Source organism: Coregonus clupeaformis, chromosome 33, assembly GCF_020615455.1.
Source record: "Coregonus clupeaformis isolate EN_2021a chromosome 33, ASM2061545v1, whole genome shotgun sequence".
Lineage (NCBI taxonomy): Eukaryota > Metazoa > Chordata > Actinopteri > Salmoniformes > Salmonidae > Coregonus > Coregonus clupeaformis.
Window position 1 is genome coordinate 6,190,985 of NC_059224.1, and position 144,179 is coordinate 6,335,163.

At 43.5% G+C, this 144,179-nt stretch overlaps 1 protein-coding gene, 1 long non-coding RNA gene and 1 other non-coding gene across 4 annotated transcripts; 1 reads left to right on the plus strand and 2 right to left on the minus strand.

The window, feature by feature from the left end:
* Window positions 1-33,673: 33,673 nt before the first annotated feature.
* On the minus strand, window positions 33,674-38,401 carry LOC121548564 (fos-related antigen 2). Of its 2 annotated transcripts, XM_041860038.1 has the most exons (5): window positions 37,827-38,401; window positions 37,247-37,368; window positions 36,724-36,969; window positions 35,793-35,900; window positions 33,674-35,670 (listed from the first exon to the last, which is right to left on the minus strand). In XM_041860038.1, exons 2-5 carry the CDS (start codon window positions 37,358-37,360, stop codon window positions 35,107-35,109), a joined length of 1,032 nt encoding a protein of 343 aa, XP_041715972.1. In that variant the 5' UTR covers window positions 37,361-37,368; window positions 37,827-38,401; the 3' UTR covers window positions 33,674-35,106. The 2 variants fall into 2 exon arrangements, with proteins under 2 accessions (XP_041715972.1, XP_041715971.1); XM_041860037.1 differs by lacking the exon at window positions 37,827-38,401 and having other exon boundaries at window positions 37,247-37,818.
* On the plus strand, window positions 36,904-84,409 carry LOC121548567. Its single transcript, XR_005996667.1, has 3 exons — window positions 36,904-36,972; window positions 83,465-83,516; window positions 84,332-84,409. It is a non-coding gene; the product is annotated as an uncharacterized LOC121548567 (long non-coding RNA).
* On the minus strand, window positions 39,157-39,243 carry trnastop-uca. Its single transcript has one exon. It is a non-coding gene; the product is annotated as a tRNA-Sec (tRNA).
* Window positions 84,410-144,179: the final 59,770 nt, after the last annotated feature.

Genomic DNA, 144,179 nt, shown 5'->3' on the forward strand with positions numbered 1-144,179 from the left:
GCATAGTGGAGTCTTTTGTTTTATTTTGTTTAGACATGTAGCTAGGTAGATAGCTAGCTAAACAATTAACCATAGTCCCAACTCATAACATTACTACCCTGCATGAATCTGCTGTTAGCTAAAACTAACTAACTAGCTAAGTTCAATGTTAGCTATCTAGCTAACATTAGGCTATAACTAGCAATGCAAATGGCTCTGAGATACAAATAATATTACTACACAGATCATACACATAACATTAGCTAGCGAGCCAGCCAGCTAACGTTAGCTAGCTAGCTAACAGTATGCTTTAACTTGCAATGAAAACGACTTTGAAACGTATCTGAAAATATAGCTAGCTAGACTCTCTTACCCATATACATGGATGAACGCTTCTCCCTCTCTGTGATGGATGCCATGGTTGCCATTAGTTTGAAGATGTAATCCGGAGACAGGTGTTTTATACAACAGCCATCTACTGTGTGTTCTCTTTTTGACTCACTCCGCATTTTTTGCAATCAAACACCAGAATTTTCTCCATCTCCTTAGCTATCATACTCTGCTTCCACCAGGCATTTCACTGATTTCAAAACTCGGTCCTCCATAAAGTGGAGAGCATTAGCAACACTTATGCAGTTTTTCATGATATCTTTCAAAATAGCCATGTTAGAAAGGATTACCTACACATAATGAGCAGCTCATGTTATAGACAGAAGCTTGCTACATGGCAGACCAATCTGAACTCATCTCTCGGCCCATCCATTATCTCAGCCAATCATGGCTAGCGGGAAGGTTCCTGCCTTTTTCCCTGGCTAAACCAACTAGGTTCGTAATTTAACCATTTTATTGGTATTTACAGATGGCATACAAGTTTGTTATTAAGGTAAATGAAAGTTCACATGTTTCAGAAGGCATTTCTGCCCAAAAAAGCATTTTGGGGGGGGTTATTTACTGCAGTGTCTATTAATTGTCCAAATGCACAGCAGTTTTCCCACTCTATATTGATATAGAATGTTCACAAATGCCTTACTCTAGGTTATTCCCAAACATTTTATGAATGTATGTGTGATGAGTGTGATGAAAGGAGTCAGGCGCAGGAGGGTAATCACCGAATACAGAGTTTATTCCTTCGTTGACACACAAATGCGCTCAAATAGCGATCAACGAAACAGGCACGGGGGAAACCCTCATCCCTGGCAAAACACTGTAACGGTAGAATCCAATAATACATAGGCACAGGGGAAAATCTACCCTGGCAACAAAATGTACGATTAGCTCCACCGAGCTATACTACTCTCACAACTAACAATCACCCACAAGGACAAGGGGGCAGAGTGAACACTTATATACTGACTAATGAGGGGATTAGAACCAGGTGTGTGTGATTGACAAGACAAGACAAATGTGATGATGATTGGGGTGGCAGTGGTTAGTAAGCCGGTGACAACGAACGCCGAAGATTGCCCGAACAAGGAGGGGAGGCAGCCTCGGCCGAAGTCGTGACAGTATGAAAACGTAAAAATGACCATATCTAAGTGCTCGCTTGTCAGAAAATGTAAAAAAAAGGCGTCATTTTTGTATATGAACATATTGTAATAAGATTTCATGTTGCTAAAATGCAGATAGTTCCACCATGAGTATTAGTGCCCTTATTACCCTATTGACAATCATTAGGAAATTACTTTAAAATAGCATCTCAGGCTCCCCAAAGATGGAAGCCACTCAACCAAAGCCAGTTGGTACCCTAGAGACAACCCATCCATTGGTAATTGTTCTAGAAATTTGATTTGCAAATCTGTGTACTGAATCAAATCAAAATCCAATCAAAGATTATTTGTCACATGCGCAGGAAACAGCAGGTGTAAACGTTACAGCGAAATGCTTACTTGCAAGCTTTTCCTCAACAGTGCAGTATTCAATATATACGAATATATATATATATATATATATATATATATATATATATATATATATATATATATATATATATATAGACAGCTGTGGAAAAAAATAAGAGACCACTGCACATTTTTCTTAAATCAGCATCTCTACATGTATGACAGCCATTCCATTCAATTTTTTGTTATTTTGACCAGTTGTCATTTCTGCAAATAAATGCTCTAAATGACAATATTCTTATTTGGAATTTGGGAGAATTGTTGTCAGTAGTTTATAGAATAAAACAAAAATGTTAGTTTTACCCAAACACATACCTATAAATAGTAAAACCAGAGAAACATAATTTTGCAGTGGTCTCTGAATTCTTTCCACAGCTGTATATATATATATATATATATACAAAAAACGTTTCCCTTCTTATAAAAAAAAACATGAAAATAAGATGGACATCTCATGAATAATAATCTGAACTGGCTGGTGGTGGATATGGCTCAGTGTGGCTAGAGAGGCGGAGGTGTAAGGGTCTGTGGCATCCCCTGCCAGGACCAATCCTGCTCCCTACACCGATGGGAACCGATGGTGTGACCACCTTTCACTTCTGATATCCTTCCTCTCCTCTCGTTTCAGAAACAGTGTGCAGTTGTTGTCAAGTAATTACCTACTGGGGTTTTCTTTGTCTCTGATGTTTCTGATGTGTCTTATGTTCTTTTTTATAAAGCAAAGCAGATACGTTTTTCATTCAACGTTATATGGTGTACCATACATTTAACCAAAGATTAAAGGGTGGTCCTCACAGATCCAGGTTCACTTCTAGTCCAGGTTCCCTTCTAGGCCTGGTTTACCTCTAGTCCTGGTTCACTTCTAGTCCCGGTTCACTTCTAGTCCCTGGTTTTTTCTAGTCCAAGTTCACTTCTATTCCTGGTTCACTTCTCGTCCTATAGAGTGATCAACATGAATATAAATAATATCATGAAAAATTCTCAAAGGCATGAGGGTTAGCTCAATTAAAACCACTTTACATCACTGTCTCCACATGAAGGTCAAAGGACCCGATAATCAATGGCCTTTTCCACGTCATCTTCTATAGCACAGTAGGACTACATTAAAGGTAATACCACAGAGTTTCTAAACACAGAGGAGCAACATCTCAAGACTTCCGGGAATGCTTGTGAAACAGACCAAACACACCAGGCCGGGGTTTTAGGGCTTGATAAGTCAATGAGATAAGTGAAAAATTATTCCTTTGTTGTTAATTTTCTCAAAATCTAAAGGCACAACCTAGATTTGAGTCAATGTCTTAAGTATATGAACATGTTATTACTCCAACCTCGTAAAAGTGACAAACTGACACGTTTTCATTTTCGTAAAAAACAACTTTATATTGAAGGAGTGCCTTTGATTTGATGGCCTGCACATGCGCAGTTCGGCACGAGACGACTGTAAGACCCGATGACATGTTTCTACGCATGAGCTTAGCTAGCCAACGTCGCCATGACATCGCCTGCAAGTGTGATCAGGGATTTATTTTGGAGAAGCAGTTTTCTTCATACTGTACTGTCTTTGGTATTACTGTAGGTATCTGCGGTACTTCATTATAACTATTTCTGTCAGGTGACCTGACTGTGCGTGGTATTACAGTCATGTCCCTGAGGCTGAGCCTGCACAAGCTTATTAAACTGACAAACAAGAACATGAAATGCAGTGAGAACTGGGCCGTACAGCTGCAGCCGTGCATACTGTACACACACAATGTCCCATTGTGTATTGTTGTCTAATCTACATGCCCACAAAGTATATGTAAATCTATATAAATACCTGGGTTCAAATAGCATTTGAAATCTTTCAAATACTTAAGATGTGCTTGATTTAGATTGCCTGGCACAATGAAACCAATGGTGCAAAGCCCGTCTTTCTGGCACTCCAGGTGGACTCGAGCAAAAGCTCAGAAAGTATTTTGAAGAAAACAAATACCTTTTGAATCCAGACCTGTTGTACTGTAACTAATGTACGAATACAGTTGTGTTCCGGGCCAGGAAACTCAACGCAACACTCAGCATACTTGAACTCTCGTGTGCCAAACTAACTTGTACAAACGCTAGCTAAGTGTGAATGTGAAATTGAAGGCTAATATATGACGTCTAGCATGAGGAAAAGCTGCTCTGACTGAGGTCTAATGGATCATGCTGTCATCTGAGATTTGAGGCTGATTTAATTGTCAGACAGTGCATAGGGAACAGACTGAAGCAGTCTGAAGCAGTCTGAAGCAGTCTCTCAGGCAACACAATAGTCCCAGTAAATTAAATGTTGTTTCCCAACGGACTGATCACTTACCCACTGAGACTGAGAGTGCCACACAACTTGGAACACACGCAATCAGAACATCTAGTTTCACCACCTCGCTCACCATCTATCACTCTCTTTCTCGATCTGTCTAACTATCCCCCCCCTCTCTCTCTCTCTCTCAATCTCTCTCTCTCTATCTCTCTATCTCTCTTTCTCTCTTTCTCCATCTCTCTCTCTCTCTCTCTTTTGGCATCTCTCTTGGCCTCTCTCTCTCTTGGCCTATCTGTCTCTATACCCCCCCTCTCTCTCTCTCTCTATACCCCTTTCTTTCTCATGGCCTCTCTCTCTATCTCTCTCTAACTATTTCTCTCTCTCTAGATCTCTCTCTCTCGGCCTCTCTCTCTCTCTATATATATATATATCCCCCCCCTCTCTCTCTCTCTCTCTCTCTCTCTCTCTCTCTCTCTCTCTCTCTCTATACCCCTCTTTCTCATGGCCTCTCTAACTCTCTATCTCTCTCTAACTATTTCTCTCTCACTATTTCTCTCTCTCTAGATCTCTCTATCTCTCTCTCTCTCTCTCTCTCTCTCTCTCTCTCTCTCTCTCTCTCTCAATCTTTTGGCTTCTCTCTTGGCCTCTCTCTCTCTCTCTATTCCCCCCCCTCTCTCTCTCTATACCCCTTTCTTTCTCATGGCCTCTCTAACTCTCTATCGCTCTCTATTTCTCTCTCACTATTTCTCTCTCTCTCTCTCTCTCTCTCTCTCTCTCTCTCTCTCTCTCTCTCTCTCTCTCTCTCTCTCTTTCTCCATCTCTCTCTCTCTCTCTCGCTTTTGGCATCTCTCTTGGCCTCTCTCTCTCTCTCTCTCTCGGCCTCTCTCTCTCTCTTGGCCTCTCTCTATATATATCCCCCCCTCTCTCTCTCTCTCTCTCTCTCTCTCTCTATACCCCCCTCTTTCTCATGGCCTCTCTAACTCTCTATCTCTCTCTAACTATTTCTCTCTCACTATTTCTCTCTCTCTAGATCTCTCTCTCGCTCTCTAGATTTCTCTCTCTCTCTCTCTCTCTCTCTCTCTCTCTCTCTCTCTCTCTCTCTCTCTCTCTCTCTCTCTCTCTCTCTCTCTCTCTCTCTCTCTCTCTCTCTCTCTCTCTCTCTCTCTCTCTCTCTCTCTCTCTCTCTCTCTCTCTCTCTCTCAATCTTTTGGCTTCTCTCTTGGCCTCTCTCTCTCTCTCTATTCCCCCCCCTCTCTCTCTCTATACCCCTCTCTTTCTCATGGCCTCTCTAACTCTCTATCTCTCTCTAACTATTTCTCTCTCACTATTTCTCTCTCTCTAGATCTCTATCTCGCTCTCTAGATTTCTCTCTTGGCCTCTTTCTCTCTAACTATTTCTCTCTCTCTCTCTCTCTTGGCATCTCTCTCTCTCTCGCGCGCTCTCTTGGCATCTTTCTCTCTCTCGCTCTCTCTATAACCCCTCTCTCTCGGCCCCTCTCTCTCTCTCTCGATTTCTCTCTTGTCCTCTCTCTCGATCTCTCTATCTCAATTCAATTCAATTCAATAGACTTTATTGACATGGCAAGTAAAATTACTTACATTGTCAAAGTATAGATATAACAAAAATGGTGGGACCAACAGCAATAATAATAATAGTAGTAGTGGCAATGGGATTACCATTAACAGCAACTACAACAACAATATTAATGAGAATAACAATACATTAAAGCAATAGTAGTCGACCAATCTCAACATGACTGAGAAGACACATTACATGGTATGAAAGCCAAAATAAAACAGGAAATATTATTGACATTACATTACACTTTTCACTGGCTGTCCCTCAGGTTGTGGCAGGAGGACACATACAGTGGGGAGAACAAGTATTTGATACACTGCCGATTTTGCAGGTTTTCCTACTTACAAAGCATGTAGAGGTCTGTAATTTTTTTCATAGGTACACTTCAACTGTGAGAAACAGAATCTAAAACAAAAATCCAGAAAATCACATTGTATGATTTTTAAGTAATTAATTTGCATTTTATTGCATGACATAAGTATTTGATCACCTACCAACCAGTAAGAATTCCGGCTCTCACAGACCTGTTAGTTTTTCTTTAAGAAGCCCTCCTGTTCTTCACTCATTACCTGTATTAACTGCACCTGTTTGAACTCGTTACCTGTATAAAAGACACCTGTCCACACACTCAATCAAACAGACTCCAACCTCTCCACAATGACCAAGACCAGAGAGCTGTGTAAGGACATCAGGGATAAAATTGTAGACCTGCACAAGACTGGGATGGGCTACAGGACAATAGGCAAGCAGCTTGGTGAGAAGGAAACAACTGTTGGCGCAATTATTAGAAAATGGAAGAAGTTCAAGATGACGGTCAATCACCCTCGGTCTGGGGCTCCATGCAAGATCTCACCTTGTGGGGCATCAATGATCATGAGGAAGGTAAGGGATCAGCTCAGAACTACACGGCAGGACCTGGTCAATGACCTGAATAGAGCTGGGACCACAGTCTCAAAGAAAACCATTAGTAACACACTACGCCGTCATGGATTAAAATCCTGCAGCGCACGCAAGGTCCCCATGCTCAAGCCAGCGCATGTCCAGGCCCGTCTGAAGTTTGCCAATGACCATCTGGATGATCCAGAGGAGGAATGGGAGAAGGTCATGTGGTCTGATGAGACAAAAATAGAGCTTTTTGGTCTAAACTCCACTCGCCATGTTTGGAGGAAGAAGAAGGATGAGTACAACCCCAAGAACACCATCCCAACCGTGAAGCATGGAGGTGGAAACATCATTCTTTGGGGATGCTTTTCTGCAAAGGGGACAGGACGACTGCACCATATTGAGGGGAGGATGGATGGGGCCATGTATCGCGAGATCTTTGCCAACAACCTCCTTCCCTCAGTAAGAGCATTGAAGATGGGTCGTGGCTGGGTCTTCCAGCATGACAACGACCCGAAACACACAGCCAGGGCAACTAAGGAGTGGCTCCGTAAGAAGCATCTCAAGGTCCTGGAGTGGCCTAGCCAGTCTCCAGACCTGAACCCAATCGAACATCTTTGGAGGGAGCTGAAAGTCCGTATTGCCCAGCGACAGCCCCGAAACCTGAAGGATCTGGAGAAGGTCTGTATGGAGGAGTGGGCAAATATCCATGATGCAGTGTGTGCAAACCTGGTCAAGACCTACAGGAAACGTATTATCTCTGTAATTGCAAACAAAGGTTTCTGTACCAAATATTAAGTTCTGCTTTTCTGATGTATCAAATACTTATGTCATGCAATAAAATGCAAATTAATTACTTAAAAATCATACAATGTGATTTTCTGGATTTTTGTTTTAGATTTCGTCTCTCACAGTTGAAGTGTACAGTGGGGAAAAAAAGTATTTAGTCAGCCACCAATTGTGCAAGTTCTCCCACTTAAAAAGATGAGAGAGGCCTGTAATTTTCATCATAGGTACACATCAACTATGACAGACAACATGAGAAAAAAAATTCCAGAAAATCACATTGTAGGATTTTTAATGAATTTATTGGCATATGATGGTGGAAAATAAGTATTTGGTCAATAACAAAAGTTTCTCAATACTTTGTTATATACCCTTTGTTGGCAATGACACAGGTCAAACGTTTTCTGTAAGTCTTCACAAGGTTTTCACACACTGTTGCTGGTATTTTGGCCCATTCCTCCATGCAGATCTCCTCTAGAGCAGTGATGTTTTGGGGCTGTCGCTGGGCAACACAGACTTTCAACTCCCTCCAAAGATTTTCTATGGGGTTGAGATCTGGAGACTGGCTAGGCCACTCCAGGACCTTGAAATGCTTTTTTATGAAGCCACTCCTTCGTTGCCCGGGCGGTGTGTTTGGGATCATTGTCATGCTGAAAGACCCAGCCACGTTTCATCTTCAATGCCCTTGCTGATGGAAGGAGGGTTTCACTCAAAATCTCACGATACATGGCCCCATTCATTCTTTCCTTTACACGGATCAGTCGTCCTGGTCCCTTTGCAGAAAAACAGCCCCAAAGCATGATGTTTCCAACCCCATGCTTCACAGTAGGTATGGTGTTCTTTGGATGCAACTCAGCATTCTTTGTCCTCCAAACATGACGAGTTGAGTTTTTACCAAAAAGTTATATTTTGGTTTCATCTGACCATATGACATTCTCCCAATCCTCTTCTGGATCATCCAAATGCACTTCAGACGGGCCTGGACATGTACTGGCTTAAGCAGGGGGACACGTCTCGCACTGCAGGATTTGAGTCCCTACGCGGCGTAGTGTGTTACTGATGGTTGGCTTTGTTACTTTGGTCCCAGCTCTCTGCAGGTCATTCACTAGGTCCCCCCGTGTGGTTCTGGGATTTTTGCTCACCGTTCTTGTGATCTTTTTGACCCCACGGGGTGAGATCTTGCGTGGAGCCCCAGATCGAGGGAGATTATCAGTGGTCTTGTATGTCTTCCATTTCCTAATAATTGCTCCCACAGTTGATTTCTTCAAACCAAGCTGCTTACCTATTGCAGATTCAGTCTTGCCAGCCTGGTGCAGGTCTACAATTTTGTTTTTGGTGTCCTTTGACAGCTCTTTGGTCTTGGCCATTGTGAAGTTTGGAGTGTGACTGTTTGAGGTTGTGGACAGGTGTATTTTATACTGATAACAAGTTCAAACAGGTGCCATTAATACAGGTAACGAGTGGAGGACAGAGGAGCCTCTGAAAGAAGAAGTTACAGGTCTGTGAGAGCCAGAAATCTTGCTTGTTTGTAGGTGACCAAATACTTATTTTCCACCATAATTTGCAAATAAATTCATTAAAAATCCTACAATGGGATTTTCTGGATTTTTTTTCCTCAATTTGTCTGTCATAGTTGACGTGTACCTATGATGAAAATTACAGGCCTCTCTCATCTTTTTAAGTGGGAGAACTTGCACAATTGGTGGCTGACTAAATACTTTTTTTCCCCACTGTACCTATGATAAAATCGTAAAATCGGCAGTGTATCAAATACTAGTTCTCCCCACCGTATTTGGCTGCCAAAATTGCACATTTTGGCTTTTCACCCAATAAATATTGGATTTTTTCTTCCTCTTTTATAGTTTCAAATTCTTTGTGCTGAATGATAATTTTGGGAAAGAAAGATTCTCTTAGGTCTGAGTATTTTTCACAGTGTAATAGGAAATGCAGCTCTGTCACTACCTCTCCCCGGGGGCAGAGTGAGCACAGCCTGTCCTCTCTGGGCAGCCAGGTTTGCCTGTGATGACCGGTCTCTATAGCCAGACTGTTCTCACTGAGTCTGTACCTAGTCATTGTTTTCCTCAGTTTTCTATCAGTCACAGTGGTCAGATAGTCTGCCACCATGTACTGTCTGTTTAGAGCCAAATAGCATTGACGTTTACTTTGATCTTTTGTGGTGTCTTTCCAATAGGTGATATATTTTTATTTTTGCTTTGTGATGATTTGGTTGGGCCAGATTTCCTGAGGCTCTATGAGGTTGGTTTTGGTTAGTGAACTGAGCCTCAGAACCAGCTGGCTGAGGGGACTCTTCTCTTGTTTCATCTCTTGACATAGTAGAGCTGTGTGATGGAATGTTTTGGGGTCACTTGTTTTTAGATGGTTGTAAAATTTGATGATTCTTTTGATTCTCTCTCTCTCTCTCTCTCTCTCTCTCTCTCTCTCTCTCTCTCTCTCTCTCTCTCTCTCTCTCTGGCTCTCTCTCTCTCTGGCTCTCTCTCTCTCTTGGCCTCTCTCTCTTGGCCTCTCTCTCTCTCTCTCTCTCGCTAACTATTTCTCTCTCTCTCTCCCTAGATCTCTCTCTTGGCCTCTCTCTCTTGGCCACTCTCTCTCTCTCTCTCTCTCTCTCTCTCTCTCGCTCTATAACCCCTCTCTTTCTCTTGGCTCTCTCTCTCTCTCTCTCTCTCTCTCTCTCTCTCTCTCTCTCTCTCTCTCTCTCTCTCTCTCTCTCTCTCGTTCTATAACCCCTCTCTTTCTCTTGGCCCCTCTCTCTCTCTCTCTCTCTCTCTCTCTCTCTCTATAATCACCATCTGTCTCTATGTGTGGGCTCACTGGGCTGTGATTTATTACTCGTCTCAGTCTGGTGCCACACATTGCTTTTAATGGCAGACTTCACACATCAATAAACACCCCAGGGAGCCTGTCTGATGAACAAAACAGAGGAGAAGGGGAGGAAAAATTTAACATGGAAACAATCAATTGTTTAGTAGTTTGTGTGGGCCGATCTATTTTTAATGCAAACGGATAGAAGCTCTCTGGTTTCGGGCTTCCATTTATTGTTTATTCTGCTTTATGCAAATTATACAATTGAACAGCTCCTCTTGATTGGATTGTCTGTACAAAATCAATGGGACATAATGGGAAGAATTAAACAGAGTCTCTTAAGGGAAAAGAGGCATTTAGCGTGAGTTCCCAGCAAACCAAAATTATTTCTGTGATTTTGCAAGAACGTTCCTAGAACAAATGTAATCTGTTCTTTAAAGGTTCCCAGAATGTTTCATTTGATTGTGGGAACAGTCTGCTGAGAACAAAGTGTGGACATCACAAAATATATAGTACCAGTCAAAAGTTTGGAGACCTACTCATTCAAGGTTTTTTCTTTATTTTTTTCTATTTTCTACTTTGTAGAATAATAGTGAAGACATCAACACTATGAATTAACACATGGAATCATGTAGTACCAAAAAAGTGTTAAACAAATAAAAATATATTTTATGTTTGAGATTCTTCAAATAGCCACCCCTTGCCTTGATGACAGCTTTTCAACTCTTGGCATTCTCTCAACCAGCTTCACCTGGAATGCTTTTCCAACAGTCATGAGCAATTGTTGGCTGCTTTTCCTTCACTCTGCCGTCCGAAACATCCCAAACCATCTTAATTGGGTTGAGGTCGGGGGATTGTGGAGGCCAGGTCATCTGATGCAGTACTCCACCACTCTCCTTCTTGGTAAAATAGCCCTTACACAGTGTTGAGTCATTGTCCTGTTAAAAAACAAATGATAGTCCCACTAAGCCCAAACCAGATGGGATGGCATATTGCTGCAGAATGATGTGGTAGCCATGCTGGTTAAGTGTGCCTTGAATTCTAAATACATCACAGACAGTGTCACCAGCAAAGCACCCCCACACCATTACACCTCCTCCTCCATGCTTTATGGTGGGGACTACACATGCAGAGATCATCCGCTCACCCACACCGCGTCTCACAAAGACACGGCGATTGGAACCAAAAAACTCAAATTTGGACTCCAGACCAAAGGACACATTTCCTCCAGTCTAATGTCCATTGCTCGTATTTCTTGGCCCAAGCAAGTCTCTTTTTCTTATTGGTGTCCTTTAGTAGTGATTACTTTGCAGCAATTCGACCATGACGGCCTGATTCACACAGTCTCCTCTGAACAGTTGATGTTGAGATGTGTCTGTTACTTGAACTCTGTGAAGCATTTATTTGGGCTGCAATTTCTGAAGCTGGTAACTCTAATGAACTTATCCTCTGCAGCAGAGGTAACTCTGGGTCTTCCATTCCTGTGGTGGTCCTCATGAGAGCCAGTTTCATCATAGCGCTTGATGGTTTATGCAACTGCATTTGAAGAAACTTTCAAAGTTCTTGAAATTTTCCGGATTGACTGACCTTCATGTCTTAAAGTAATGAGCTGTTCTTGCCATAATATGGACTTGGTCTTTTACCAAATAGGGCTATCTTCAGTACTTTGTCACAACACAACTGATTGGCTCAAACGCATTAAGAAGGAAATAAATTCCACAGATTGCCAAGAGTGTGCAAAGCTGTCATCAAGGCAAGGGGTGGCTATTTGAAGAATCTCAAACATAAAATATATTTTTATTTGTTTAACACTTTTTTGATACTACATGATACCATGTGTTATTTCATAGTTTTGATGTCTTCACTATTATTCTACAATGTAAAAAATAGTAAAACTAAAGAAAAACCCTTGAATGAGTAGGTGTGTCCAAACTTTTGGCTGGTAGTGTATGTTCCCAAAACACAAAAATGGTTTATTTTAGGGTGCAAAAACATTCACCTGATGTTACAAGAACGTTCCCAGAGCACATTTCTTTAAAGGTTCAATTATGGGAACCTTTAAAGACCATATTAAATGTGTTCTAGAAATGTTCTTGCAAAATCAGTTGAATGTTTTATACAAACATTCTACAATCATCACCACGACTGGACAGTTTTTGTGTTATGAGAACATGTGCCGCGACCTAAATTTTTTTCTATGAACCTTCACAGAAACAATTTTTGGTTTGCTTGGAACTCAAACTGAATGCCTATTTTTTCTTAAATGTTCCCAAAATGTTTAATTAGGTTGTGGGAACATTGTGTGGACATGACAAGATATATGATCCCAAAACATAAAACTGTCCATTTGTGCTGATTATTACAATGTTTCTATTAGGTTGCAAAAAACTTTTGCCTGATTTTGCAAGAACATTCCCAGAACACATGTTTCTTATGTTCTTTAAAAGTTCCTAGAACATTTATTTAGGTTGTGGGAATATTGCGGGGATATGGCGGGGAGGTTCCCAAAACACTAAAATGGTCCAGTTGTGCTGACATTCAGATAATGTTTGTATCAGGGTGCACAAAATATTCCTTTGATGTTTCAAGAATGTTGACAGAACATCCTTTCTGACTTCTTTAAAGGTTCCCAGAACATTTAAATAGGTTGTGGGAACAGTGTGGGTACATTACAAGAGATTGGTTCCCAAAACACAAAATATGCTCAGTTGTGATGACATTCATACAATGTTTAAGTTAAGGACATTCCCTTAATGTTGTAAGAATGAATTAAGTCTGTTTTTATGAAGTTCATATCATATTTGTTTGAGGTTTAACATAATATTCCATTGCTGTTCACGCAATATACCTTTTACCTTGTCTTGGAGGTCCACAGAACATTTCAAGGACATTCATCAAATTTGATATTTAAGTTTGACCTAATATTCTCAGAATAAGAAAGCAGACTGGAATACATCTTCATTGTGTTTCTCTCCAGATGTAATGGCAATTTCATTTGTGAACTGTACTGTAAGTGATATAGAGACACATGGCATTTTAATTTAATTTACAGGACATTTGAACAGCATTTAATCAACCCTTGAGCAAGGCATCAAACCCTAATTGGTTCTGTAAGTCGCTAAATGACAAAAATATGTTTGAAACTTTATATGTTTACAATCTGCAGTGTTTGGTTCCCTAGCCAAATCATTAACCCTCTGCACCACCATGGGATAGCTTTGGCCTTTTTTTCAGTCAAATATGATCAATCAGGACACGTAATTACTATTTCTGAGTTGTTAAAATGTTACAATCCTCTTCATATGCTATGTACTTGTAACACTGTATTTTATCATGTGTTGAAAGTCTTATGAAATGTGATTTTGAAATTGAGAAAAGGTCTAATTGTTTTCTTATTTAGTTTGAAGGTTCCGAGTCTGTTTTTAAGAAACATATGAATACACAATAATAAAAGTTATTTAAAGGAAGCTTTATCCAACTAAAATCACATTTCATAAGACTTTCAACACATGTGATGTAGAAAGAAAATCATTAAATACAGTGGTACAGTACATAGCATATGAAGAGGATGGGAACATTTTAATAACTCAGAAATTGTGTTCTGTGTCCTGATTGTCCATATTTGACTGAAAAAACCCCTCCTACTTTGCGATGCTTCATATGGTCCCCCCTGGCTTATTTTTCATGATCTGAAAAGCAAAAGTGATCCTAGATCAGCACTCATAGTCTTGGATACCTTGTAACTATGGGCCCAGAAGTATGCAGCATACAGTGCATTCGGAAAGTTTTCAGACCCCTTGACTTTTTCCACATTTTGTTATGTTACAGCCTTATTCTAAAATGGATTAAGTTCACATTTTTCCTAATCAATCTACACACAATACCCCATAATGACAAAGTGAAAAAAGGTTTTTAGAAATATTTGCAAATGTATTACAAATAAAAAACAGAAATACCTTATTTACATAAATATTCAGACCCTTTGCTATGAGACTCGAAATTGAGCTCAGGTGCATCCCGTTTCCATTGATTATCCTTAAGATGTTTCTACAACTTGATTGGAGTCCACCTGTGGTAAATTCAATTGATTGGACATGATTTGGAAAGGCACACACCTGTCTATATAAGGTCCCACTGTTGACAGTGCATGTCAGAGCAAAAACCAAGCCATGAGGTCGAAGGAATTGTCCGTAGAGCTCCGAGACAGAATTGTGACAAGGCACAGATCTGGGGAAGGGTACCAAAAAATGTCTGCAGCATTGAAGGTCCACAAGAACACATTGCCCTCCATCATTCTTAAATGGAAGAAGTTTGGAACCTCCAAGACTCTTCCTAGAGCTGACCGCCCAGCCAAACTGAGCAATCGGGGGAGAAGGGCCTTGGTCAGGGAGGTGACCAAGAACCCGATGGTCACTCTGACAGAGCTCCAGAGTTCCTCTGTGGAGATGGGAGAACCTTCCAGAAGGACAACCATCTCTGCACCACTCCACCAATCAGGCATTTATGGTAGAGTGGCCAGACGGAAGCCACTCCTCAGTAAAAGGCACATGACAGCCCGTTTGGAGTTTGCCAAAAGGCACCTAAAGACTCAGACCATGAGAAACAAGATTCTCTGGTCTGATGAAACCAAGATTGAACACTTTGGCCTGAATGCCAAGCGTCACGTCTGGAGGAAACCTGGCACCATCCCTACGGTGAAGCATAGTGGTGGCAGCATCATGCTGTGGGGATGTTTTTCAGCGGCAGGGACTGGGAGACTAGTCAGGATCGAGGGAAAGATGAACGGTGTCACGAGTTGCTAAGCCAGAACCCAGAAGCAGACCAGGACAAGGTAAGTTGAAACGAAGGTGAGTGTTTATTACAAATTCAAGAGTGATGCTGAATAATCCAGGGAACAGAGCGGGCGGCGTTGATTAGTTGTTGGGGGTGCAGTGGTTGATCCCATCCTGGGTCGGCAGCCGCCGACCACCAGGCAGAGGTTGGATGAAGGTTCCGGACGGGTGACTGCAGATGGAACAAAACGGGGGTAAGTAAGCAACAAACCAACACGGTGCAAAAACAACAAAACTAACGCTAGGCTCTAAGACTGATACTCTGGTAAACCTACTGTTCATGGCTAACGATCCGGCAGGGGACTGGATGTTAGGCCAGAGCCTAAGAAGGGTGATGATCAGGACCAGGTGTGCAGATTGCTGATGGGATGCAGGTGCGGAAATCAAGAGAGCTCCCCGGAGCGTTCCCGAACCCTCGGGAAACTGGAGATCACGAACAGAAAAACTAGTCACCAGACAGGACCCGACTCAGACTGCCGGGATCGTTACAGTACCCCCCCTCCGACGAACGCCACCGGGCGGACTCCCGGAGCGCCAGGATGGAGGCGGTAGAAGTCACTGATGAGGTCAGCATCTAGGACCTGTCGCCGCGGAATCCAACTCCTCTCTTCAGGACCATACCCCTCCCAGTCCACGAGATACTGGAAACCCCGGCCCCGCCGTCTGGAATCCATGATGCGACGCACCGTGTAGGCAGGACCACCTCCGATCATCCGAGGAGGAGGAGGAGGAGGCGGAGGAGGCAACAGAGGACTGAGGAAGACAGGCTTGAGGCAGGAGACATGAAAGGTGGGATGGACTCTGAGCGTCCTCGGTAGTTTGAGTCGAACTGCCACTGGATTGATCACCTTCTCCACCACAAACGGACCAATGAACTTCGGTAACAACTTCCTAGACTCAGTCCGTAACGGAAGATCCCGTGTGGCCAACCAAACCCTATCTCCGATGGTATAGGTGGGAGCGGGGATCCGGCGACGATTCGCCTGGAGCTGATACCGGTCCGAAACTCTAAGGAGTGCCTTTCTGGCCCGATGCCAGGTCCGGTGGCAACGACGAATATGGGCCTGAACAGAAGGCACTGAGAGCTCCTTCTCCTGAGAAGGGAACAGGGGAGGTTGGTAGCCATACAGGCACTGGAAGGGAGACATCCCAGTGGCAGATGTAGGGAGAGTATTGTGGGCATACTCAACCCAAGGCAACTGAGAGACCCAGGAGGTGGGGTTGGAAGAGACCAGACAGCGTAGCGTGGATTCCATCTTCTGGTTGGCTCTCTCCGCCTGACCATTGGATTGGGGGTGAAAACCAGATGTGAGACTGACTGTAGCTCCAATGGCCAAACAGAAGGACTTCCAGACCGCAGAGGTAAACTGAGGGCCACGGTCGGAAACGATATCACTGGGCAAACCGTGGACCCTGAAAACCTCCCTAACCAGGATCTCGGACGTCTCCGAGGCAGAGGGAAGCTTGGCAATTGGCACAAAGTGGGCGAACTTGCTGAATCTGTCCACGATAGTCAGAACGACCGTGTTCCCCTCAGAAGCGGGCAACCCAGTGACGAAGTCCAGGGCCAGATGCGACCATGGTCGCCGGGGAATAGGAAGGGGGTGAAGTAGTCCAGAGCTGGGCCGATTGGTACTCTTATTCTGCGCACACACTGGACAGGCAGCAACAAAACCCCGAGTATCCTCGGCCATGGCAGGCCACCAAAAACGTCTGCGAAGAAACGCCATTGTCCGAGCCACGCCAGGGTGACAAGCCATCTTGCTGGCGTGGGACCATTTGAGGACAGCAGGACGAACCGACTCAGGCACAAACAACCGACCGGGTGGACCGTTACGGGACCGGGCTGAGTCCGAAGGGCCGCCAGCACCTCCTCCTCAATCTTCCACATAACTGCTCCCACGACGCAGTTCCGGGGGAGAATTGTCTCGGTCTTGGACCCACTCTCCTCCGTCTTGGAGAACATCCGGGACAAGCGTCCGCCTTGCCGTTCTTAGATCCAGGTCGGAACGTCAGGGAAAACTTGAATCGTCCGAAAAACAACGCCCACCTGGCCTGACGGGAGTTGAGACGTTTAGCCGATTGCACGTAAGCAAGATTCTTGTGGTCAGTCCAGACAATAAACGGTTGCTCCGCCCCCTCCAACCAGTGGCGCCACTCCTCCAAGGCAAGTCTCACCGCGAGAAGCTCCCGGTTACCCACATCGTAATTCCTCTCCGCAGGCGAAAGGCGACGAGAGTAGTAGGCGCAGGGATGGAGTTTACTGTCCGTGGAGCATCGCTGCGACAGGATGGCGCCAACTCCCACATCAGACGCGTCCACTTCAACGACGAACTGACGGGCCGTGTCCGGTTGAGAGAGAATCGGTGCGTTGGTGAATCGCCTCTTCAAATCCAGAAACGCTCGATCCGCCTCCGGATTCCACTTGAAGGTCCTGATACTGGAAGTCAAGGCAGTTAACGGAGCGGCCACACGGCTGTAATCCCGGATGAATCTGCGGTAGAAATTCGCAAACCCCAAAAATCTCTGGAGCTGCAATCTCGTACCGGGCTGGGCCCATTCCAGAACCGCTCTAACCTTCTCCTGGTCCATCCTAATCTCTCCCCTGGAGATGATGTACCCGAGAAAGGATGTCGTGTGGGCGTGAAACTCGCACTTCTCGGCCTTCACGAACAGGCGATTCTCCAACAATCGCTGCAGAACCTGCCGGACATGCTGGACGTGGTCGGAAGGTTCCTTCGAGAAGATCAGAATGTCATCCAGGTAAACAAACACAAAGAGACCGATCATATCTCTCAGGGACGTCGTTCACCATACTCTGGAATACCGCTGGAGCATTGGTCAGTCCAAACGGCATCACCTGATACTCGAAGTGACCCATCGGTGTATTGAAACCCGTCAACCACTCGTCCCCCTCTCTGATCCGGACCATGTGATACGCATTGCGTAGGTCTAGCTTGGTGAACACCGTAGCACCCTGTAAGGAGTCGAAGGCAGAACTCATCAAGGGCAGGGGATACTTGTTCTTGACCGTGATGTCATTCAACCCCCGATAATCAATACACGGTCGAAGAGAGCCATCCTTCTTACCCACAAAGAAGAATCCTGCCCCCAGGGGTGATGACGAGGGACGAACGAGACCAGCAGCTAGGGACTCCTTGATGTAGGTCTCCAAAGCCTCACGTTCAGGTCGGGAGATACTGTATAACCTTCCCTTGGGGTAGACAGCTCCAGGGAACAGGTTGATGGCACAATCATATGGTCGGTGGGGAGGGAGTGACAGAGCCTTCTGCTTACTGAAAACTTCCCCCAAATCGTGATATGTCTCGGGAACCAGGGACAAATCTGGGGGGTTTAGCCTCAATCACCTGACTGGGAACCGAATGGGGGCAGGCAGTCTTGAGACAGTTAGCATGACAATCAAGGCTCCAACTCGTTACCTTGCCCGTCACCCAATCGAACGTGGGATTGTGTTCCTTCAGCCAGGGGTATCCAAGGACCAGAGGAACATGGGAAGACGGCAGAATGAAGAATGAAATAATCTCAGAATGATTCCCCGACAACCGCATCTTAACCGGTTCAGTCCTCATCGTGATACGTGCCAGACTACTGCCGTTCAGAGTGGTCGCTTCAATGGCTTCCGGCAATTGCTCCTTGGAAAGCCCCAGCTGTTCCACCAACTCGGCATCAAGAAAGCTTCCATCGGCACCTGAATCGATAAAAGCGTTAATCGCTAAGCTCTGATTCCTGTTCACAAGGGTAGCCGGGAAACGGGGTCTGACAGAGGTACTGAGAGGTTGAAACTGGCTCGCTAAAAGTCCTCCCAACTTTAGCGAGCCGGGCAGTTTGACGACCGCCGGGAACAAGTGGAGATGTAATGTCCCGAGCTACCACAGTAGAGGCAGCAGTTGGTCTTACGTCTATGTTGACGCTCCTCCTTGGTTAACCCGTGCCGCCCCACTTGCATGGGTTCAGAATCGGGAGAGAGGACCTCTCCACTAATCCTTTGTGGTGGAGAATGATCGACGTGTTCTGGTCCACCACCCGACCCGACTGGGAACTGAGAAGCTGATCGATTGGACGGACCCCATTGCTTCTCCCTCCTTCGCTCTCGGACTCGATTATCCACCCGAATAGACAAGGCTACCAAGCTGTCCAGGTCACTAGGCTCGGATAGGAGATCAACTCATCCTTGAGCTGCTCCGACAGACCCTGGTAAAAGGCCGCTTGCAGAGACTCCTCGTTCCACCCACTCTCCACAGCCAACGTCTTGAACTCGATCACGAAGTCGGCCACGCTACGAGTTCCTTGGTGAAGCGAAAACAGGCGCCTAGCTGCGTCCCTCCCTCGGACGGAATGGTCGAAGAGCTTCCTCATCTCGGCCGTGAACCCCTGGTATGAAGCCATGCAGGGGTCTTGTCGTTCCCAAACGGCTGAAGCCCACTCCAGCGCTCGACCACGCAGCAACGCAATCACAAAGGCTATCCTAGCCTTGTCTGTGGCATAAGAGTAGGGCTGTAGATCGAACACTAATCCACACTGCATAAGGAAGGAACGGCATCTTCCCAGCTCCCCCTCATATCTATCCGGCGTCGGAACCTTGGGCTCACGGAAGGACACAGCTCCAGAAGCGGCAGGCGAGATGGGTGAAACCGGTAGTGGATCCTCCACCGGAAACTTGCGTTGGTTCTGGACCTCCGTCAGACCGGTAGAAAGGTTCCGAACTGACAACGCGATCTCCTGTAGTACCGTGCTATGATGGCCCAACATCTTCTCCTGATGGGTAATGGCATGGCGAACAGAGTCCAGGTCCGCTGGGTTCATTACTGGCCGGATCGTTCTGTCACGAGTTGCTAAGCCAGAACCCAGAAGCAGACCAGGACAAGGTAAGTTGAAACGAAGGTGAGTGTTTATTACAAATTCAAGAGTGATGCTGAATAATCCAGGGAACAGAGCGGGCGGCGTTGATTAGTTGTTGGGGGGTGCAGTGGTTGATCCCATCCTGGGTCGGCAGCCGCCCGACCACCAGGCAGAGGTTGGATGAAGGTTCCGGACGGGTGACTGCAGATGGAACAAAACGGGGGTAAGTAAGCAACAAACCAACACGGTGCAAAAACAACAAAACTAACGCTAGGCTCTAAGACTGATACTCTGGTAAACCTACTGTTCATGGCTAACGATCCGGCAGGGACTGGATGTTAGGCCAGAGCCTAAGAAGGGTGATGATCAGGACCAGGTGTGCAGATTGCTGATGGGATGCAGGTGCGGAAATCAAGAGAGCTCCCCGGAGCGTTCCCGAACCCTCGGGAAACTGGAGATCACGAACAGAAAAACTAGTCACCAGACAGGACCCGACTCAGACTGCCGGGATCGTTACAAACGGAGCAAAGCACAGAGAGATCCTTGATGAAAACCTGCTCCAGAGTGCTCAGGACCTCAGACTGGGGCGAAGGTTTACCTTCCAACAGGACAATGACCCTAAGCACACAGCCAAGACAACGCAGGAATGGCTTCGGGACAAGTCTCTGAATGTCCTTGAGTGGCCCAGCCAGAGCCCGGACTTGAACCCGATCAAACGTCTCTGTATAGACCTGAAAATATCTGTGCAGCGACGCTCCCCAGCCAACCTGACAGAGCTTGAGAGGATCTGCAGAGAATAATTGGATAAACTCCCCAAATACAGGTGTGACAAGCTTGTAGCATCCTACCAGTGGAGGCTGGTGACATGCAAAATTGAGGAGGATGGAAGACCCATGGTACAGGCGCGGAACGCACAGAGACGTCAAAGTGTGTTTCAAAAATTGTCAGAGTAATTATTTTAACCTAAAGCATTTAATAAAGACATTTATAGTACAATATATGGGGAATGGGAATGAGAGGGCTACTTACAAAGTGTTGGGAAGGGATCACAGAATTGATTGAATAAGGGTATGAGGCATGAGTTGAGGTGTTCAGAGGCTTGACTTCAGTGCAGGACAGGATTTGACTGGGAAGACAAAAAACAATAATACAACACACTACACAGTTAGACAACAGAGCTAAGAATGAGTTAGTCCAAGCAAAGAGTAAAATCATTGATGTGTAATAATGTGATTGTGTTTGTGTGCATGATTGACTCTACATACAGTAATGAGAGATAATGGACAGGTCTACTCACAGTGCTTGGAGAGAAAACATTCAATGTGCCTGTGGATGAGCGGGCACATGAGACATGACTTCAGTTCATGTCAGGAGAGAGTTGACAATGGTAGTGGAGTGGTCATCACCTCTTAAATCAGGGAAAAGGAGGGGACTTATCTGTACATTTTTACACCCTGATGCCTGGGATTTTTCCTTATCTGTTAACCTAACCAGGAAAACCCTGGACCCTATAAGGTATGACAGTGATTAATCCCTGTCAAACTGCAGCAACCTTATATTTGTTCATATGAATTATATTTAGACTAGATTAGGAGGGGGATTTCCTCTACCCAGACACAGAGACAACAACTGTTCGACAATAGAACTCACAGGGCTGAGCTTGCTCTATGCATGTTTGCATCATGCAGGCCTATGCAACTGTAGGCCTTACCAAAAATTAACTCACATCTGTCATCACTATTATGTTGATTGATTCCAGTTAATCATTTGGGATTGAACATATATAGGCAGCCTAGCCAGCCCAATTTTGAATATAAATCAAATTTGATCACATTATATGGTTTGTATCATTCACAACTAAAGTTGCCAAATAACTCTAAATCTAGTGTATAGTACCTGTTCAAATGATCACTTTTACACTCAACATAGCCACTTCATATGTGCACAGTAGCTTCGGAATGGGAAAACAATACTTTCTATTTTATTCAGCTAAGTTCAATTATATTCTTCTTACTATAAAATAATGGCACAGGATTGTCTACTAAATGAACAAGCCAACAGCCTATGGCATGGCGCCTAGCCAGATAACATACAGTAGGCCAACTCATATTCTGCTCTTCTGAAATACATTTTCTTCATATCATAATGTTTCTTTAGACTTATTGTGATGGTCTATATTCATTTGATTTATTATACTTTTTTAAAATATAGATGTTCTGAATGCACCTATCTATGGCTTGTATGTGACTTGTATGCTGGAGGTCTGGAGATGCTAAAAGTGTTTATGTTAATTAACGGCAGGTAGCTTAGTGGTTAAGAGCGTAGTGCCAGTAACCGAAAGGTTGCTGGTTCTAATCCCCGAGCCGACTAGGTGAAAAATCTGTCGATGTGCCCTTGAGCAAGGCACTTAACCCTAATTGCTCCTGTAAGTCGCTCTGGATAAGAGCGTCTGCTAAATGACACAAAATACATTTCCTGCCCGGTGGCCAGATGCACTCTGCTAACTACAGTAGGCTATAAAAGGGTACAAACCTCAACACTTTGGGTTTCACCATACTCCTTATTTATATCATAAGACATGTACACTGTGTTTGCTGATTGACTGCTAAACTACACTCTTAGAAAAAAAGGTGCTATCAAACCAAAAAGGGTTATTCGACTGTCCCCATGGGAGAACCATTTGAAGAACCCTTTTTGGTTCCAGGTATAACCCTTTTGGTTCCAGGTGGAACCCTTTTGGGTTCGATGTATTACACTCTGTAGAACGGACTCTACATGGAACCCAAAAGGGTTCTACATGTAACCTAAAAGGGTTATACCTGGAACAAAAAACGGTTATCCTATGGGGACACCATTTGTTCTAAGAGTGTAGAGAATATAATTGTAATATCTTTCTTTACGTCTGTGGAAATACAGTGAGGGGAAAAAAGTATTTGATCCCCTGCTGATTTTATACGTTTGCCCACTGACAAAGACATGATCAGTCTATAATTTTAATGGTAGGTTTATTTGAACAGTGAGAGACAGAATAACAACAAAAGAATCCAGAAAAACGCATGTCAAAAATGTTATAAATTGATTTGCATTTTAATGAGGGAAATAAGTATTTGACCCCTCTGCAAAACATGACTTAGTACTTGGTGGCAAAACCCTTGTTGGCAATCACAGAGGTCAGACGTTTCTTGTAGTTGGCCACCAGGTTTGCACATAATCTTGTCCCTGACATCCTTGGAGAGCTCTTTGGTCTTGGCCATGGTGGAGTGTTTGGAATCTGATTGATTGATTGCTTCTGTGGACAGGTGTCTTTTATACAGGTAACAAGCTAAGATTAGGAGCACTCCCTTTAAGAGTGTGCTCCTAATCTCAGCTCGTTACCTGTATAAAATACACATGGGAGCCAGAAATCTTTCTGATTGAGAGGGGGTCAAATACTTATTTCCCTCATTAAAATGCAAATCAATTTATAACATTTTTGACATGCGTTTATTCTGTCTCTCACTGTTCAAAGAAACCTACCATTAAAATTATAGACTGATTATTTCTTTGTCAGTGGGCAAACGTACAAAATCAGCAGGGGATCAAATACTTCTTTCCCTCAAATACTTATTTATATCTGTGAAAATATCTGTATTTGTATGGATATTTAGTGTTCTCTTAGTAACTGCCATATTAGTTTACACAGAGCTATAAGAAAGCAAGTTTTTGCCCTTAGGTTATCATTATGATTAGGAGAAAAACACACTGACAATATGACTGCAAATGTTAAGTACACTATATGTCATCTGTGACCTATAGGTAATTGCCCATGAAGAATCAGAATGTGTGTCATTGCATGAAATACGGTAAAGGTCACCCAAGCTGAAGACTGAATCTAAGATGACAAAATAATGATGTCTTTCTCTTACCTTCCTCTGTTACAGTATATTCTGACTGATAACCAGGCAGACTGTTGAAAACACTTTCCGTTGTCTGAATACTCTATTGATATTTTCCAAAGGTTGTCAATAATCACATCTCAGGTTATTAAACACAAAATGATTGTTTATGCTTGATTATATTATGTCGCCCGCCTCCTTTACCCCCTCCCTCCCTCCCTCCCTCCCTCCCTCCCTCCTTCCCTCCCTCCCTTCCTCTCTCCCCACCAGAAAGTCCACTGACTGTCACTGCAGTCAGATGAATCCAGTGCAGTCTGTAACTGTATGAGCAACGACCCCAGGGCTCATCAGATTGCCATCCGATAAGGAGGTGGACAGGGTGCGTCCCATTCACTTCACTTCACGGCCTCATTAACTCTACCGTGCATGATGTCACATCTTTTTTAACCATCCTGCATAATCACTACAGGAACCACTAGACACAACTTGTTATGACACATATTTTACACATTAACCCACCTACGGCATACTAAACAGCCACAAAAGAGCATAGAGACTTATTGTCAGACCATATAAAATGAACCTATTGATTGACAGATACCAGCTTTGACTTAATGTTGTGAAACAGGGAGCTGGTGGGCAGAGTAGCAACTCAGAAGATCGTTTTTTTCTGTCAGCTGATCACTGAGATGAGGGTAGAGAGGGGAAGGAGACAAGGGTTGTGTCTGAGACAACTGAAATATTTCAGTTGCATTCTAGATATACAAATATATATAAGGCATTCTAGATCAGGGACATTCATGCGCCTTACAATATCTCTTTAGCCCAATCTTATCCATTCCTATGAGCAAGGACATACAGTGGGGAAAAAAAGTATTTAGTCAGCCACCAATTGTGCAAGTTCTCCCACTTAAAAAGATGAGAGAGGCCTGTAATTTTCATCATAGGTCCACGTCAACTATGACAGACAAAATGAGAAAAGAAAATCAAGAAAATCACATTGTAGGATTTTTAATGAATTTATTTGCAAATTATGGTGGAAAATAAGTATTTGGACAATAACAAAAGTTTCTCAATACTTTGTTATATACCCTTTGTTGGCAATGACACAGGTCAAACGTTTTCTGTAAGTCTTCACAAGGTTTTCACACACTGTTGCTGGTATTTTGGCCAATTCCTACATGCAGATCTCCTCTAGAGCAGTGATGTTTTGGGGCTGTCTCTGGGCAACACGGACTTCCAACTCCCTCCAAAGATTTTCTATGGGGTTGAGATCTGGAGACTGGCTAGGCCACTCCAGGACCTTGAAATGCGTCTTACGAAGCCACTCCTTCGTTGCCCGGGCGGTGTGTTTGGGATCATTGTCATGCTGAAAGACCCAGCCACGTTTCATCTTCAATGCCCTTGCTGATGGAAGGAGGTTTTCACTCAAAATCTCATGATACATGGCCCCATTCATTCTTTCCTTTACACGGATCAGTCGTCCTGGTCCCTTTGCAGAAAAACAGCCCCAAAGCATGATGTTTCCACCCCCATGCTTCACAGTAGGTATGGTGTTCTTTGGATGCAACTCAGCATTCTTTGTCCTCCAAACACGACAAGTTGAGTTTTTACCAAAAAGTTATATTTTGGTTTCATCTGACCATATGACATTCTCCCAATCCTCTTCTGGATCATCCAAATGCACTCTAGCAAACTTCAGACGGGCCTGGACATATACTGGCTTAAGCAGGGGGACACGTCTGGCACTGCAGGATTTGAGTCCCTGGCGGCGTAGTGTGTTACTGATGGTAGGCTTTGTTACTTTGGTCCCAGCTCTCTGCAGGTCATTCACTTGGTCCCCCGTGTGGTTCTGGGATTTTTGCTCACCGTTCTTGTGATCATTTTGACCCCACAGGGTGAGATCTTGCGTGGAGCCCCAGATCGAGGGAGATTATCAGTGGTCTTGTATGTCTTCCATTTCCTAATAATTGCTCCCACAGTTGATTTCTTCAAACCAAGCTGCTTACCTATTGCAGATTCAGTCTTCCCAGCCTGGTGCAGGTCTACAATTTTGTTTCTGGTGTCCTTTGACAGCTCTTTGGTCTTGGCCATAGTGGAGTTTCGAGTGTGACTGTTTGAGGTTGTGGACAGGTGTATTTTATACTGATAACAAGTTCAAACAGGTGCCTTTAATACAGGAAACGAGTGGAGGACAGAGGAGCCTCTTAAAGAAGAAGTTACAGGTCTGTGAGAGCCAGAAATCTTTCTTGTTTGTAGGTGACCAAATACTTATTTTCCACCATAATTTGCAAATAAATTCATTAAAAATCCTACAATGTGATTTTCTGGAATTCTTTTTCTCAATTTGTCTGTCATAGTTGACGTGTACCTATGATGAAAATTACAGGCCTCTCTCATCTTTTTAAGTGGGAGAACTTGCACAATTGGTGGCTGACTAAATACTTTTTTCCCCCACTGTATCTATTTAAATAATGACAACATACTCATAACCTTAAAATCACATAATCAGACATGAGAAACTTCAGTATAGTCTAGTCTCGTAAACCCGACCCTAGGCAAAAGCAGTGACTACCCACTGGGCACACACTGGCTGAATCAACGTTGTTTCCACGTCATTTCAATTACATTACGATGAACCAACGTGGACTAGACGTTGAATTGACGTCTGTGGCGAGTGGGTAGGGTCTGGTTTCAATGATGAACTATTTTGGCATAGAGGAACTACGTCACTACATTATCCGCTTGAATAAAATACAAAATAGTAGCTAGCAAGATGGAGATGAGTGCATTTCGGAAGTGGCTAGTTTGCATCAAATACCTTAACTAAAACCACTGCAAAGGTTTTGTCTGCAAACTTTGGTTTTGAATCGCGACATTCTGGCATGTCTGCCTCATGATTTGTTGCGAGGGTCCCTGGAATGTTTTTCTTCCATAATTGAAACCAGACCCTAGTCACTGTGTTGCCTAGGGTCAGGTTTTCAAGACTAAGCATATTCCAGCATGTTCTACAGTGATGGTGGTTATAGTTAGAAAAGGCTGCAGTTAACTTCCTCCATCACTGCAAGCCACCAATACTATCACAACCAGGGTTGGGTAGGTTACTTTCTAAATGAAATCCGTTACAGTTACTATTTACCAGTCCAAATTTGTAATCAGTAACATAACCTTTGGATTACCCAAACTCAGTAATGTAATCAGGTTATTTTCAGTTACTTTTTGATTACTTTCCCTTTAAGAGGCATTAGAAGAAGGCAAAAAACAACAACATTTGGTGTGTCATCATAGTGGTCTCTGACTTGTGGTCAGGCTTGCTCAGGTGGAACAAACTTAAATGTGCGTATTTTTTCAATGATGAATTGAATGTCATTGGGAAAACAGAACGGTGTCCACAAACATCCTTGCTAAATTTAAAAGTAATCCAAGAAGTAATCATCTAGTTTTTCAAAAGTATCTGTAATCTGATCACAATATTTTTGCTGGTAAAATAACTGATTACAATTACAGTTTTCTTTGTAATCAATTACTCCCCAACCCTGATGACATTTACTCTATCTTCTATACCATCCATAGTGCAGGGCTCTACACTGACCTTTTTACAAGGAGAAAAATGTAGGCACACACAAATACAGTTAGGAGCACAATGCAAAATATTTGAGGTAATAAAGCTAGAATCCTTAATTTTCCTAAGCGCACAGGTGCTCTTAAATAAAATGTCTGGGTCGCACTGCAAAATATTTAGGCGCATATGTGCGTAAAATGGTTGCACTATGGAGCCCTATAGTAGTCAACAAAACAGAAAATAAGGACATATACTGTTGTAAAGTGTCTATGTAAAGGGATGCATTGTCAACTCTGTACACTCCCTACACGTTCCATATATTTATTAATGCATGTTTTCCTTTAGTGATACAGGCCTACACTCGCTGTAGGCCTGTTCCCTCTATCTTTTTCATAAAGACTTCATTCATATGTTGACTTATTTGTGGAGGAATTCATACTAGTACTGGTTGACATGTTGATTCCCCTGCCTCTAATGTTGTCACTTGGCAACAGTTGGCAGGATGCTCCCCTGGTAGTCCATCAGAATGGAACCACGGGACACCAGACACACAGCAGGAAATAAATGCTCTTTTTATTACTGAATGGAAGCTCAAAATAACTATTGAGGAAGGGGACATCAATGTATCCATAATAAAGGAGAAGCTTTCGTCTTGAAATGTGATTGTTCTGTCTAAGGCTTTGTTGAATATTGATGCTGCGGTAGAGAATTATGGGCTGTGTACTCACAGAGAGATGTCTTATCAATGTTTTACCGCTGTTTTCATACCCACAGGATTTACATTGATTCTTTGTATATTTTATAGAGAATATGCAACAATAGAGAATCATTAATGAAAGGCTATGAGTACTTAAAACAGTGCCAGTCATGTCTGAATCGTTCATCCACATGACAACAGAAATAAGAGAGAGAGAGAGAGAGAGAGAGAGAGAGATAAAATGAGATAAATCTAGTCTAACTGTACTGTTGAGTACACCCTGCAGCTGTGAGAACGCCATAGAGTGTTTTCAACCTGAAACCAAACCTCTCTCATCAAAGATGGAGTTCTGAAAAGCCTGGGGCCCATGTCACTCTGTGGCCCCTCAGCCATGGAAGACTTACACCATCATTTTCACACTATCGTGCCAACCCGAACCACACTGTGCTGGTTTGGTTGTTTTATTTCCACCTTACCTTGGCTTAGCTTAGTTCGGCCTTGCACATCACATGGCTACTGATAAGCTTATCTGAAAACAGCAGAGTGAGTTTTCACTCTCTTCCTCCTAATAACAGAGAAACAATAATTTGATAAAGTTTTACCCTATGACCTCAGTGGCTATGGAGGGCACCGTGGAGCATTGAGGATGGGAGAGTGGGAGACGAGCACTTTGTGGTGTTCATCCCCATAAAATACCCTGTGAGTTTTAATCCTCAGTGTGGCGGTGGGGTGTACTGGAGCTCCAGACAGAAAGGATATTAGCTCAATAGAGTGGCCTGTTTGGGTCCTGATCAACAGAAAGGATATTAGCTCAATAGAGTGGCCTGTTTGGGTCCTGATCAACAGAAAGAGCATCCATCCAGCCTGGAGCAGAGTACAGAGACTAACTCAGGGAGTATTTACTCACCTCAAAAAAGAGATTTCCCTCATCATAGTGGTGCTCCTAGCGAGGAGAGGTCTGTAAGAGGAATATACCTGTATAATATTTTATACAAGTTAGAGACAAGAAGAATAAATATAACTTAACTGTAGTAAATACTGTATAATAGCCATTGTAAACCGGTAAAATAATTTGCTGCAAAATGACAAGCAGTGAGGAAAATTATCAGCAGCATATTTCAAATGCGTTATGTAAGGGATAATCAACGAGGGGCGATGCATTCTATAGAAAATAATGAACGACGTGGAGAATCTAGAATGCCCTTCAAGCCAATCAGAAATTATTTTTCAACAATGCCATGGTATATGTAAAGTATGGAACATCCCCTTAATCCATATGAAAGAGTACAGTAGTTTTTCATGCTCATGTGTTCCAGTTCATGCTCCCCGTGTCACACCTCTTCTGTCAAGACTATAGTCAATGTTTTTGCACCCTGTGTCAGTCACGCAGCGCTATCTGAAGTGAGAAGATGGTGTATAGTAAAACCCAAGGGACTGTAATGTGATGTCTAATCTGCACCACATCGTACAGGTATTGTTGTCATTGAGGTAAAACAGAGGGTCCCAGACAGTGGGATAGTTTCAGTTGGTTGTTTGGGAGTAGCTTGCTAGTTACAGCATTAATTTCATCTCAGTAACTCCCAGAAATGTGGTGTGTCACAGAGCTGGTCATGGCAACTGGTCCCAGTGTCCATGTGCCTTTGCTGTACTTGAAGTCTCAGTGAGGTTCTGAAAGTCTTGCGTTCACTCCTATATTCAAATGAGTGAGTAGATACACACACAAATAATCATGAGCAGATTGAGTATGGTCCTAATGATTCCTAGCATGGCTAGTGTGGAGGGGTCCAGTGTCAACAGTCAGAATGATTCTATCCTCCATTTTACCTACAGATGTTTTAGTCAAACCTTTCCGCCTCTGGATAGCTTACATGTCACAAAAGCAAAAAACTGTGTAAAGCATGCATGGTAAAACAATGCATTAAATCACTCTTCCAGTGAGATACATACACTGTACATATTTTCTGGAAAGGAGAGACTTTTGCGGTATCATTTTCCTCATGTTTCTCTGCCACTTCATTCCAAATAGTTTGGCTGCTTGTGCCTAATCATAACCGCCAGCATACCAAACCTTTGTCCCCTCTGTACATTTGTAAACACAGCCACCATGAGTACTCAACACAAGGTCATGTCAAATACACAAGCACCCGGAGTGCATGCAGGCCATTTAACTGCCCTCACTAGCATGCACTCTTTTATGAAAGCATAATGAGCCATCAGAGACAGAAATGTCTAGCAGAACTTGAAGGTTCAATCTGCAATATTTACTGCTGTTCAGGTTTGTGGGTTCCATGACTATACTGCTAACACTAAACAGAGACAAGAGTCAGGACAGTACTTAACTCAAAATGTTTGTGTTGTGGGAGTCTGCCTCTGAGGGATGCCACAACAGACCCAATGGTCCTCGGAGCCAAAGGCCCCTCTCATCCTGCAGTGAGTAGATGATACGAGGATGAGAGGGGAGGTGACGAGAGGAGGATGAAAGGGGAGGTGAGGAGAGGAGGATGAGAGTGGAGGTGACGAGAGGAGGATGAAAGGGGAGGTGAGGAGAGGAGGATGAAAGGGGAGGTGAGGAGAGGAGGATGAGAGTGGAGGTGAGGAGAGGAGGATGAAAGGGGAGGTGAGGAGAGGAGGATGAGAGTGGAGGTGACGAGAAGAGGATGAAAGGGGAGGTGAGGAGAGGAGGATGAAAGGGGAGGTGAGGAGCTGAGGATGAAAGGGGAGGTGAGGAGAGGAGGATGAGAGTGGAGGTGAGGAGAGGAGGATGAAAGGGGAGGTGAGGAGAGGAGGATGAGAGTGGAGGTGAGGAGAGGAGGATGAAAGGGGAGGTGAGGAGAGGAGGATGAAAGGGGAGGTGAGGAGAGGAGGATGAGAGCGGAGGTGACGAGAGGAGGATGAAAGGGGAGATGAGGAGAGGAGGATGAGAGCGGAGGTGACGAGAGGAGGATGAAAGGGGAGGTGAGGAGAGGAGGATGAGAGCGGAGGTGAGGAGAGGAGGATGAGAGCGGAGGTGAGGAGAGGAGGATGAAAGGAGAGGTGAGGAGAGGAGGATGAAAGGGGAGGTGAGGAGAGGAGGATGAGAGTGGAGGTGACGAGAGGAGGATGAGAGCGGAGGTGAGGAGAGGAGGATGAGAGCGGAGGTGAGGAGAGGAGGATGAAAGGGGAGGTGACGAGAGCACAGGTGATGGAGGGTAAAGAGATTAAAGGGCGGGTCAGAAGATGAGGAAAGGTAAGGAAAGGAGGGGTTACCAGAGGAGAGAAGCAGGGGTCTTCCTGAGGTCCGCTAGTCTTCCTTGGGGTCCACAGGAGTCTACAGGGGTCTTCCTGAGGTCCGCTAGTCTTCCTTGGGGTCCACAGGAGTCTACAGGGGTCTTCCTGAGGTCCGCTAGTCTTCCTTGGGGTCCACAGGATTCTACAGGGGGCTTCCTGAGGTCCGCTAGTCTTCCTTGGGGTCCACAGGATTCTACATGGCTCTTCCTGAGGTCTGCTAGTCTTCCTTGGGTCCACAGGAGTCTACATGGGTCTTCCTGAGGTCTGCTACTCTTCATGAGGTCCACTGGAGTCTACATGGGTCTTCCTGAGGTCTGCTATTCTTCATGGGGTCCAAAGGAGTCTACATGGGTCTTCCTGAGGTCTGCTAGTCTTCATGGGGTCTTCTCCTTTAACACACACCTCAACAACACACTGAGTTTGTTATGATATGCTGATGAATAGTGAAGGAATCTATGGTCCCCTGTATCCAGCCTTCCTTCCTGTTGGTCATATGACAACTTTTTTCTTCTCGTTTACTGCTGATATAAAGAGAGAATAAGGCGTATGAGTCGTGTCCCATGGTCATAGCATTAGCACTTCTGTCATCATGCAACCCAAACTCCCTTCCCTTCCCTCAGCCTAATGAAGAGTTTGGGGCAGAGGAAGAAATCCTTCCACAGTGGTGTCGGTTTGGCTCCAAGGACCTCTGGCACTGTAGATATCCTTCTATTGCTATAGGTGGTAGATGTAGGCCACCTATAATATACTCACTGTATTGACTGACATTCTTCCAATGGTAAGTTCACTCCACATGGAGAAGCAAGGCACACATTCCCAACTAATCCATCATTACTTTAAGACATGAAGGTCAGTCAATACGGAAAGTTTCAAGAACCTTGAACGTTTCTTCAAGTGCAGTCGCAAAAATCAGGCGCTATGATGAAACTGGCTGTCATGAGGACCGTCACAGGAATGGAAGACCCAGAGTTACCTCTGCTGCAGAGGATAAGTTCATTAGAGTTACCAGCCTCAGAAATTGTAGCCCAAATAAATGCTTCACAGAGTTCAGGTAACAACACATCTCAACATCAACTGTTCAGAGGAGACTGTGTGAATCAGGCCTTCGTGGTCGAATTGCTGCAAAGTAATCACTACTAAAGGACACCAATAAGAAGAAGAGACTTGCTTGGGCCAAGAAACACGAGCAATGGACATTAGACCGGAGGAAATGTGTCCTTTGGTCTGGAGTTCCCCCACACCGTGTCTTTATGAGACACGGTGTGGGTGAACGGATGATCTCTGCATGTGTATTTCCCACCATAAAGCATGGAGGAGGAGGTGTCATGGTGTGGGGATGCTTTGCTGGTGACTCTGTCTGTGATTGATTTAGAATTCAAGGCACACTTAAGCAGCATGGCTACCACAGCAGTCTGCAGAGTTACGCCATCCCATCTGGTTTGGGCTTAGTGGCACTATCATTTGTTTTTCAACAGGACAATGACCCAACACACCTCCAGGCTGTGTAAGGGCTATTTGACCAAGAAGGAGAGTGCTGCATCAGATGACCTGGCCTCCACAATCACCCGACCTCAACCCAATTGAGATGGTTTAGGATGAGTCGGACCGCAGAGTGAATGAAAAGCACCCAACAAGTGCTCAGCATATGTGGGAACTCCTTCAACACTGTTGGAAAAGCATTCCAATGTAGAAAATTGTAAAAAATAAAGAAAAGCCTTGAATGAGGAGGTTTTCTGAAACTTTTGACCGGTAGTGTGTGTTTATATATATATATATATATATATATATATATATATATATATATATATATATATATATATATATATATATATATATATATATATATATATATATATATATATATATATATGTTGCTTAGTTATCCAGCTCAGGAGATCTACAGATTGCTGAGCAATTTGTTGATTTAATCTGTTTTCATCAAATGTTATGCAACAATAACAGTAGTACACTGTAGTACCTTTGCAAGGATGGAGAGAAAAAAGCTAGAAGCAGAGAATAGATTGCTATAATGTGTCTGGGAAATGCAAGATCAAGCTGCAAGTATGTGATGAATATCATGTCACTGAGAACAGGGGAAGGGTGAACAATCATTTATAGACAGTGGTATGTATTGATTTGCATCAGTACACAGGACTACAGGTCAACACCACTGAAGGTTAAAGTTCAAACAGAATTCTTCCAAGAACTGACAATTGCTCATTTCCCTCACCTGATAGAAGCAGCAGAGTAAGATGCATGGTGTATGATTAGAATATAGATTTGATTGTATGATTAGAATGTAACCATTCACGTAACACGTTCATAAGCAAACAATAGTTTAGCATTTGTGGCATACATCTTCCAAGTTTAATGCATTGTAAAGCTTTAATAATGCTCTATGTAGCTGTTACAAATGCATCATATGTAGATAACGTTTTGTCCCCAGAGTCTGTATTCTCACAGAGAGGTCTTATATATTATGATCATCCTGCCAGCAATTCATATTTTAAAATATGTTTCTCACAGCAAACTATACAACAAATACTCTTCCTATTCATTTATTGTACTGCCTCAAATAATACATTGAAACCTAATGAAAACCATCAAGAATGAATAACACACAATATGAGATAAATACAAAGCTCAACATTATAGCAAATCATTGTTGATGACAATATTGCTTTGACACTTATACCTCAGATGTACGGTCAGTAATGTTGCAATGTGTTCATATTGCATTGGAATGTAGAAAAATTGTCAGCGTCGCCGTGACAACCCATTACTCCAACTTAAAATCAGAAAATGGCTTCTACATACAGATTGGCTTTAATAAATGGCATAGCAATTGTTTAATTAAATACTAAACAGGACTAATGGTTAATAAATATTTGCCATTGAGATTTACAGTAGTGCTTTACAGAGTTGTGCCCAGGCAATGTCTTGCAACACCATCTAGTGTCTAACAAACCAAACTACCAGTCATTCAATTTTCAGTTTAAAAATGGATATGATTGAAGTATTGACAAGAGCCAAACTTGTAAAGGGATTGTGTTGTTCATTTCTGATTAACAGAGAATATCTAGTTAAACCTTTATCTTCCTCTTACAAGGAAAGAATCCTCTCCTATAGCCTAGTCTGTGCTTGATAAAGTGCTCTATTCAATCAGATCCGCTTTAGCGACATCAGCTTAGCGATTGTTTTGGTGGTGTCAGAGGTGGAACTGCTGTTAGAGCTGTCAGATGGCTCCAGGCATTATACCTAAAGCAGACATTGCCATTGGCTTCACCGAGTCACATTAACAGAAATCCCATGCAGCCTTGTTTCCAAGTTGGAACACTGGAATGGGAGATGGAATCTACACCTCAATTAGGCTGATAGAAATCCTCATTATATAGTGTCATGATTTTTCAATTTGAGCGTAATTATTTCTATATAGCCTACACTTTCTCGCTCTGAACTTCCAAAGCGAGTGGGGACGGATGAGGCTTCGTGACAAATGATCGCAAGAGCAGCTGCTCACCGATTTGACAGCTCCAATGCAGTTTCACCTCTGACAGCCAAAACATCCGTTATTCGGGTGTCTGCTATCACCGTTTGACTCTTGATCTGATTGAATCTAGGCCTTAGCTTGGAGTTTGTACTTTTGGGACGATTCCATTGGTTCCATTGTACCAGGCAGACCAAATCAGTCGATGTTCAAGTATTTCAAAGAATAGCATCTGAACATACCATAGTGACTAAAGTACAGTATATTGCTGTTCATTACATTTGTTCACTTTAGTGTAAATCATTGCCCTACAGAGTCAACAAGGTGGGGGAGAATCTTGGTCCCAGTAGTCCATCCTCAAGACTAATGTCACTGCCAGGGAGAGGCTTGGAGAGCAAGTCGTTGGGAAGGGCCTCTTCCCGGAATGAGGACTCAGACCTATCCTGCTCACCCTGGCTGGGGTGGTGGTGAGACAGCATGGGACAGGATAGATCCACAACATGGGCCGGGCTGCAGCTCACCGTGGATGGGGTGGTGAAGCAGTCAACACTGGGACAGTACTCTTCTACATGGCAATAGGTGGGTTTGATGGCGCAGTGTTCATGGTGGTGAAAGGAGAACAGCATCTCCTCCTGGGGCTCCTGCTTTACCGCGGGAGGGGGCCTCAGGGGTTGGGCCAGGGGGGAGGTGGCTGTGGGGTACATGGTCAGGGCGAGAGGGGGCAGTGGCTGGGCCTGGGGATGGCCGTCACAGCCCAGTCGACACACTGGGGCATGCGACACCAGCATGCGCTCCAGCTTCTCTCTCTCCTCCTGGAGCCTCTCAACCTGGGTCTTCAAGCTGGCCTGCGCTTTCTCCAGTTCTTCAGTCTCCTTATATGACAGACAACAGAGTTCATAGTTCATAACCATCAACATCCATCTATACTTACAAAACAGTAGGTAGGTAGAGCTACAGTATTGACTGACTGGTCATTCTCTCTGTTTGGACTCACTCCTTGCAGTTGGTTGGTCAGCTCCTTCCTGTGGTTGCGACACTTGGCAGCAGCCATCTTGTTCCTCTCTCTCCTCAACCTTCTCCTCTCCTCTTCAGCTGGGTTCAACTGTTGATGGAAAACAGTGAGAAACAGCATTCGGCTGGGTATGCCATTCATTTGAATAAAAACGGTCAACTCTTACATGAGAGAGATACTATACGCCATGTCTATTTCTATGAGCACAAGCACTGTTCATGACACAAACTGTTCCCACTCCTTGTTGGTGGAGAGAATTTTGCAGGTTGTAAGCTTATTTCCTGAAATTCTACACATTTTGTCATGGGATGCAAAGAACATTTTGCAGTTATAGAGCAATTATTTTTGCAATTCTATACATTTTGCCATGTCTAATGTGTATTCATGTGATATTAGAGTGAAAAAAAAAATACAACAATATCTATGGGCTAAAAACCTAAATAAAAAACGTTAGCTGACATGGGCTAGTTGATCTGGACATTTCTGACAAGTTATAAAAAGCTCTCTAAGGTACGCAATGACTAACATGAGAAGAGGAACTGATGATGCACTACCCAATTTCGAAATTGCAGCTTGTGCATTCTACTATTACAACTTTCAAGAGTAAGTTTAAAGCCGGACCTAGTTCCTTTGAAATATATAAAAATAATAATAATCATATTTTTTTTGGGGGGGGGACCCCCGCCCCCCCTTCCAACCCCTCTGCCCCACAGTTTGGGAAACTGCTATAGGCTACTTACAGAAATAAAATATATTGCAGTATGAATATATTTGTATTTTGATCTACTGTGAAATACTGTATATTGCAATAACAATATTTTATAATTAATATATCCACAATATTAACAGCATATCCATATCCCTTAGTCAAAGCCTCTCGGTCTTACTGTACAGTGTGCCTGCTGACTGTTACCTGATCACTCCGCCTGCTCCTTCCATGCGTGTTGCCCACTGTCCGTATTACCCCGAGCCTTGTGTGGCTCCCAGGCCCCAGGCTACTGCTGATGTCCAGGGGCTGGTAGGGGTGAGAGCGTAGGCAGTGGCCAGGCTTGGAGGCTAGGACGGCTGGCTGGATCATCCACTGCAGCTCCTGACTGGACGTGATGGCATTGATGGTGGGGATGAAGGAACTGCTGGGTAGCTGCGTTTTGGCAGGATACTGGTAAGGGAGAGAAAAATAACTACTGAAAAACAGTAGGCTACACTAGCTTTTGCATTATAAAGTGGTAGGCTATGGCTGCCTCAGTATCTAGCTTGTTTCCAAGAAGTACTACTCATTACTTAGAACAAAAAACATTGCCTTGCCTACACTTTACTTCCATTTTATCATAATTAATCACCGAATCAATATAGGCTATATATGGTATTTCTTCACAATGTAGGCTATTTGAAGCAAACGCGTACTTTTAATTTAGGTAGAAAAGGCATGCGAATACCTGTTGGGATTTTGAGGATGTCCAACTATTGATGGCATCGGGGGAGAGCTCGAGCTGAGCCCTTTTCCCGCCACGGAGAGTGGTCCCGTGGTCCGTGGAGTGGTTCTGATGCATGGTCCGTTCTGTTGGCGCCGTTAGTGAGTTATTTGCGCATCGATAACTTGTTCCACGAGCCAACAAACACTCACAATGCAGTGGACAAAACATTACTTATTTAGACGCCGGTTGCTAGTATCAATAAAATAGTTAATTTTCCAATGGAAAGACTAGATTGTATGAAGCGATACTGTTGAAATCTATCGTTCTGCCTGGATGCGCACTTCATCATCCAGGCGCACGGTGAGACCGAGACAGGTGCGACTGTGAAGACTGAAACTTATTTATAGCCAATTGAGATACATTCTAGATCACGTACCTCGGTGATAATACAATGTCTGAAAAACTCTGAACACATCATGGAAATTGCAAATATGGTCAACTGATTCCATGTATGCCATGTGGTGATTAGAAAAAGGTCTTGCTAACGCAAGTATCCAAAAAAAGGACACTTGCGTCAGAGCTGAAGTGTGTGGGTAGCTACCTTGGTTTAATTGACGTCACATAGAAGCGGGTTTCCGTCCAACGCTGCAGAGATGAGAGCTGTAGGCTTAGCTTCTTCAGGCTTCAGATAAAACAACATGTCCCTCAGGAAACAGGAAACCACAAATGAATTGTGAAATCAGAGTAAAAGATCTGGACAGAAGCAAGCAGATGTAAGCTGAGACTGGATTTGGTTATTGCCACATAACTACTGTATATAATCACACACATTTTATTCCTTTGAAAAAGGCTTTTCAGTTGGACCTCAAGGCAGTCTTCTTTTGTATGTCCTCATTATGTAGTGGATGAGCTTTCATTTACAGCAGTCTTTTGTTCTCTCCCTTCAGGCATTTAGCCTCCCCTCACAACTCAGACTGAGATTGTCTGCATTGTGTTGCCCAGAGGAACAGTAGATAGGAAACATAATTCAATATTCAGTGATAGAAGAGTGTGAAAAAAAGTTAGGAGTCTCTATATACAAATTTGAAGTTAGAATTTCTCTATAAAGGAGAAAGTGGAGTTACTCCAAAAAGTAAAGTTAGTTCTGATACTGACATCAAGAGTAGAGGCTATAGCGATTCCCCCTGTGTGTGTGTGTGTGTGTGTGTGTGTGTGTGTGTGTGTGTGTGCACGCGCGTATGCTTAGCCTTCCTCTTTCTGACCACAATTACACCTATTGGGACGGTGTGTGTATGAATTTATTCTGCTGCTCACCAGACCCTCTTCTCAACTCTGGGCTTTGTGTTTGATAAACATGCTCCTCTTTTCAGAGCGGACAATGGCAGGGAAAAGGGTGTATCTGTGGAGGGTCTAAAACCCTGGCTGCTCCTCCTGTATGTAGTTAAGGAGAGCATGGTGTTCCCAGTGTCAGCACACTGTGTCTCATTATTAATGTTTTCATCAGTGGAGACCTAAATCCCTCACTGCCAACTTGGCATCTGCATTTATATATACAGTATTATGTGCGCCTGTTGAACTGTGAGAGATAGACATCGCTGAACCCATATCATATATGTGGATACAGTGTGAGGTAACTGAGGTAGGCTACATGTCTTGTATTGATGCATCTCACGTCTGCTGTTGTTACACAAATGCAATCTTGACTGTGTCTAATAGTGTTTGTTGTACAACTTGTGTGAAGACTGGTTATTTTTATTTATTTATTTTTGCTTTGAAAAGGGAATGTGATAATTGCTTTTTAGATTGAAGTTCATTTTACAACAGTTCTGTTATTGTTGGCAATTCATTCCACTTCGGCTGTTTTCCATAAGCATCTAGCCAATTTTTTATTTTATTTTTTTCTCTGAGGAAAGCAGACATATTTTCATTATTGCCCAGAAGGAGGAATTGAACCACTTTGACTCTCATCAGCTACAGGTTTGAAGCCTGCACCCCAGACTCCTGAAACTCATCTGGGTAGAATTAAGAGAGCATCTGGCTGTTATATTTAGCATCAGTTTGACATATTATTTGGTTATGAGGAAAACATTCAAATTCCATATGGGTATTCACTGCACTTAACAGGTAAGATGTTTGTTTTCAATCAAAACATTTGGTAGAGGGTAGAGGAAGTTCAGGAGTAAAAACAAACAAAATATAACTATTGTAAAATTGACTGTGTCCATAAAATTTACAGTACCAATCAAAAGTTTGGACACCTACTCTTTAAAGGGTTTTTCTTTATTTTTACTATTTGCTACATTGTAGAATAATAGTGAAGACATCAAAACTATGAAATAACACATATGGAATCATGTAGTAACCAAAAAAGTGTTAAACAAATCAAAATATATTTTATATTAGAGATTCTTCAAATATCCACCCTTTGCCTTGATGACAGCTTTGCACACTCTTGGCATTCTCTCAACCAGCTTCATTAGGTGTGCCTTCTTAAAAGTTAATTTGTGGAATTTCTTTCCTTCTTAATGCGTTTGAGCCAATCATTTGTGGTGTGACAAGGTAGGGGGGGAAGCAAAGAGAAACGACAGTCCATCATTACTTTAAGACATGAAGGTCAGTCAATACGGAACATTTCAAGAACTTTAAACGTTTCTTCAAGTGCAGTCGCAAAAACCATCATGCGCTACGATGAAACTGGCTCTCATGAGGACCGTGACAGGAATGGAAGACCCAGAGTTAACTCTGCTGCAGAGGATAAGTTCATTAGAGTTACCAGCCTCAGAAATGGCAGCCGAAATAAATGCTTCACAGAGTTCAAGTAACAGACACATCTCAACATCAACTGTTCAGAGGGGACTGTGTGAATCAGGCCGCCATGGTCGAATTGCTGCAAAGAAACCACTACTAAAGGACAGCAATAATAAGAAGAGACTTGCTTGGGCCAAGAAACATGAGCAATGGACATTAGACCGGTGGAAATGTGTCCTTTAGTCTGGCGTCCAAATTGAAGATTTTTGGTTCCAACCGCCGTGTCTTTGTGAGACGCGGTGTGGGTGAACGGATGATCTCCACATGTGTATTTTCCACCGTAAAGCATGGTGGAGGAGGTGTTATGGTGTGGGGGTGCTTAGCTGGTGACACTGTCCATTATTTAGAATTCAAGGCACTCTTAACCAGCATGTCTACCACAGCATTCTACAGCGATACGCCATCCAATGTGGTTTGGGCTTAGTGGGACTATCATTTGTTTTTCAACAGGACAATGACCCAACACATCTCCAGGCTGTGTAAGGGCTATTTGACCAAGAAGGAGAGTGATGGAGTGCTGCATCAGATGACCTGGCCTCCACAATCCCCCGACCTCAACCCAATTGAGATGGTTTGGGATGAGTCGGACCGCAGAGTGAAGGAAAAGCAGCCAACAAGTGCTCAGCATATGTGGGAACTCCTTCAAGACTGTTGGAAAAGCATTCCAGGTGAAGCTGGTTGAGAGAATGCCAAGAGTGTGCAAAGCTGTCATCAAGGCAAAGGGTGGTTATTTGAAGATTCTCAAATATAAAATATATTTTGATTTGTTTAACACTTTTTTGTTTACTACATGATTTCATATGTGTTATTTCATAGTTTTGATGTCTTCACTATTAATATACAATGTAAAAAATAATAAAAAAATAAAGAAAAACCCTTGAATGAGTAGGTGTGTCCAAACTTTTGACTGGTACTGTATTTCCATACATCATTATCACAAAGTTTGTACTTATTCCCAATTTTCTTCACATGACAAAAATACCTAATTCTTGTGCAGGTCTCCCAGAGTATAAACCCCTTGTCTTACCCATTTTTCCCAAATTATCGACTGCTTCCCCACACAAATAGCAGGATTCCACCATACAGAAGCATATCTTTGTCTATGAGGAGACTTTTTGATCCTTTTATGTATTGACAACCACACTGCCGTAGAATGGCCTAGAATTGGATTGATTCCCTGAATATCTGTATCATTGGCTCTTTTTTGGGATAGAATATGTAACGATCCGAAAGGAACTGTCAAATCCCTTTCCAACTTAACATTAGCGTAGACTAGTTGAACATGCATACATGTGGACAGGCACAGAGATTACATTTAGAACAATATCTAGCCTAATAGAAAGAAATATGGCATAACCCTCAACCTTTACATAGTGACCAGACCATCAAATCAAATCATATTTTATTTGTCACATACACGTGTTTAGCAAATGTTATAGCGGGTGTAGCGAAATGCTTGTGCTTCTAGCTCCGACAGTGCACTAATATCTAACAAGTAATACCTAACAATTTCACAACATACAGTGGGGAAAAAAAGTATTTAGTCAGCCACCAATTGTGCAAGTTCTCCCACTTAAAAAGATGAGAGAGGCCTGTAATTTTCATCATAGGTACACGTCAACTTTGACAGACAAACTGAGAATTTTTTTTCCAGAAAATCACATTGTAGGATTTTTTATAAATTTATTTGCAAATTATGGTGGAAAATCAGTATTTGGTCAATAACAAAAGTTTCTCAATACTTTGTTATATACCCTTTGTTGGCAATGACACAGGTCAAACGTTTTCTGTAAGTCTTCACAAGGTTTTCACACACTGTTGCTGGTATTTTGGCCCATTCCTCCATGCAGATCTCCTCTAGAGCAGTGATGTTTTGGGGCTGTCGCTGGGCAACACGGACTTTCAACTCCCTCCAAAGATTTTCTATGGGGTTGAGATGTGGAGACTCCAGGACCTTGAAATGCTTCTTACGAAGCCACTCCTTCGTTGCCCGGGCGGTGTGTTTGGGATCATTGTCATGCTGAAAGACCCAGCCACGTTTCATCTTCAATGCCCTTGCTGATGGAAGGAGGTTTTCACTCAAAATCTCACGATACATGGCCCCATTCATTCTTTCCTTTACACGGATCAGTCGTCCTGGTCCCTTTGCAGAAAAAACAGCCCCAAAGTATGATGTTTTCACTCCCATGCTTCACAGTAGGTATGGTGTTCTTTGGATGCAACTCAGCATTCTTTGTCCTCCAAACACAACGAGTTGAGTTTTTACCAAAAAAGTTATATTTTGGTTTCATCTGACCATATGACATTCTCCCAATCCTCTTCTGGATGCACTCTAGCAAACTTCAGACGGGCCTGGACATGTACTGGCTTAAGCAGGGGGACACGTCTAGCACTGCAGGATTTGAGTCCCTGGCGGCGTAGTGTGTTACTGATGGTAGGCTTTGTTACTTTGGTCCCAGCTCTCTGCAGGTCATTCACTAGGTCCCCCCGTGTGGTTCTGGGATTTTTGCTCACCGTTCTTGTGATCATTTTGACCCCACGGGGTGAGATCTTGCGTGGAGCCCCAGATCGAGGGGAGATTATCAGTGGTCTTGTATGTCTTCCATTTCCTAATAATTGCTCCCACAGTTGATTTCTTCAAACCAAGCTGCTTACCTATTGCAGATTCAGTCTTCCCAGCCTGGTGCAGGTCTTCACTTTTGTTTCTGGTGTCCTTTGACAGCTCTTTGGTCTTGGCCATAGTGGAGTTTGGAGTGTGACTGTTTGAGGTTGTGGACAGGTGTCTTTTATACTGATAACAAGTTCAAACAGGTGCCATTAATACAGGTAACGAGTGGAGGACAGAGGAGCCTCTTAAAGAAGAAGTTACAGGTCTGTGAGAGCCAGAAATCTTGCTTGTTTGTAGGTGACCAAATACTTATTTTCCACCATAATTTGCAAATAAATTCATTAAAAATCCTACAATGTGATTTTCTGGATTTTCTTTTCTCAATTTGTCTGTCATAGTTGACGTGTACCTATGATGAAAATTACAGGCCTCTCTCATCTTTTTAAGTGGGAGAACTTGCACAATTGGTGGCTGACTAAATACTTTTTTCCCCCACTGTATACCGAATACACACAAATCTAAGTAAGGAATGGAATTAAGAATATATACATATATGTACGTGCAATGACAGAGTGGCATGGACTAAGATACAGTAGAACATTATAGAATACAGTATATACATATGAGATGAGTAATGCAAGATATGTAAACATTATGAAAGTGACTAGTGTTCCATTTCTTAAAGTGGCCAGTGATTTCAATAGGCAGCAGCAGCCTCTAATGTGCTAGTGATGGCTATTTAACAGTCTGATGGCCTTGAGATAGAAGCTGTTTTTCAGTCTCTCGGTCCCAGGTTTGATACCCCTGTACTGACTTTGCCTTCTGGATGATAGCGGGGTTAACAGGCAGTGGCTCGGGTGGTTGATGTCCATGATTATCTTTTTGGCCTTCCTGTGACATCGGGTGCTGTAGGTGTCCTGGAGGGCGGGTAGTTTGCCACCCTCTGGAGAGCCCTGCGGTTACGGGCGGTGCAGTTGCCGTACCAGGCAGTGAAACAGCCCAACAGGATGCTCTCAATTGTGCATCTGTAAAGGTTTGTGAGGGTTGTAGGTGCCAAGACAAATTTCTTCAGATTCTTGAGGCTCTGTTGCGCCTTCTTCACCACACTGTCTGCGTGGGTGGACCATTTCAGTTTGTCAGTGATGTGTACGCCAAGGAACTTGAAGCTTTCCACCTTCTCCACTGCGGTCCTGTAGATGTGGATAGGGGGGGGTGCACCCTCTGCTGTTTGAGGCTGCTGGAGGCGTGCTTGGCCACGCAGTCATGAGTGAACAGGAAGTACAGGAGGGGGCTGAGCATGCACCTTTGAGGGGCCCCAGTGTTGAGGATGAGCGAAGTGGAGATGTTGTTTCCTACCTTCACCACCTGGGGGCGGCCCGTCAGGAAGTCCAGGACCCAGTTGCACAGGGCGGGGTTCAGACCCAGGGCCTCAAGCTTAATGATGCGCTTGTAGGGTACTATGGTGTTGAATGCTGAGCTATAGTCAATGAACAGCATTCTTACATAGATATTCCTCTTGTCCAGATGGGATAGGGCAGTGTGCAGTGTGATGGCGATTGCATCGTCTGTGGATCTATTGGGGCGGTAAGCAAATTGAAGTGGGTCTAGGGTGACAGGTAAGGTAGAGGTGATATGATCCTTGACTAGTCTCTCAAAGCACTTCATGATGACAGAGGTGAGTGCTACGGGGCGATAGTCATTTAGTTCAGTTACCTTTGCTTTCTTGGGTACAGGAACAATGGTGGCCATCTTGAAGCATGTGGGAACAGCTGACTAGGAAATGGAGAGATTTAATATGTCCTTAAACACACCAGCCAGCTGGTCTGTGCATGCTCTGAGGACGCGACTAGGGATGCCGTCTGGGCCGGCAGCCTTGCAGGGGTTAACATGCTTAAATGTCTTACTCACCGCCACGGAGAAGGAGAGCCCACAATCCTTGGTAGTGGGCCGCGTTGGTGGCACTGTATTATCCTCAAAGCGGGTAAAGAGGGTTTTTAGCTTCTCTGGAAGCGAGATGTCGGTGTCAGCGACGGCGACGTGGCTGGTTTTCCTTTTGTAGTCCGTGATTGTCTGTAGACCCTGCCACATACGTCTTGTGTCTGAGCCGTTGAATTGCGACTCCACTTTGTCTCTATACTGATGTTTTGCCAGTTTAATTGCCTTGCGGAGTGAGAAGCTACACTGTTTGTATTCTGCCATATTTCCAGTCACCTTGACATGGTTAAATGCGGTGGTTCGTGCTTTCAGTTTTGTGCGAATGCTGCCATCTATCCACGGTTTCTGGTTAGTGTAGGTTTTAATAGTCACAGTGGGCACAACATCTCCTATACACTTCCTGATAAACTCAGTCACCATTTCAGTGTATTCGTCTAAAATATTTTCGCAAGCTACCCGGAACATATCCCAGTCCGCGTTTTCAAAACAATCTTGAAGCTTGGATTCCGATTGGTCAGACCAGCGTTGAATAGTCCTTAGCACGGGTACTTACTGTTTGAGTTTCTGCCTATAGGAAAGGAGGAGCAAAATGGAGTCGTGGTCAGATTTGCCAAAAGGAGGGCAGGGGATGGCCTTTTAACCATCCCGGAAGTTCGAATAGCAATGGTCGAGAATTTTTGCAGCCCGTGTACAACAGTCGATATGTTAATAGAACTTCGGCAGCCTAGTCCTCAAATTTGCTTTGTTAAAATCCCCGGCTACAATAAATGCAGCCTCAGGATATGTGGTTTCCAGTTTGCATAAAATCCAGTGAAGTTCTTTGAGGGCCGTTGTGGTATCGGCTTGAGGGGGGATGTACACGGCCGTGACTATAACCAAAGAAAATTATCTTGGGAGATAACACGTTCGGCATTTGATTGTGAGGTATTCTAGGTCGGGTGAACAGAAGGACTTGAGTTCCTGTATGTTACTACAATTACACCATGAGTCGATAATCATGAAACACACACCTCCGCCCTTCTGTTTCCTGGAGAGATATTTATTTCTGTCTGTGCGATGAACTGAGAACCCATCTGGCTGGACCGATTTCGACAGAATATCCCGCGGGAGCCATGTTTTTGTGAAACAAAGTATGTTACAGGCCCTGATGTCTCTCTGGAATGAAATCATTGCCCTGAGCTCGTCGACCTTGTTATCCAAAGACTAAACATTAGCGAGTAATATACTTGGAAGCGGTGGGTGGTGTGCGCGCCTCCTAAGTCGACCCAGCAGGCCGCTCCGAGTGCCTCTCCTCCGCCGGCGATGTTTTGGGTCAGCCGCTGGAATCAGTTCAATTGCCCTGGGGAGAGCAAACAAAGGATCTGCTTCGGGAAAGTCGTATTCCTAGTCGTAATGCTGGTGAGTTACCGCCGCTCTGATATCCAATAATTTTTCCCGGCTGTATGTAATGATACAAAACACTTTCTAAGCTAATAATGTAAAAAAAATAATACATAGAAAAACTAAATACCGCAAAGTTTCCTAAGAACTAGTCATGAGGCCGCCATCTTTGTCGGCGCCAGTAATCATTTGTACCTATATACATACAAATGTACCTAGGTAGGTAGGCAGACAGTATCTAGCTACCTACCTACCTAAGTTAGCAAACAGAACAATTATTTGATTTCCCCCCACTGTAATACAGTAGTATGTTAGCCAACAATACACAATGTGGGTTTCAGTAGATAAACTAAAGTTAGCTAGCTAGCTTTGTGGCTTGCAGGAAAAATAATTTACTTACCTAGCCACCGTATTTGCCATCTGCCCTCTTGGTGCTGGCATCGGCTGTATTAGCTGAGCTTCTAGCTAAATCCAACTCTTTGTTTCGAATCCTCTTTGCTATATTCCAGTTGAAACATGTATGGTTGAATTACACCATGTAGCAACAACAAAAAATGCTCCATCGTCGAATTCATGTTGATGAGAGGAATCACTTGAAGCCATTGTGGTCTGGTCAGTTCTTTCAGATTGCCCAAAGGATTGCGTTGTTAGTGTCTGCCTCCCTTTCAAAAAAGCCTGACTGGGGGAGGTACGGGGGCCAGAGCATGAAGCACATCCCCACACGAGTTGTAGCGTTTCAGACTGGAAAAAATGTGTCAGCTTGTATATTTAGCAATGAACCCGCTGATAGGAACATCGCTGAAATATGTCCAATGGCTCTATCAAACAAGGACAACCATATCTACACGTACAAACATGTATATTGCGATCAGTATCACATAGAGCCTTCGCAAAATTCCACAAAGCAGGACTACTACCCCCCCACCACCACCACCCCCCATCAATATACTGGAAGCCATCATAGGGTGTATTATTCATCTAGCGAAGCCCAGACCTGCCTTCCTCCTGGGCAATTATGTGTGAAGCACATTTCACTGACCTAGAAATGCCTAGGACAGGATTAAAACAATTCCAGATTCCCATAGGGTGAAATTCCTCTTTAAGTTTCGTTTTTGCATCTTTTACTTTCGTTTTTGTACACCAGCTTCAAACAACTGAAAATACAATATTTTTGGTTATTGAAAATATATTTCACAGCGGTTTAGATGGTACAATGATTCTCTACAGTATTGCTTGTTTTGTCACATAAATTGAAATTTGGCGAACTATTAGAATTTTAGCAACCAGGAAATGGCGGATTGTTTTCTGCATGTTGCATCTTTAAGATAAGATGATGTTATAATTTAGAAAGGGAGCTTGTTATTCTCTACATTGTGTGTGTGTGTGTGTGTGTGTGTGTGTGTGTGTGTGTGTGTCTGAGTATGTGTTTGAGTGTGTCTTTATCTGCATCAGTGTCTGTGCTCCTGTTTAGATTATTCATAAGAAATGGAGCTGACCTATGGATTCCTGTGTTCTGTGTTCTGTGACGGCAGCAGAGGGAGTGAGTGAACGAGAGAGCGGAATAGAAGCAGTGGAAGTGTGAATAGGAGTTGGACAAAAAAGCTGATATCAGATAGAGGAGTAGGAAAACGGGGCAGAGACAGATGAAATGAGTAATTGTGGGAGCCAGGGTGTTCACCTAGACCATGTTCATTAGGCAAACGTTGTGGAACATTGCAGATAGAAATGTCATTAATAGAGCGGAGAGGCATGTTTGTTCTACATAAGTGTTCCATAACGTTTTGGGAAAAAGCTGCATGAGATCTAGTGCAAACCATTATACAGTAACTGTGATTTGTTATTACAATACACCGTTACTTCCAGTGCCTCTCAGACCCACAGTGCCTCTCTAGTGACTATATTTAGAGCCCTTATCCATTTCCTGCCTCACCATTGGCATACCCTATTGTTTCATAAATCTGCCTCTGATGTAACAGCTGACTACATCTGCAAGCTGTCTGTCGGTCGCCTGGCAACTCAGCCAGCGTGCCAATAACATGGTTACTCAGCAACCGTTTGCCACATGTCGCATACTACCCCTTTCTACTTCATTGATCCAGAATATTTCTCCATTAGCACTTACAATAAGGATTCAGTAGTTGTATTAAAGACAAGGTCGTTTTTATTTATCTGTTTGTCAGTGTCAGCAGAGTAGGCCTAGGCTACCCTGTGATTTGTCGTATTAGAGAAGATTCTGCTAATGTCTCCAGTCATATAAAGTGTAGTAGAATTACCTGAAATGTAATTATTAAAGGCCACATTTTTCCCGTGCAAAGAAAAGAGAATAAACGTCTCTGATTTAGCCTATAGGCCTATGCTACTACGTGCTCAGCCATGCACAGTGATTAGATTGAGTTATATTAATAGCCTACATTTTCACTATCCAATCTACTCATCACATTAGGAATAGTAGGCTTACATTAGTCTGCAAATGCGATGAAAGATGCATTCAATGCTATATTATGAAGGTACATTTTTATGAAAAAGATTGCTTCCCTCAAAACTTGAAACTCACACGTCGCCTTTGAGAGAGACGCATGCTGGATAGACTACAAGCTATCTAGCTAATGTTGGCTACTTAGTCTTGTTGTTAACACCTGGTTACCATAACAACTAAACTAAACTCGAAATCAGACTTACCAGTGATGGAAAGATCAGTACTAACAGCTGTCTGGGTTCAAATCTTGACGGGCAAAAAGGTTTCTTCGCTTTTCTGTCAGTTCTTGAGTCTTATCTCCTTGGTGTTTCATGATTGCGGGTAATATGTCAAAATATTTTTTCCACATTGTCTTTCCTGCCTTGCTAGAGCAGCCACATAAATTGACCATAGTGATGAATCAAGTAGTTTTAGGGACTGTTATCATGTAGCTGTTGATGAAGGAAGAATTAATGCGGTGGTCTTCCAACATGGCCACCAGGAGGCATTGTACGTCACCTGGCAACCATTTTTACATTTTACATTTTTAGTCATTTAGCAGACGCTCTTATCCAGAGCGACTTAAAGGAGCAATTAGGGTTAAGTGCCTTGCTCAAGGGCACATTTACATATTTTTCACCTAGTCGGCTCAGGGATTAGAACCAGTGACCTTTCGGTTACTGGCACAACGCTCTTACCCACTAAGCTACCTGCCGCCCAGCACGGTATAATTTAATGGCTATAGTTCAGTCCTAAATGTTCTATGTTTGAGGCTGAGCTGCTTTTGAAAGCAAAAGTAAAATTGAAAATATTATTGCCATTGTTGAATTCGATTTTCATAATAGCAAGCTAGGACTGATGGTTTGGTTAGCTAAACTAGCAAGTATGTTTGTTTGGTTACCAAGGCAACTACTGTAGCTAGTAAACTTGCTAGATACTTCAGTGGATGTTGAACACATTTCTAGCTGCAAATGTGTTAAATTATAGCCATGGTATAAAACATAGGAGGTTGGTGGCACCTTAATTGGGGAGAATGGGCTCGTTCTAATGACTGGAGCAGAATGGGTGGAATGGTATCAAATACATCAAACACATGGGGTGCGGTCGTAAATTCACTCTGGAGTGCCAGAGAGCGCTGAGAGTGCGCTCTGGGCATTCGTAAATTCAGAGAGTTGTCAGATTGCCCTTTAGTAAATTCAGAGCGTTTCGCTCTCAGAGCTCTCACTGGACGCTCTGGAAGGAGTAGGGTTGATCCGAGCGTTCTGACCTCACAAAGGTAGTCAAGCACCCAAGCTAACTGGCTAAAGTTAGCGAGCTTGCTAGCTACTTCCAGACATAAATGACACATTTTCTCACCCTAGCAGAGCTGGTTAGGCTGTTTTCATGTTATCCAGAGCATTGGTGACTGTAACTGTGCTGCTGGCAACAATTTAAATACGCTTTTTTGCCGAGCCATATTCAACGGATGTTGAGCGTTTGTAAATTAATCAGTTATTCTGTGCTCTGACACACTTAGACGTGAGTGCTCTGAAATCGGAGTAGATAGCCAGAGCGAATTTACGAGCGCACCCATGGTTTCCAGGTGTTTGATGGCATTCCATTTGTTCTGTTCCGGCCATTATTATGAGCCGCTCTCCCCTCAGCAGCCTCCTGTGGTATAAAAGGATAATCAACTCGGGGCTCTATGCGTTCTCTATGGAAAATAATGCAACTTCGTGGAAGGTTAGTAGTTCAACTCTGCTAGCGCATCGTGGAACACAACTTCCACGTTGTTCATTATTTTCCATAGAATGCATAACCCCTCGTTGATTATCCCTTACATATCTGCAGAACAACACACTGTAACCCACAAGTTTCCATGGTTTCTGGAGATATGCATAGGCTGTGGGCTCCGCCCCAGTCACTCCTTAGCCACACCATAGTCACTTCCTGGTTTGAGTGGGTGTGTCAGGAAGAGGGAATCCATGTTGTGGAGGCCAGGGGTGTAAATTATTATGTCTTGAAATGGAAACCGTTTATCGTTTAAGAACCAAACGGAAGCAAACCGTTTGAAAACTAGGAAACTGATTATAGCTTAAAAGTCGTTTTATCACTACATACTGTACATCATCTATCATTCTCAAAGACTTGTTGAAGGGATGTTGTATTGATTTTCATGTGAAGTTTCCTCTGTAGGCTGTTGCATCTAAAAAAAAAAAAACGTTTGGAAGGCTATTTCTGACCTCTAAGCGCTTGCTTGAATTTATTATGTGAGTTGAGTCACTATGATATATATATATATATATATTTTTTTTACAGTTTTCTTGTGTGGACTTCTTTCCTTAGAATTATTACACAGACTAACAACATAGCAGGTAAGATAAATCCTGATTTAATTGCTTGCTGAATTTTAGGACAAAGACATTGTTGCTCAACTAAAATAGGCTTGATTTTGCATTTTGCATGTTTTATTCAGTCTGTGCTTATTCATTTAAGTTGATTTGGTGGAATTGTGCTTTGATTCTGTATGCCAGCTGATTCATTTGTGAATACACATTATTTACATGACATTCGTAGACTCACTTGTTTTTCTGTTAGAGGCGTTGGTTTTTAATAAGCATTCCATAAGCTATTATTGAAATGCATTTATTGTAAATGTTCTGATATACAACTGGTTTTCAGTGTTATGAATGTGGGAGTCAAGGGACACTTCCATACCAGCCTGTAGCAGTGATGTTGCAATGTAACATACAGTTTGACCAGCAGGTGGCAATGTACACATACAGCTTGTTGCTCAGCATCCAGCTGAATCCTGTTCTCACAGCAAACCTGTCTGAAGACGCTGTCAGCAAAGAAACAGGATTTTAGTTGTATTGTACTGCCAAAGGGAAAATACTCAATTAGCCATTTTATGATTTGATTTGATTTTATGTCTTACATATTAATTAATTGGTGGGAGCAATTCATGGTACTGTAACTGATGAACACACATACACGTTTACATTTTAGTCATTTAGCAGACATTTAGCAGACTCTTATACATAGCGACTTACAGTGCATTAATCTTAAGATAGCTAGATGGGACAACTACATATTTTTCCTCAATAATAAAGAGCTGACGGGATTTTCCATGCATCGACAGGACAGAGAAGCTACTTCTGGTAAGACGACGGGCGGGGGTGTGTCTCTATTTGTCAATAACAACTGGTGCGCGATGTCTAATATTAAAGAAGTCTCGAGGTATTGCTCGCCTGAGGTAGAGTACCTTATGATACGCTGTAGACCACACTATCTACCAAGAGAGTTCTCATCTATATTATTCGTAGCCGTCTATTTACCACCACAAACCGATGCTGGCACTAAGACCGCACTAAAGTAGCTGTATAAGGCCATACGCAAACAAGAAAATGCTCATCCAGAAGCGGCATTCCTAGTGGCCGGGGACTTTAATGCAGGCAAACTTAAATCAGTTTTACCTAATTTCTACCAGCATGTCACGTGCAACCAGAGGAAAAAAAAACTCTAGACCACCATTACTCCACACAGAGAGACACATACAAAGCTCTCCCTCACCCTCCATTTGGCAAATCTGACAATAATTATATCCTCCTGATTCCTGCTTACAAGCAAAAACTAAAGCAGGAAGTAGCAGTGACTCGCTCAATACGCAAGTGGTCAGATGACGCGGATGCTATGCTACAGGACTGTTTTGCTAGCACAGACTGGAATATGTTCCGGGATTCTTCCAATGGCATTGAGGAGTATACGACCTCAGTCATCAGCTTCATCAATAAGTGCATCGATGACGTCGTCCCCACAGTGACCGTACGTACATATCCCAACCAGAAGCCCTGGATTACAGGCAACATCCTCATCAAGCTAAAGGCTAGAGCTGCCGCTTTCAAGGAGCGAGACACTATTCTGGACGCTTATAAGAAATCCCACTACGCCCTCAGACGAACCATCAAACAGGCAAAGCGTCAATACAGCATTAAGATTGAATCCTACTACACCGACTCTGATGCTTGTCGGATGTGGCAGGGCTTAAAAACGATTACGGACTACAAAGGCAAACCCAGCAGCGAGCAGCCCAGACAAGCGAAATGCCTTTTATGCTCGCTTCGAGGCAAGCATTCTGAAGCATGCATGAGAGCACCAGCTGTTCCAGACGACTGTGCGATAATGCTCTCGTTAGCCGATGTGAGCAAGACCTTTAAACAGGTCAACATTCACAAAGCCAGGGGCCAGACGGATTACCAGGTTGTGTACTCAAAGCATGCGCGGACCAACTGGCAAGTGTCTTCACTGACATTTTCAACTTCTCCCTGACCGAGTCTGTAAAACCTACATGTTTCAAACAGACCACCATAGTCCCTGTGCCCAAGAAAGCAAAGGTAACCTGCCTAAATGATTACTGCCCCGTAGCACTCATGTCAGTAGCCATGAAGTGCTTTGAAAGGCTGGTCATGGCTCACATCAATAGCGTCATCCCGGATACCCTAGACCCACTCCAATTTGCATATCACCCCAACAGATCCACAGATGACGCAATCTCAATCACACTCCACACTGCCCTTTCCCACCTGGACAAAATGAACACCTATGTGAGAATAATGTTCATTGACTACAGCTCAGCGTTCAACACCATAGTGCCCACAAAGTTCATCACTAAGCTAAGGACTCTGGGACTAAACACCTCCCTCTGCAACTGGATCCTGGACTTCCTGACAGGCCACCCCCAGGTGGTAAGGGTAGGCAGTAACACGTCAGCCACACTGATCCTCAACACTGGGGCCCCTCAGGGGTGCGTGCTTAGTCCCCTCCTGTACTCCCTGTTCACCCACGACTGCGTGGCCAAACATGACTCTAACACCATCATTACGTTTGCTGACAACACAACAGTGGTAGGCCTGATCACCGACAACGATGAGACAGCCTATAGGGAGGAGGTCAGAGACCTGGCAGTGTGGTGCCAGGACAACAACCTCTCCCTCAATGCGAGCAAGACAAAGGAGCTGATCGTGGACTACAGGAAAAGGCGGACCGAACAGGCCCCCATTAACATCGACGGTGCTGTAGTGGAGCGGGTCGAGAGTTTCAAGTTCCTTGGTGTCCACATCACCAACAAACTATCATGGTCCAAACACACCAAGGCAGTCGTGAAGAGGGCACGACAACACCTTTTCCCCCTCAGGAGACTGAAAAGATTTGGCATGGGTCCCCAGATCCTCAAAATGTTCTACAGCTGCGCCATCGAGAGCATCCTGACCGGTTGCATCACCGCCTGGTATGGCAACTGCTCGGCATCTGACCGTAAGGTGCTACAGAGTGTAGTGCGTACGGCCCAGTACATCACTGGGGCCAAGCTTCCTGCCATCCAGGACCTATATACTAGGCAGTGTCAGAGGAAAGCCCCAAAAATGGTCAAAGACTCCAATCACCCAAGTCATAGACTGTTCTCTTTGCTACCGCACGGCAAGCAGTACCAGAGCGCTAAGTCTAGGGCCAAAAGGCTCCTTAACAGCTTCTAAGCTTCTACCCCCAAGCCATAAGACTGCTGAACAATTAATCAAATGGCCACGGCTATTACCCCCTTCATTTGTTTTGACAAATACAATTTGATTTGATCAGCAAAGACAGTGCCAGTACGGGAGAAAAAAGTCAAGTGTTAGTGTCTAGTTCATGGCCCCAAAGCCCCCAAAAAAAAAAAAAAAAAACACACAGACACAGCTACATACTGAGACATAGATTAGTGTTTTTTTAAGTAGATTGAATGTGCTGTGTTGGACAGGTGGTCTCCAAAGAAACACTGGAATTTTCCATCTGGGGTTGATACAGTCTTTATTTGCTGTCACATGGCAGTCGTTCAACACTCAGTAGAGGGGTGTTTGAAACTGGGTTGCCGTCCATAGAACATCAACAATGTGGAGACACAATGCATAGGGGGAGTTAATATAAAATTAGATTTTCCAAATCTGTAAAACAGCTGCTGTATACCGCCGGGCTATTCAATTACCACCCTGGAGGGTGACGCTGCGGGTTTGATTATTTCTCTCTTACCAGGAACTGATTAAGACCTGGGACTCTCTGGCCAATCAATGACATTACAGTAACTGATGAATTACCTACCAGGTATAAAATAATCACAGTAGGTATTTGGCCCTCAAGGGACTGAAATTACATAAAACCCCTGTTGTACTGTATAGTGTAAGTGTCTGATCAATCATTGGTCTATCAGCTGAGCCCTGAGAGGAAGTGAGACCCTGCTGTCAAACGATCAGCTCCTACAGCTTCTGCTGTAGCCAACGGCTGGGAAGCTGGGATATCAGCCCTGTGTTGATGAGAACAGCACAGCTAAAGAGCAGGCACTCAGGCATACTGCACCAGAGTCTGACACAAACAGATGTGTTCTCTGCGGAAGAGCCATTCACACACACGCCTACGCTAAATGCCCCTCGTAGAAAACCTCTCAGACCTCATCAGGTCTTGGTGGTCAAGCTCTATGGGCTACTACGCCCTCTGGTGGCCGGAGAGACCATGCCCAGGGTACAAGTCCAGGCATACGTCACAGTCAGTGACCCAATGATTCTTTACGCTTCAGAGTTTTTATTGCTTTTTATTGCTTCTCTCAGGCAGGCAGGGTCGTTAAGGGAGCAGTCAGCAAAGTGCGCAGCTGAACACTGTATGCTGGAAACACTTTGTTTGTTATTTTAACTAAAACATAACCAATCTTTGTTAAACATAAATACCGAACGTGTTTTGGCATGGATTCCGCATCGCAGTTAGCTTTTAACAGCTAGGACCACTATCTCTTGTCCCGGAATCCCGCTTAACTGACTGGGTTAAAGTCTGCTTGAAAGAGCCGCTAACCTAGCTAAGCTGCTAGCCATCAAGAGACAGGTTGAAGCCTGCTTAACAGAGACGCTAGCCATCAAGCTAACGAAGTTGGTACAAGATGAGTTTAATAATGGAGCCCTCTTTGTCTGGAGAACTACATGAACGGTTCCAGCGCTGTAGGAGCTGTATTTATTACGCTTTGTTTAGGGACAAACCGGATCACTCAGAGTTCCAATGCGGCAATTGTTTACTTGCCGAGGATAATAGGCTTGAGGTGGCTTCCTTGATCACGCAGGTCGCCAGCCTACATAAGAAACTGGGGAAAACGCAGAGTGGAATGTTTACATTTTCTACGCCGATGGCTGGACGGCGTTCGCGCTTGTTGGATGCATCTCCACCTTGTCGTTTGTTGTTATCCGACTGGCCGATGTTGCCCAGAACTCCCCCATCTGATAGCGCCGTCGAAGGAGCACAGCATGAGGAGAAAGGCAATCAATGATGGTCGCATGTCACGAGCCGTGGAAACCAAAGACAGCGACCTCCCACAAAGCAGTCTACACTCCCAACGAGAGGCCCGGAGCGGATATATATATATATTTTCTCTTTTTTATTTATTTTTATTTTATTTTATTATTATTATCATGATTTTTGTTGTTGTGGGGGTGGGGTAGGGTAGAAGGATTACTTTTATACTATCCCAGGTATTCCTTAAAGAGGTAGGGTTTCAAGTGTCTCCAGAAGGTGGTCAGTGCCTCCACTGTCCTGGCGTCGTGAGGGAGCTTGTTCCACCATTGGGGTGCCAGAGCAGCGAACAGTTTTGACTGGGCTGAGCGGGAACTGTGCTTCCGCAGAGGTAGGGGGACCAGCAGGCCAGAGGTGGAAGAACGCAATGCCCTTGTTTGGGTGTAGGGACTGATCAGAGCCTAAAGGTAAGGAGGTGCCGTTCCCCTCACAGCTCCGTAGGCAAGCACCATGGTCTTGTAGCAGATGCGAGCTTCAACTGGATGCCAGTGGAGTGTGCAGAGGAGTGGGGTGACGTGAGAGAACTTGGGAAGGTTGAACACCAGACGGGCTGTAGCGTTCTGGATGAGTTGTAGGGGTTTAATGGCACATTAATGCCACTTTATTTTTCCTTACGACAGATGGATCAACCCCTACAAAAATGTCCATTAATTATAATCCACATAATAATTCACATTTCCTGTTGCTGCAGGATTATTTTCCTGCTGTAGCAAACTGGCTCAAATTAAGACCCTACATCTGTAGGTGAGAGGATGGTTCAAATGTACCAAAAAAACAAACAAGCCGCCTCCTGCTTTACTGACATCACCAAACAAGCCGCCTCCTGCTTCGCTGACATCACCAAACAAGCCGCCTCCTGCTTTGCTGACATCACCAAACAAGCCGCCTCCTGCTTCGCTGACATCACCAAACAAGTTGCCTCCTGCTTCATGGACAGCACCAAACAAGCCGCTTCCTGCTTCATGGACAGCACACCACCTTGGATAAAATATAATTCGATGGAATCAGATGATAAGACTGATACAACTAACTACAGAGAAGTTCTCTGCGGTAGCTAGCTTTTCTTAAGGAAAGTCATTTTTATTAACATAAGAGGACCTCGCTAATGGATTAGTTCCCAAAGGTGATAGAAAGTTAGACTTCATGAGTCCTTGTTCCCAGGGAGATGGGCTGCTTTTTGAAATGCAGGCTCTTTAATGAGGAGTGCTTGGGAGCGTCAGCAGACATCACTGAGGGGCCTAAACAATGGCACACAGCGGCTCGGTGCCAAGCCAGCCGCCCTGAGTGCCCCGGCACTTTTACCCCTCATAAAGGGTAAGGCAGACAGATTAAAGACATCAATAAATCTTTGATAAAGGTTTTACCAGCCTGCTGAAGCAATGGAAAATAGATCAAAGGGACTACAGGTTTGTGCTGCTTTCTGGCCTGGCCTGTCTCTTTTCCTTCCAGTAGACATGTCTATTCATCTCCAAGTGTTACGAACCCCGTGGCTCTAAACGTCTAGGGTGGATGGACATGAGACCCGTAACATAAATTATGCAAATTATAAGTGTGACCTGGAACAGTGAGAACCAAAAATGACACAACAACCATGAACTACCGTCAAACATAAATGGTTTATTACTAAACACACGGTAAAGGTTTGGGAAAAAGGGCTGAGCAGGACCCAAGAAATGAAACAATAGTGTAAAACCCCCTAAACTGATCTTGCCTGCCTCAAGAACCGCTAGGCTACTGCTACCATACAAAAATACAGTGGGTGGTCCGCTCAGGTCTCACTAGTGTTTATAGACAGAGTTCTTCCTACGGGTAATGTACGCCCAAGGGCAACTAGCTTAAACTCCCTTTTCCCAGAAACACACAAAGCTACTAAACAGGGTAATCAGCAATTAAATAAGTACACAGGATACAACAGTATCCACACTCAGGTAAAGAAATATATTCTAATAAAGTTACCTATAGGGTAACCAACAACTTAGTGAGTACACACTACACAGGACACCACCGTGTCCACACTCACATAAAGAAATAGCTTCTAACAAAGTTACCAATAGGGTAACCAACAACTTAGTGCGTACACAACACACAGGACACCACCGTGTCCATACTCACATATGGCAAAAATCTTCTAACCAAGTTACCAATAGGGTAACCAACAACTTAGTGCGTACAACACACAGGACACCACCGTGTCCATACTCACATATGGCAAAAATCTCTCTTGCAACACACACAAGTTTGGTTTTTATACAATGGGCTGTGTGATTGAACAAACGAGTAACAGGTGGTGCTATTCACAGAAATGTTCACTGATTGGTCCAATCAGCAGACACCTCAACGACCACCAATCAGGAACATACAGGACACCTGTGATTAGGGCAGAAGGAGAGAAACACACAAAAACACAGGATACCTGTATCCGTAACACTCCCACCCTTAAAAGAGCAAACCAAAATGGTTTGCGACACACGTACTATCACAACACCCAAATTCACAAATCATCCTGCCGGGATAACAAAAAAAAACCTAGATCATCAAACACGAGACAAAGCATCTGCCATCACATTATCTAACCCCTTTTCGCAGAGGAATGGCCTCTGGGTACCTGGTGGCCACACACATAATTGTCAACATAAACTGGTTACCAGATTTTGTTTTTGGTAATGGTCCAACACAATCAACCATCACATGTTCGAATGGTTCACCTATGGCCGGTATGGGACAAAGAGGCGCGGGGGAAATAACCTGGTTCGGTTTCCCAGTTACTTGACAGGTGTGGCAAGTCCGACAGAACTGAGCCACATCTTGTTTTAAACCAGGCCAAAAGAAATGTCGCAAAACTCGATCATAAGTCTTGGTGACTCCCAGATGTCCGGACCACTGGTGATCATGAGCGAGGGATAAAACATTTTGTCGAAAGGCTGTAGGAATCACTATTTGGTAAACAGCATTCCAATCTCCGCCAGCGTCAACATGGGATGTCCATTTACGCATGAGGAGATTACCATCAATGAAGTATGCCATGTTTTTCTTCTTTCGCTCCTCCTCTGAGACAACACTAGAAAAACATTTAGCCAGGCTACGTCAACCTGTTGGTTAGCGATCAGCTGCTCACGAGTAACTGGTAACTGTATTGCCTCAGCAACAAGTTCCACATCCTTCTTCCTTTCTCTGGGCTGTTGGTCAGACTGCACCAGCTTACCAGAAGTAGCACCCGAACTATCCTCTGGGTCACACTCTCTGAATAGAATCGTGTCTGACAAATCTACCACTTCACCCACTTGTCGGTGGCTTGAGCACGTGTGACAGCACAAGCGGGGAACACATCTGGATAACCCTGTGCCAGCTCCTCGGAGAGAGACTGGTCACTTTTATCCATTACCTCCAATACGGGTATCACCTTTCCTCCGGCAATATCGTTGCCCATTATAAATGTCACACCTTTTACTGGCAACATAGGACGTACGCCAACTCTGAACAATCCACTGACTAACTCAGAGTGTACGTTCACAAAGTGCAATGGCACTGGAACAAATCCCATTTCAATTCCTTGTACTAACACACTGGAACCACAATATGTATTATTAGACAAGGGCAACACATCAGCTAGTATGAACGACTGCGCCGCACCAGTATCTCTGAGGATTCTAACTGGACGCTGAGACGCTTCATCATCTGATATAGAAACAAACCCCCTCAAAAATGAACGGTTCATAACTGTGATCTGGGACAGGGACTTTCAAACCACATTCACTATGAGGCTTCTGTCTTGATTCCGGCTTTACAACCGTACGAATCAGCCCAACACCACGTTGGTGGCCTGGCGTGCTGAGGCATCCCGCGTTTGCGTTTAAGCAAAAAGCAATCACTAACCAAATGTCCCACCTTATGACAATAGAAACAGTGACGCACATCTTTTGGGCGCGCTGGATGTACTGCTGGTCGACTAGGACTAAAAGTTAGCAACTCCGCAGCCCTGCTCTCCGTCGAGCCGAAAACACGCTCTTATGCGTCAACACAAACTCGTCTGCCAATACAGACGCTTCCGACAGTGAGGATACTTTCTGTTCGTTCAGATAAACTACAATGCGTCGGGTAAGCAATTTTTAAACTCTTCTAACAAGATTAACTCCCCGAGAGAGTTAAAAATCAGTTACCTTACTAGCACTGTGCCATTTGTCAAACAGATTTCCTTTGTCTCTAGCAAACTCCACATAAGTCTGAGTAGGAGACTTTTTATGAGACCTAAATCTCTGTCGATATGCCTCAGGAACAAGCTCATAGGCACGAAGAACAGTAGCTTTGACCACGCCATAATTCAAACTGTCTTCAAGAGGTAGCGCTCCAGAACCTCTTGGGCTTTACCTGTTAGTTTACACTGAAGTAATAGGCACCATACCTCTTTTGGGCCATTTCAATGCTACCGCTATACGTTCAAACACACTGAAATAGGAATCAACCTCTGACTCCCTGAACACAGGTACCAAGGTGATCTGCCTACTAATATCAAACGAGCAGATGACACAGCTGGTGAGGATGGCTCACTAGCAGGCATAGTATGAGCAGAGACTAACCTCGCTGTTTCTGCCTCTAGTTCCATTTTACGCACCTCCAGTTCCATCTTACGCATCTCCATTTCCATTTTACGCGTCTCCAGTTCTGCCTCTAGCTTACGCGTCTCCTGTTCTGCCTCTAGCTTACGCATCTCCAGCTTGTCTTGCCTGATTTGTGCCCGCTCTTCCGCCTCCATTTGGAGCCGTGTCGAGCGGACATCGATCCTGGCATCACTGTCAGTCAGTGGGGAGAGTGGGTCATAACGGGGCAATGTGGCTGGAGCCTTAGCCTCGTCCTCAGACACTGATGGGCTTACAGGAACAGCAACCACATCCCCTACAGGAGCAGCAGACTCAGGCGGCGGGTAACTCAAGCACTCGCCTGGTTTAACAATATCGCTAGCACTACTTCCCTAACTTCTGCTTTCACTAAACCCCTCGGTATGGGTACAGAAAAGTGGTCAGCCAAAACCTGTAGATCCACTCTACGGCAATTCTCAAAAACCCCCCACGTAGGGTTTTCCAAAAATGCCTCCAACTCAAAAGTAGCCATCCTACTAGCAACACGAGCCGTCAACTACTGAACACACAAAAAAAACAGGTAGTACAGCTGCCAAGCTCAACACTGAACCAGACACTTACTAATTTACATGAGTAGCATGGGATAGATCCCGGATGAGCCCCCACTTTATGTTACGAACCCCGTGGCTCTAAACGTCTAGGGTGGATGGACATGAGACCCGTAACATAAATTATGCAAATTATAAGTGTGACCTGGAACAGTGAGAACCAAAAATGACACAACAACCATGAACTACCGTCAAACATAAATGGTTTATTACTAAACACACGGTAAAGGTTTGGGAAAAAGGGCTGAGCAGGACCCAAGAAATGAAACAATAGTGTAAAACCCCTAAACTGATCTTGCCTGCCTCAAGAACCGCTAGGCTACTGCTACCATACAAAAATACAGTGGGTGGTCCGCTCAGGTCTCACTAGTGTTTATAGACAGAGTTCTTCCTACGGGTAATGTACGCCCAAGGGCAACTAGCTTAAACTCCCTTTTCCCAGAAACACACAAAGCTACTAAACAGGGTAATCAGCAATTAAATAAGTACACAGGATACAACAGTATCCACACTCAGGTAAAGAAATATATTCTAATAAAGTTACCTATAGGGTAACCAACAACTTAGTGAGTACACACTACACAGGACACCACCGTGTCCACACTCACATAAAGAAATAGCTTCTAACAAAGTTACCAATAGGGTAACCAACAACTTAGTGCGTACACAACACACAGGACACCACCGTGTCCATACTCACATATGGCAAAAATCTCTCTAACCAAGTTACCAATAGGGTAACCAACAACTTAGTGCGTACACAACACACAGGACACCACCGTGTCCATACTCACATATGGCAAAAATCTCTCTAACCAAGTTACCAATAGGGTAACCAACAACTTAGTGCGTACACAACACACAGGACACCACCGTGTCCATACTCACATATGGCAAAAATCTCTCTAACCAAGTTACCAATAGGGTAACCAACAACTTAGTGCGTACACAACACACAGGACACCACCGTGTCCATACTCACATATGGCAAAAATCTCTCTTGCAACACACACAAGTTTGGTTTTTATACAATGGGCTGTGTGATTGAACAAACGAGTAACAGGTGGTGCTATTCACAGAAATGTTCACTGATTGGTCCAATCAGCAGACACCTCAACGACCACCAATCAGGAACATACAGGACACCTGTGATTAGGGCAGAAGGAGAGAAACACACAAAAACACAGGATACCTGTATCCGTAACACCAAGGCTCTGCACTATCCGCTTGAACATATCTCACAGTCTCACATGAACATTAGTTGGGCTGGTGAGTGTCAGTTCTTATATAAAGCTGGGGGACTTACTGACTAGACAGGGAGTGAACTTTCTGTTTTGGTTCATTAGTTTTAATCTTGAGGGGGGTTTTAAGAGTGTCAGCTTTGGGCTTTGGGCCACACACCGTGCAGTCATATTTTTCAGGTCTGACTAAGCTCTTGATGTCTAATTCAGTTTAATTAGGGTACTAATTGGGAGGACTTTCCGAGCGCTCCCTCTCCTCTCCGAAGATTTCTCACAGCTCCCGTCTTGGTAGAGTACCTTGAGTCAATACCCATAACTCACATTGAAGGGAGTGGAGAAGAGGCAAAACATACATTTTTACCCAGGGCAAATGATCAACAGCATTTTTTTGGATGGACTGCAGAGAGACTGTAGACAGCTCTTTGCCATAGGGATTTTTTCTCCTCTCAGCTCTTTCGTTCCTCCGTTCCGACATCCCTGTCTTGTTAATTCCACTCCAGAGGTAGAAAGCGATTCCAGACAGATGCAGCGGTTCTCTTCCTCGTTGCCTGGGGCTATGCAGAAGTGAGAAGACTAGCTCTTCCAGCATACCTCGATGGTACTCTTCTGTCAGCTTTCTCTGTCAGATAGACCTCATTTGACAACCCCATTCATCTCCACTGCTGCATGTGTAAGGGAGAAAGTAGGCGAAAATCACTGGTATTAACACAACACTCATGGAGAGCATTGGAACTAGTGAGTCTCTCACTGCCAATGAGCCCAGAATGCTACAGTACTCATTGGCATTAGAATGCCAGTGATTACCCAGAGCTGTTCAGGGAGCTAATGTCTTAAACAGCCCAGGCTACAGCTGCTGATTTATATCCCGTCTTCCCTCTGACGGGTTCCTGAGACACAGGTGCTTTGAACAAGGGGCCCAGCACAGTTAGGCCTTGATTGTGCCATTTCTTCACTCTCTCACTTTTTTTCCCACAGGGGCACGGAGAGATGCCAGAAACAACCAGTGCATATCATGTGAGATTCACACTTCCACAAGATGGGGAAGTAAGTCTCTCACCTCTATGGAACATGACAACAGGAAAGTGTGTGATCTTGCGATAGGGCCGACACCTCCTCCTTGCCCGTAGCATTTGCGTTCAGCCACAGCTTGAAAAAGGAGCTGTTTGTGTCAAATGAAAGGGCGGACTTGTAGGGAATTCACATGTTGTTCCTCCTATACTGTCTTACAGAGTTTTCTTTCATATGTACGTCCATATGTTTCATCATCGCTGGCAGCCGCCTCAATGTATTGGTTCAGTGTGTTGAACTGGAAAGCCATAATGGAATTGCCAGGTACAACTCATTAGGTAATCATCATTAGTTTCACCCATTAAGAACCCATCTGCGATGGGCATCGATTAGAGGATGTGGCGGGGCGTATACTCTCACACTGGCAGGATGAAAGAAAGTACAGAAAGACTGGCTAGCAAGAGAGACAAATGTGTTTGCTGGTCAATGTTTTTCAGTTGTCTACCCTATCAACGGGAACCAATGGGGATCCGTCTCTCAGTCATTAAAAAACACTATTTTGTCCAGATTAAAATCGATGATCCGTTGCTTGAAAAACATCCTTTATTTTTTCACCGTGGGTAACTTTAGATTCGACAGCTCACCACAAATGGTGTGTTATACAGTCATTATTTGTGCAGAACAACATTTTTGCAACGTTCGTTCTGGAAAAGAGCTCAGCCAGAGGAATAACTATTTCCATATGGTGAATGCTGGGCAGTAGTACACTTCCAAAATGCACGTTAAACACATTTCTACTCATATATCTCAATGCTGCCAGGTGTCAGTCAGGGTTGCCCGTACACATCTGTTGTCTTATGAGATTTCCACCATCTATTTATGTATAATTCTCTACACGATTAGTATTAGGTTATAGTGATTTGTAGCATGGCAACAACATGCAAATTGGACCGATAATTTAGAAGCCGCAGTCGAGAGTCCAATCCAAAAGGGTTTCTCATAGTCAACCTCTGGCTACATCATATGCGGCTACATCGACCGTGTAACTACAAACCCGCCTAATGTATATATACAAAATATATATATATACATATTTTTTATATTAGGCAGGTTTGTAGTTACACGGTCGATGTAGCCGCATATGATGTAGCCAGAGGTTGACTATGAGAAACCCTTTTGGATTGGACTCTCGACTGCGGATATATACACACATCCAAGATGTTAACCTACAGCACACAAAGAGCATTGCCAACAACAGTACACCGTATAACAGCAAGTCACTGACAGCTGGTCCGCCAGCAGTACACCAGCTCATAGTGCACTTGAATAGTGCAAGAGTACCTTTCAGCCAGTCTCCCTGTTGAATAAAGAGTGTTCTGTGGCTGTGCCCCTGCCTGTCCCTGTACACAGAATGCTGCAGATAAGCAGGCAGTGTGAGCAGGCCGGGAGCTCAGCAGGGCCGTAACTGTGAATCCAAATGTGCCTCAGTATATACCACTGCCTTGCTCTGGCGCTGCCTTGCCTGTGCTGACTGACAGAGAGAAGGATAATTACCTGTCTACACCCCCCCTGTCCCTACCCCCCCTGTCTCCATCTCCATCTCCATCCATCCACTTCAATGCACCGGACTGGATTGGAAAGGGGGGGGTTAATTAACTATCCCTACACCGTTATTGTAGGCCTGTTAGCCCTAGCCAACTGTTCGTTCCATCAACACATTGTATGTTTGCAGTGTAGTAGGTGGGCGGGCATGTAGTTTCAAACAGTTTCTCCAGCCTAATAGGACGGTGGGAAGTGATGAAGTGACTTCCTTTAAAATAACTATTTGTCTCCTATTACTGCACTTGCGCCACATTATATGGTACTATCTAGTGAGCATTGAAGAATGACGATGTTTTGCTATACGGGCTTGCTATCATAGACACAGCTCTGGAACAAAATAGCAGCTACTGCCAGCTTAAATCAGGCTTTATTTTGGTTCTGTAGCTAGCAGCAGTGCGATGTGACAGGTAAATACAACCCACCGAGAGCTGATATAAAGTTTCTCCTCTGCAGAGACTCTCAGGGAAACTGTCCCTCGTTTCCTCATTTAGTTTTAAACTACTCAGAGATGTTTTCGCCTTCTTTTGCAGTGAAAAGATTATGTTTGGGGTAATTATTATCCTACTGTGATGTTTATGCCTCGCTGGAAGTTGAAGCCCAAGAAAAACGACCTAATCCACAGAGTAGTTTTTCTACCCAGAATAGTTTCTCTACACCCATTTCCACTTCAGAAGACCACCGGATTTGATTAGTTGGGTTTTTTCACCTCAAAACATTTTTGTCGTCTTGTCAGGTCATAAGTCTGTTTGGGGTTCAGGCTGTTCTCACGGGGGAGATCACAAAGTCTCTGCTGTCAACAGAGATCACAAACAGCACAGACAGAATACGTCAGGGATTAAATCAAGTCTAGAGTCAGGTCGAGACTTCATACTTTAGGTCAAGAAGGTTTGTATAATGGCTCTGCTGCTCAGTTAAAGGGTTTTGCTGTTTAACTTGGATCTACTCTATATTTGGACAGTGAACTAAATGCGCCCTTTGTGTTGCTGTCCGTGGTCCTGAAATGCACTCTTGTACATAGGACTGAAATGCAGTCTTCTCCATCGCCTGAAATGCACTTTTGTTCACGGGCCTTGAATGCCTTCTAGTCCATAGACCTGGAATGCCCTCTTGCAGCTGTGTCCCTGAACTTTAGCTGTTACTAATATGAACTGACTGCCATACCATAGGATACAGTGTGCTCCGTCGCAGAACATCACATATACAGCTGACTGCCATACCATAGGATACAGTGTGCTCCATCGCAGAACATCACAGATACAGCTGACTGCCATACCATAGGATACAGTGTGCTCCGTCGCAGAACATCACAGATACAGCTGACTGCCATACCATAGGATACAGTGTGCTCCGTCGCAGAACATCACAGATACAGCTGACTGCCATACCATAGGATACAGTGTGCTCCGTCGCAGAACATCACAGATACAGCTGACTGCCATACCATAGGATACAGTGTGCTCCGTCGCAGAACATCACAGATACAGCTGACTGCCATACCATAGGATACAGTGTGCTCCGTCGCAGAACATCACAGATACAGCTGACTGCCATACCATAGGATACAGTGTGCTCCGTGCAGAACATCACATATACAGCTGACTGCCATACCATAGGATACAGTGTGCTCCGTCGCAGAACATCACATATACAGCTGACTGCCATACCATAGGATACAGTGTGCTCTGTCGCAGAACATCACATATACAGCTGACTGCCATACCATAGGATACAGTGTGCTCCGTCGCAGAACATCACAGATACAGCTGACTGCCATACCATAGGATACAGTGTGCTCCGTCGCAGAACATCACAGATACAGCTGACTGCCATACCATAGGATACAGTGTGCTCCGTCGCAGAACATCACAGATACAGCTGACTGCCATACCATAGGATACAGTGTGCTCCGTCGCAGAACATCACAGATACAGCTGACTGCCATACCATAGGATACAGTGTGCTCCGTCGCAGAACATCACAGATACAGCTGACTGCCATACCATAGGATACAGTGTGCTCCGTCGCAGAACATCACATATACAGCTGACTGCCATACCATAGGATACAGTGTGCTCCGCCGCAGAACATCACAGATACAGCTGACTGCCATACCATAGGATACAGTGTGCTCCGTCGCAGAACATCACATATACAGCTGACTGCCATACCATAGGATACAGTGTGCTCCGTCGCAGAACATCACATATACAGCTGACTGCCATACCATAGGATACAGTGTGCTCCGTCGCGAGAACATCACATATACAGCTGACTGCCATACCATAGGATACAGTGTGCTCCGTCGCAGAACATCACATATACAGCTGACTGCCATACCATAGGATACAGTGTGCTCCGTCGCAGAACATCACATATACAGCTGACTGCCATACCATAGGATACAGTGTGCTCCGTCGCAGAACATCACAGATACAGCTGACTGCCATACCATAGGATACAGTGTGCTCCGTCGCAGAACATCACAGATACAGCTGACTGCCATACCATAGGATACAGTGTGCTCCGTCAGCAGAACATCACAGATACAGCTGACTGCCATACCATAGGATACAGTGTGCTCTGTCGCAGAACATCACAGATACAGCTGACTGCCATACCATAGGATACAGTGTGCTCCGTCGCAGAACATCACAGATACAGCTGACTGCCATACCATAGGATACAGTGTGCTCCGTCGCAGAACATCACAGATACAGCTGACTGCCATACCATAGGATACAGTGTGCTCCGTCGCAGAACATCACAGATACAGCTGACTGCCATACCATAGGATACAGTGTGCTCCGTCGCAGAACATCACAGATACAGCTGACTGCCATACCATAGGATACAGTGTGCTCCGTCGCAGAACATCACATATACAGCTGACTGCCATACCATAGGATACAGTGTGCTCCGTCGAAGAACATCACAGATACAGCTGACTGCCATACCATAGGATACAGTGTGCTCCGTCGCAGAACATCACATATACAGCTGACTGCCATACCATAGGATACAGTGTGCTCCGTCGCAGAACATCACATATACAGCTGACTGCCATACCATAGGATACAGTGTGCTCCGTCGCAGAACATCACATATACAGCTGACTGCCATACCATAGGATACAGTGTGCTCCGTCGCAGAACATCACAGATACAGCTGACTGCCATACCATAGGATACAGTGTGCTCCGTCGCAGAACATCACAGATACAGCTGACTGCCATACCATAGGATACAGTGTGCTCCGTCGCAGAACATCACAGATACAGCTGACTGCCATACCATAGGATACAGTGTGCTCCGTCACAGAACATCACAGATACAGCTGACTGCCATACCATAGGATACAGTGTGCTCCGTCGCAGAACATCACAGATACAGCTGACTGCCATACCATAGGATACAGTGTGCTCCGTCGCAGAACATCACAGATACAGCTGACTGCCATACCATAGGATACAGTGTGCTCCGTCGCAGAACATCACAGATACAGCTGACTGCCATACCATAGGATACAGTGTGCTCCGTCGCAGAACATCACAGATACAGCTGACTGCCATACCGTAGGATACAGTGTGCTCCGTCGCAGAACATCACAGATACAGCTGACTGCCATACCGTAGGATACAGTGTGCTCCGTCGCAGAACATCACAGATACAGCTGACTGCCATACCGTATGATACAGTGTGCTCCGTCGCAGAACATCACAGATACAGCTGACTGCCATACCATAGGATACAGTGTGCTCCGTCGCAGAACATCACAGATACAGCTGACTGCCATACCATAGGATACAGTGTGCTCCGTCGCAGAACATCACAGATACAGCTGACTGCCATACCATAGGATACAGTGTGCTCCGTCGCAGAACATCACAGATACAGCTGACTGCCATACCATAGGATACAGTGTGCTCCGTCGCAGAACATCACAGATACAGCTGACTGCCATACCATAGGATACAGTGTGCTCCGTCGCAGAACATCACAGATACAGCTGACTGCCATACCATAGGATACAGTGTGCTCCGTCGCAGAACATCACAGATACAGTAGAGTATGCATATAAAAGAGGGGAGGAAAGAGAAAATAACTGCTCCGTTCACCTTTTTACGTTATCACCATAGGTGTTGTCCTGGTTCTTCTTAAACGTATTTAGTGCTTCAGCTTCTTCTACACGTCCACGATAAAATAGAACCCCAGTCACATTGGAAAGGGTGGTATTAGCTAAGACTCTCACCGTTTGGCTCCAGGATCATAACAATGGGCCTCAGGCTAATTAGCACTGTGGATAGATGATGCTAATGACATCTGCCTGCACTTCATTCCCCTGTCTGGCTGGCTAATCCAAACACAAAGCCCCGCGTGGCAGTCATTGTGGGACAAGCTGTCTCGGCTTAAGACTCTCGTCCTCCATCGAAACCTGTTCTAAAGTACTATATTTATATGACGGGGTAATAGAATGGAATGCAGTGGGAATAGAATACATTGATGTTCAAAAGGATTGTGGCAAAGCAGCCAATTTGGGGCTAGAGTTAAAGGCTTCACCACCTACAAAATCCCAATTCAACCCCTGCATACTCATTTTACCTTAATGGTGTGAGCTAGCTAGCAACCAGTCATTCAATTAATTTGTTGTAACTAGTCAAAGAACAAAGCAACAGGGAGTCAGAAACCACAGGAGTGAGCCGAGCAGTAATGGTCTGTTCTCATTTAGAGAACATCACATCTGAAAGGTGGCCCTCTGCCACGGGTCAACAGTGAAAATGTTTGTTTCACTCAGTCCAATTCGGTATGTTCTTGATGGCATTTGTCGACTGGTGGACCCACAAGGCTTTAATGATAGAGAGACTCCAGGGGTGTAGAGAAGTGGAGAGAAGAGAAGACAGAAACAGTTGGTCGGCTGATAAGGGCAATTCCTCCATGGTAACAGAGAGATGCTGAGACTCCGATTTCACTTTAAAATGTATGTCAAACAAAAACCAATGATTGCAAAGTTAAACAAACCATACAACTATATGCACAAGCACAACTTTTAAAAATGTCAACTGAACATTTTACAATAACACATTTACTTGAAGAACAGTGCAGATGCAAAGTTTGGTAACAGATGGCACAAGCAGCACAAACCGTCATTCTGTTACCGAACTTTGCATCTACGCTGTTCTTCAAGTAAATGTGTTTTTGTAAAATGTTCTGTGGAATTGTTAAAAGTAGTCCTTGTGCATGGAGCTGTATGATTTGTTTAACTTTGAAATCATTGGTTTTTGTTTAACATACATTTTAAGTCTCAGCATCAGTCTGTTACCGTGTTATTGCCCATAAGTTCTCCTGTGGATTTCCACGAAAGCCAATCAGGGTCTTCTGAGGCTGAGCATGTGGCAATTGGAAAGGAGTTTAACCAAACACGTCCTGCTCTGGGCTCAAATGACCAAGTACACATATTTGGGAATCCAATAAGGACAGAAAATGGGAAGGAAAAATCAACTTTGTAATTTGGGAAATACGAAATACACTACAGGCATCGATTTCTTTTCCCAAGATTGAACTTTTTGGTGTTCCTGTACCTCATCATTATCTTTGCTTCTTTTCACCTGTGGAACCCTATAGTTCCTGGCATACTGACCGCCCAGCAGACCTAACAGGCACAGGGAATGATCTCTGCACTCTGCATTTGATCAGGTACAGCATGTGAACAAGTCTGGCAGAGTGGCAAAACACAGCTCTGCTGCTGACCTTTACTGACATACAGCCAGAGAACAGAAATGTCCTGCCCTCAGGTCAGGTGATTCTCCTCAAGTGCTGATGAAAAACCACCATCAGCCACCAGTGATGAAAAATATAAGCGTAATAAAGGTTGCTGCAGAGACTTTTTTATTTTATTTTTTATTTAACCTTTATTTAACCAGGTAAGCCAGTTGAGAACAAGTTCTCATTTACAACTGCGACCTGGCCAAGATAAAGCAAAGCAGTGCGATAAAAACAACAACACAGAGTTACATATGGGGTAAAACAAAACATAAAGTCAAAAATACAACAGAAAATATATATACAGTGTGTGCAAATGTAGCAAGTTATGGAGGTAAGGCAATAAATAGGCCATAATGCAAAATAATTACAATTAGTAACAATTAGTAGAGACTATGAGGTTGTGTGTGTATTTGTGTCTCTCTCTCTCTCTCTCTCTCTCTCTCTCTCTCTCTCTCTCTCTCTCTCTCTCTCTCTCTCGTCTCTCTCTCTCTCTCTCTCTCTCTCTCTCTCTCTCTCTCTCTGTCTCTCTCTGTCTCTTCTCGTCTCTCTCGCTTCTCTTCTCTCTCTGTCTCTCTGTCTCTCTCTCTCTCTCTCTCTCTCTCTCTCTCTCTCTCTCTCTCTCTCTCTCTCTCGCTCTCGCTCTGTGTGTGCATGATGAGCACAGCCTTAATGGATTCGGTTGCCTGGACACTGGGTGGTGAATTAACCGCTGAAATGCTGGCTGGCTGGGCCTCAGGGGACTCTTGGTGGTCCGCTGGGCTTGGCTTCCTGCTCTCAGGGCCGTTGTGTTCCCTTCCTTCTTTCTGCATCCCTGCTCCCTCCTCTCCCAATCATGATCATGGATTACATACATGGTACAGTACATAAATCCACTAGGGGGGGCGGGCAGGTGCACAAGCCAAGCCTGCATGCTAGCTGGGAGATAGAGTGGACCCATGCTTTGTTGATCATGCAAAGAAAGTACGAAAAGCTGAAACACGTAGTTGACTTGGCCTGATTGGCGTGGAGGAATGCAAAAGGAAATATTGTACTTTTGAGATGTGGACAGAGTTTGACAGGGAATCTAACAACATGAACAGAAAGTGATAAATAGAGAATGAAAAGGAAGACTACGGGGCAGAATGGCCTGACTCAGGCGCTATGGTGCCAGTGTGTATCCATTATCCCCACGGTGGGAATGTCATCTCTTTTAACGCCGGCCCAATAAAACCACAGGCTAGCCCAGACAGCCATAAAGAGGTTCTGATTTTAGTAGCGGGTAACAAAAAAGGAGTGGGGAATTTAACAAGTGTAATAATCAGCTTCAATGGTACGAATCAATGCCTTCTCATTTGGCTGTTTTACCACTGTGAACAGTCAGTACAGATTTTTTTTTTTACACTGTGAACAGTCAGAATGGATTTGGCTGTTTTATCACTGTGAACAGTCAGAATGGATTTGGCTGTTTTATCACTGTGAACAGTCAGTATGGATTTGGCTGTTTTACCACTGTGAACAGTCAGAATGGATTTGGCTGTTTTACCACTGTGAGTGTGCACATATTTAATTCAAGCTTGGCCCCGGAGCGGGGGGTGAGTAGTGTGTGTGTGCGTGTGTGTGTGTGTGTGTGCTCATGCTTTGGTGTGTGTGTGTCGTGGTGGGTGATGTCGTGTGGGAGGGCATGGGGATGCGTCTCAGGGGAGCTAATAGGAATGGGGGCGGGGTGCAAGTCGAGGTCAATTAGCGACAAACTGCAGCGGCAGACAGTTTTCTCCCAGGCTGTCACGCAAGGCAAGGAGCCAGGGAGCACATCTGGAGGGGGCAGTGTTCCGTTAGAGAGCTCTCAGGGTGTGCAGGACTCTCTACCGTTAAACATTGTCACAAGACACTGCTGCTGCTTCGTTGTCTCAATGTGCTCCGAGGCAGGCCACAGTATAGGCCTCATTACACTCCTATTAGACTTCTCCCAAGCAGAACGCCATATACTCCAGGGCTTTCTTTGGGTGCTAGAACCAATTCACTCGGTGTCGTTGGTTATTCATATAATGCATGCTTGTGAAAGGGAGCGCAATGTTTGAAAAAGGCATATTGAAATTTGCATTCGTTCCTATTTACTGTGTTTTCACTTTGGAAAGTAAACAGAAAAGCGGCAGTGGCAAACCACAGAGTGTACAGTGTTGTGCATAAACACACAGGACCCATTGGGACATGGAGTGAAACAGTAAACAAGCTAACAAGCGTAAAACTCTACCACATGTCATCTAGCACATTCTTAACATTGAGTCCCTTGATCTAATTGGGGCTCGAGCAAAGCCTTTTGCTTAGCTGGATGCTGGAATTCCTTCCTTCCTCTTGTCACGAAGGACAGCCCATGAGGCGCCAATCTACATCAGTGCAATGACAAAGGGAGAGGACGCTGTTTAGATGCTGACACAGATTGACATTATTATTATTACCTTGTTCTAATACAGTACCAGACTACACATGTTGTTTGTTTATTAACGTCACGTGTCTTGTGTCATTTTGTAATTTGGGGGAAATATCCCTTTAACGGATCAGTGATGACTTGTTTTTAGACAGGGCCCATCACATACACAGGTATACTCTCAGGTTTAGGTACAAAGTGGGGACATCTACAGGCCATGCCCTGCTGAAGGCGAGAGGATCACAGTGCCCCAAAATACACTACATGAACAAAAGTATGTGGACACTTGCTCGTCGAACATCTCATTCCAAAATCATGGGCATTAATATGGAGTTGGTCCCCCCTTTGCCGCTATAACAGCCTCCACCACAAGAGCATTAGTGAGGTCGGGCACTGATGTTGGGCGATTAGGGCTGGCTCGCAGTCGGCATTCCAATTCATGACAAAGATGTTCGATGGGTGTTGAGGTCAGGGCTCTGTGCAGGACAGTCAAGTTCTTCCACACCGATCTCGACAAACATTTCTGTATGTACCTCGCTTTTTGCATGGGGGCATTGTCATTCTGAAACAGGAAAGGGCCATCTCCAAACTGTTGCCACAATGTTGGAAGCACAGAACCATCTAGAATGTAATTGTATTCTGTAGCATTAAGAATTCCCTTCACTGGAACTAAGGGGCCTAGCCTGAACTATGAAAAACAGCCCCAAACCATTATTCCTCCACCACCAAACTTTACAGTTGGCACTATGCATTGGGGCAGGTAGCGTTCTACTGGCATCTGCCAAACCCAGATTCGTCCGCCGGACTGCCAGATGGTGAAGCGTGATTCATCACTCCAGAGAACGCGTTTCCACTGCTCCATAGTCCAATGGCGACGCTTGGCATTGCGCATGGTGACCTTAGGCTTGTGTGTCGCTGCTCGGCCATGGAAAACCATTTCATGAAGCTCCCGATGAACAGTTATTGTGCTGACATTGCTTCCAGAGGCAGTTTGGAACTCGGTAGCGAGTGTTGCAACCGAGGACAGACGATTTTTAAGCACTACACGCTTCAGCACTCAGCGGTCCCGTTCTGTGAGCTTGTGTGGCCTACCACTTCGCGGCTGAGCCATTGTTGCTCCTAGACTTTTCCACTTCACAATAACAGCACTTACAGTTGACCGGGGCAGCTCTAGCCGAACTGACCTGTTGGAAAGCTGGCATCCTATGACGGTGCCACGTTGAAAGTCTCTGAGCTCTTCAGTAAGACCAATGTTTGTCTATGGAGATTGCATGGCAGTGTGCTGGATTTTATACACCTGTCAGCAACGGGTGTGGCTGAAATAGCTGAATCCACTCATTTGAAGGGGTGTCCACATACTTTTGTATGTCTGACTTCCTGATCCTGTTTTCAATTAAAACACTCAGTGGAGTGCGTCAGGAGCAGATGGGTGACCACTTTGATGGAGAGTAGTGCTCCTCTTAGACAACAGACTGATACATACACAAACACACAACCACACACACACACACACACACACACACACACACATTGTTGTTTTCATGAATATAAAGGACTATTTAACACTAGACAGTGTCAGACTATCTTAAAGATGGTTGAATTGGTTTATGTTCCCATAATGTCATTACATGACTTTGTAACATACAGTGCATGGACATACACAAAATAGTCCAAATTGGTGAAGTGAAATGTTAAAAAAAAAATCTAAAAAAGAAATAACGGAAAAGTGGTGCGTGCATATGTATTCTGGGACTGCCCGTTCCATGATCTCGCCATCACGGTTGACAACTCCGTTGTGTCCTCCTCCCAGAGTGCGAAGAGCCTTGGCGTGACCCTGGACAACACCCTGTCGTTCTCCGCTAACATCAAGGCGGTGACCCGATCCTGGAGGTTCATGCTCTACAACATTCGGAGAGTACGACCCTGCCTTACACAGGAAGCGGCACAGGTCCTAATCCAGGCACTTGTCATCTCCCGTCTGGATTACTGCAACTCGCTGTTGGCTGGGCTCCCTGCCTGTGCCATTAAACCCCTACAACTCATCCAGAATGCCGCAGCCCGTCTGGTGTTCAACCTTCCCAAGTTCTCTCACGTCACCCCCCTCCTCCGCACACTCCACTGGCTTCCAGTTGAAGCTCGCATCCGTTACAAGACCATGGTGCTTGCCTATGGAGCAGTGAGGGGAACGGCACCTCCGTACCTTCAGGCTCTGATCAGTCCCTACACCCAAACGAGGGCATTGCTTTCATCCACCTCTGGCCTGCTGGCTCCCCTTCCTCTGCGGAAGCATAGTTCCCGCTCAGCCCAGTCAAAACTGTTCGCTGCTCTGGCACCCAAATGGTGGAACAAGCTCCCTCACGACGCCAGGACAGCGGAGTCACTCACCACCTTCCGGAGACATTTGAAACCCCACCTCTTTAAGGAATACCTGGGATAGGATAAAGTAATCCTTCTAAAAAAATAACAAATTTGGAAAGTGGTTATCCCACTAGCTATAGGGTGAATGCACCAATTTGTAAGTCGCTCTGGATAAGAGCGTCTGCTAAATGACGTAAATGTGCCCTTGAGCAAGGCACTTAACCCTAATTGCTCCTGTAAGTCGCTCTGGATAAGAGCGTCTGCTAAATGACTAAAATGTAAATGTAAATGTATTCACCCCCTTTGCTATGAAGCCCCTAAATAAGATCTGGTGCAACCAATTACCTTCAGAAGTCACATAATTAGTTAAATAAAGTCCACCTGTGTGCAATCTAAGTGTCACATGATCTGTCACATTATCTCAGTATATATACACCTGTTCTGAATGGCCCCAGAGTCTGCAACAGCACTAAGCAAGTGGCACCACCAAGCAAGTGGCACCATGAAGACCAAGGAGCTCTCCAAACAGGTCAGAGACAATGTTGTGAGAAGTACAGATCAGGGTTGGGCTCTAAAAAAATATCCGAAACTTTGAACATCCCACGGAGCACCATTAAATCCATTATAAAAAAATGGAAAGAATATGGCACCACAACAAACCTGCCAAGAGAGGGCCGCCCACCAAAACTCACGGACCAGGCAAGGAGGGCATTAATCAGAGTGGCAACAAAGAGACCAAAGATAACCCTGAAGGAGCTGCAAAGCTCCACAGCGGAGATTGGAGTATCTGTCCATAGGACCACTTTAAGCCATACACTCCACAGAGCTGGGCTTTACGGAAGAGTGGCCAGAAAAAAGCCATTGCTTAAAGAAAAAAATAAGCATACACGTTTGGTGTTCGCCAAAAGGCATGTGGAAGACTCCCCAAACATATGGAAGAAGGTACTCTGGTCAGATGAGACTAAAATTGAGCTTTTTGGCCATCAAGGAAAACACTATGTCTGTTGCAAACCCAACACCTCTCATCACCCCGGGAACACCATTCCCACAGTGAAGCATGGTGGTGGCAGCATCATGCTGTGGGGATGTTTTTCATCGGCAGGGATTGGGAAACTGGTCAGAATTGAGGGAATGATGGATGGCGCTAAATACAGGGAAATTCTTGAGGGAAAGCTGTTTCAGTCTTCCAGAGATTTGAGACTGGGACGGAGGTTCACCTTCCAGCAGGACAATGACCCTAAGCATACTGCTAAAGCAACACAGTGGTTTATGGGGAAACATTTAAATGTCTTGGAATGGCCTAGTCAAAGCCCAGACCTCAATCCAATTGAGAATATGTGGTATGACATATTTTCCAATAACCGAAAGGTCGCTGGTTCTAATCCCCGAGCCGACTAGGTGAAAAATGTGTTGATGTGCCCTTGAGCAAGGCACTTAACCCTAATTGCTCCTGTAAATCGCTCTGGATAAGAGCGTCTGCTAAATGACTAATTTATTTATTATTTGCATGATATTGTGATGAGACCATACTTGAGCATCACAGTATGTTTGGAATCTCAGCAATCAGTATACCTGTTATTTGATTTAGCTATAGTTATATAGTTTAATTCAAAAGCTATTTACGTGGTATGAACCTATGACATTACCAAATCTCTCCCAATAAATCTCTCCCAATAAACATTCTTGCAAGATGACTGGGCTGAATGGGGGTCAAAGGTAGCTACAGTACTGTACTACAAACAGGGTTCAATGACTGGGTTCAGTGACTATGTGGGATGGGAAGAGGCGAGATATGCATGACGATGATGATGCAAATACAGTTGAAGTCGGAAGTTTACATACACTTAGGTTGGAGTCATTCAAACTCATTTTTCAACCACTCCAAAATGTCTTGTTAACAAACTATAGTTTTGGCAAGTTGGTTAGGACATCTACTTTGTGCATGACACAAGTAATTTTTCCAACAATTGTTTACAGACAGATTATTTCACTTATAATTCACTTTATCACAATTCCAGTGGGTCAGAAGTTTACATACACTAAGTTGACTGTGCCTTTAAACAGCTTGGAAAATTCCAGAAAATGGCTTTTGAAGCTTCTGATAGGCTGATTGACATCATTTGAGTCATTTGTAGGTGTACCTGTGGATGTATTTCAAGGCCTACCTTCAAACTCAGTGCCTCTGCTTGACATCATGGGAAAATCTAAAGAAATCAGCCAAGACAAGTCTGGTTCATCCTTGGGAGCAATTTCCAAACGCCTGAAAGTACCACGTTCATCTGTACAAACAATAGTACACAACTATAAACACCATGGGACCACGCAGCCGTCATACCGCTCAGGAACGAGACACGTTCTGTCTCCTAGAGATGAATGTACTTTGGTGCAAAAGTGCAAATCAATCCCAGAACAACAGCAAAGGACCTTGTGTAGATGCTGGAGGAAACAGTTACAAAAGTATCTATATCCACAATAAAACGATTCCTATATCGACATAAGACAGTGTAACTTCTGTCTTCAACTGTAGATATTCTATTAAAGATAAGCCGTTTCCAGCTACAATAGGCATTTACAACATTAACAATGTCTACGCTGTATTTCTGATCAATTTGATGTTATTTTAATGGAGAAGAAAATTGCTTTTCTTTCGAAAACAAGGACATTTCTAAGTGACCCCAAACTTTTGAACGGTAGTGTATTCCCTTTGTAGAACTGTAGTATTTATGATAGGTGTTAGTATTATATTTTCTTCGCCGCCATAACTGCCGGAGGGAATCATCATCAGCAGGATTAGTCTGTAGGACATACAGTGGGGAAAAAAAGTATTTAGTCAGCCACCAATTGTGCAAGTTCTCCCACTTAAAAAGATGAGAGAGGCCTGTAATTTTCATCATAGGTACACATCAACTATGACAGACAAAATGAGAAAAAAAAATCCAGAAAATCACATTGTAGGATTTTTAATGAATTTATTGGCATATGATGGTGGAAAATAAGTATTTGGTCAATAACAAAAGTTTCTCAATACTTTGTTATATACCCTTTGTTGGCAATGACACAGGTCAAACGTTTTCTGTAAGTCTTCACAAGGTTTTCACACACTGTTGCTGGTATTTTGGCCCATTCCTCCATGCAGATCTCCTCTAGAGCAGTGATGTTTTGGGGCTGTCGCTGGGCAACACAGACTTTCAACTCCCTCCAAAGATTTTCTATGGGGTTGAGATCTGGAGACTGGCTAGGCCACTCCAGGACCTTGAAATGCTTTTTACGAAGCCACTCCTTCGTTGCCCGGGCGGTGTGTTTGGGATCATTGTCATGCTGAAAGACCCAGCCACGTTTCATCTTCAATGCCCTTGCTGATGGAAGGAGGGTTTCACTCAAAATCTCACGATACATGGCCCCATTCATTCTTTCCTTTACACGGATCAGTCGTCCTGGTCCCTTTGCAGAAAAACAGCCCCAAAGCATGATGTTTCCAACCCCATGCTTCACAGTAGGTATGGTGTTCTTTGGATGCAACTCAGCATTCTTTGTCCTCCAAACATGACGAGTTGAGTTTTTACCAAAAAGTTATATTTTGGTTTCATCTGACCATATGACATTCTCCCAATCCTCTTCTGGATCATCCAAATGCACTTCAGACGGGCCTGGACATGTACTGGCTTAAACAGGGGGACACGTCTCGCACTGCAGGATTTGAGTCCCTGGCGGCGTAGTGTGTTACTGATGGTTGGCTTTGTTACTTTGGTCCCAGCTCTCTGCAGGTCATTCACTAGGTCCCCCCGTGTGGTTCTGGGATTTTTGCTCACCGTTCTCGTGATCATTTTGACCCCACGGGGTGAGATCTTGCGTGGAGCCCCAGATCGAGGGAGATTATCAGTGGTCTTGTATGTCTTCCATTTCCTAATAATTGCTCCCACAGTTGATTTCTTCAAACCAAGCTGCTTACCTATTGCAGATTCAGTCTTGCCAGCCTGGTGCAGGTCTACAATTTTGTTTTTGGTGTCCTTTGACAGCTCTTTGGTCTTGGCCATTGTGAAGTTTGGAGTGTGACTGTTTGAGGTTGTGGACAGGTGTATTTTATACTGATAACAAGTTCAAACAGGTGCCATTAATACAGGTAACGAGTGGAGGACAGAGGAGCCTCTGAAAGAAGAAGTTACAGGTCTGTGAGAGCCAGAAATCTTGCTTGTTTGTAGGTGACCAAATACTTATTTTCCACCATAATTTGCAAATAAATTCATTAAAAATCCTACAATGGGATTTTCTGGATTTTTTTTCCTCAATTTGTCTGTCATAGTTGACGTGTACCTATGATGAAAATTACAGGCCTCTCTCATCTTTTTAAGTGGGAGAACTTGCACAATTGGTGGCTGACTAAATACTTTTTTCCCCACTGTACACTAGTCAGTGAGTCGCTCTGGATAAGACAATTTGTAAGTCGCTCTGTATAAGAGCGTCTGCTAAATGACGTAAATGTAAATGTAAATGTAATTAGCCAGCATTTTACTACTTTGTCCCCATCAATACACACTCAAACAAGGTACTATATCCACCAATCCCCCTCATGTCAATAGATCATGCTGACTAACCTACACACAATACCCAGCCCCAACAGACAGCAGTCAGTCACCCACACCATCCCCTCCTTATTAATAGCTCTGCTTTTCTTCAATTTAGACTTCAAGCTTTGCATAAACAATAAACTAAGCCTCCATAATAAAGAGAACTACAGTAGAAGCCTAATTATAAACACACTAACTATGACAACAAGACACAGACCATGTTTATGCCTAGCTCCAGTATATTTATTTGTTCATCATGGAGTCATGGAAAGATTTAGCACAGGTGACTTACACTGGTTCCTGGTGCTGAGCTTGATGCCGCTGCAGCTGTTGATGGGATCGGACTCTGTAAATAGAGCACATAGGCCAGTCACGTTAGCCTCTGTGGTAGTTAGTTAGCTAGCTAATGTTAGATACAGTCTGGTAGGCTGCAGGAACACACTCAATTTGTGCAAATACATCCCAAAGTATTTCAGCAGATTTTGTGAGTTTTTGTGTGGTTTAATTCTTGTGAAAATACACACATTTTTGTGCGACATAATTCGTAGAAAAAAGAAAAAAAAGTTGTGCGACATCATTCATAGAAACATTTATTTTTGGGAGGCAAAGTTATTGGAGCAATGCATTTTGGGCAATGGTGTTCTACACTGCTTTTTTTGTGTCACACATTTACTGTATTTATATAAAAATAAAAAAACATGTTAACAACCCAATATTGTTAATCAAACAGGTTGTCACCAAAATACTTATAATATAATAGTAGCCTTACGTTTTTTATTGTTTTTTCTTAATGTCAATGCTGTTTTCTATGCTTGTTTTCACTTAATACTTTGCTATGAGTAAAGCTATATTTGTCTGTTTTTTTTGTGTGGTATCGATGAAGATATTTGATTGGGGAATGGGGATACATTTTCATGATGGGAACTTAATTTATCAATAAATGTGGGGAAACAGAAAACCTGCAAAAAAATTATGTTGGGTTTAAATTCCCCTGGTGCAACTGGATGGTATTTGCAACTATAATGAGTCTGGACTATGATCAATTAAGCCATATCAATGCAGTTAAACAGGTTAATGTAAAATAATGAATTATGTTGGCTTACACTTATGGCACTTCCAAGGCCGTTTCATGATGATTATTACGGTCGTGTCAATCATGTTATATACTTAGGCTATTGTAACAAGGTATACGTCAGCATTGTAGGCCTACTGCCTCTGCCCAGAGGCCTACTAGGATTTCATGGCAACGGCCGTTAGAGTATGAGCCCTAGTTAGAGTCCCTGTTGCAGCTTTCACTTTCTTCCGCTACATTGGTGGAAGCCTTGGGATTAGGTCCAACTCACGTCTAGTTATGTGATCTAGTGGTGGGAAACATTCAGTTTTTCAACATTGTGTTAGGTGTAATTACACTGATACATCTCGTGAACAATGGATAAGCAAGAATGGGCGTGACGAATAGAAGTAGTCACTACAGTTGTGATCAAGCCTAACATCAAAGTTGCCTGAAGCTGAATGGAAAGTGTTATGCCCTAACCAGTTATTCAGAAGAAAATGTAAAACGTAAAAAATTGTGACTGTCTAATTCACATAAGTTAATTTACCAGTGTGGACCCAAAACAAACACATTCTACACATTTGCAAACTACCTGTTTAAAGTGTTATTACAACCATGGTGTTATTTTGTTACTGAAGCTTACATATCAAATAACCTGACAATGATCCACAGAAAATGGGTAGACAAATAATGTAGATGTGTTATGCAGCAAAATACAACTATGTTTTTTTTAGGATGCAAACCAGTAATATGAGTCACTGTTGATCCATCCTTTTCTGATCTAATGAGATGGATGTAGAATTTTCTACGGCCTAGAATCGAGGCCTTTCCCAGTCATGGATGAAGCTAGGCCCCTCTTGGTTCTCATTGGCGAAGAATGAACTCAAGTTAGGGGTTATATGTCAGACTCTCCTGTACCACTTTGCCCAACATGTTATACCCCAGAGGTTGTAAATAAACCCTTTTGAAGGTGATATAACTTGTATCATTATTTTAGGGCTGTGAAACCCATAGTCGAATGGCTTCAGACAGCAATTTCTCACTGGGAATTGCTGCTGACATTGAACATAGCTTAGGGTTAGGGTATTTAATTCATTTCAGACTCTCCTATGCCACTATACCTAACATCTTATACCCCATAGGTTGTAAATAAACCCTTTTTAAGGTGAATTTAACTTGTATCATTATTTTAGGGCTGTGAAACCCATTGCCGAATAGCTTGAGACTGAGCATTTCTCACCATTTATTTAAGGAGAGCAATTTCCTTTGTAACAGGCAGTGCCCAGTTATTTACAGTAGTGTGTTGATTAATTATTGCTTTCTTCAGTGGAAATACAGATTGTGTATAAAAATGCTGAATATACCCAAAGCCAAATCAAGCAGAGATTTACGACTATTTAACCATGTTAATAATTACTGAAACATGCAAACTACAAACATTTAATCAGTTAAAGATAATAAATAAATGACAACAAGATACAAATATTTTATTAAAAAATAATTCATGCAAAAGTCAAGAGTTGGCTATAACATGAGCACAAACAAAGTGAGTGTGTGTATGTACAGTTTTAGAACACCTACTCATTCCAGGGTTTCTCTTTATTTTTACTATTTTCTACATTGTAGAATAATAGTGAAGACATCAAAACTATAAAATAACACATATGGAATCATGTAGTAACTACAAAAGTGTTAAACAAATCTCAATATATTTTATATTTAAGATTCTTCAAATAGCCACCCTTTGCCTTGATGACAGCTTTGCACGCACTTGGCATTCTCTCAACCAGCTTCAAGAGGTAGTCACCTGGAATGCATTTCAATTAACAGGTGTGCCTTCTTAAAAGTTAATTTGTGGAATTTCTTCCCTTCTTAATGCCTTTGAGACAATCAGTTGTGTTGTGACAAGGTAGGGTTGGTATACAGAAGATAGCCCTATTTGGTAAAAGACCAAGTCCAAGTGACTACCTCATGAAGATGGTTGAGAGAATGCCAAGAGTGTGCAAAGCTGTCATCAAGGCGAAGGGTGGCTACTTTGAAGAATCTCAAATATAAAATATATTTTGATTTGTTTAACACTTTTTTTGGTTACTACATGATTCCATTTGTGTTATTACATAGTTTTGATGTCTTCACTATAATTCTACAATGTAGAAATAGTAAAAATAAAGAAAAACCCTTGAATGAGTAGGTGTGTCCAAACTTCTGACTGGGACTGTATGTCAATGCAACAGGTCAAAATGATAAGATTACAAGAGAGGGGCTCTGGGATTGTTTCCTTTAGAAGGTGCCTATTCCGCTTACCGGGACACCGTATCATCTGATGTGTGTGAAGTATAATTCTATATAGACATGGTTTTATCAAGACTTCCTGCCCAAGATGCAGTAAACTCTATTAAGATTAAGAATTTTTAGGACTGATTAACATGTGCAAACTAAGTACATATTCATTTTCTTTCTTCCAGGACTGATGGAATGTCCGCTATCAAGTTTAAAAAAAAAAAGTGTTTGCCAATGATTCTATATCTCACCCTTTCAAAAGGCTTCCTGAGGCAGGTACCAGGATTCGACTGTTAAGGGAGCTCCAAAATTAAGTAAGGCCTGGCCATTTTGTTTGTTTTACTCTACGTTTTACCACACACGCCAGCACCCACACACAACCCACCTGTTATTGAATATTTGTTAATGATGTTAACACTGATTTATTGTGTGGGGTCTTTTTATTTTTTATTTGAGTCGGTTTTTCACGGGTTAGAAAGGGTGCACCTTAAAGGGCACACAAATGACATTTTCTGAACTATCTGTTGTCCGAGTTTTGGTTGCACACATGTAAATTCTCTTGATAAGAAATGTACTGAAAAACCCATTGTAAACCTGGTACACAAAATGTTTGGAATGTTTGAAATATCTTTAAATAATGTCTGAGGTACAGGGAAAGAAAAGGGAAAGAAACACTCACTTAATGGGGTGCAATGACCTTTGACCTCTGTTCTGACTTTCTGGAGGCCTGATCACCCTCACTAGAAAGGCTCGAGACATTGGGTGAGATTGAAATGTAATATGTAAACACTGATAATTGGGAAGAAGTTCATAATTTATCAATAGTCCTATGTGTGATTCGGACCATGAGAAGGAGAGAGAGAGAGTGCTGCCCCTGAATGAGGGACACCTGTCTCTAATCTATTTTCCTATTCCTTGAATTACCTTATGGGATACAATTAAGTTAAAATGGAGTTATCAAGGGTTGTAATTTTGATTTAACTGGCAGTGTTGTTGTTGTTGTTTTTTTACGTATGAATCATGTGTCAAAAGGGAAGAAGAGTTGTGTTTTGTTTTTGTCTTGCTTCTGTTTTGTTTTTGTCTTGCTTCAATACAAATCTCACCAGATTGGGTCTGCTTCCTCCCTAAGGATTAGCCATCTAACTCCCTGACCCTGTAATTCTGCGGTGAGATCGCCAAGATGATAGGGGAGTATAAGCCAATTTGGAGACAAAAAATGGTTTCAACTGTGTGTTGTTATTTTCTTTGACATTTGTCTTAGAAATCTGTATTAAGAATATTGGTAGTAGTAATAATTTGTCATACAGTGAATAATTTGTCTGGATTTCCTGAATCAGAAATGCCCCAAACTAAACTGTTGGTCTGGTCTGTTCTCTCTCCCGATGTTATGGCGAAGGTGACCACAGATGGTATCTAGATGCATGGAAGGGATAATTTGACCAAGAACAGTGTAAGCCTCACCCCCTCTAACCGGCTGAAGTAATGGTGACAATGGCTTCACTATGGTCCTTGACCACTTCCACCGTGAGACCTGAGTCCGAGCCAGCAACCTGTACACAGCATCCAGTCGAAGCTATCAACTGCCTTTTCTCTCATGCCTTTCCCCTTTGAACATGTGCCATTGGGAGGATGAAATGAAACACTATCTGAAGAAGAAAATGAAGAAACGCCAGAAGAATGAGTGCCGGGAGGGAGTGGGGTGGTCAACTGTGCCCGTAATTGATTTAGGGTTGGTCAACCGTGCCCGTAATTGATTTAGGCTTGTCCAAAATTGTTTTCTGGGGGTATTAGGTTGATTGTGGAGGTCTGCACACTGAAATGTATAGTAGTTTAGACAAAGAAATGCATTGAGATACCGATCTGTCATTAACATGCCACTCGCGACAAAAGCTCCAGCTGAAATGTCATTGCCAGAATTCCTAAATGAAATTGTGTAATGAAGCATATGTGTAACTGTATGAAGCGAAGGTCTTAAACCATGGTTTTACAAGTTGGATTTGACAACCCAGAATGAAGGGTTTGGAGGTGTCTGGGGTTTTATCCGTTGATTTTGTTTACTTACTCCTTTGATAGTTTAAGTAATAACCAAATGAATACAATTTAATGATAATTATCACAGAGTGAGTGTCAAGTGGAGGGAAGAGAATGGAAAATTGTATGTCTGTGCTTTTCTAATAACCCATTTCTGTGTTCTATGTTTGTGCTTTTCTAATAACCAATTTCTGTGTTCATGCAAGTGACTGATTGAACGTGTCTGGGAGGAATCCTCACTATCAGTATCTGCAATTTGGCAGTACGCCCAGAACCTTATTTTGAGAACGGAAAGGGATATCTCAGTTTCAAGGTCTCAGCTTGGAGAGAAGAAGCCTCGTGAGTTATTGGTCTGTCACATGCATGAACCAGTATTGGTCAGTCACATGCATGAACCAAACGTTAATTATGAATTAATTATGAATAATGAATAAGCTAAATCATGCAAATATAACTTGTCTGTGTAAGCAGTATATAAGAGAACTAACGGGACGGCCCTGGTGGAGCTAACTTCAGACCGGTACTTTATGCATCTAAGTTTGACTGTGACCTCTCCAGCTTGCTGTTAATAAACAATGATTCATTTAAGATTTACTTTGAGTGTCCCATGTGTAGAATTTCCATGACGTGATATTTCAGTTTTTTTTTAAATACAAATTGCTAAAATTTCTAAAACCTCTTTTTGCTTTGTCATTATGGGGTATTGTGTGTAGAAAACAATTTAATCCATTTTAGAATTAGGCTGTAACGTAACAAAATGTGGAAAAATTCAAGGGGTCTGAATACTTTCTGAATGCACTGTATACAAAGAAATGTCAATTGAAAAAAGGTCAAACGAAACGAAGTGCAGCTAGTTTTAAGTCTTTCCAGCTTCCGTTTGAAGTGATTGTGTTAGCTGTGTTGTTGGCTAGCTCCTCTGAACAACGGTGTCCTGACGAGTGAGCACATTTTCTGTGCCAAGTGAAAACTCGCCTCATTAGCTCATTGTTATGGTTGTATCCAAATAAATGTCACTAGAAAACAGCTTAAACAAATGCAAATTCGGCAACTTTGCTGTTATTCTTGCTGCACTTCTTGACGTGACTGTAAGTTAGCCGTAGTTGGCTAGCTAGCAAGCAAGGGATAAGAACATTGCCAGCCAGTATGGCAATGGAGCATTTAGAACGAATGACTTTGTCTCGTCCATAGATACAGAACAAAAAGACTGAACGACTGGGTTGCTTCTCTAGCAACCGAACCGATAGAACGAACAATCAGCCGGCTTGGGTAGCAACCCTAGATTTGTGTCGGGACTGTATCTTGTGGAAGGATGAAATAGTATGAATAAATTCATAAAAATAAGGTTTTTAATGAAAATATGTCAATCTTTATTTGAATATGTTGGTAACCCATTGTATAAAGGTGATAATGCCCTCGAAGCCGGTGTTTGGTGGTTATATTGGCAAGAGTGTTGTTAGGCCCAAGATGAAGCTTCTCGGGCATTATCCCTTAATTAGCTACCTGATGACACCCATTCTCAAACGGATCCACCTCGACAGGGGTGGGACTACGTCCTGAAATTGCTATGCATTCTGGATATTGTGGTTTGCTTACAACCAGAAAATGTAGATGGCTAATTTCTACCGAGATGCAGACACGCTCGTATTTGCGCGTAGTGAGGAAATTGTAGATTTTTATGACACATATTATATGTTAATAACATATTAATCGACATTTACAGTGAAAGAGGAGCAAGGAAATGTCCCTTTGACCAATCACAACCATCCTTTAGGATTGCACATTCAGAAAATCACCAGCAGAGGGAGTTCCCTTTGAATCCATTTTCACATTCATTGTGTTGGTAATGCTAATAAAATGTATCATAACTTCACTCTGGACATTTAATGTACATGTAGAGTTGTAGAGTATATTGTTCAAAACAATGCCTTAAAATGAACAAAATCAAAAAGGGTTCTTTGGAGATATTAATGTTTTTAATAATGAATAAATTAATGTGAAAATGTGTTTTTCAGAATATAGACATATGAGCACACTATAAGGATTATAATGACACCAAGATGTACGGTTCACAGATCATAAGGTCTTACAGGAATCATGTATAGGCGTAAAAAGGGCCTAAAATGGCCACTTTCATCATGATTTTTCTTCAACAAACACTCTCCTCTAAACTTCCCCTTCAACAAACACTCTCCTCTAAACTTCCCCTTCAACAAACACTCTCCTCTAAACTTCCCCTTCAACAAACACTACCCCCTTAACTTTCCCTTGGCTTTATACAGTCTGATTTCCTGCATCCCTGCCGCAATTAAATCCCACTCAAGCCATTTTGGGGATAAAATATGGGATATTTTCGTTTGACATCCATTATTTTTTGCATTTGGTAACTGTGTAAACTAGTTTCTGGGTCAGCGTATAGCCTGGGATATGTGTAGTGACTATAAAATAGCGGGGGGTTGTGACAAATGGAGCCCGGTGTTTAATGTCACAAGAATGGAACGTTCTCTTCCTGTCTGCTAGATGGCAGCGGCATCTCAGTTACCAGCCGTTATGCTGACTTATGACATGCGGTGCAAAGGAATTGGCTAGGTCTCACTGTTTTCACACCATAGACACATTTAATGCCCCAAATACCTCTCCGAATTCAGTTAAGCCGGCCTCATGATGATTTAAGACTTAAGTTAATACGGCTTCATAATTTTGGAGGCTGTAAGCACACATACAATGTAATATAGGCCACACAGACATTGAGGCTACTTTGAGGGGTGATGCTATTTTTAAAACATGGTGATTAAGCCAGAGTATATTTTCTGCTCTGATTTCAAATTAAATAGTTTGTTAAGCAGTCCTTTGATGTCTGTGTGGCACACTTGGTAACTTTACCAGCTGTTGGTAACTTTACCAGCTGTTGGTAACTTTAAGCAGCAGTTTCAGCCTAGCCTGCACATCTCACCATGGAGACTGCTTACCAGACCCGAATTGTCCCGACAAACAATCTGGCACTCCAGACAGGCTAAAGCAAACACTAAAAGTATTAGCAAGATTTCAAGTAGTATTTGAACCCGGGTCAGCTGCTTACCACAGATGCCTGTGTAACAGAACATGGGTCAACACTTCAACAATACCCATATAGATCTATTGTGAATTGAAGGTGGATGGGTCAACCCTATACAATGTAAAAATATATTGAGACCTAGTGAGCCATCGGCATTGTACCCATTATATAATTCAAACAGGATCATCATTCAAACGTCATCGTCGAGGGTCAAGATAAAGATAACCCAAGACCATAAAACAGTCAACACTAAACTACATAAACAGGATGAGGAGGAAGAGGATGATGATGGAGAAGGAAGAGGATTGTCGCTACGCATATTTATGGTTATTTCTAATGCCATAATAAATCTACCAGGGGTATCCCCTGTGTTGTACGGGACATGCATGTAGCCTTCATTCTGAAGAGAATCAGTGTTTAAGAGAGGTTAAAAGATGAGATGTTACACTTGTCATTTAGGACCATGAAATTGAGTGAGTTCCTCCATTGACCAGCGTACACGACGCTCCGCACAGCAGTGCATTTTGGTGCAACACCCGCTTCCTCCTCAATCAAAACACATTCCAATTTTTCCTCTCATCTCATCTCACTCCTCCCCTCCCTTCCTCCCTCCCTCCTCTTACTCTCCAGAGAGAATCAAGGACCTTTCGCAGATCGAAGGAGAGAAAGCTATTTCTCCAGCTAATCAGAGGGAGCAACCCATCTTTGGTCAGTTATAATACGTTGTGTTGCACCTCACACTGAGATGACTGAACTCAAATTGCCTTGGTAACAGCGTCAAAACTTGCCATTTGTGTGATCTCTCAGTGCAATGATCACCAGAGGGACGGAAACGATGGCCAATTATCTGTAAGAGGCCCTGTTGGAGTCAATGGTGTGTTTTGAAACAAACATCATGAGAACAGAGAGCCAGAGACGGATCTCGCCGTCAGAGGGCTGCTCTCACCGAGGCAGTCACTGAAAAAATATCTAAAATTGTATTCACACGATCACAAAGTCTTGTAATGCAATGATGCCCGGATCAAAAGACATCAGTAGGGGAGCCACTGATGTTGATGCCGCATGCCCCCAGAATAATTGTAATTATTCAAGACCGACTAGGATCAACGCAGCAGACCAATGCGAAAGCTTCCCTAGGCAGAAAATAAGACAAGGCTCAGTAATGATTGAACCTGGTATTTAAGTGGCTAGGCTCTGTTGGGATCTGGCAATACAGAAAGGGAATTATAATGCATTAGCATTGTTTATATTCACTTCACAGACTAAGGCAGCAATCTGAACATACTAGTTTACCCTCACTTAAGCAGAAGGAATTGGGGTTTGGCTCTGTTGATGTGTTGGATTGATTTGGTCAGCCCAGCGAGGGGTTTTGGCACTGATCAGTGTTGGGGTCAATTCCATTAAAAATTCCAGTCAACCCTTACAAACAAAGATAGCAGTTTTGAAACTGCAGTAAAAGTGCAGTAACTGCAGTCGACTGTGGTATTTTGGACACAGTAATTGCAGAATAACTTCAGTGTACTGCATTTGAACTGCAGTTATAATGCAAAACTACTGCAGTAAATTTGTTTTGTTATTTTGGATGCAGTATTTGCAGCATACTGCAGTTATACTGCACTGTGACTGCAATCTTTTTTTGTAAGGGAATTCAGTAACACTGAAACTCCAATTCCAATTCTCTTCAATGCTGTTCAGTGAGGAACATTTGGAATTGGAATTACAATTTGGTTTACTTTCTGAATTTAAATGGAATTCACCCCAACCCTGGTACTGATCTCTGTATTCTGATATGTTATCAATATGTGTCTGATATGTTATTGATATGTTATTAACAATCCTAGAGTCGAATGACAAAAAAATCCCCATCAAAGTCTTTCAGTTTAAGATAGAGATGCATTGGATCCGTCTCAATCCACCGCAGCTAGCAGTGTCGCACTTCTGCATCTGCGGTGAAAGGTGGCAGAGCTAGAGCGATGTTTGTCAGACCTTGAGACATCCAGAAAATTGGTCTTCTCACGTAAACATCTGTAGCATCCAAACAGTTTGGCCTACAAACTATGGAAAGGGGAGACTCCCACGAACACGATGGTGTTCTCTGTTTTGCTCTACCACCCCCACAAGTGCCACGGGACTCGTCTGAAGGTAACCGGTACTGGTTTAAAAAACGAATGGAAGTATGAAGGTAGTTTTGTGCCTACCCAAAAAAGTGGTTAAATAAAAAACTAATATTTTCCTGATTTTTTTTTATATCTCCTAGATTTAGGGCAGAGACTTCAAAACCTTTTTTCTTCTGATACATTTTTTGACTGTCCTTTTTGCCATGCATCAATGCGTTTCTAAGGGCTTTAGTAGGAAAGGTCAAATAACTTTTTATTGTTTGTTTTTTTATACATAAAGGGGTCCTAAAATACAAAATCAAATAGCTAAATGATCCATAGTATGACCATCTTAAAACAATTCCATATGTCAGCTTACGAGAGTAGCTATTTTTGTAGGCTGGCTAGGTGGTTCCGTAACAGAACTATCTATATTTGTAGGCTGGCTAGGTGGTTCCGTAACAGAACTATCTATATTTGTAGGCTGGCTAGGTGGTTCCATAACAGAACTATCTATATTTGTAGGCTGGCTAGGTGGTTCCGTAACAGACAGAACTATCTATATTTGTAGGCTGGCTAGGTGGTTCTGTAACAGATAGAACTATCTATATTTGTAGGCTGGCTAGGTGGTTCCGTAACAGATAGAACTATCTATATTTGTAGGCTGGCTAGGTGGTTCCGTAACAGATATAACTATCTATATTTGTAGGCTGGCTAGGTGGTTCCGTAACAGAACTATCTATTTTTGTAGGCTGGCTAGGTGGTTCCGTAACGGATAGAACTATCTATATTTGTAGGCTGGCTAGGTGGTTCCGTAACAGATTGAACTATCTATATTCGTAGGCTGGCTAGGTGGTTCCGTAACAGATAGAACTATCTATATTTGTAGGCTGGCTAGGTGGTTCCGTAACAGATATAACTATCTATATTTGTAGGCTCGCTAGGTGGTTCCGTAACAGATAGAACTATCTATATTTGTAGGCTGGCTAGGTGGTTCCGTAACAGATAGAACTATCTATATTTGTAGGCTGGCTAGGTGGTTCCGTAACAGATAGAACTATCTATATTTGTAGGCTGGCTAGGTGGTTCCGTAACAGATAGAACTATCTATATTTGTAGGCTGGCTAGGTGGTTCCGTAACAGATATAACTATCTATATTTGTAGGCTGGCTAGGTGGTTCCGTAACAGAACTATCTATTTTTGTAGGCTGGCTAGGTGGTTCCGTAACGGATAGAACTATCTATATTTGTAGGCTGGCTAGGTGGTTCCGTAACAGATTGAACTATCTATATTCGTAGGCTGGCTAGGTGGTTCCGTAACAGATAGATCCATCTATATTTGTAGGCTGGCTAGGTGGTTCCGTAACAGATAGAACTATCTATATTTGTAGGCTCGCTAGGTGGTTCCGTAACAGAACTATCTATTTTTGTAGGCTGGCTAGGTGGTTCCGTAACGGATAGAACTATCTATATTTGTAGGCTGGCTAGGTGGTTCCGTAACAGATTGAACTATCTATATTCGTAGGCTGGCTAGGTGGTTCCGTAACAGATAGATCCATCTATATTTGTAGGCTGGCTAGGTGGTTCCGTAACAGATAGAACTATCTATATTTGTAGGCTGGCTAGGTGGTTCCGTAACAGAACTATCTATTTTTGTAGGCTGGCTAGGTGGTTCCGTAACGGATAGAACTATCTATATTTGTAGGCTGGCTAGGTGGTTCCGTAACAGATTGAACTATCTATATTCGTAGGCTGGCTAGGTGGTTCCGTAACAGATAGATCCATCTATATTTGTAGGCTGGCTAGGTGGTTCCGTAACAGATAGAACTATCTATATTTGTAGGCTCGCTAGGTGGTTCCGTAACAGAACTATCTATTTTTGTAGGCTGGCTAGGTGGTTCCGTAACGGATAGAACTATCTATATTTGTAGGCTGGCTAGGTGGTTCCGTAACAGATTGAACTATCTATATTCGTAGGCTGGCTAGGTGGTTCCGTAACAGATAGATCCATCTATATTTGTAGGCTGGCTAGGTGGTTCCGTAACAGATATAACTATCTATATTTGTAGGCTGGCTAGGTGGTTCCGTAACAGAACTATCTATTTTTGTAGGCTGGCTAGGTGGTTCCGTAACGGATAGAACTATCTATATTTGTAGGCTGGCTAGGTGGTTCCGTAACAGATTGAACTATCTATATTCGTAGGCTGGCTAGGTGGTTCCGTAACAGATAGATCCATCTATATTTGTAGGCTGGCTAGGTGGTTCCGTAACAGATAGAACTATCTATATTTGTAGGCTCGCTAGGTGGTTCCGTAACAGATAGAACTATCTATATTTGTAGGCTGGCTAGGTGGTTCCGTAACAGATAGAACTATCTATATTTGTAGGCTGGCTAGGTGGTTCCGTAACAGATAGAACTATCTATATTTGTAGGCTGGCTAGGTGGTTCCGTAACAGATAGAACTATCTATATTTGTAGGCTGGCTAGGTGGTTCCGTAACAGATTGAACTATCTATATTTGTAGGCTGGCTAGGTGGTTCCGTAACAGATATAACTATCTATACTGTAGGCTGGCTAGGTGGTTCCGTAACAGATAGAACTATCTATATTTGTAGGCTGGCTAGGTGGTTCCGTAACAGATATAAATCTATCACAGCAACACTGATCTCTGCAAAGTGGGCTTATGTAGAGCATAGCACCTGGAAGTCGAACAAATGTCTGAAACTACTACTAACACTCAAATGTAATTCATAGCACATGATCGGCAGCCATCTGACTGTAGAAGAGATGAACAATAGGAGAGAGATCATCGCTAACGTCAATTCAATTCTCCCTTGACAGTTTAGCAACCATTAGGATGATTATGGATACTGTGCAAAAACAAGGTCGTCTGGACACTGAGAAACAGAAGCAGGGGACTGTCTGTGAGACACTTAGAATCAGGTCACTGTGAAGATGAACGTTCTGTTGGTTCTGGCCTCATTTAGAAATAAAACTTAATCGCTGAGTCAACGGTAAAGTTATCTCATGTCCTGTAAGTACAGGTAATAAGTGATCATGTTCCATTCTAATGGCATTTATTACATTACAATGTTAAAAACATATGAAGAGTTTCATTCCTAAATGCTATATATCCATTTTCAGGAATGTTGGTAAATTCGCTTTTATTGTTGAAAGAAATTATGAAAGAGATTAGTGTATTTTTTTCACTATCTAATCATGGCATGGGGTTGTTCAATGACAGATTTTAAACAAATACATGTCTATCACTTGATGGTTTCATTTCAGAGAGACATATAATCAAGTTGTTTTGCAAAATGCTATAAATCAGCCTCTCTCAGAGAAATAAGTAGTACAGTCAAATGTAACAAATAACTACATTTTTTATTAAGAAATTTACAAATGATACATTTGTGACATTCATATTTAAAACATGTTTTAAATATACAATTAAATACAGGAATATGAGGTCTGTATCTAAATCATTTACATTTGACATTTTAATCATTTAGCAGACACTCTTTTCCAGAGCAACTTACAGTAAGTGCATTCATCTTAAGATAGCTAGGCGAGACCACCACATATCACAGTCAATTATACAGGATATGAAAATTCCATTCCAGCTAAACAGTGGATATACTGTAGATGTATAGCGTTTAGCAAAAAAAACACCTTTTCATATACATCTAAAATCGAATAATTAAAAATCTGAGAACAGTAATATTTTACACACACATGAAGGTACCCATAAGCAAAACATTTCTGATGAAAAAACACAAATGTGAAAAGTTAGTGGTTATAGCGTTTTGGAAATAAACCCTTATATAGTATGTGTGAGCGTGCATGTGCATGTGTTTTTAAAAACGGGTTCAATCTCCAGTTTTCTGATGCAAGGGAATAAAGGTGGTGATATGGCTTTCAACAGCAGTGAACAGTGAATGACTGTGGTATTACCCATGCGATGAATGCGGTCTTCAAGAGGGCTGGATTATCATTTTTTTGTTACGTCTGTTTGTTTGAAATGTGTGAGAAAATTAGCTTTATCTTGAAAATTCTCAGTAATCTACAGAAGCATTCTAGAATTCTATTAGGGTCCAAAGGGTTAATGTGCACAGTAATGTGTGTTCAGCCTTGACCTATGGATGTTCAGCCTTGACCTATGTGTGTTCAGCCTTGACCTATGGGTGTTCAGCCTTGACCTATGGGTGTTCAGCCTTGACCTATGGGTGTTCAGCCTTGACCTATGGGTGTTCAGCCTTGACCTATGGGTGTTCAGCCTTGACCTATGGGTGTTCAGCCTTGATCTATGAGTGTTCAGCCTTGACATATGGGTGTTCAGCCTTTACCTATGGATGTTCAGCCTTGACCTATGGGTGTTCAGCCTTGACCTATGGGTGTTCAGCCTTGACCTATGGGTGTTCAGCCTTGACCTATGGGTGTTCAGCCTTGATCTATGAGTGTTCAGCCTTGACATATGGGTGTTCAGCCTTTACCTATGGATGTTCAGCCTTGACCTATGGGTGTTCAGCCTTGACCTATGGGTGTTCAGCCTTGACCTATGGGTGTTCAGCCTTGACCTAGCTGGCCCCTTCTCCCCATCATTTCTACAGCACCCAAACACACTCTACACAGACGTACATTGTAATATTGTTGTATGGTTGAATTATACATTTTTTATTGTAGATATGTAGTGGTGTAATAATGTTATATCTTTTGGTTTATGTGTGATGTAAGTGCCTTAATGTTTGGACCCCAGGAAGAGTTAATGTACATTTACATTTTAGTCATTTAGCAGACGCTCTTATTCCGAGCGACTTACAGTTAGTGAATGCATACATGTATTACAATTTTTTCCCCTCTTTTTTTTCATACTGGCCCCCCGTGGGAAACGAACCCACATCCCTGCCGGCCAAACCCTCCCCTACCTTGTACGACGCTGGACCAATTGTGCGCCGCCCATGGGTCTCCCGGTCGCGGCCAGCTGCGACAGAGCCTGGACTCAAACCAGGATCTCTAGTGGCACAGCTAGCACTGCGATGCAGTGCCTTAGACCACTGCGCCACTCGGGAGACCACTGCGCCACTTCCTGGCTTTGCAGGAACTAATGGCGATCCCTAATAAATACAAATACAAACAGCATCTGCGGCTTCGCTCTGTTTATTCTCTCTTCGCCTCCCATGCTGCTACTGTTAGAGGTGATAATGGTGAGGGATAATGCTGCTACTGTCAGAGGTGATAATGGTGAGGGATAATGCTGCTACTGTCAGAGGTGATAATGGTGAGGGATAATGCTGCTACTGTCAGAGGTGATAATGGTGAGGGATAATGCTGCTACTGTCAGAGGTGATAATGGTGAGGGATAATGCTGCTACTGTTAGAGGTGGTAATGGTGAGGGATACTGTAGGTGTGAGTACGCCACAACAGAGGGAGTTACAATCAGATCTATTATTCTGTTCACTGCCTGTGGTGCTTCTGTTCTATTCTATTCTTCTAAACTGCCTGTGGTCTTGAAAAAATAGGTCACATAAATTAAAACACATATTTGTGTGACTGCAATACTTACAGTTTTTTGTAATGCACAACATAAATGTTTTCAACAACTGTCAATATTACAAGAGGGATGAATGTGAAAACTGAGGCAGTCAGTTAGCCATCTGTGTTGAAATAAATGCTTTTCCATAGCAGCTAATTTCAGCCATTCGGACAGTGCAATTACAGAAAGTTTGTTTACCTGGCCAATCTCTCCAAGGCCCCTGCTCTACTCAGAGAGGTCACATTCTCTACTTAGAACTTTAGTTAAAGCATCTTTAGTTAAACTAAGAAAACAACCTCTTTAGCAAAACACTGCAGGGACGTCACATTCCATTTGAAACATTCCCTACAACAAAACCTTGAACTTGCTGAAAGCCTGAAATTCCATAGATGGAACCTAATTCAATGTTCACTTCAACAGTAGAAGAGGGCAGCCCCTGAGAGGAAGAAAGAGAGAGAGCGAGAGAGAGAGAGAGAGAGAGAGAGAGAGAGAGAGAGAGAGAGAGAGAGAGAGAGAGAGAGAGAGAGAAAAAAAGAGGGAGAGAGGGAGAGAGGGAGAAAGAAAGAGGTAGAGAGAAAATCAATCAATCAAATGTATTTATAAAGCCCTTTTTACATCAGCAGATGTCACAAAATGCAATACAGAAAACCCAGCCTAAAACCCCAAACAGCAAGCAATGCAGATGTAGAAGCACGGTGGCTAGGAAAAACTCCCTAGAAAGGCAGGAACCTAGGAAGAAACCTAGAGCGGAACCAGGCTCTGAGGGGTGGCCAGTCCCCTTCTGGCTGTGCTGGGTGGAGATTATAACAGTACATGGCCATTAAGGCCAGATTTTTCTCCAAGATGTTCAAACGTTCATAGATGACCAGCAGGGTCAAATAATAATCACAGTGGTTGTAAAGGTTGCAACAGGTCAGTACATCAGGAGTAAATGTCACTTGGCTTTTCATAGCCGAGCATTTAGAGGTTGAAATAGCAGGTGCGGTAGAGAGAGAGAGTTGAAAACAGCAGGTCTGGGACAAGGTAGCACGTCCGGTGAACATGTCAGGGTTCCATAGCCGCAGGCAGAAGAGTGGAAACTGGAGCAGCAGCACGACCAGGTGGACTGGGGACAGCCACGAGTCATCAGGTCAGGTAGTCCTGAGGCATGATCCTAGGAGGGAGAGAGGGAGAGAGAGAGAATTAGAGGAGGCATACTTACATTCACACAGGACACCAGATAAGACAGGAGAATAACACCAGATATAACAGACTGACCCTAGCCCCCCCAGCACATAGACTATTGCAGCATAAATAATGGAGGCTGAGACAGTTTGTAATTTCCACTTTAAAATGTCAGACTTGATTTGCACTAACTAAAAATTTATCAACCTCTACAAAAATGTCCATTAATTATAATCCACATAATAATTCACATTTCCTGTTGCTGCAGGATTATTTTCTTGCTGTGAGAAACTAGTCAAATGAAGATCCTACACCTGTATAGGGCTCTCATAGCACTAAACTATGTATGGAATAGAGTAAGCTGCTGTCCTCCAACTATCTGATTGCATCCCAAATGCCACCCTATTCCATACATAGTGCAGCAGAACACTGCTGACATTCAACCTTGAATACAGACAGCAGGACTTGCTTTGAAGGGAGTGAAAACATTAGTGTGTATGTCATGCTGGGGTAGAGAGACAGGAGAGAGAGAGAGAGAGAGAGAGAGAGAGAGAGAGAGAGAGAGAGAGAGAGAGAGAGAGAGAGAGAGAGGCCAGAAGTACAAATTAGTCAGAATGCAGATCCAAATTCAAGATATTATATGTTTTACTTAGAATAACAATTACAACTGACTGTGTTATTGTTAAGAGAATTGATTAACTAACTATTTCAGTGTCTCTGTGCGTCTCCCAAAAGGTTGTAAGGCTTTTGGATCAAAAAACTGACAGAGCTCCCAGTCTGCAATAGTCAGAGATCTTTATTCAGAGAATTCTGTTATCACAATTTCAGAGTCCCTCTTTTATACACACACGTCATACAAAAATCCCACCCCGCTTTAGGCGGGCTGTATTTTTCCACTTGAAAACTGCTCTCCTGACCATCAGGTCACACACACACACACACACACACACACACACACACACACACACACACACACACACACACACACACACACACACACACACACACACACACACACACACACACACACACACACACATACACACACATACATACACACACACATGTTCTTATCATAGTCTCTCTCCTCCCTAAATTGGGAGGCCTCTTTATCTTGGTTTCTCAGTTGTCTGTAGACAGTTCTCCTTGTCCTTTGTTGTCTGGTCTAACTCCTACTCACATTGCTAAATAGTAACACAATGTCATAATCTTTACTGGTCCTACATTCACATATTACCAGGTAGTAGATTCTAACACATCTCACACAGTTTCGGAGTGTAATAATTAGTCACTACTAAGAAAGTACTAATCATACTTAAAAAAAGAACATTTCACAACTATATTTAAGGGTGGAACATTTAGTTATTACTTTTAACCTGTATATATTTTAATTTCTATATCAGTTATACATCTCAATGGGGAAGAGTACTGGATAATTTCACCTGCCTGTCTGGTTTCCTACCACTCATAATCATTCAAGAGTACAGATGCGTCTCAAATGGCACCCTATTCCCTATATAGTGCACTGCTTCTGACCAGGGCTCTGGCCAGTGTTATTCCTAGTAAAATAAAATATAACACGTCAATGACAAGCCATCACCATCCCTAAAAGTAACTCATTGTCAGAAGGACTCAAGTGCAGTTTGATATTTATAACATTTTCATAATACATGTGACAATATGAATAATGACAAAAAGTCCCCTATTGCAAACTTTAGAGAGAGAGGTAGAGAGAGAGAGAGAGAGAGGTAGAGAGAGAGAGGTAGAGAGACAGAGAGAGAGAGAGAGAGAGAGAGAGAGAGAGAGAGAGAGAGAGAGAGAGAGAGAGAGAGAGAGAGAGAGGTAGAGAGAGAGGTAGAGAGAGAGAGGTAGAGAGAGGAATTACTTGACACATTGGAAAGAACAAACAAAAAAACAGAGCAAACTAGAATGCTATTTGGCCCTAAACAGAGAGTACACAGTGGCAGAATACCTGACCACTGTGACTGACCCAAACTTAAGGAAAGCTTTGACTATGTACGGACTCAGTGAGCATAGCCTTGCTATTGAGAAAGGCCGCCGTAGGCAGACCTGGCTCTCAAGAGAAGACAGGCTATGTGCACACTGCCCACAAAATGAGGTGGAAACTGAGCTGCACTTCCTAACCTCCTGCCAAATGTATGACCATATTAGAGACACATATTTCCCTCAGATTACAGCGATCCACAAAGAATTCGAAAACAAACCCAATTTTGATAAACTCCCTTATCTACTGGGTGAAAAACCACAGTGTGCCATCACAACTGCAAGATTTGTGACCTGTTGCCACAAGAAAAGGGCAACCAGTGAAGAACAAACACCATTGTAAATACAACCCATATTTATGGTTATTTATTTTCCCATTTGTACTTTAACTATTTGCACATTGTTACAACACTGTATATACAGTGAGGGAAAAAAGTATTTGATCCCCTGCTGATTTTGTACGTTTGCCCACTGACAAAGAAATGATCAGTCTATAATTTTAATGTTAGGTTTATTTGAACAGTGAGAGACAGAATAACAAAAAAATAATCCAGAAAAACGCATGTAAAAAATGTTATAAATTGATTTGTATTTTAATGAGGGAAATAAGTATTTGACCCCCTCTCAATCAGAAAGATTTCTGGCTCCCAGGTGTCTTTTATACAGGTAACGAGCTGAGATTAGGAGCACACTCTTAAAGGCAATGCTCCTAATCTCAGCTTGTTACCTGTATAAAAGACACTTGTCAACAGAAGCAATCAATCAATCAGATTCCAAACTCTCCACCATGGCCAAGACCAAAGAGCTCTCCAAGGATGTCAGGGACAAGATTGTAGATGTCAGGAGGTGATGTGTACGCGGCGAGTGAAGTCAGACGCAGGACACAGAGAATCAGGTTGACTACTTTACTGAGCGTTACGCACAAAACAAACGTCTCCAACACTGGAGGGAAAAACACCATATGCGTAATCCGAAGTAGTAGCTAGGCCGAACATCAACAAGACAATGAACATAGCACAACACGACACAGAAAATACACACCCTGACTCAACAAATACAAGTCCTCAGAGTCAGGGCGTGACAGTACCCCCCAAAGGTGCGGACTCCGACCGCGCCACATAAACATAACAGGGTAGGGGCTGGGTGGGCATTCCGCCTCGGAGGCGGATCCGGCTCCGGGCGTGACCACCACTTACTCTCCACCTCCCTGTTGCTTCCCCTCTCCTTCCTCCCACGACGTACCAAGCCCTGTATGGACCCTGGTGTGGGAGACCCCGAACCTGGAGAGGGGCTGACGTCTGGGTCTGGACTGGAACCGCTGACTGGAGCTGGACCCGACGACGGTGGATCAAACTGCTCTGGCTCCGGAGTGGAGCCGCTGACCGGAGCTGGATCAGGCACCGGTGGAGTGGACTGCTCTGGCTCCGGAGTGGAGCGGTTGACCGGAGCTGGACTGGACCCCGGTGGAGCGGATTGCTCTGGCTCCGGAGTGTATCCGCTGACCGGAGTTGGACCGGACCCCGGTGGAGCGGATTGCTCTGGCTCCGGAGTGGAGCAGCTGACCGGTGCCGGACCAGGCACCGGTGGAACAGGCACGGGCCGTGCCGGACTGGACACACGCACCACTGGCTTGGTGCGGGGAGCAGGAACAGCCGTGCCGGACTGGACACACGCACCACTGGCTTGGTGCGTGGAGCAGGAACGGGCCGGACCGGGCTGACGACGCGCACCACTGGCTTGGTGCGGGGAGCAGGAACGGGCTGTACCGGACTGGCGACACGCACCACTGGCTTGGTGCGAGGGACAGGAACAGGCTGGACCGGGCTGGGGACGCGCACCACTGGCTTGGTGCGAGGGGCAGGAACAGGCCGGGCTGGGCTGGCGACGCGCACCACTGGCTTGGTGCGAGGGGCAGGAACAGGCCGGGCCGGGCTGGCGACGCACACCACAGGCTTGGTGCGAGGGGCAGGAACAGGCCGGACCGGGCTGGCGACGCGCACCACTGGCTTGGTGCGAGGGGCAGGAACAGGCCGGGCCGGGCTGGCGACGCGCACCACTGGCTTGGTGCGAGGGGCAGGAACAGGCCGGACTGGGCTGGCGACGCGCACCACTGGCTTAGTGCGGGGAGCAGGAACGGGCCGGACCGTACTGGGAACACACACCACTGGCCTTGTGCGGAAAGCAGGAATGGGTCGGGCCGTACTGGGAACACGCACCACTGGCTTAGTGCGGGGATCAGGAACGGGCCGGACCGGACTGGCGACACGCACCACTTGCTTCCTTCTGCTGCCTAACCAGCTCCTCTCGCCGTGCCTCTACACTCTCCTTCTCCCTTATAGCCTCCTGTAGCTCCTCCCTCTGACCAAATAACTCCTGCTCCTCTCCAGCCTCCTCTCCTAACCTGCAGAATCGCCCTGTTGCTGCCTCCTGCTGCCTCGTCGTCCACACCGTGTTTCCCCCCCCAAACTTTTCTTGGGGTTGCCTCTCGGGTCTCCGTCGTCGGCACTGTTGGCGCCGTTTTTCCTCTCCTACCTGGGCATCCTCATTCATCGCCCTCCGGTAGCGGACGGCCTCCTCCTTCGTAATTCTCCCCCAACCGAGGAGGACATCTACTAACGTAACCTCCTGTTTAATTCCTGGCGTTTGCTCCTGAACACGCTGCTTGGTCCTATTTTGGTGGGATCTTCTGTCAGGAGATGATGTGTACGCGGCGAGTCAAGTCAGACGCAGGACACAGAGAATCAGGTTGACTACTTTACTGAGCGTTACGCACAAAACAAACGTCTCCAACACTGGAGGGAAAAACACCATATGCGTAATCCGAAGTAGTAGCTAGGCCGAACATCAACAAGACAATGAACATAGCACAACACGACACAGAAAATACACACCCTGACTCAACAAATACAAGTCCTCAGAGTCAGGGCGTGACAGTAGACCTAAACAAGGCTGGAATGGGCTACAAGATCATCGCCAAGCAGCTTGGTGAGAAGGTGACAACAGTTGGTGCTTGGAGGAGGAGGAATGCTGCCTATGACCCCAAGAACACCATCCTCACCGTCAAACATGGAGGTGGAAACATTATGCTTTGGGGGTGTTTTTCTGCTAATGGGACAGGACAATTTCACCACATCAAAGGGATGATGGACGGGGCCATGTACCGTCAAATCTTGTGTGAGAACCTCCTTCCCTCAGCCAGGGCACTGAAAATGGGTAGTGGATGGGTATTCCAGCATGACAATGACCCACAACACACGGCCAAGGCAACAAAGGAGTGGCTCAAGAAGAAGCACATTAAGGTCCTGGAGTGGCCTAGCCAGTCTCCAGACCTTAATCCCATAGAAAATCTGTGGAGGGAGCTGAAGGTTCGAGTTGCCAAACGTCAGCCTCGAAACCTTAATGACTTGGAGAAGATCTGCAAAGAGGAGTGGAACAATATCCCTCCTGAGATGTGTGCAAACCTGGTGGCCAACTACAAGAAACGTCTGACCTCTGTGATTGCAAACAAGGGTTTTGCCACCAAGTACTAAGTCATGTTTTGCAGAGTGGTCAAATACTTATTTCCCTCATTAAAATGCAAATCAATTTATAACATTTCTGACATGGGTTTTTCTGGATTTTTTTGTTGTTATTCTGTCTCTCACTGTTCAAATAAACCTACCATTACAATTATAGACTGATCATGTCTTTGTCAGTGGGCAAACGTACAGAATCAGCAGGGGATCAAATACTTTTTTCCCTCACTGTATACATAATATGACATTTGAAATGTCTTTATTCTTTTGAAACTTCTGAGTGTAATGTTTACTGTTAATATTTATTGTTTATTTCACTTTTGTTTACTATCTACTTCACTTCCTTTGGCAATGTTAACACACGTTTCCCATGCCAATAAAGCCCTTAAATTGAAATTGAATTGAAATTGGTAGAGAGAGACAGAGCAAGCGAACGAGCAGGAGAAAGGGATATTATCACTTCTTCTTAATTACAGCACGTTTGAAGGCCTCCCTGACCTCGGCTGATGAGCCCATTTAATAGGCTGGTGGCCTCCCTGACCTCGGCTGATGAGCCCATTTAATAGGCTGTAATCCTGGTGGTGACACGCAGCTGTCCAATAGCATGACCTTTTGTTAACAGTGACCCTCACCAAGCCTTAGAAGAGGGAAACGATATTCACACCTGATCCTTCTAATCAGCACAGGGCAAATGTGTCTTTTTTCATTATGAATTACGTGAATCCTTATTTGACTGTGTTTAATTTCATTTTAGAGGCCAGAGTTTCTACTCGGTGCTTGCCAATGTTAATTCTCATCACATTTCCTTTTGGAATGGAAGATGACGTTTCAGAATAAGGGTACAGGGAGATGGGAGGAGGATTCAGCCATCCATCAAAGCGTGGCATGATGAATATAATATGACCTCAGTCAGCGTACAATCAAAAAAGGAAAAAATTGATTAAAGCTGCTTTGGGGCTCATCTTGGAAAGCTTGTCATTACCTCTCTCCCACACATGTATCTGCTTTGGGGCAGTCATCTTGGAAAGCTTGTCATTACCTCTCTCCCACACATTTATCTGCTTTGGGGCAGTCATCTTGGAAAGCTTGTCATTACCTCTCTCCCACACATTTATCTGCTTTGGGGCAGTCATCTTGGAAAGCTTGTCATTACCTCTCCCCCACACGTATCTGCTTTGGGGCAGTCATCTTGGAAAGCTTGTCATTACCTCTCTCCCACACATGTATCTGCTTTGGGGCTCATCTTGGAAAGCTTGTCATTACCTCTCTCCCACACATTTATCTGCTTTGGGGCAGTCATCTTGGAAAGCTTGTCATTACCTCTCTCCCACACATTTATCTGCTTTGGGGCAGTCATCTTGGAAAGCTTGTCATTACCTCTCTCCCACACATTTATCTGCTTTGGGGCAATCATCTTGGAAAGTTTGTCATTACCTCTCTCCCACACATTTATCTGCTTTGGGGCAGTCATCTTGGAAAGCTTGTCATTACCTCTCTCCCACACATGTACAGTGGGGATAAAAAGTATTTAGTCAGCCACCAATTGTGCAAGTTCTCCCACTTAAGAAGATGAGAGAGGCCTGTAATTTTCATCATAGGTACACGTCAACTATGACAGACAAAATGAGAAAAAAAAATCCAGAAAATCACATTGTAGGATTTTTAATGAATTTATTTGCAAATTATGGTGGAAAATAAGTATTTGGTCAATAACAAAAGTTTCTCAATACTTTGTTATATACCCTTTGTTGGCAATGACACAGGTCAAACGTTTTCTGTAAGTCTTCACAAGGTTTTCACACACTGTTGCTGGTATTTTGGCCCATTCCTCCATGCAGATCTCCTCTAGAGCAGTGATGTTTTGGGGCTGTCGCTGGGCAACACGGACTTTCAACTCACTCCAAAGATTTTCTATGGGGTTGAGATCTGGAGACTGGCTAGGCCACTCCAGGACCTTGAAATGCTTCTTACGAAGCCACTCCTTCGTGCCGGGCGGTGTGTTTGGGATCATTGTCATGCTGAAAGACCCAGCCACGTTTTATCTTCAATGCCCTTGCTGCTGGAAGGAGGTTTTCACTCAAAATCTCACGATACATGGCCCCATTCATTCTTTCCTTTACACGGATCAGTCGTCCTGGTCCCTTTGCAGAAAAACAGCCCCAAAGCATGATGTTTCCCACCCCCATGCTTCACAGTAGGTATGGTGTTCTTTGGATGCAACTCAGCATTCTTTGTCCTCCAAACACGACGAGTTGAGTTTTTACCAAAAAGTTATATTTTGGTTTCATCTGACCATATGATATTCTCCCAATCCTCTTCTGGATCATCCAAATGCACTCTAGCAAACTTCAGACGGGCCTGGACATGTACTGGCTTAAGCAGGGGGGACACGTCTGGCACTGCAGGATTTGAGTCCCTGGCGGCGTAGTGTGTTACTGATGGTAGGCTTTGTTACTTTGGTCCCAGCTCCCTGCAGGTCATTCACTAGGTCCCCCCGTGTGGTTCTGGGATTTTTGCTCACCGTTCTTGTGATCATTTTGACCCCACGGGGTGAGATCTTGCGTGGAGCCCCAGATCGAGGGAGATTATCAGTGGTCTTGTATGTCTTCCATTTCCTAATAATTGCTCCCACAGTTGATTTCTTCAAACCAAGCTGCTTACCTATTGCAGATTCAGTCTTCCCAGCCTGGTGCAGGTCTACAATTTTGTTTCTGGTGTCCTTTGACAGCTCTTTGGTCTTGGCCATAGTGGAGTTTGGAGTGTGACTGTTTGAGGTTGTGGACAGGTGTCTTTTATACTGATAACAAGGTCAAACAGGTGCCATTAATACAGGTAACGAGTGGAGGACAGAGGAGCCTCTTAAAGAAGAAGTTACAGGTCTGTGAGAGCCAGAAATCTTGCTTGTTTGTAGGTGACCAAATACTTATTTTCCACCATAGTTTGCAAATAAATTCATTAAACATCCTACAATGTGATTTTCTGGATTTTTTTTCTTCTCAATTTGTCTGTCATAGTTGACGTGTACCTATGATGAAAATTACAGGCCTCTCTCATCTTTTTAAGTGGGAGAACTTGCACAATTGGTGGCTGACTAAATACTTTTTTTCCCCACTGTATCTGCTTTGGGGCAGTCATCTTGGAAAGCTTGTCATTACCTCTCTCCCACACATTTATCTGCTTTGGGGCAGTCATCTTGGAAAGCTTGTCATTACCTCTCTCCCACACATTTATCTGCTTTGGGGCAGTCGTCTTGGAAAGCTTGTCATTACCTCTCTCCCACACATTTATCTGCTTTGGGGCAGTCATCTTGGAAAGCTTGTCATTACCTCTCTCACACACATTTATCAAGCATTTAACAATGCTTCTCCCCTGCTCACAAAGAAAAAAAATACTTACAGTATAAGGTGTGAAAAATGGTTATTAATAAAAACACAATGGAAAACATAGCCAGAATATAACCAATCACATCCCACAACAGCCACTACACATAAAGATTATTGTACACTTTTTGGAGTTTATATTCCTCAAGAGATATCCTATCCAACCTATAACATATTTAATATTTCTACTACATTTTATCATGATTATTTAATAGGACTTGATAGTAAATGTAAATCCTATCAGCAACATAAAGCACCATAACTGCACTGTGACACTAACTGCCATGATGATAAAATAGGACCTCCCTCTCTTCCTCCTATTCCTCCTCCGCCTCTCTCCCTCTCTCCCTCTCTCCCTCTCTCCCTCTCTCCCTCTCCCCCTCTCTCCCTCTCTCCCTCTCCCCCTCTCTCCCTCTCTCCCTCCCTCTATCCCTCTCCCCCTCTCTCCCTCTCCCCCTCTATCCCTCTCCCCCTCTCTCCCTCTCTCCCTCTCTCCCTCTCCCTCCCCCTCTCCCCTCTCTCCCTCTCTCCCTCTCCCCCTCTCTCCCTCTCTCCCTCTCTCCCTCTATCCCTCTCTCCCTCTCTCCCTTTCTCCCTCCCTCCCGCTCTCCCTCTATTCCTCCTATTCTCTCTCTCTATCTCTCTCCCTCTATTCTTCCATTCCCCCTTGATTAACCAGCAAGGCATATTAGAAATAGAGAGTCCTTTTAGCATAATGCCAGAATTAGTGAACTCTAAATTTGTGAGGGAGCTGTGAAAAAGGGGGATGTCGCCGAAACTGAAAAGCCTGTACAAATAGATAGCTATTAGCAATTCAAAATTGTTAAAATCCAATTATATTTTCTGAACAGTTATTTTCAGCCCCTGGGATTATAAACAATGGTATTTAATGGAGTGCTCAGTGACAGGGAAACTGGAAAGGAGAAATATCACATGACTCTTTTCAACATGCTTGCATTGTCTTTCAAACAAAATAAAAAAGCCTCAGAAATGAAAGACTTCCTAGTAACAATGAATCTAACGTTGATAATGATGACGATGATGATAATGCTGTTACTACAACTATAGTATGACTGTTACGACTACCACAGCTAATAGGCTACAACTAATTCCACTAATAAGAGTATTGATCCTGAAATGAAGGAAAATGAGTAGTAGTGGTAGTATAACTAACAGCATTATCTTCATCATCATCATCATCATTATAAATATCATTATTGTCAGTTGCTAAGAAGTCTTTATTTTCTGCTTCTTGGAGCTGCCCTCTCGGGAGGACACGAACCAGCCAATCTTGTCTTCCTTCTGTCGTCAACTATTTGTATTTTAAAATAGTGGAGGAGAAAGTTCTGCCGATAGTTACATAACCAGCAGCTAATCGTCTTGTTTCTTAGAGAAGTGGAAGGGAGTATTTTTAGGTTTAGGCTAGGTTTGTGTTGTTGTTTTTGAATGCCATTCTAAATATTAGAAACTCTTGGTAAGGGGAGCGTTAAGACTTAGTTGGCCTACTGGGAGGTAAAGAGATCACATGAGTGTCAGGATCGTCTTTTACAACCATGAAATTGGCTGAGCTCCTCCATTTACAGGCGTGCATGCTGCTTTACACAGCAGTGGGTTTGTGCATTATGGTGTGTGTGTGTGTGTGTCACTGTGTGTTAGTGTGCGTGTGTGTGCGTGAGCAGGTGCTCTTTACTAAGCCACTGTATGTTTCTAAAACCACTATAGAACTGGATGATTGGAATTGAATATGCTTTTGTGAAAAACTATTGAGCTTAAGGGCAATTCCATGTTAACGAAATTTCATCTTGGGCCCCTGATCTGTAATGCATAATTATGGATATGAAAGTCATGCTCTTCATGGTGATGTATCCTGAATAGGTACACAAAGGTAGAAATATGCAATATCCTCCTTTGCATATTTGGGTATTATTCTACACACTGGCTATTGTTTTAATGAGCTCTGCCCCCAAACAAGACCAACATTTGGTTGGTCCGGACGGGACCAAATCTGAACCAATCATAGACAACTATGTTTCAAAAGTTTGGACATCAAAGTACAGCACAGTAGAGCTCAATAGAGTATAGTAGAGTAGAGAACAGTACACTAGAGTACAGCAAAGCACAGTAAAGTAGAGTGTAGTTCAGTACCGTACAGTAGAGTACGATACAGTACTCAACTCTAGTGTGCTCTACTGTGTACTGAACTATACTCTACTTTTCTTTACTGTACTGTACTGTGCTGTGCTGTACCATACTGTGATGGTCAAACTTGTGAACCCAACTGTGGTTTTTGACTGCTATGATTTCCCATTGTAGCCAATTCAATTGCACAAATTCCGTGACCAATTTTTCGGATTATCCGTTACCGATTTAGTAACGGAATTTGAAGTTTTAATCACTTAATAATACATTAAAAAATATACCCTTTATTCCTTTTAAGACTTTTTCTGGTAGATGTTTTCTAAGATCCCTTTTACATCTGTTTGACCAGAAATTAAAGCCATTGCTCATCCCAAAATTGTAGGTAAGAAAATGTATATATGCCTTAATTTCTCAAAAATATCAGCTCTTAGCTTTCATTTGACTCCCAATTTGACATGCTCCTATAAAATGAAATGAAATCAAATGTTATTTGTCACATGCGCCGAATACAACAGGTGCAGACCTTACCGTGAAATGCTTACTTACAAGCCCTTCACCAACAATACAGTTCAAGAAATAGAGTTAAGAAAATAAAATAAAAAGTAACACAATAAAATAACAATAACGAGGCTATATACAGGGGGTACCGGTACCAAGTCAATATACAGGGGTACAGGTTAGTCGAGGTAATTTGTACATGTAGGTAGGGGTAAAGTGACTATGCATAGATAATAAACAGTGAGTAGAAGCAGTGTAAAAACAAAGGGGGGTGGGGGGGTCAATGTAAATAGTCTGTGTGGCCATTTGATTCATTGTTCTGCAGTCTTATTGCTTGGGGGTAGAAGCTGTTGAGGAGCCTTTTGGACCTAGACTTGGTGCTCCGGTACCGCTTGCTGTGCGGTAGCAGAGAGAACAGTCTACTGTATGACTTGGGTGACTGGAGTCTTTTACTATTTTTTTGGCCTTCCTCTAAACTATAAACTTCACATGTTGGTGTTCATGGGTCCTTTTACATGGAAATTACTTTAGCCAATACATTTTATGTATCTATGTTTATGTATAAAATGTATCTATACCTTCAATTCACAAAACATAGGCTCTTAGCTTTCATTTGACACCCAATTTGATATGCTCCTATGAACATCATGTTGGTGCTCATGAGTCCTATTCAATGGAAATGCCCTATTGCAAAATCAATGTTTTGCACAATGTTGTTTCATCCATACAGATTAAAAGTGTACAGAGCCTATTAATATACCTATGTTTGGACTGGGAGCAGGTTTATATGGATAGGAGATAAGCCTGGATTTACAAAATAAATAAGCCTTTTTTTATCAAGTGTTCAGGGAGAGTGGGACCATATTGATCATCACTCAACTGCCATTTTAAGTCCTCTGTCAATAATCTTGATTAATTGTGGCTTTAAATGCAAAACAAAGAGTCTATCACCCCAGGAGCATCAATCTACCATTATTTGTTCATTCAGAGAGGGGATGCAGACATTGCGGAGCTCCTGAAGGCAGCATATACACGGGTATTTTGACAATTTAATCAAGGCTTAGGATCGCTAGAGAGACAATGGGCTACCGTAATAATACGATCTGTCACTCGCCCCACTCGTCCACGCTTCCCAGAGACACTCATAAACCTCTGAGGGGAGTGACTCATGATGTACTAGTTGATGTCTAGTTGGTCTTTGTCCTTAAGAAGTCGGCTACTCACACAGACTCACTTATTCACTCATGCTCACAGAAGTTTGAGGAAGTACACGTCAGCGCTGCTCCTCTGTGCAGACACCTCATGCATTCTATAATAAGCCTTTGTTCTGTTCTGTTTTCTATTCTTCCCTCTCCTCATCAACATATGGCTAACTCCTAATTCATCAACATATGGCTAACTCCTAATTCATCAACATATGGCTAACTCCTAATTCATCAACATATGGCTAACTCCTAATTCATCAACATATGGCTAACTCCTAATTCATCAACATATGGCTAACTCCTCATTCATCAACATATGGCTAACTCCTAATTCATCAACATATGGCTAACTCCTAATTCATCAACATATGGCTAACTCCTAATTCATCAACATATGGCTAACTCCTAATTCATGAACATATGGCTAACTCCTAATTCATCAACATATGGCTAACTCCTAATTCATCAACATATGGCTAACTCCTAATTCATCAACATATGGCTAACTCCTAATTCATCAACATATGGCTAACTCCTAATTCATCAACATATGGCTAACTCCTAATTTGCCTTTGTGGAAATGTTTTAAGCTTAAGTTAACCCAGTATGAACCATATGCATCATTTCAACAACCTGATGAGTACATTGGAAGTGCCGTAACATATGCTTGCAGTTTCCTATATGTGCCTACATACAACATATGCTTGCAGTATGATCTTGTCAGTGGAATAACTCTGTTCAGATCCTTTAGCCCATGAAACTGTTCCTTTATTGTGCACTTCAAAAGTCTCTGATTTCCATTACATCTGACTAATGCACTCTCAATATGCAATCTCATTGTTATTGAACAGGGCACTAATTTGCCCCTTTTTTCGCTCCCTACCATGAACTTGGCTTTTGAGCTGAATTGAATCGCACATAATGCTGGAAACGCTCTGGTGTTTGTGTTTGTGTTTTTGGTAACGTTGTTATTGTTTAAGGTTTTTGCAGTCATTACACTTATCAAAACATATTAGATTGTGCTTTCGTTTTAAAGGGTTGAAAATTGGATTGGGCACTGATAATATTCCTATAATGTAGGGAATCAGAGATCATCCAATTAGAGAGGATACGGATGAAATTATTCAGTAAGAGGACATTTCCATGTAAAAGGAACCATGCTCTCCATGCAAAGTTCATAGGAGAATAACAAATTGGGTGTCAAATGAAAGCTAAAAGTCTATGTTAAGGCATATACACATTTTCCAATTACATTTAGTCTTGTTTGGGGATGGCACTCATTGGAATAATAGCCAGTGTGCAGAATAATACCCAAAATATGCAAAGGACGATATTGTATATTTCTACCTTTGTGTACCTATTCAGGATACATCAACATGAGGAGAATGATATCAATATCCATAATTATGCATTTCTGTGTAGTACAGATCAGGGATCCATGATGTCATTCTTTGACGATAATTCTGCTACCGGGTGTAAATCCACTTCACTTACTGTAGTTCAATAACCAAAATAGATTTGTTCAAAGTCAAGGTGTCATGTCATAGCTGATACCTCATTCTTTCTGCAGACATCTTTGAGTCACTGCAGACACTCTTAACAGAGTTTTTGGAAAAAGTGGTCAAATAAAAAACCGAGGGAGATTTAAAAATAAATCTGTTATCAAACTTTGCATCTGCACAGTTCTTCTAGTAAACGTGCTTTTGTGAAATGTTCAGTAACAATTATTAAAGGTAGTCCTTGTGCATAGAGTTGTATGGTTTGTTAAACTTTGAAATCAATGGTTTTTATTCAATATACATTTTCAAGTAAAAATACTGAGTCAAAGCGTTATTCTGTTGCCGTGGAAATGCCCAAGAGCAGCATGGGGTTCTGTGAAGGAAGAGGATAGAGATGCTGAGGGCACTGTGATTTGAAGAGCGGGGTGGAACATACGCTGGGAGAATATCAATGCAATCTAGTGATATTTCCAGTGTTTCAATACAGAGGCAAGAGAGGAAGTGTGTGTGTTTGTGTGTGTGTGTGTGAGAGAGAGAGAACAGCGAGACAAAGAGACCATACCTACTCAGTTATTCATAAATAACTATTGTCAGCTTCATTTAGACCCCTGTAGACCCCTGTAGACCCCTGTAGACCCCTGTAGACTGTAGAGGAGATGTGCTCTTAAAACATGTAAACGTAGCCAACACGAGCATAGTATTCCTGTGAGGCCTGAGGACACACAGCCACGTCCTTATGTGAGAGTTTTTGTGATTTTAAATGCACTACATACGTTTGAAGGGGCGGCTGTACAAAACCCTCTAACTTTGATCATTAAACTCTTAGACATTAACCATTCAAACCTTCTCCCTGGCTCCGGGACTGAAGAGACAAACTTTAAAGCCTTTTACTGCTGAGGTAGGTTACCATCCCCTGCCTGAGATTGACCTCATTGTCCAGTGGCAGAGACCACTTCACACTAGAGGACTTCATGGATCCACCTTTACCCGAATACCCGAGACCCGATCCAGGACCCGAGCGGGTCAAGATCGAGAATTCTAAATAATGTCGGATCTGATATGATTGTCATGGGTCTCGGGTATGTGTCATTTTAACTGACTTGTCCAGAAGGACCCGTACAGATCTGAATGCGACTGCTGCAGTAGAGAGAGAGAGATTGTATCATTTCTATTGCTGCTCTTGTTTTTCAAGAGAGTGGCGCGTGTAGCTTGTTGTTGGTGTTGGCCATGTCATCAAAGCGACAATAGGCTACAGTCATAGAGCCTCCATATGTGGCAAAAGTTAGGAGATGTCTAATCAATAGAAGATGGGATTTAAATTATGAAATTAAAAGTTGAAGGAGAAGGATAGGCTACAATGACCAAGAGCCAACAGGTAGGCTGCTACTTAATATTCTGAATGGAGTTGTTGTTGGGATGAGAAAGCACATGCACTGCGGCCTCAATTAGCCTAGCTAGCTAACATTAGCTAGCTTAACTAGCTTCCGGTTTGATATAGTCAAGGCAGGTACTACTTAATCATATTGCATGATAAATAACCTAGCTAATGCAGCTATTAGTCTACATTTACATTTTAGTCATTTAGCAGACGCTCTTATCCAGAGCGACTTACAGTTAGTGAATACATATATATTTTTTTTATACTGGCCCCCGTGGGAATCAAACCCACAACCCTGGCGTTGCAAACGCCATGCTCTATCAACTGAGCTACATCCCTGCCAGCCATTCCCTCCCCTACCCTTGACGACGCTGGGCCAATTGTGCGCCGCCCATGAGTCTCCCAGTCGCGGCCGGCTGCGACAGAGCCTGGATTCGAACCAGGATCTCTACTGGCACAGTTAGCACTGCAATACAGTGCCTTAGACCACTGCGCCACTCAGGAGTCTACTATAGTGCAAGTCGGCTTGTTGGTTGGTTGCTGTCTCTCGTCTCTCCCTCCATCCTCCCCGTGTCACTCACTCACAGAACGGCCTCTCTCCCTCCTCTCACTTTTCTGCTGCTTCCCTAACTCGGTTCGGATCGGACCAGGTCTGGATCGGACCAGGTCTATACGTAATGGGTCCTCAGTTCTGTTCGGAACGGGTCTTTATATTAAAAAATATATTTATCCATATCGGGTCCGGGTGGGAAAGCCCCAGGTCAATTTCGGAACGGGTAAAACTTTTTGGACCTGTGAAGACCACTACTTCACACCTCTGTGTTAGGGACCAGGTTGCCAGGGAACTCAGTCGGCTGACCTGGTCAACCAATCACAGGCCCTATCAGGTGGGGTAACAGACCCGTATTCCTGCCTGTTCTTTAGTAGGACACAGGAATGCAGAGAGACAACAGGTCTGAGGAACTCTGTACAACCTCAACACATCTGCTATCATTTCTTACAACCAACAAGAACTTTTGAACATCAGATTGGCAGTTACTTACCTCAATTCCGGCTTCAACTTTGACTTCTGTAATTCCGACCCAATTTTCAGGCTACCCAAAAGGAAATACTGACCTTACAGAGGCAAGAGAGGGGGGATCCTGGTGAGGTTAAGGTGAAGGGAGAACCGACCACCTCTTCCCTCCATTCTACTGGCCAGTGGTGGAAAAAGTACTTAATTGTCATACTTGAGTAAAAGTAAAGATACCTTAATAGAAAATGACTCAAGTAAAAGTGAAAGTCAGCCAGTAAAATACTACTTGAGTAAAAGTCTAAAAGTGTTTGGTTTTAAATATACTTAAGTATCAAAATTAAATGGAATTGCTAAAATGTACTTAAGTATAAAAGGTCAAAGTAAAAGTATAAACCATTTCAAGTTTGGCATGGGTCCTCAGATCCTCAAATGGTTATACAGCTGTACCATCGAGAGCATCCTGACTGGTTGCATCACCGCCTGGTATGGCAACTGCTCGGCCTCCAACCGCAAGGCACTACAGAGGGTAGTGCGTACGGCCCAGTACATCACTGGGGCCAAGCTTCCTGCCATCCAGGACCTCTATACCAGGCGGTGTCAGAGGAAGGCCCTAAAAATTGTCAAAGACTCAAGCCACCCTATTCATAGACTGTTCTCTCTGCTACCGCACGGCAAGCGGTACCTGAGCGCCAAGTCTAGGTCCAAAAGGCTTCTCAACAGCTTCTACCCCCAAGCCATAAGACTCCTGAACAGCTAATCATGGCTACCAGGACTATTTGCTCTGCCCCCCCACCCCACCCCATCTTTTACGCTGCTGCTACTCTGTTTATTATTTATGCATAGTTACTTTAACTCTACCCACATGTTCATATGACCTCAACTACCTCGACTAGCCGGTGCCCCCGCACATTGACTCTGTACCGGTACCCCCCTGTATATAGCCTCCCTACTGTTATTTTATTTTACTGCTGCTCTTTAGTTATTTGCTTTTATTTTTTATTTTTGTTTAATTAACACTTTTTTATTTTTTATTTTTCTTTAAAAAACTGCATTGTTGGTTAAGGGCTTGTAAGTAAGCATTTCACTGTAATGTCTACACCTGTTGTATTCGGCGCATGTGGCAAATCAAATTTGATTTGATTTGATTTGAAGTTCCTTATATTAAGCAAACCAGACGGCACAATTTGCGCTTTTTTTTATTGACAGATAGCCAGGGGCACACTCCAACACTCAGACAGAATTTACAAACAAAGCATTTGTGTTTAGTGAGTCCGCCAGATCAGAGGCAGTAGGGATGACCAGGGATATTCTCTTGAAAAGTGTGTGAATTGGACAATTTTCCTGTCAAAATGTAACGAGTACTTTTGGCTGTCAGGGAAAATGTATGTATACATCATTTTCTTTATGAATGTAGTGAAGTCAAAGTAAAAGTTGCCAAAAATATGAATAGTAAAATAAAGTACAGATACCCCAAAAACTGACTTAAGTAGTACTTTAAAGTATTTTTACTTAAGTACTTTACACCACTGCTACTGGCCAATTTACAGTCACACATATACAGATGGATGACCTCCTACCGCGGATTTGCTACCAACGGGACTCTCGAAACTGCAATATTTTCTGCTTTTCTGAAACATGGCTCACGGACAAGATACCCCCCATGGCTATCCAACTCAATTGATTCTCCATTCACCATGCCAACAGAACAGTGGAGTCAGGGAAATCGATGGGGGGAGGGGTTTGCCTCTTCATTAACAACAACTGGTGTGCTGACTCGAGCGCAGTGGAAGTGTCGCAACTTGCTCTTACAGTCTCACGTCAGAATTAGACGTATATCCATGTTTCTCAAACGTCAAATTTAGAAGTTGTTGCAAACATCAAATTTGGAAGTGTTTAAGGTTAAGCTTAGGCGTTCATTCCAAAATCTTAAGGCTAGGCATTAACTCCGAATGGTCAAGTTAAGGGTTAAGGTTTAGGATTATAACAAAAATCTAAAAAAGAACTTTCTATCATGACACTGTATTCCTGCTTCCTCTTTACAAGCAGAAGCTCAAACAGGAATTAACTGCGACTCGCTACATTGAGAAATTGTCTCCAGAATCAGAGATTATGCTACAGGACGTCTTTGATAGCACTGACTGGAATATGTTTCGGGACAACGACAAGCTAATCATCTCCATCAATGGCTTCATTAGGAAATTGTCCCCACAGTTAAGGTTTGCTGCTTCCCCAATCAAAATCTCTGGATTAACACTGAGGTTGGCGCTAAACTAAAGGATAGAGCTACTGCACACAAGGCTATCACAGACAATCCTGAGGCTACGGCTGAGGACAGGAAAAAGTACATAGTCATCAAATGAGCAAAAGGACAATATAGGAATAAGGTGGAATCATATTACACAGGCTCTGACGTCCGCCACATGTGGCAGGGGCTACAGTCCATTGCAGATTACAAAGGAAGACCCAGCCGTGATGTGCCCAACGATGCCTCTCTACCAGACGAACTCAATGAATTTTATGCACGCTTTGACAATAACAACATCATGCCCGGTGTGAGGGCCACCACCGACCCAGAAGATTGGGTGATCTCGCTCTCTGAGGCCGACGTGAGTAAAGTCTTTAATCAGGTGTCACGATCGTCGTAGGGAATAGACCAAGGCGCAGCGTGATGAACGAACATGTTTATTTATCTTTAGTGATAAATACTGACAATGAACAAAACAACAAACGACTCGTAACGTCCTAGGTAACATAGACCAACACGGAACAAGAACCCACAAACACAAAGGGAAAACAGACAGTTTAAATATGGCTCCCAATCAGAGACAACCAGCCACAGCTGACACTCGTTGCCTCTGATTGGGAGTCACTCAGGCCAACATAGAAATAAACAAACTAGAACTCCCAACATAGAAATATCACACATAGAATGAACACACCCTGGCTCAACATATAGAGTCCCAGAGCCAGGGTGTGACAGTAACCCCCCTAAAGGCGCGGACTGCGACCGCGCCTCAACTAGAACAAAACAGGGGAGGGCTGGGTGGGCATTCCTCCTCGGCGGCGGTTCTGGCTCCGGGCTTGCCCACCACCCTCCAATAATCCCCCCATAGCGCCCCTGGTCCGGTCTGGCCCCACTGGCCGGAGCTGAACTGGACGTAGCAGGAGCGGTTAGCTTCAGCTCCGTAGTGGAGCAGTTGGCCGGTACCTCATTAGGCACCGGTGACCCAGGCACGGGTTGTGCCGGACTGACGACGCGCACCCCTGGCCTGGTGCGTGAGGCAGGAACGGACCGGACCGGGCTGACGATGCGCACCCTGGCTTAGTGCGTGAGTAGGAATGGGCCGGACCGGGCTGACGATCGCACCCCTGACTTGGTGCGTGGAGTAGGAACGGGCCGGACCGGGCTGACGATGCGCACCCCTGGCTTGGTGCGTGGGAGTAAGAACGGGCCGGACCGGGCTGGGACGACACCCACCGTAGGCTTGGTGCGTGGAGCAGGACAGGCCGGACCGGGCTGGCGGCGCACACCGTAGGCTTGGTGCGAGGAGCAGGGACAGGCCGGGCCGGGCTGGCGACAGCGCACCGTAGGCTTGGTGCGTGGAGCAGGGACAGGCCGGGCCGGGCTGAGCGACGCACACCGTAGGCTTGGTGCGAGGAGCAGGGACAGGCCGGGCCAGGCTGGCGACGCACACCGTAGGCTTGGTGCGAGGAGCAGGGACAGGCTGGGCCGGGCTGGCGACGCGCACCGTAGGCTTGGTGCGTGGAGCAGGGACAGGCCGGGCCGGGCTGGCGACGCACACCGTAGGCTTGGTGCGAGGAGCAGGGACAGGCCGGGCCGGGCTGGCGACGCGCACCGTACACTTGGTGCGAGGGGCCGTAACAGGCCGGACCGTACTGGGGACACACACCACTGGCTCTACCCCGGGATCTGGAACGGGCCGGACCGGACTGGTAACACACCCCAGTACCTCTCGCCGTGCCTCTAAACCTTCATTCCCTACTTTGACCAGTGGCCCCCGTAACCTGGTGGCCTTCTGAATACGCCCCTTTTCTGCCTCCGTCAGCCCCGTCGTCCATGCCCTGTGCCCCCCCCTAAATTTTTTTTGGGGTTGCCTCTCGTCCGTCCGACGATGACACTGCTGACGCCGCTGCTCTCTCTCGCCAGGGCCTTAATCCCTAGCCCATGGCCCCTTTGCCCCCGAGCATGTCCTCCCAGGACCACGATTTGCCCACCTGGGCCATCGCCAACCTCTCCATCTCCTTTCCCGGCGCTTCCTCCCATGTCCAGTCTGCCTGCTCCTGGACACGCTGCTTGGTCCTTGTATGGTGGGTTCTTCTGTCACGATCGTCGTAGGGAATAGACCAAGGCGCAGCGTGATGAACGAACATGTTTATTTATCTTTAGTGATAAATACTGACAATGAACAAAACAACAAACGACTCGTAACGTCCTAGGTAACATAGACCAACACGGAACAAGAACCCACAAACACAAAGGGAAAACAGACAGTTTAAATATGGCTCCCAATCAGAGACAACCAGCCACAGCTGACACTCGTTGCCTCTGATTGGGAGTCACTCAGGCCAACATAGAAATAAACAAACTAGAACTCCCAACATAGAAATATCACACATAGAATGAACACACCCTGGCTCAACATATAGAGTCCCAGAGCCAGGGTGTGACATCAGGTCAATACCCACATGGCCCGATGGTATTCCAGGGCGCATTTTCAGAGCACGTGCAGAACAGCTGGCAGGTATATTCAGGGTAATTTTCAACCTCTCTTTGTCCCAGTCTGTAATCCCCAAATATTTAAAAATGACCACCACCATTCCTGTTCCCAATAACTCTAAAGCTTCATGCCACAACGACTACCGCCCTGTAGCACTCACATCTGTAATCATGAAGTGCTTTGAGAGTCTGGTTATGGCATTTACATTTACATTTTAGTCATTTAGCAGATGCTCTTATCCAGAGCGACTGACAGTTAGTGAGTGCATACATTTTCATACTGGCCCCCCTGGCACACATCAACTCCCTCATCCCAGAATAACCTGTGCCCCCGCACATTGACTCTGTACCGGTACCCCCTGTATATAGCCTCGCTACTGTTATTTTACTGCTGCTTTTTAATTATTTATTATTTTTACTTATCAATTTTTTACTTAACACTTATTTTTCTTAAAAATGCATTGACCTGTTGTATTCGGCACATGTGATAAATAAAATGTGATTTCATTTGACACCCTAGATCCACTCCAATTTGCATACCGCCCCAACAGTTCTAGAGACGACACAATCTCAATTGCCTGAGGCTAGTAGGCCTCAGGCTATAGGTAATAGCACACAGTAGTATGTACAGTAGGGACAAGTTAGCATTAGTGTTGGCGGCTATGAACGGTAGGATGCTAACATGTAAACAGATCGGCCATCTTAGTAGAGGCCAGGACGTAATGAAATGCCTTGGACATGTAGAATACCCATTAACTATGCCAAATGGTCCAGATAAACATGTAAGCAGGAAGGCTAGTACCCAGGCATGAAGTAACAGGATACTAGCGTGGAAACATTGAGTGAATAAGCACAAGATAGTAGTAAACAGTACCAAGAGATTATTACGTACTGAAATTACAACAGCTGAAGTCTAACCCGGTATGAGTCCACTTACATGGTCAGTGACGCACTTCCACACAGGTAGGAGGTCCAGGGTGGAGGATTGTCCAGGAAGAAACGTCCAGCTGATGATTTGGTGTGGAGCCTCGGGTTTACAGAGGCTGTGCTCAACCTGGGCTCCAAAATCCAACTGAAGAGTTCAGAAATTGTGTTGGGGGTTCTCCTGCCGCTGGTTAGGCCACTGATAGGCTGACCAGGACACATGACACAGGTCAAGAGTTTCCCCTAACAAAAATATATGGAAATGTCTGCTCTACCCAAAATTACAACCAACTCATTGCAGCATTACCGCAAAAATGGAAGAGGCAAGTGGAAGAGGGGAAAAGTAAGGAACATGTCTGTCGGCCCTGCATTAAAGACCAAAATTGGTTAAAGACAATTGTGGTAAATATGAAAATATACCAGTTTCGTTTAAGGAGCAAAAAATTGACAGCTGTGCCATATAGATTGCAAAATATTTGGGAAGAGATTTTCCATGTACCGATTCCATGGCACATGGTTTATGAACAGATTCGCAAAACTTCGAATTTTTACATTTAAATTATTATACAAAAGTCTTGCAACCAATATAATGCTATATATATGGGGGATACAACCTTCCCAGCTCTGCAGATTTTGCTGCAAAGATACAGAGTCATTAGATCATTTATTTTGGTACTGTCCATATGTAGCTTGTTTTTGGTCACAGGTCCAGGAATGGCTGAAGAATTGCAACATTTAGGGAATGGCCAACAGGGATGTAGCTCAGTTGGTAGAGCATGCCGTTTGCAACGCCAGAGTTGTGGGTTTGTTTCCCACGGGGGGCCAGTATAAAAAAATAATTTATGCATTCACTAACTGTAAGTCGCTCTGGATAAGAGCGTCTGCTAAATGACTAAAAAAAAAAAAAAAAAAAGGGTGGGATGAATAACAACAAGATAACAAATGTAAAATATTCTGTGTCTGTAAAATGTATATAGGTTCATATATATGGCAAATAGAAATCAAACTGGATGGACATCAGAAATAGATGGGAGAGGTTGAGGGTAGAGGAAGGACAAGACTAAAAACAAACAAAATATAACTATTGTAAAATAGATTGTGTCCGTAAAAGGTATATAGTATGTAAAAGCCTAAGTGTTGTTGTTCATTAGTTTACTCCAATTAGGGGAGGGGTGTTAGGGTTAGCGGAAAATAATGAAGGAAATATATTTTTTAAAGATATCTATATATATATACTGTATAATAATAATAATAATAATAATAATAATAATAATAATAATAATAATATGCCATTTAGCAGACGCTTTTATCCAAAGCAACTTACAGTCATGTGTGCATAAATTTTTACGTATGGGTGGTCCCGGGGATCGAACCCACTACCCGGGCGTTACAAGCGCCATGCTCTACCAATTGAGCTACAGAGGACCACATACTGTATATATACAGTATAGTCGCTCTGGATAAGAGCGTCTGCTAAATGATGTAAATGTAAATGTATTTATATGTATATTTGTCCACACTTTGTTACATTACAGCCTTATTCTAAAATGGATTATTTTTTTACAATCCCGAGAGCATACATTTTCATACTGGCCCCCCGTGGGAAACGAACCCACAACCCTGGCGTTGCAAGCGCCATGCTCTACCAACTGAGCTACACGGAAATATCAGAAATGCATCATTTACATAAGTATTCAGACCCTTTGCTATGAAACTCAAAATTGAGCTCAGGTGCATCCTGTTTCCATTGATCATCCTTGAGATGTTTGTACAACTTGATTGGAGTCCACCTGTGGCAAATTCAATTGATTGGACATGATTTAGAAAGGCACACACCTGTCTATATAAGATCCCACAGTTGACATTGCATGTCAGAGTAAAAACCAAACCGTGAGGTCGAAGGAAATGTTCGTAGAGCTCCGAGACAGGATTGTGTCGAGGCACAGTTCTGGGGAAGAGTACCAAAAAATGTCTGTAGTATTGATGGCACCCAAGAACACAGTGGCCTCCATCATTCTTAAATGGAAGAAGTTTGGAACAACAAAGACTCGTCCTAGAGCTGGCGGCCCGGCCAAACTGAGGAATCGGGGGAGAAGGGCCTTGGTCAGGTAGGTGACCAAGAACCCGATGGTCACTCTGACAGTGCTCTAGAGTTCCTCTGTGGAGATGGGAGAACATTCCAGAAGGACAACCATCTCTGCAGCACTCCACCAATCAGGCCTCCACCAATCAGGCCTCCCGAGTGGCGCAGCGGTCTAAGGCACTGCATCTCAGTGCTACAGACCCTGGTTTGATCCCAGACTGTATCACAACCGGCCGTGATCGGGAGTCCCATAGGGCGGCGCACAATTGGCCCAGCGTCGTCTGGGTTAGGGGAATGCCGTCATTGTAAATAAGAATTTGTTGAACTCTTTGGCCAGAATGCCAAGCGTCACGTCTGGAGGAAACCTGGCACCATCTCTACAGTGAAGCATGGTGGTAGCAGAATCATGCTGTGGGGATGTTTTTCAGCGGCAGGTACTGGGAGACTAGTCAGGATCGAGGCAAAGATGAACGGAGCAAAGTACCGAGAGATCCTTGATGAAAACCTGCTCCAGAGCGCTCAGGACCTCAGACTGGGGCGAAGGTTCACCTTCCAACAGGACAATGACCCTAAGCACACAGCCAAGACAACACAGGAGTGGCTTCAGGACAAGTCTCTGAATGTCCTTGAGTGGCCCAGCCAGAGCCCGGACTTGAACCCGATCTAACATCTCTTGAGAGACGTGAAAATAGCTGTGCAGCAGCGCTCCCCATCCAACCTGACAGAGCTTGAGAGGATCTGCAGAGAAGAATGGGAGAAACTCCCCAAATACAGGTGTGCCAAGCTTGTAGCGTCATACCCAAGAAGACTCAAGGCTGTAATCGCTGCCAAAGGTGCTTCAACAAGGTACTGAGTAAAGGGTCTGAATACTTATGTAAATGTGATATTTTTTTAAAAATAAATTATCAAAAATGTCTAAAAACATGTTTTTGCTTTGTCATTATGGGGTATGGTGTGTAAATTGATGAGGGGGAAAAAAACATTTAATGAATTTTTGAATAAGGTTGTAGGGTAACAAAATGTGGAAAAAGTCAAGGGGTCTGAATACTTTCCGAAGGCACTGTATGTGGGTATGTATGTGTATATATATATGTATATATACTATTTATACTGTATATATTTACAAAAAAATATATGGGGGATTGGAAATTATGCAGACAATTACATTGATGGAAGCTACAATCTATCTACAATATTAAAGCTGATCTACCCCCTAAAAAAATTAAAATAAAGACTTGCCCCTAGCAATGGAGTTTACCAAAAACAAAGGTGTGAAAGTTGGGGGGCAGAGTGTCTGTAAACAATTGAAAGCCCAAAGCGAGAGAGAGAGAGAGAGAGAGAGAGAGAGAGAGAGAGAGAGAGAGAGAGAGAGAGAGAGAGAGAGAGAGAGAGAGAGAGAGAGAGAGAGAGAGAGAGAGAGAGAGAGAGAGAGAGAGAGAGAGAGAGAGAGAGAGAGAGAGAGAAAATCCTTCAGTGGCTTTTTGGAGATATAAATATTCCATATAAAAGATTTATGTGACCATTCTGAATAACATCCGGCCTAATGTATTGTTCGTTTTAGTGCTAAATGTTTCATGTATCAAGACGCCGGATGTAGTGGCAGCTTTTTAATCAGCTCTGATCTGTGGCCTGCCTCAGTTCATGTTAAGTAGGCAGCTCTCCCCTCTGAGGCTAGCACGTAGCGTACTGAACACCACTGAACACTAAAGCAATGCACAGACTGCACAGTGTACACAATCAGAGAACAAGGGGGAGAGTTGGAGGGGAGGAGAGAAGAGGATAGCTATATTAGCATTCTATAAACATTTAATATAGCGACATCAAGAGTGAAAGGCAGAGATGTACTCTACTGACAATAGTGGATATACAGGGAAATAGTAAGCTATAATCAAATAGAACCGCAAACGATGGAGAGGAAGAAAGAGACAATGGAATGGAAAGCGAATGGTGAAAGCAACAGCGATGAACAGGAAGGGGACCTCTACTAATACCAGGAAGTTCATTGTATTCTGTATTCTTTCAGTGTGAGTTGTCTCTCAGGCCATGTTTGTTCCAGGGAGTAATGTTGAGTGGAGGAGGGTCCAGGGGGAAATCAAGCTCCTCTGACTGTGCGAGTTAATGAAGAGGCACCAAAGTGAGTCTATTTGTGTTGAATTTCCACACAGCTTCTGATGCAAGGTCAGTGTGATATCTCTCTCTCTGGATGAAGTGTCTCTGTTTGTTTAGCATTGGATGTATGCAGCGCTGTTACCCAGCATTCGATGCCCGGGGTTAGTCAAATAGTGGTGAGGCATGGAGCAGAACCCTCTCCTCCACCGTAGAGTCTCAAAAAATATGTCCACATTTATATCCCAACCTGAGTAGAGGACACATGGTGTACTAATGTATGTACTCTACTCAGGTCGGCATATAAATATGGACATCCTTTTTGAGACTCAGGTGTAGTTAGACTGCATTCTGCAGTAGTCTTCGATTCTTCACGTTCTCTCATACATTACAGTATATATTACAGGGGGCTCAATCTGGCTCTCGATACAAGGTTTCCACTATTCACCACCCAATTACAGCTGCCTGTAGCTCCGAAATGCAAGCCAATATTTATTGAGCTAACTCATTCAGACACTTGGACAAATACAGTTAGATGTAGTTGTTCCATGTTTAGCACCAGTCATGCAGAAAATAGGTGTGCCTTAACCCTGCAATACCTCCGCGGACATTACATTTGACATTTTAGTCATTTAGCAGACGCTCTTATCCAGAGCGACTTACAGTTTTTTAGTGAGTGCATACATTTTCATACATTACGACGACAATACCCTCTTTATTCTTGATGTGAAAAAGCAATCAGGCACAGAGCTCTCCCTCTCTGTCAACAACACACTGCCAGCCACCCACAGTGGGCGAATTTAAATTGGGCGATAGATGTCAGCACGGGTCACAGTTCACCCGCAGCCATTAAGCGAGTGTCAGTACGGAGTGTGGTCAGTGCAGCGTGGTGTTAGCCTGGTACGTCCCGCTCCGACCTCTCGCTTGCGTCTAGTGCAGTGCCGGAAATGCCCTAGCTCCTGTCATGGCGTCGTCCGTCTCAGGGCCGGGGGGAAATGGGGCCTGACAAGTGCTAAAGAGGATAAATGCTCACTGGCCTCTTGGCTGTCGCGATGAGTCACAGCAGTGAGGTGGTGATTATGCTCCCTGGCTCTCCCTGTGGCTCCCCGCTCACCCGCACTCCGTCCTCCCTCACCCCGGCCCGCAGGCCCACTTCAGATTTCACATCGGATAAAAAAAGTATTGATTCATTGTATTTTTTTACATTCCAAGTCTCTTGTCTAAATACGTGACTGACAAAGGAACAGCAGTACCAGTAGTTTTGCTTCCTTGACTGAAAGAGAAGAGAAGGGGGTTGGAAGATCAATTCAATGTGCAGCCATTGTGTTCCATTCAAGGGAAGCTGATAAATACACACTTCTGGAAGGCTAATTAATGCTGTGCCGTGCCTCAGCTCGCTATGTCACAGTCTCACACCTTCTCTCTGTTCTGTCATGTTCAAAGACAAAGTGTACCAGTAGTCGCAAATCACCTGAAAGCATTGCCTTGAAGTCAAGTCATCTGATTCCCACATTAATTTCTACTGGGGAAACTGTAGGCTATAGAGCTATATAGATATATAGAGAGCTATATAGCCCGCGCTTGTTGTGACTGCCAGTAAAACAGGCTTGATCAATAGCCTGCGTGATAAATTATTAACATAATGCACATATGATGATTGAATTAAACATTAGAACCATTATAAAATGACACCTTTAGAACTCAATGGTACAGCGGTGGTGCAGCAGGGTGTGTCTTTGGGCTGCGCTGTAGACTGGCTTCCTGTGGAGAGGAGATCAGAGATGGTGTATAGGCCATGGGCAACAGACACTCACACACACACACACGCACATGCCTAGGGGTCCAATCAGTGTGGTGAGCTAATGGCTCGTGAACCATGTCACTGTCATTTATAACGGATATCAGTTATATCAACCTCCACTCTATGAAGAATGCAAAGGTCTGCTGGAAGGAATATAATGGTTTTGTGTGTGCTAAGAAATACAGATGAACTAAGAATGAGTTGGTAGCAGACTGAATTTCATTTGTCGTGTTTCAGTTCAGTGGTCAAAAAGACAAGAAAAGTTTATTTTCACTGATCATGATATAAATGATATGTCATTAGATCAATTAGTAAGCCTATCTTATACTCTATGGTTTCAAACTTTCACCCGACTTTAATCAAACTTAAAGTTGTACATGTTGAAGTAAATAGACAGACAGCTGTTGTAGTTCTCAGACTGGGCTGAGGTTAACGTTGATTGAGTCCACCACTCCTCTGGACCTGTCAATCATTGCAAACAGGCCCTTATGTGCTGTGCTGCTCCAGGCCTACGAGCTGTATGTCTGCTTGGAGCGCTGACACTGCTGACCTGCCCAGCACGCCTCAATGACTGGGGCATACAGACAGGTAGATGTGCAATTTTCTGTAGATCATCAAGTTTAATATGACTTGTCGTTGAGTATCAGTATTTTGCCATGTGGAATATGTAGCCTGGCGAAAGTAAACCCAGCACAGGACACAAAACTCATTTGGGCTTGTTCATTCTGTTAGAAGCTTCAATGTAGAAAACAAGTTTCAAGTTTTAATGTCACGTGCACAAGTACAGTGAAATGCGGCAGGTAGCCTGGCAGGTAGGAGCGTTGGGCCGGTAACAGAAAGGTTAGATTGAATCCCCGAGCTGACAAGGTAAAAATCTGTCGTTCTGCCCCTGAGCAAGGCAGTTAACCCACTGTTCCCTGGGCGCCGAAGACGTGGATGTCGATTAAGGCAGCACTCCGCACCTCTCTGATTCAGAGTAGTTGGGTTAAATGCGGAAGACACATTTCAGTTGAACGCATTCAGTTGCACAACTGAATAGGTAACCCACTTTCCCCTTTCTTGCCAGCTCTAACCCCAACATTGCAGTAATCAATAACAATGTAATACTAAAAATGACAAGGTAGAACAAAAACACTAGAGATTAAAAAAAATAAGAAGAACACGATAAAGTAAGTAAGCATACTATATACAGGGTCAGTTCCAGTACCATATTTACAATGTTCAGGGATACTGGAGTGATAGAGGTAGATACAGTTGAAGTCGGAAGTTTACATACACTTAGGTGGGAGTCATTAAAACTCGTTTTTCAACCACTCCACACATTTCTTGTTAACAAACTATAGTTTTGGCAAGTCGGCAAGTCGGTTAGGACATCTACTTTGTGTTCTAAAATTACACAAGTAATTTTTCCAACAATTGTTTACAGACAGATTATTTCACTTATAATTCACTGTCTCACAATTCCAGTGGGTCAGAAGTTTACATACACTAAGTTGACTGTGCCTTTAAACAGCTTGGAAAATTCCAGAAAATTATGTCAAGGCTTTAGAAGCTTTTGATAGGCTAATTGACATCATTTGAGTCAATTGGAGGTGTACCTGTGGATGTATTTCAAGGCCTACCTTTGCTTGATATCATGGAAAAATCAAAAGAAATCAGCCAAAATTGTAGACCTCCACAAGTCTGGTTCATCCTTTGGAGCAATTTCCAAATGCCTGAAGGTACCACGTTCATCTGTACAAACAATAGTACGGAAGTATAAACAACATGGGACCACACAGCCGTCATACCGCTCAGGAAGGAGACGCGTTCTGTCTCCTAGAGATGAACGTACTTTGGTGCGAAAAGTGCAAATCAATCCCAGAACAACAGCAAAGGACCTTCTGAAGATGCTGGAAGAAACAGGTACAAAAGTATCTATATCCACAGTAAAACAAGTCCTATATCGACATAACCTGAAAGGCCGCTCAGCAAGGAAGAACCCACTGCTCCAAAACCACCATAAAAAAGCCAGACTACGGTTTGCAACTGCACATGGGCACAAAGATCGTACTTTTTGGAGAAATGTCCTCAAAAATAGAACTGTTTGGCTATAATGACCATCGTTATGTTTCGTGGAAAAAGGAGGTAGCTTGCAAGCCGAAGAACACCATCCAAACCGTGAAGCACAAACGGGGGTGGCAGCATCATGCTGTGCTGCAGGAGGGACTGGTGCACTTCACAAAATAGATGGCATCATGAGGAAGGAAAATTATGTGGATATATTGAAGCAACATCTCAAGACATCAGTCAGGAAATTAAAGCTTGGTCGCAAATGGGTCTTCCAAATGGACTATGACCCCAAGCATACTTCCAAAGTTGTGGCAAAATGGTTTAAGGACAACAAAGTCAAGGTATTGGAGTGGCCATCACAAAGCCCTGACCTCAATCCTACAGAAAATGTGTGGGCAGAACTGAAAAAGCATGTGCGAGCAAGGAGGTCTACAAACCTGACTCAGTTACACCAGCTCTGTCAGGAGGAATTGGCCAAAATTCACCCAACTTATTATGGGAAGCTTGTGGAAGGCTACCCGAAACGTTTGACCCAAGTTAAACAATTTAAAGGCAATGCTACCAAATACTAATTGAGTGTATGTAAACTTCTGACCCACTGGGAATGTGATGAAAGAAATAAAAGCTGAAATAAATCATTTTCTCTACTATTATTCAGACATTTCACATCCTTAAAATAAAGTGGTGATCCTAACTGACCTAAGACAGGGAATGTTTACTAGGATTAAATGTCAGGAATTGTGAAAAACTGAGTTTAAATGTATTTGGCTAAGGTGTATGTAAACTTCCGACTTCAACTGTATGTAAAGGAGTAAGGTGACTAGGCATCAGGATATATGATAAACAGAGTAGCAGCAACATATATGAGGATTGTATTTGAGTGGGTGTGTGTAGAGTCAGTATAAATGTATGTGCATATTATGTGTGTAACAAATTATGGAATTAGTGTTTTTGTGTGTGTGTTGGAGTGTCAGTGTGTGTGAGTGTGCAAAAATAAGAATAAAATACAAAAGTCAATAAAATACAAAAGTCAATAAAATGCAAAGTCAATAAAATACAAAAGTCAATAAAATACAAAGTCAATAAAATACAATAGTCAATAAAATACAAAAGTCAATAAAATACAATAGTCAATAAAATACAAAAGTCAATAAAATACAAAGGTCAATAAAATACAAAAGTCAATAAAATACAAAGGTCAATAAAATACAATAGTCAATAAAATACAAAAGTCAATAAAATACAAAGGTCAATAAAATACAAAAGTCAATAAAATACAAAGTGAACCACATAAATGGAATATAAATAAAGTTAAGTGAATCACTAAATGGAACTCCCTGGACCAGCCAGCCTAGTGACTCATGGACCTGTCTGCCACAACACACACACACCCCCGCACACACACAGGTCGACGTCTTTACACAAAGCCACACTGAGACACTTTGGACTAACTCCTTGATGAGATCCACAACTAGGGACCTTTCTAAGATCTTCAAAGGCCTGCCTTAATGAACTGGACCTGGAGTTCCTATCAGCTCAAATCGATTCGTTTTAATGTTGTATAGAGTCTTTATTTTTAAACAATCTTTATTAAGAGCTGTCGTTTAATTGTGAGGAACTGCAGTTTCATCAGACATTTTTTCTGTTTTGTCCTCTTATGTGAGTGATCCATGTGATCCAAGTACAACTAGTAAAAAATATTCACTGAGTACAGTCAGCTCATATCTACACTAGCAGTTTACATCTACAGCTTACATCTAGTCATTTTATTTTTTTTGCAGATGCTCTTATCCAGAGCGACTTACAGTTAGTGAGTGCATACATTTTCATACTGGCCCCCCATGGGAAATGAACCCACAACCCTGGCGTTACCAACTGAGCTACAGGAGATCTACAGTCTACAGCTTACATCTACAGTCTACAGCTTACATCTACAGTCTACAGCTTACATCTACAGTTTACAGCTTACATCTACAGTCTACAGCTTACATCTACAGTCTACAGTTTACATCTACAGTCTACAGCTTACATATACAGTCTACAGCTTACATCTACAGTCTACAGCTTACATATACAGTCTACAGCTTACATCTACAGTCTACAGTTTACATCTACAGTCTACAGCTTACATCTACAGTCTACAGTTTACAGTTTACAGTTTACATCTACAGTCTACAGCTTACATCTACAGTCTACAGCTTACATCTACAGTCTACAGCTTACATCTACAGTCTACAGTTTACATCTACAGTCTACAGCTTACATCTACAGTCTACAGCTTACATCTACAGTCTACAGCTTACATCTACAGTCTACAGCTTACATCTACAGTCTACAGTTTACATCTACAGTCTACAGCTTACATCTACAGTCTACAGTTTACAGTTTACATCTACAGTCTACAGCTTACATCTACAGTCTACAGCTTACATCTACAGTCTACAGCTTACATCTACAGTCTACAGCTTACATCTACAGTCTACAGCTTACATCTACAGTCTACAGTTTACAGTTTACATCTACAGTTTACAGCTTACATCTACAGTCTACAGTTTACATCTACAGTCTACAGTTTACATCTACAGTCTACAGCTTACATCTACAGTCTACAGCTTACATCTACAGTCTACAGCTTACATCTACAGTCTACAGCTTACATCTACAGTCTACAGTTTACATCTACAGTCTACAGCTTACATCTACAGTCTACAGTTTACAGTTTACATCTACAGTTTACAGTTTACAGCTTACATCTACAGTCTACAATTTACAGTTTACAGCTCCGTACAGTGCATACAAAACAGTAGTGGCTTATTTCTGCAAAATATGTCAACAAAACACAACACAAGCTCAGTTTCATTAGATTGAACCTTTCTCAGTTCTCATGCCATCTTGATAATAACGTGTAATAATGTGGGGATGTTTTGTCCATGGGTGACCATTTATTTGGATTCCTCACGTCTTAATCGTGGTTAAGAAGAGGTTTGGGTCCAAATCGGACTTTGGGTACTACTGTATTTGTGAATATTATATGAATCCTATAAATTGAAATGGCCAATTTGGGTGCAATCGATTTCCTTAAGCTAAAATTGAAATTCAACAAAATGATGTTGCAGAAATGCTTATCTTATCTGTTTCTAACTACAGAAACCATTTCAGAACAATCTAAGTTGGTGGGTGTCATAGCATGCTGAAATTAAATGGAACGACCCCATTGGCACTTGGATTGGAACCAGACTTTTTGGCTAATCTTTATCAAGGGTGGCAATGATGATGGACCTGACTGTATGTCCAATCCGATCCATGTACTGTAATAGTGGGTTCATGGTAAGTGCATGGCTTCCTACATGGACTTCCTATACATAATTATCAAGAATGACTGAGCGTGGCCTCATGTAGCATCGTCAGCATACTCAATACAGTGACAGAAATGACCCAAGGCAAGGCATGTTTTTAAAAGATATTTTTACTATCAAATGTTGCCCATTAAATATAAACGAGGGAAGGTAAGAGGAAAGAAAAGGGTTGTTCTGACAGAAAACACTAATTATTAATAAAGATATCTCATTAAATTTAAACATTGCACTTAATAGCTCTGTTTATCCAACGTTATTAACTTAAAAGCACTGACTGATTACCTTATGCACTTTACTTTAACAAAATGGATTAATCAGATAATTGGACTTTATCGCAAAATCAAGACCATTATAAAGGAGATGTTAAAAGCGATTTATCGTTTGACGTTGAATCAAAATGTCACGCCCTGACTCAGGGGACACTTAAATGTTGAGTCAGGGTGTGTATATTCTTTGTTGTGTGTTTTCTATGTTTATTATCTAGTATGTGTATTTCTATGTTGGCCGGTGTGGTTCCCAATCAGAGGCAGCTGTCGCTCGTTGTCTCTGATTGGGGACCATACTTAGGCAGCCTATTGGCACTATTGAGTTGTGGGATCTTGTTCCGTGTAAGGTATGTTGTGTGTGCTACCTTGGACTTCACGTTTCGTTTCGTTTAGTTTGTTGTTTTGTCGTGGTGTTTATTTGGTTAAATAAACATGTACGTATATCACGCTGCGCCTTGGTCTGACCCGTCATTCAACGAACGTGACACAAAACCACAATGTGATTCAAATATGGGTGAGAAATCATGGCGCAAATCTTCGAGGGTGATTTGTCATCCTATCTGTTTCATCAAAATGTCCCTCTTGACACGTGCATGTTCTCTCAGATCTAGTGATCTTGCGTATGAGTTTGGTGGACCGAGAGCGTGATTGACCAATCGACAGAATATCCACGCCACATCACCTTTTGCGGTGCTGAAGTGTGACATTGGCATGCTATTTCCCTTAGAGAATGGGTAGAAGGTGTGACATTGGCATGCTATTTCCCTTAGAGAATGGGTAGAAGGTGGGACATTGGCATGCTATTTCCCTTAGAGAATGGGTAGAAGGTGGGACATTGGCATGCTATTTCCCTTAGAGAATGGGTAGAAGGTGGGACATTGGCATGCTATTTCCCTTAGAGAATGGGTAGAAGGTGGGACATTGTGACAGATGTGGCAAAGCAACGTTATGGAGCAACATTAGTCCCAAACAACCCCTCTCTTCACCTACAGTACCTATGGAAAACACAATGCTGAAGCTACAGAATCTGAATGAAATGAATTCATCCAACTAGAAAGATCAGAACTCAATGGCTGATATTCATAATTCAAAGCAATGGGAACATGTGTGTGTGTGTGTGTGTGTGTGTGTGTGTGTGTCTACAGTCTCATTCTTCCTCCATTCTCTTGAGGTAGATGTATGGGGACTTTGAATGACCTTGTGAGGTCATAGACTAGTGAAGGACCTGTTGTGAATGGCTGCGATAAACCTTGGGTTGTAATCTATACAATAAATCGAGTTCAGCAGCACTTGAGTAAAACAGGCTTGTGATGTAGAAGAAATACTATCACTGTCTTCATCAGTATTTGGACAGAATCCGACTGAAATTTGGTAGTGAAGTCACTACCCACTGGGCAAAAACTGGCTGAATCAATGTTGTTTCCACATAATTTCAACCAAAAAATGTAATATGATGACGTTGAATCAAAATGGAAATCAATGTGTATTTGCAAAAAGTCATCAACGTAAGGGAATTTCCTATTTTATTCACCCAATTTTTTACCTAAATCCAATGACACAGTGAAATGTTTGGTTGATTTCACGTTGAATTCACATTAGTTAACAACTCAACTAAATATAAATCAAAATCTGACATTGAACTGACATCTGCGCCCAGTGGGTATGCACTGTAAACTTGTGTTCCAAAATCCCATGTTCCCACCATTCATAAACATCCCCACATTATTACAGGTTAGTATCAAGATGGCATGAGAACTGAGAAAGACTCAATCTAATGAATCTGAATTCCCTCATATCCTCATAACAACGTTTCTCCAACAATCAGATGGCTCGGTGTGTGTAGCAGCCTTATCAGTTCAGATGGAGAAGGGCAGTCATACACCTTAGCCAGTCATGCTGAACTAAAACCCTAGGTTAGTTACTTATCCATGCAAGGCTGAACAAAAACCCTGGGTTAGTACTGATCCATGCAGGGCTGAACAAAAACCCTGGGTTAGTTACTGCTCCATGCAGGGCTGAACAAAAACCCTGGGTTAGTTACTGCTCCATGCAGGGCTGAACAAAAACCCTGGGTTAGTTACTGCTCCATGCAGGGCTGAACAAAAACCCTGTGTTAGTTACTGTTCCATGCAGGGCTGAACAAAAACCCTGGGTTAGTTACTGCTCCATGCAGGGCTGAACAAAAACCCTGGGTTAGTTACTGCTCCATGCAGGGCTGAACAAAAACCCTGGGTTAGTTACTGCTCCATGCAGGGCTGAACAAAAACCCTGGGTTAGTTACTGCTCCATGCAGGGCTGAACAAAAACCCTGGGTTAGTTACTGCTCCATGCAGGGCTGAACAAAAAACCCTGGGTTAGTTACTGCTCCATGCAGGGCTGAACAAAAACCCTGGGTTAGTTACTGCTCCATGCAGGGCTGAACAAAAACCCTGGGTTAGTTACTGCTCCATGCAGGGCTGAACAAAAACCCTGGGTTAGTTACTGCTCCATGCAGGGCTGAACAAAAACCCTGGGTTAGTTACTGCTCCATGCAGGGCTGAACAAAAACCCTGGGTTAGTTACTGCTCCATGCAGGGCTGAACAAAAACCCTGGGTTAGTTACTGCTCCCAGGGCCTAATCTCTTTGCCTGGTGTCCCAGCCAAGTAGTGTTCATTAGGTGGACCAAGCCTTATCCGCTCGCTCAGAGTTGACATACTAGATCTGAATCAATAAACCGATGGCGGGGGGCAGCGGGGTGGCTGGTGCACCACCTGCCCTCCAATGGACGTGGCAGCATAAAGAGCATTGATCCCTCTAGCTGTCCAGGGGTCACAACTGATGATAAGACTGTACCCTTGAACGAATGTAATTAAAATGGATGGGTGGGTTTGCCTGTTATAGCTCAGCTCGGCTTGGAAGAGATTACCTATAGACTATAACATTTGATTTATTTCAATCCCAGTTATATTAGTATGTACTGGAAGACAGCGCTATGTAAGTTTAAAGTTTACAACTGAGAGTATATGCAATTGCAGTGAGATGAGAAACATAAGAGGAGAGTTTAGGTATTAAAATGCGAGTCGGTTTTCATATGAGTGGTTGGAGCCACTTCTAACCAATCTGCAAAATGGATGCTGTTGTTCGAATAAATGTGTTACATGCCATTCTTTGTTTCCCACTATTCTGTTTTTGTTCATGTTGTGTTCAATAGAATGAAAACAACATCTGTCTCAACAATGAACAGTGTTCACCTTGACCTGACAAATAATAGGAAATAGATGGAGGACATTTTCAGGTTCAGGTTTAGATCTATGTTCTCTGATTATCTTTGTTGTCAGACATATTCTCTTGGACAGAATTGACAGCCGGAATTGTGATTGCTCTTTCTGTGGGCGTAAATTATTTTTGTTAGCATCATTGTCAGAATGTCAAAAAAATTGATGTACTGTTGGTATTTTCAGTTTCCTATGCCTTGGGGACAGTTTTGAAAACATTGTAACTGCATCGCTAAGGGGGATAGTAGTTGGAATAGCAAAGGCATAAACTATTCGACAAAACAGGAACAAGTCTCTGAGTTTGTTATTCTCTCTTCTACACGTTTAGATTGACCTCCAACCTCGCATTTATTGATAGATGGCTAGTAAGTAACAATAATGATGATGCGAGAACAGTGTCGCTGTACAGAGAAATGTACTCCGAACTTCAAGCACCATCACCCCGAGAGATTATCTCCTAGATCGTCAGTCAGTTGACACTTGTTCTACCGCTGTCACCATCCATTTATCTTTGGGGCTTTGAAGGACAGACACATTACAACAGCACTCACTCTCTTTCTCGCTCTCACTCACTTGGGGAGGAGGATGTCTGATTAGGGATGAATCAGCAAAAATATATAATTAAGAGTTTGTGGGGTTCCCTTTTTAGGAGGGGATGTGAATGGTTCAATTTGATCACCCTATAATTCTCTGGCTTTATGAAGCCCTTCACTGTCACTCCTGTCATGATCATCGCTTTATGTTCAGCCAAGGAAGGGGGTGAGGAGCTCCAGGATTAGCCTGTCACAAGTTCATTCTGTTGAACGAGAACCGTGATGAAACACGGTGACGAGGCGGTGTAGAACTCAGTAAATGGGTTGTGTCCCTGGATCATCGGACGGCGAGCTTGAGTCAACTCGAATGCCAAGCATGGGCATATACAAGGTCAGGTGGGGTGTTGATGATATAACTTGCAGCCTTTATTGACAAGTTGGAAGAATAGAATCACTGGCTCATATACAAAACATCTCAGAGATAAAAATAGTTTAGGTAACGCTTAACATTTTAGTTGTATTGGTTTTGAATTAACTAAAAGTATATTATCTTTTGGGAGGTAGTTGTTTTAAATGTAATCCAACAAAGATCGATAAAGAAGGATGTAGGGTTAATCATTTTAAGGTTTTAGAAATAGGAGTACAGAAACAGCAACAAAAACGTAAAAAATTGAAAAGGTTTTGGGAGTCAGGGCAGAATGGAAAGACTCAATCCCATTGCTCATTGACATGGTGATAGGAACTTATACCTTTCTACATTTTGTTTAAAAAAAATATCTGGCTAGCTGGTACATTTAGTCTCTCAAACAAAAACCAATGACAGAAACTAATTGTGTAATTACAATACTATAAGAAATAAAGAGAGTCTCACACTCAATATATATAAACTCCCAGTAATTTATTGGGTAAAACACCAACTTTTCGGCATTACTGTGCTTTCTTCAGAGTAATGCCAAAGCGTTGGTGTTTTGCCCAATAAATGACTGGGAGTTTATATATATGGAGTGTGCCACCGTTAGTCAGCACCTCTACATTACATCATTTTCTCTGGGTGTGTGCCAGCTCATGCATTTTATTACATAATTACAATACTATAACACTGATTTATTTTATTACTGTGTTATTACACCTCTCTTAAGAGTGGTTTCTTGTCCACTCACTCTACCAGAAAGTAACACAGTGGAAGTTACTTCTTTCAGTAGTAGGTTAATAACATGAAATATATGCAGGCCAGAAAGGCCTATGACATGCTGAGGGACAGCACCCTTGTCCTCAACCCACAGTTCCAACTGCTCCTCTTTGGACGCTGCCTGCGCTGTCTCAAGTGCGCCACCATTAGGTGCAGGGCCTCATTGGTGCCCGAGCACTTCGGTCATGGTTAACAGGACCATTAAGGAAGACCTCTATAGGGACTATTCTAGAGACAGTTTAGTCCTGAAATTCATTAAAAACTGTGGCTACCATGGACATTCAGTTTCTTAAATTTCACCATGCAATTTTAAACGATGCCTTAAGTTTTTTTTTTTTTATACTGTCTGTCTGTGTGTGTTTGTCCTGTCTGAAACACCCTGTCAGCCCTGAACAAATTGGGCCTCAGGGATGAATACAGTTGTATTGTATTGTATATAGTTTGTTACCCTGGAAACAGCTTGCTTGGCATCATGCCAGCTTGGCAAAAAGTGTTTGGAGTGTAAAGACAGGAGGGATATAATATATATATATATATATATATTTTTTAAGACTCACTCATGTATCTGTTGTACCCAATAAAATGTTCATTACAATTGTCCTCCACTCTTCCATTTGTGTATTGGCACACATGCTTGTTTACACATCTGATTAGTGTTCATCTTGATTTCGCTGAAAGGACGTGGGCCAACATCAGTGGCCAAATGTGAAGTAGGGCTTTGTAGTGGTACTGGTAGCCCGCTTCCTATCTCACTTTATTATCCCTTAATACCTTCCACATAAACATATGAATATGCATTATCTATATTCACTAGATGAAATATTTAGCTGCCTTTCAAAGTTGCATTGATATACGTATTTTCCCTTTAGTCTCTTAACCTTTATTTGTTTGATTAATACGGATCGCTGCAGTTCATTGCGTTTTCGTGGAAAGCACTGAAGTAGTATTCATTCAGTGAAAAGCACACATCTCTGAGAAAATGGAGTGTCTTTGTCCAACCCAGAGCAGTTCAGCGAAGGGCATTAAGGAGAGCAAATATTAATGCAATATCAGTAAAGACAAGGATTTTCATACGTGTTTAAAACAGAATTGCTTTCTGTGGCTGCTAACTCTGCCATGTGTATCCCCAAATGGCTTCCTGAACAAAAAAAGCACAAACTTTCAGGGAACATCACAATTACTATTTATATACACTAAGGATAGTGTCAGACTGTCCCTTGCTTGAACCTCTGAGGGTTGATGGTGTCTCTTCCCTTGACAGAAAAATCACTCTACCATGCAAAACCTGAATTTGTCACTGTTCATTATTGATATTGCATCTGGCACTTTGCCATACTGCGTTTTAAGTTAGATATTCACTGTCGAAATGCTTGTTTTTTCTCAATGCAAACCAATACGCTACAACTGGCCAGACAGAAAATGCATTTGTTTCCGATTAAGCTTGTTGAGTTGAGTGCATGGCTCCAGATGTGGAGGGATTATAACTGATATAAATCAGGTAAGTCGGTAGCGAGTTGTCAGCCAAATGACTGGTGCTGTGAGCCCTCTCTTCTGTGAGCAGCCATACTGTCATCATAGTATGTGGAGGGCCACACGGAGTGGGATGTCAAAGAAGTGTCATATCTGCCCCCTTATGTAGCTTCACACTGATGCAAAGACAAGCTTGATATGGCTTTGCAACACAACAGAGGCGCCCGACTACCAAGTGTGAATGCTAAAAAGCTGTAATGTGGACAGGTTGTTTTGACTAAAAGATTTTTCCCCAGTTGGGAGTTAGTGTTGTTTAGGGAGGGGAGAGAGAGAACGGACTCAATAGGAAGGTAATGTTGTTTAGGGAGGGGAGAGAGAGAATGGACTCAATAGGAAGGTAGGTAATGTTGTTTAGGGAGGGGAGAGAGAGAGTGGACTCAATAGGAAGGTAGGTAATGTTGTTTAGGGAGGGGAGAGAGTGAGTGGACTCAATAGGGAGGTAATGTTGTTTAGGGAGGGGAGAGAGTGAGTGGACTCAAAAGGGAGGTAGGTAATGTTGTTTAGGGAGGGGAGAGAGAGAAAGGACTCAATAGGAAGGTAATGTTGTTTAGGGAGGGGAGAGAGTGAGTGGACTCAATAGGAAGGTAGGTAATGTTGTTTAGGGAGGGGAGAGAGAGAATGGACTCAATAGGAAGGTAATGTTGTTTAGGGAGGGGAGAGAGTGAGTGGACTCAATAGGAAGGTAATGTTGTTTAGGGAGGGGAGAGAGAGAGTGGACTCAATAGGAAGGTAGGTAATGTTGTTTAGGGAGGGGAGAGAGAGAATGGACTCAATAGGAAGGTAGGTAATGTTGTTTAGGGAGGGGAGAGAGAGAATGGACTCAATAGGAAGGTAGGTAATGTTGTTTAGGGAGGGGAGAGAGAGAATGGACTCAATAGGAAGGTAGGTAATGTTGTTTAGGGAGGGGAGAGAGAGAATGGACTCAATAGGGAGGTAATGTTGTTTAGGAAAGGGGAGAGAGAGAATGGACTCAATATGAAGGTAGATAATATTGTTTAGGGAGGGGAGAGAGAGAATGGACTCAATAGGAAGGTAGGTAATGTTGTTTAGGGAGGGGAGAGGGAGAGTGGACTCAATAGGAAGGTAGGTAATGTTGTTTAGGGAGGGGAGAGAGTGAGTGGACTCAATAGGGAGGTAATGTTGTTTAGGGAGGGGAGAGAGTGAGTGGACTCAATAGGGAGGTAGTTAATGTTGTTTAGGGAGGGGAGAGAGAGAATGGACTCAATAGGAAGGTCATGTTGTTTAGGGAGGGGAGAGAGAGAATGGAGTCAATAGGAAGGTAGGTAATGTTGTTTAGGGAGGGGAGAGGGAGAGTGGACTCAATAGGAAGGTAGGTAATGTTGTTTAGGGAGGGGAGAGAGAGAATGGACTCAATAGGAAGGTAGGTAATGTTGTTTAGGGAGGGGAGAGAGAGAGTGGACTCAATAGGGAGGTAATGTTGTTTAGGGAGGGGAGAGAGAGAATGGACTCAATAGGAAGGTAATGTTGTTTAGGAGGGAGAGAGAGAATGGACTCAATAAGGGATGTAATGTTGTTTAGGGAGGGGGGAGAGAGTGGACTCAATAGGAAGGTATGTAATGTTGTTTAGGGAGGGGAGAGAGAGAGTGGACTCAATAGGGAGGTAATGTTGTTTAGGGAGGGGAGAGAGTGAGTGGACTCAATAGGGAGGTAGTTAATGTTGTTTAGGGAGGGGAGAGAGAGAATGGACTCAATAGGAAGGTAATGTTGTTTAGGGGAGGGAGAGAGAGAATGGACTCAATAGGGATGTAATGTTGTTTAGGGGAGGGGGAGAGTGGACTCAATAGGAAGGTATGTAATGTTGTTTAGGGAGGGGAGAGAGAGAGTGGACTCAATAGGAGGTAATGTTGTTTAGGAGGGAGAGAGTGAGTGGACTAAATAGGGAGGTAGTTAATGTTGTTTAGGGAGGGGAGAGAGAGAATGGACTCAATAGGAAGGTAATGTTGTTTAGGGAAGGGAGAGAGAGAATGGACTCAATAGGGATGTAATGTTGTTTAGGGAGGGGGGAGAGAGTGGACTCAATAGGAAGGTATGTAATGTTGTTTAGGGAGGGGAGAGAGAGAGTGGACTCAATAGGGAGGTAATGTTGTTTAGGGAGGGGAGAGAGAGAATGGACTCAATAGGAAGGTAGGTAATGTTGTTTAGGGAGGGGAGAGGGAGAGTGGACGCAATAGGAAGGTAGGTAATGTTGTTTAGGGAGGGGAGAGAGAGAATGGACTCAATAGGAAGGTAGGTAATGTTGTTTAGGGAGGGGAGAGAGAGAATGGACTCAATAGGAAGGTAGGTAATGTTGTTTAGGGAGGGGAGAGAGAGAATGGACTCAATAGGAAGGTAGGTAATGTTGTTTAGGGAGGGGAGAGAGAGAATGGACTCAATAGGGAGGTAATGTTGTTTAGGGAGGGGAGAGAGAGAATGGACTCAATATGAAGGTAGATAATATTGTTTAGGGAGGGGAGAGAGAGAATGGACTCAATAGGAAGGTAGGTAATGTTGTTTAGGGAGGGGAGAGGCAGAGTGGACTCAATAGGAAGGTAGGTAATGTTGTTTAGGGAGGGGAGAGAGTGAGTGGACTCAATAGGGAGGTAATGTTGTTTAGGGAGGGGAAAGAGTGAGTGGACTCAATAGGGAGGTAGTTAATGTTGTTTAGGGAGGGGAGAGAGAGAATGGACTCAATAGGAAGGTCATGTTGTTTAGGAGGGGAGAGAGAGAATGGACTCAATAGGGATGTAATGTTGTTTAGGGAGGGGGAGAGAGTGGACTCAATAGGAAGGTATGTAATGTTGTTTAGGAGGGGGAGAGAGAGAGTGGACTCAATAGGGAGGTAATGTTGTTTAGGGAGGGAGAGAGAGAGAATGGACTCAATAGGAAGGTAGGTAATGTTGTTTAGGAGGGAGAGGGAGAGTGGACTCAATAGGAAGGTAGGTCATGTTGTTTAGGGAGGGAAGAGAGAGAATGGACTCAATAGGAAGGTAGGTAATGTTGTTTAGGGACGGGAGAGAGAGAATGGACTCAATAGGGAGGTAATGTTGTTTAGGGAGGGGAGAGAGAGAATGGACTCAATAGGAAGGTAATGTTGTTTAGGGAGGGGAGAGAGAGAGTGGACTCAATAGGAAGGTAGGTAATGTTGTTTAGGGAGGGGAGAGAGAGAATGGACTCAATAGGGATGTAATGTTGTTTAGGAGGGGGGAGAGAGTGGACTCAATAGGAAGGTATGTAATGTTGTTTAGGGAGGGGAGAGAGAGAGTGGACTCAATAGGGAGGTAATGTTGTTTAGGGAGGGGAGAGAGTGAGTGGACTCAATAGGGAGGTAGTTAATGTTGTTTAGGGAGGGGAGAGAGAGAATGGACTCAATAGGAAGGTAATGTTGTTTAGGGAGGGGAGAGAGAGAATGGACTCAATAGGGATGTAATGTTGTTTAGGGAGGGGGGGGGAGAGAGTGGACTCAATAGGAAGGTATGTAATGTTGTTTAGGGAGGGGAGAGAGAGAGTGGACTCAATAGGGAGGTAATGTTGTTTAGGGAGGGGAGAGAGAGAATGGACTCAATAGGAAGGTAGGTAATGTTGTTTAGGGAGGGGAGAGGGAGAGTGGACTCAATAGGAAGGTAGGTAATGTTGTTTAGGGAGGGGAGAGAGAGAATGGACTCAATAGGAAGGTAGGTAATGTTGTTTAGGGAGGGGAGAGAGTAGGACTCAATAGGGAGGTAATGTTGTTTAGGAGGGGAGAGAGAGAATGGACTCAATAGGAAGGTAATGTTGTTTAGGAGGGAGAGAGAGAATGGACTCAATAGGAAGGTAGGTAATGTTGTTTAGGGAGGGGAGAGAGAGAATGGACTCAATAGGGATGTAATGTTGTTTAGGGAGGGGGGAGAGAGTGGACTCAATAGGAAGGTATGTAATGTTGTTTAGGGAGGGGAGAGAGAGAGTAGACTCAATAGGGAGGTAATGTTGTTTAGGGAGGGGAGAGAGTGAGTGGACTCAATAGGGAGGTAGTTAATGTTGTTTAAGGAGGGGAGAGAGAGAATGGACTCAATAGGAAGGTAATGTTGTTTAGGGAGGGGAGAGAGAGAATGGACTCAATAGGGATGTAATGTTGTTTAGGGAGGGGGGAGAGAGTGGACTCAATAGGAAGGTATGTAATGTTGTTTAGGGAGGGGAGAGAGAGAGTGGACTCAATAGGGAGGTAATGTTGTTTAGGGAGGGGAGAGAGAGAATGGACTCAATAGGAAGGTAGGTAATGTTGTTTAGGGAGGGGAGAGAGAGAGTGGACTCAATAGGGAGGTAATGTTGTTTAGGGAGGGGAGAGAGAGAATGGACTCAATAGGAAGGTAATGTTGTTTAGGGAGGGGAGAGAGAGAATGGACTCAATAGGAAGGTAGGTAATGTTGTTTAGGGAGGGGAGAGAGAGAATGGACTCAATAGGGATGTAATGTTGTTTAGGGAGGGGGGAGAGAGTGGACTCAATAGGAAGGTATGTAATGTTGTTTAGGGAGGGGAGAGAGAGAGTGGACTCAATAGGAAGGTAGGTAATGTTGTTTAGGGAGGTGAGAGAGAGAATGGACTCAATAGGGAGGTAATGTTGTTTAGGTAGGGGAGAGAGAGAGTGGACTCAATAGGAAGGTAGGTAATGTTATTTAGGGAGGGGATAGAGAAAGTGGACTCAATAGGAAGGTAGGTAATGTTGTTTAGGGAGGGGAGAGAGAGAATGGACTCAATAGGGAGGTAATGTTGTTTAGGGAGGGGGGAGAGAGAGTGGACTCAATAGCAAGGTAGGTAATGTTGTTTAGGGAGGGGGGAGAGATAGTGGAATCAATAGGAAGGTAGGTAATGTTGTTTAGGGAGGGGAGAGAGAGAATGGACTCAATAGGAAGGTAATGTTGTTTAGGGAGGGGAGAGAGAGAATGGACTCAATAGGAAGGTAGGTAATGTTGTTTAGGGAGGGGAGAGAGAGAATGGACTCAATAGGGAGGTAATGTTGTTTAGGGAGGGGGGAGAGAGTGGACTCAATAGGAAGGTAGATAATGTTGTTTAGGGAGGGGAGAGAGAGAGTGGACTCAATAGGGAGTTAATGTTTTTTAGGGAGGGGAGAGAGAGAATGGACTCAATAGGAAGGTAGGTAATGTTGTTTAGGAGGGAGAGAGAAGCATGGACTCAATAAGGAGGTAATGTTGTTTAGGAGGGAGAGAGAGAGTGGACTCAATAGGAGGTAATGTTGTTTAGGAGGGAGAGAGAGAATGGACTCAATAGGAAGGTAGGTAATGTTGTTTAGGGAGGGGGGGAGAGAGAGGACTCAATAGGAAGGTAGGTAATGTTGTTTAGGGAGGGGGGAGAGAGAATGGACTCAATAGGGAGGTAATGTTGTTTAGGAGGGGGGGAGAGAGGACTCAATAGGAAGGTAGGTAATGTTGTTTAGGGAGGGGGGAGAGAGTGGACTCAATAGGAAGGTAGGTAATGTTGTTTAGGGAGGGAGAGAGAGAATGGAGTCAATAGGTAGGTCATGTTGTTTAGGGAGGGGAGAGAGAGAGTGGACTCAATAGGAAGGTAGGTAATGTTGTTTAGGAGGGGAGAGAGAGAGTGGACTCAATAGGAAGGTAGGTAATGTTGTTTAGGGAGGAGAGTGAGTGGACTCAAAGGGAGGTAATGTTGTTTAGGGAGGAGAAGAGTGAGTGGACTCAAAAGGGAGGTAGGTAATGTTGTTTAGGGAGGGGGAGAGAGAATGGACTCAATAGGAAGGTAATGTTGTTTAGGGAGGGAGAGAGTGAGTGGACTCAATAGGGAAGGTAGGTAATGTTGTTTAGGAGGGGAGAGAGAGAAATGGACTCAATAGGAAGGTAATGTTGTTTAGGGAGGGGAGAGAGTGAGTGGACTCAAAGGAAGGTAATGTTGTTTAGGAGGGGAGAGAAGAGTGGACTCAATAGGAAGGTAGGTAATGTTGTTTAGGAGGGAGAGAGAGAGAATGGACTCAATAGGAAGGTAGGTAATGTTGTTTAGGAGGGAGAGAGAATGGACTCAATAGGAAGGTAGGTAATGTTGTTTAGGAGGGGAGAGAGAGAAGGACTCAATAGGAAGGTAGGTAATGTTGTTTAGGAGGGAGAGAGAGAGAATGGACTCAATAGGGAGGTAATGTTGTTTAGGAAAGGGTAGAGAGGAGAATGGACTCAATATGAAGGTAGATAATATTGTTTAGGGAGGGGAGAGAGAGAATGGACTCAATAGGAAGGTAGGTAATGTTGTTTAGGGAGGGGAGAGGGAGAGTGGACTCAATAGGAAGGTAGGTAATGTTGTTTAGGGAGGGGAGAGAGTGAGTGGACTCAATAGGGAGGTAATGTTGTTTAGGGAGGGGAGAGAGTGAGTGGACTCAATTGGGAGGTAGTTAATGTTGTTTAGGGAGGGGAGAGAGAATGGACTCAATAGGAAGGTAATGTTGTTTAGGGAGGGGAGAGAGAGAATGGACTCAATAGGAAGGTAGGTAATGTTGTTTAGGGAGGGGAGAGGGAGAGTGGACTCAATAGGAAGGTAGGTAATGTTGTTTAGGAGGGAGAGAGAGAATGGACTCAATAGGAAGGTAGGTAATGTTGTTTAGGGAGGGGAGAGAAGGAGTGGACTCAATAGGGAGGT

Excerpts from the sequence above, each read along its gene's own strand:
- LOC121548564 (XM_041860037.1), bottom strand. The coding sequence starts at position 37,453 with ATGTTTTGTCCACTGCATTGTGAGTGTTTGTTGGCTCGTGGAACAAGT. Across the intron at positions 36,970-37,246 it reads CATCCTCAAAATCCCAACAG|TATCCTGCCAAAACGCAGCT; the intron begins GTATTCGCATGC and ends CTCCCTTACCAG. Across the intron at positions 35,671-35,792 it reads TGACCAACCAACTGCAAGGA|GAGACTGAAGAACTGGAGAA; the intron begins GTGAGTCCAAAC and ends CTGTCATATAAG.